This window comes from Podarcis melisellensis (assembly GCF_964234715.1).
Source record: "Podarcis melisellensis genome assembly, chromosome: 5".
Taxonomy (NCBI): domain Eukaryota; kingdom Metazoa; phylum Chordata; class Lepidosauria; order Squamata; family Lacertidae; genus Podarcis; species Podarcis melisellensis.
In genome coordinates, this window is record NC_138537.1 from 70,706,543 (window position 1) to 70,849,825 (window position 143,283).

At 42.4% G+C, this 143,283-nt stretch overlaps 7 protein-coding genes across 9 annotated transcripts; all 7 read right to left on the reverse strand.

Annotated features, from left to right (window-relative positions):
- Nucleotides 1–3,508: 3,508 nt before the first annotated feature.
- On the reverse strand, nt 3,509–25,935 carry LOC309370941 (hexokinase HKDC1). The gene is made up of 18 exons (XM_081913229.1): nt 25,189–25,935; nt 19,633–19,795; nt 18,711–18,859; nt 17,443–17,562; nt 16,200–16,295; nt 15,710–15,809; nt 15,268–15,451; nt 14,170–14,325; nt 12,741–12,974; nt 11,266–11,570; nt 10,613–10,761; nt 9,583–9,702; nt 8,545–8,640; nt 8,149–8,248; nt 6,996–7,179; nt 6,210–6,365; nt 4,648–4,881; nt 3,509–3,688 (listed from the first exon to the last, which is right to left on the reverse strand). The coding sequence occupies exons 1-18, from the start codon at nt 25,249–25,251 to the stop codon at nt 3,544–3,546; spliced, it is 2,754 nt and encodes a 917-aa protein (XP_081769355.1). The 5' UTR covers nt 25,252–25,935; the 3' UTR covers nt 3,509–3,543.
- Nucleotides 25,936–29,727: 3,792 nt separating this feature from the next.
- Nucleotides 29,728–43,670, reverse strand: SUPV3L1 (Suv3 like RNA helicase). The gene is made up of 15 exons (XM_081913093.1): nt 43,384–43,670; nt 42,139–42,216; nt 41,312–41,419; nt 39,612–39,726; nt 39,118–39,286; nt 37,686–37,797; nt 37,324–37,401; nt 36,313–36,404; nt 35,732–35,912; nt 34,479–34,572; nt 33,622–33,841; nt 32,819–32,899; nt 32,319–32,495; nt 31,548–31,696; nt 29,728–30,229 (listed from the first exon to the last, which is right to left on the reverse strand). Exons 1-15 carry the CDS (start codon nt 43,643–43,645, stop codon nt 29,767–29,769), a joined length of 2,379 nt encoding a protein of 792 aa, XP_081769219.1. The 5' UTR covers nt 43,646–43,670; the 3' UTR covers nt 29,728–29,766.
- A 1,596-nt stretch (nt 43,671–45,266) lies between these two features.
- Nucleotides 45,267–62,037, reverse strand: VPS26A (VPS26 retromer complex component A). 3 transcript variants are annotated; one of them, XM_081913198.1, is made up of 9 exons: nt 61,741–62,037; nt 55,862–56,011; nt 53,647–53,722; nt 51,989–52,145; nt 50,049–50,213; nt 49,134–49,240; nt 48,343–48,411; nt 47,348–47,490; nt 45,267–46,839 (listed from the first exon to the last, which is right to left on the reverse strand). In XM_081913198.1, exons 1-9 carry the CDS (start codon nt 61,741–61,743, stop codon nt 46,726–46,728), a joined length of 984 nt encoding a protein of 327 aa, XP_081769324.1. In that variant the 5' UTR covers nt 61,744–62,037; the 3' UTR covers nt 45,267–46,725. The 3 variants fall into 3 exon arrangements, with proteins under 3 accessions (XP_081769324.1, XP_081769323.1, XP_081769325.1); XM_081913197.1 differs by lacking the exon at nt 61,741–62,037 and adding an exon at nt 61,666–61,686; XM_081913199.1 differs by lacking the exon at nt 61,741–62,037 and adding an exon at nt 60,493–60,512.
- Nucleotides 62,038–66,655: 4,618 nt separating this feature from the next.
- Nucleotides 66,656–74,655, reverse strand: SRGN (serglycin). Its single transcript, XM_081913225.1, has 3 exons — nt 74,303–74,655; nt 69,125–69,272; nt 66,656–66,968 (listed from the first exon to the last, which is right to left on the reverse strand). The coding sequence occupies exons 1-3, from the start codon at nt 74,391–74,393 to the stop codon at nt 66,764–66,766; spliced, it is 444 nt and encodes a 147-aa protein (XP_081769351.1). The 5' UTR covers nt 74,394–74,655; the 3' UTR covers nt 66,656–66,763.
- Nucleotides 74,656–88,885: 14,230 nt separating this feature from the next.
- On the reverse strand, nt 88,886–99,210 carry KIFBP (kinesin family binding protein). Its single transcript, XM_081913102.1, has 7 exons — nt 98,741–99,210; nt 97,176–97,274; nt 94,215–94,294; nt 93,951–94,134; nt 93,290–93,374; nt 91,737–91,846; nt 88,886–90,306 (listed from the first exon to the last, which is right to left on the reverse strand). Exons 1-7 carry the CDS (start codon nt 99,125–99,127, stop codon nt 89,428–89,430), a joined length of 1,824 nt encoding a protein of 607 aa, XP_081769228.1. The 5' UTR covers nt 99,128–99,210; the 3' UTR covers nt 88,886–89,427.
- Nucleotides 99,211–101,503: 2,293 nt separating this feature from the next.
- On the reverse strand, nt 101,504–117,450 carry LOC309370899 (nucleolar RNA helicase 2-like). The gene is made up of 15 exons (XM_081913092.1): nt 117,013–117,450; nt 115,723–115,980; nt 114,050–114,125; nt 111,323–111,501; nt 110,921–111,038; nt 109,812–109,997; nt 107,344–107,489; nt 106,840–106,989; nt 106,326–106,487; nt 105,960–106,079; nt 105,765–105,838; nt 104,844–105,003; nt 103,309–103,443; nt 102,540–102,584; nt 101,504–101,766 (listed from the first exon to the last, which is right to left on the reverse strand). The coding sequence occupies exons 1-15, from the start codon at nt 117,433–117,435 to the stop codon at nt 101,578–101,580; spliced, it is 2,421 nt and encodes an 806-aa protein (XP_081769218.1). The 5' UTR covers nt 117,436–117,450; the 3' UTR covers nt 101,504–101,577.
- A 591-nt stretch (nt 117,451–118,041) lies between these two features.
- On the reverse strand, nt 118,042–139,920 carry STOX1 (storkhead box 1). Its single transcript, XM_081913079.1, has 4 exons — nt 139,196–139,920; nt 124,042–124,194; nt 119,771–122,072; nt 118,042–118,770 (listed from the first exon to the last, which is right to left on the reverse strand). Exons 1-4 carry the CDS (start codon nt 139,554–139,556, stop codon nt 118,611–118,613), a joined length of 2,976 nt encoding a protein of 991 aa, XP_081769205.1. The 5' UTR covers nt 139,557–139,920; the 3' UTR covers nt 118,042–118,610.
- Between the last annotated feature and the right edge of the window lie 3,363 nt (nt 139,921–143,283).

Consider the following 143,283-nt stretch of genomic DNA (forward strand, 5'->3'; position numbering starts at 1 on the left):
ACGTAAATAATCCTCATTTGTGTCGCGACACTCAAGATGATATGGTATCACCTTCTAGAATGGCATAGTGCAGCCTTGACTAAGCAGAATATCTAGCTGTGAATTGTTCCTGGCTTCTCTGTCACATGCATGCCACAATGAAAGAGGCTAAACATTGGTCTGGGGTGAGGTGGGGGATGTTACTTACTGCACGCTCCCATCTGCTTTGCTGAATTAAAAGCTCTTCGTCCGAAAACAAATTCTTCTTAATCTTCTAGGGACAAAAATAACAACAATAACTGTGATTTATGTTCTCCAACAATGTAGCTTTGCCGCAATGAATGAAGGCTTTGCTATTGCTCTCATCATGATAACATAGCAGCTGGTTTTAGAGTCAATTCCTTTTTTGTATAAAATTTAATGACCGTGCAGTTATTTAAATTTCAGAGTAACTGCCCGGGCTTTGGAAGCACAATGCTGCTCTGAAAACACAAACTTGAAAGCAACAGCAAAGTTTCTGAAATGCCAGTAGGGAATAAACTTGATAAAGATATCTTGTGTCCCACAAATGCCTAAAAGTCTATGATTCTATATACAGGGTGAGTCTTTTAAAAGAGGCTCCATGGAACATGTGTACTCTGTATCCACGGGGCCTCTTTTAAAGGATTCATCCTGTATATACAACCCCTGTCTACAATGGAGGGGTTCCATCACCTCAAGCATAATCACCCCAAGAAGATCTTGCTTCTCATCTAGCTGCAGCCTTTAATTCAGGTATCAACCATTGTGCTCTGACCCTCTCTCCAGCCTTTACCAACCTGCAAACTTTCCCCACCTCTAGGTGATGTAACACCTAACTCTTTAACTATTCTATCCTAAGCTGTGCCCTTATCTGTTGAGGAAGAGGGGCAGTAACCATTTGCCGTGTTACAGGAGTCCCTTTGATGCTTTGTTCTCTTAATGGTCCAGCACCCGGGCTATAACTTTGTGGGAAACCAGCCTGGGTTAATTAGCTTTTAACACTTGCTGATTCCACAGAATTAGAAGTGTCTAGCACACAGCACCCTAAGCCTCAGTTAAATTCTGACACTTGCTTGATCCAAAGATTGTAGTGGTCTGGAACCCACAAACTCATAACAGTATGTTATAAAATCCTACATCTTCCCCTTTATAGTTTTGGAAAGCATGTACCCATGCTAGTTTCTCTTATTCACTGGCAATTGTTTGATCGTAAGTGTATGATGGCTTGTAGCACTTCAAGGCTGCGATCTTATGCCAACTTACCTGGAAGTAAGTTCCACTGAATGCAGGGGAGGAGTTAATTTTGAGTAGCCATGTGTAAGATTGCACTGTAAGTATGGCACAGAAAGCCAGTTAAGCAAAACTGCATGCTGCAGCTGGCATGTGGCATGTGGCATGTGTCAGGCCCTTCCATTGTTCTGTGGCTGTGCTTTGGCATGCAGTAGCGAGGCTGGTGACCACACAGTGTGAATTGCAAAAGAGTCGGCCTGAAAGCACAAGTGAAGTTTGATCTTAAAGGGAAACCACAGAGTTTAAAACAAGAAACACGTCTCGAATCTCAGATAAAGCATATTGAAAGCACACATCGACAATCCAATTTACTTTGCACCAGCTATATGCTTTTTTATTTCTTATAAATAACATGTACAGAACAGGATCTGTACAGAACAGAATATCTTTAAAGTCCACTCGTTCCTTTCTTTGCTTTATGTATTTGGTAATGTATACACCTTCTACAAAACTTAATCCAGCAACGTATTTCCATAAATTGAACCAAAATATGTTTGAAAGTAGCTTGTTGCAGCATCTTCTAAAGTGTTAAAGGAATTACCTGTCATTAACAATTATACAAGGTCCTCCTTTTATTCCATATTTATTATAAGAAATCAGATTCCCACATCCAAAAAGGCAATGCTGTTTGCAAACGCTCACGCCAGTTGCCAGAGAGGTGTTTCCCTAAGCACATTCTCATTCGTAAAAAAAGAAATGGAAATAGTTCTTGTTGGATTGACAGCAACAGGAAACAGGGCCTTTTTAAACAAAAACTTCAGGTTGCCTCTTGACAAGTTGAACACCCATCAAGCAGTTCCATTAAGAATATTTGCAATGTTTTAAGTAGCAACATTTCCGACACATTTCAAGAAGGAATCTACTGTAACCCAAGTTGCCTGAGGTGACTGGCGGAGGCAGTGATGGTACCCTTTGCAGCTCAGGAGCCTGAGTTCAAGCCCCATATTGGGCAAAAGATTCCTGCATTGCAGGGGGTTGGACTAGATGATCCTTGTGGTCCCTTACAACTCCTACAATTCTGTATGAAACAAAAATATCATGAACAAAAAATAGTGGTGCATTTCAGACTCTGGGCATAGTCTAAGTATGTTTATGTTGCTTTAGGTGGTATTGTGTGTTGTTTCACTCACAACTTTCAGCGACTCTTATTAAAACACAAAGTATTGGTTGGAGAACTGCATCTCAAAATTCAGATAGGTGTGAATTTTGAAGGATAGCTGTGTGCCAGTACTCACATTTTTTTGGAAAGTGCAGATTTGATAAGATTCGCTTTTAAATGAAAACTGAATCAAATCTCTCCCCCATCCCTACCCACAGGCTAATTTTTAAAGTGCACAGACCATCAGATTATGCTCCAAAGCTAGTCACGAAGCCCAACACCTTAGCTTGATTTTTAAAGTGTAAAGTGGGGTCATAAAAAGTCTTTGAGCCACTTCATATTGCTGTGGGCAGTCAGTAGATTATTATTTTCAGATTACCAAGTGGATTGGTGCAGACCGACCATCTCTCCTCTCTCCTTCTACAAAGGCCTGGATTTCCATCCCAAGCAGCGCCAACTGCGAGCAACTCATTAAACACAACAATTTGTTTGAAAAAGAACATGGATTGATTATCTTTTGCACATCAGCCTTTTTAATTTCCTTTTCTAAAAGAAATAATAAAAAGTAAAACAACAGTGCCGGCTCTCAGCACATGCCTATTCAAGGATACCTATACAAGGACATAATATCTACTTCCAAATTATGAGTTGTACATTACAAAGAATATTTAGACATGAATGCGAAAGGACATGGATGGAAAAGGGGAAAGGGAGCAGTAGAACATATAAATATGTTTAAAATAGTTGACAAAATAGTTACATTTATATGGCCTGACTGTTTTATATCATGAGCATAACACAGAATAGTCAAGTATATTGTTGTATCTCTAAACATAAGACAACTTATGGAAACCTATGTTCAGATGCGCCAACACCTGCCTCAGTTTTGGCAAGAAAAACTGCTTTCTGTTTGCACAGCTGCCCAACCATCAGGATACAAACAGGAGTGGCCAAACTTGGTGCCTTCCAGAGACTGTTGAATGACAAGTCCCAACAGCCAGGGACGATGGGAGTTTTACTCCAACAGCATCTAAAGGCCACAACATTGGCCAACCCTGGGCCACAGATGTGTGCACCACTTTTGAACTACTGCTTCGGTAGGTTTCACACACACACACAAAATCACTGCTGCACACAGATGCCTGCCTGACCACTTAATTTTCAGCAACATTATGCACTCGTTTTGCAACAGCAGTAATTAAGGCAGCTCCCTTTCCACTCCCGTCTTCAGACAGCATGAATGTCACATCACATTGAGGCGCCAGTTCTTTTACCGTTTCTTGCAAGATTCTAGAAAAGCTAAAGAGAGGAAAAACAAAGCAAAAATATATATGCAATGATTGCACACTGCTGTTTATTTCTTAACTGGCAAAATGCCTGTCATTATGATGGGTAGGAACAGGAGAATACAGAGGGAGGGCTTTTACATTGTAAGGATTGACAGTAATCCAGTCAGTCAGTCAGTCAGTCAGTCTCTCTCTCTCTCTCTCTCTCTCTATATATATATATATATGCCCTGCACTCACAAAACACCTTGTACCCCCTGGCAGATCCCACTCCCTGCGACAGGTAAGTCAACCAGCATCAAGGGCAAGAGGGCAGGTTCTTCTCTCACTTCAACTGCATCTGCAAGTACAGCTCTTTAGCTTTCTCCATGGAAAGGTTTTCACTAATATAAGTGGGAGGAGAAGTAGAGGGGTGCCCTGGGGTGCAGCATTGAGGAAGAAGCGCAGAACAGCTAATAAAGCACAATGTGGTGTGGATGGTCCAGTATAAATCCACCACTAATGCGTCCATATTGCACAGGAACATACGAAGGTGCCTTATACCGAGTCAGACCATTGGTCATTCTAGCTCAGTATTGTCTGCACTAGCTGGTGGTGGCTCTCTAGGATTTCAGGCAGGATTCTCTCCCAGCCTTACCGGACATGCTGGGGATTGAACCTAAGACCTTCTGCATGCAAGACAAATGCTCTATCACTGAGCTATGGTCCTTCTCATCAATGACATGTTGCAGAAGACCTTCAGAAAATCACCCATCTCTCTGGAGGGGCCTGTAGCCCATTCAAAGCAGAACTTTTCCCAGCTCTTTATTACAATCTTATTCAAGCAAGTGTAATAGGGCTAACTGATACAGCATTGTGGCAATTTCTCTTTCCCCCAACCTTTTTAATCCCCATCAACTAAGCAGAATATTATCTTTAAAAAATCGGTCAATTCTGCAAGGCAAAACAACAACGGCGATGCTGTGTACTCACTGTGGGTGTAGTTTGTATAAGGTGCCATCCACACCTACAGTGGTTTTTAAGTGCTCGAGATTTCTGTTGTCCCGTATCTTCTCCACGATAGCAGCCAGCCCGGCCCCACACAGCTGGGCTGCTCTCTTGGAAACGGAGCCACAAACTTCCTTTACAATGATACTGTCATCACAAGTGCTGTCAAGCCCAAGCTGCTGCAAGATTCTTCTTACTTGAAGTAGGACAAGCCGGTCACTGCACTCAGACAAAACACAACAGGCACTTCTGGTTAGGACGCAGAGCTAGGGCCAAATGTACTAAATAAGTCAATAGATGAACAGGTTTCCCCCCCCCTCTACTCCTCCTACTGCCTGAGCCTAAATCACAAAGGGCACTTCTACTTTCTGCTGCATTTCCCTATCACTTCCTCTGGTTACAAACGCTTCATGTTACGAGCTCCACTATCCCGGAAGTAGCTGCACCTGGTTGCGAACTTTGCCCCAGGATGCGAACAGAAATTGCATGCCAGAGGTTCATGCGCACAGCAGGAAACCCCATTAGCTAAAGTGGCGCCTCAGTATAAGAACAGTTTCAGCTTAAGAACGGACCTCCAGAATGAATTAAGTTCGTAACCAGAGGTACCACTGTATTGCAAAAAGTCTGGCCTTTTGTGGAAATGTGTTTGCTCCACGGTTTAATATCCTGTCATGTCAGGGCCGGCCTAGGACATTTTGGTGCCTGAGGTGAACCACAAAATGGCACCCCTCCTCCCTGCTAGGGAAGAAGCAGTGAGTGAAGATCTGCGACAGGAACAAGGTGGGGGAATAAAGATCTATTTCAGGATCTGCTGCCCCTGTGGACACAGCCACCAGTCGCCTCATTTTGCCTCATGGGTGGGCCGGCCCTGTGTCATGTTATGAAGTGGCAATCATCATTATCCTGTTCAGACTAAACAGGGAATCATGATAAATAACTAAAGATTTCCTTGTTTCCTTGCTTGCACCTCAAAGGGAGGAGAGAAAAGGCTGAGAGCATGGGAAAAACATTTCTTGATACTTTAGCTTATTCAGTCAATATTTAATTGTCTGAATGCAAACACTAGTTTAAAAGCAGGATGCTACTATTTTAGCTCTCCTGGGTGAAATGTACTTTTCAAAATTAGCATCATACATGCTCACTCAATCCAAGGGCATAGGGAATAGCTGCTCATTTCCACCCCCTCCAATCTGAGGACAAAGCAGAAAGGATCACTTAAAGTTCATGAAGCAACAGTGCAAACAGTACAGACTCGAAGTATTTTACTGCTGAAAGCAGTGTGATACTGATGTTTGAAATACACTGGGTTCATTCACACCCAATAAAAACCAAGTAAAGTTGTTCACTATAGAACTGCAGATTGCCCTAAGTAACAGGGTTCAGCATCTCAGTCAACCAACACTTCTTTTTCCCAACTGTATTATTTTCTTATGGTGTTTAAAATATTGACAAAGCTGCAAACATTCAGCTGCTTCTCACTAGTCTGATATGTGTGAAAGTGGCAGGCAGTGGGGAAAATACTCTGTTAGTACAACACATTGTTTTACCTTTCAATCTGGGACAGGAATTTGGTTTCAAATATTCCTCTTGTTCTCAGCCGCTCTGAAATCTGACCCCGGAAGAGAAGTCCTTGCTTGGTCAAGTCTATCAAGATCTGTCTCACTATTTCACCCAGATACATTCCACTGGTCATTTTCTCATACCTTATACAGAAAAAAGAAAAGGGATTTGGACAACATTTAACACATTTTCAGTTACGTATGCAAAAATGGGGCCTGGGATATAGTCTGTGCATACCACATGCCTTTTCTGAACATGTGCGTTGACTCTTAGGATGGAAATAAACATGACAGCAACAGACTCATGCTTTGTAAGGTGTTTTAAAGTGGAATAGCAGGCGTGTTCTTAAGTGGAAAGATTACTCAAAGTTCATATATGCCTAGGAATGGAAGAAACTGTGATTTCCATTCCAACCTGTGCTCATCACAATCAACACCTTTTCCGTTGCACTGTACTTTGGTTTCCACTGAATGTAATAACATTCACTACATTGTCTGCTACTTAACATACGTTACGTAACTTACATTCGTTTCAATGTCAAGGAAACATCAAAACAATGTAAAAAAGTTATTACTGTTGTACTGTTTGTGGACATAAAACAACTGTGATGATGATGTGAACAAATACCAACTGTGTTCACTTGAGTGATTTCTATTCCTGACTACACATGAACACGCAAACCACTATTTCCACCTCCTTTTCTAATAGAATTACCTGCCATTCCTACATATGTCCTGAAGACATTGCAATAGCAATAAAACACAGACTGTTACCTCTGTTCTCCAGGATTCAATGACCCCTCATCCACTTCTTTGTCATATTTTGTCCTGAGATTATCTATGCAGCCATTGTCGCCAAATCCTCCCCATTCTGTATTGATGCACATTTTGCCCTCGTCTCCTTCTACAATTTCTATATTACGCATGTCTTCCATGTAGCAAACATTACTGCCTGTCCCTGGAAGGAAGAAAGAGAAATGTGCATTTTATTCCTTTGAAGCAACCACCAGGAGAAGCACAAAGACCTGGGAAATGGAAAAAAAAAAATCCTGGAAGAAGTTTGCTTTTTCTCTCTAAGTGAGAGATAAAATTTAGGGGCTAAAAGTAGGGGCAGGGAAATCTGTCAACTTCTGTTTTACTCACTCAGTTTCTCATGTTTCTAGTCTTAAGTTTAATTCCCCACTTAAAAAAACACTAAGTGCTCATGAAAATTCAGCAGCATTTTACTGTGAATTTCTCATAACAGACATATCTTTGTAAGCAATGTTAATATACACAATTTTGCAAAGCAGTTTTCCATTATGTTTTGCATGTTGGTATTTTCTTTTCAATAATATATGCAGGTAAACACACACTTTACTGCAATATTTACATTTCTGTACACATTACCTGGCTTTGCAAAATTCAAAGTTGTGCGAATTTCAAACAGCGGCTATGTTTCAGTTTGTATATTGTTTCAAAAACTGACTTGGGTAGGGTTACATTTAAATGCAAACTAAATCAATTTTATGCCCTATATTTAGGTAACTAAGGTTCATATTATAGCTTGGGATGCAGTGTATACCTCATACCACTAGGTGGCATGCAACACTTTGTCTCCCTTTCCCTCCTCATCTGTATTGCTCATAACATTATTAGTTTCCATCATTCCCGTCAAGGCTCACTGTAATTCCCATCATCTATAATTTCCACCATCCCTGTCTATTGGCCATGCTGACTGGGGCCAATAGGAATTAGAGTCCAATGTCATCTGGAGGACCAAAGGTTCTCCCCTCCTTGCCCACAAGAATCCATCCCGCAAAACAGCAAGTTGACCAAGATTCCATCTCCCAAAAGATTTTAGCATATCATTTCACTGTTGGTTACAAATCTTATTCTGCCACATCCTGGAACATCCATACACAAGTGTTATAGGATTGCTTTTTACCTGCAATGAGACCGATTTCGCAGTTTGGGTCTTCATAGCCACAAGTCATCATTGTCCCAACTGTATCATTTACCACAGCTACAATATCCAGATCAAATTCCTGAAATAAAAAACTGATTTTAAGAATGTGCAAAGAGTGAAAAACAAATAAACACATACACACCCTTTGATGTATTGTGCACTAAGCACTAGCTTTATACTATCTATCATCATGAAAGCACAATAAAAAGGATATCCGAAGGAGCCCACAAAATGAAACCAACACATTTGAAAGCATTTAGAGTATTTGCGGCACGTAGAGCTACATTTGGATCACTGAGATTCAGTTCTATACTACTGTCATAGCAAGGGATTGGTGCTTGAACCTTTGGGAGATTTCCCCACAATGGTACTTACATTCCTTCGTTTGATAGCTTCCCTGAGCATATCAACAACATCCTCTCCTTCGCAGTCTGTTGCCTTAAACCCTTTTGTCCACCCAACAAGAGTTCCCTAAAGTGGGGAAGTCATACAATCAATAAATGAAAGATGCTTACACCAAGAGGAGAAAAACAGGTAGAACACTTAAAAGTTGGATTACACTTTCAAGAGGAGCTTGGTTCAACATATTGCATTTTGGGGAAATATTAAAATACCAAAATGCTCCCTTCCTGATAGAGGAGGATGCTTCAGGGAACAGAGCAGGAGGGCTATATACTCTGTCGTTGAGGGTTTCCTGCATCAAGCAAGAGTCCAGACAAGATTATCTCTAAGATCCCTTCCAAATGTACACTCTCTAGCAAAAGAGAGCTTGCCAACTCCCAAGGCAGCCTGTTACATACTTAGCGTTGGGAAGTTTAAACCAGTGGTACTTCACGGTATGCCAGGTGCCATAAGAAACTGGCTGGCCATGGCTGAAACAGAAAGCTGGATGTTTTGATTACTTCCTGTACCAGCATCCCTGATGGAGGTGCAACACTGGTATCAGAAGTGGCCATGCAATTCAAACTGACTGCCACTCCTGTTATTGTTGCAACACAAAGCCTATGACAATATAGAAGTGGTTTTTCAGTGCAGAAAAAACATATACATTGGACTCGATCTGAATTGTTGTTTTGTATTCTACACATCCTTAATAATTTGCTTTAACTCTCCATGAGCTGCTGTATGCATCAGCAGCCTTGTGTCAAGCATGCCTTGTCCAAAGTAAATCTGCCTAAGTGCGTATAAGAATGAGATTGTTTTTTGTTTAACACAAATGACATTGTTTTTTGTTTAACATTTAATTCAATTTTATACACTCTCTGGTAAAACCTGTGATAAAACTCTTGTCAGTCCACAGGGAAGGGAATAAAAAAATAATAAAGAAATGTTTCTATGGAAAATTCTGCAAAGATTAACCCAAATTAAAAGAGGAAATGAAACAGCATGTCAAATCTCAACTCTCCTCCTTACCTTATCAATACATGCTTGTCTGCAGGGGAAGGAAAAAGTAAAGCCAAGAGGAAGTCGGGCACCCTTAATGCCCATGTACTCCAAAAAGTCTGCAATGCACTGGACAATGTGATCAAACAGCTAGAAGGGAAGAAAGAGAATATTATTGGAGTTCTTTATGTTTGTGGAGTCGAGTCAGAAGAAGGTAGTGGAGGACAAGTACTGGGGAATGTCAAAGGAAGGTCTGAGTGGCAGGTGGAATGGCCAAAGGCTTGCTGGGGATAGCTTAATTGTTTGGCTTAGGCTGAAGAGGCAAGGGAAGATCCAATCTGCACTGGGGGGCGGGGAGAAGTGAGGAGCAGCTTGGCATGTTGGTCGCTGGTGACTGGCAGGATTACCAGAGGGAAGATTTCAATAGCAACACAGCAAGACACACCTGCACTTCAGTAAATCAGTAAAGGGTTTTGTTGGGGGGGGGGGAGTCCTCTGTTATAGCATTAATGGGACTTAACTGGGATGGAGAGAATAAAAGGGCAGTTTTGCTAAACGCTTTCATAAGGTAACTAACTGCTTCCTTAAAGCTATCTTAATTTAACATTAATAGCTGGATATTGTTGTTGTTGGCATCTATCTGTCTCAGGAGACAATGCAGGAGTGCGCCTTTGGGGTGAGGTCAAACTCAAAGTAGCTGGGGATAAGCTGTTGGTATTTAAAGTGACAAGAAAGTGTATACATTTAAATATGCAATACTATCTTAAAGTAACCAGATAAGCTTGTGCACTTAATAATCTTGTTGCGAATAAACGTAAATACTTTACGTATAATATCTATATCTGATTGGCTTTGTATCATGCCTGTACCCCATAATCACTGGTTTATTGGTAAGTTAAGGGTTCAAAAGGAATAAGTGAGACTGAACGGTGTCAGTGGCAAGGGTTTAGGAGAACCACTGGAGTGGGAATTGGGTTCTGTTATTACAGAGTAAGCAAGTAAATACCCCATTCCCTCCACAGGTTCAATAAAAATAAATAACTGGCTTGTTTTACTTTACCTCTTCACCTGTTCCCTGCATAATTTCCAAAGGAATGGCAAAGATTTTATTGTACATTCGGACTGATTTGCTTCTTCCACTTCTGATTTTTACAAGCAAAACTCTGAAATTTGTTCCCCCAAGATCAAGGGCCAGAAATTTTCCATTTTCTGCAACAGAAAAATCAGCATTTTAATCTGACTGAAGTCTTCCTTCCTAACTGTTGGACAGAAAGGCTTCTGGAATTTCCAAATCAAACTTGCTGACTCTGAGCTTCTTGTTCAAAAAAATTATAAATCATTTTTCAAACATGTTCACTGCTTTCTGGGGTTCCTGTGAACTTATCTGTTGTTTTTATTACCTCCTCTCTCTCTCTCTCTCTCTCTCTCTCTTTTTAAAAGCTTTTTATTTATTTATTTGTTATGTACAAGAACATGTAAACACTGGAAAAACCAGGTCAGTAACAGAGAAAAATACAGAGTTGTGAAATAAAATAATAGCAAACCAATGTACCAAATGTACCAATGTTCCTGGAATATCAGATGGTATAACCATAACAAAGAATGAGAAGCTGGAGGGATATGGGAAGATCCCCTGTTAATATAGTCAAATAAGTGAAACCAATCTGCATCGACCTTCCCCTTTGTTTTAGATTAGCTTTTCTGGGTCCTTACCTGTTCCATCTGGTGTTCCATAAACAAATGTGGGCAGCATTTTCACAGTGGCTGTAGGATGCGTTTCTTTCTTCAGGCCATACTCCAGTTCTGCCCTCATTCTGTTTTTCACACCTATGAGGTTCTCTTTGGTTATTTTGAAGAGGCTCAAGACCTCGTTGATCTGTTTGCGCTGAGATAAGAGTCTGCAGGCAACAGCAGTTACCATCGCAGCCCCCTTCCCACTGCCACTCTCCGACAGCAGAAATCGAACGTCACAGTTGGGCACCAGCCTTCTGACTACTTTATGGAGACGCTTAGCATACCTAAAGCCAAAAAGGTCTTTTAAATGCTTACAAATATTGTGTGCACAATAAAATACAAGGGAGCACACACCATTGCGCTAAATTGCTTTCTCCCTTAAGCCGCTTAGCACTTTCACAGATCAAGGAAATCCTTTTGATTCAAGTCCACACAGTTCATGAGCACAAAACAAAAGACATCTGATGAATCAAGTCAAAGGCCTACCTACTCCCTCCTCTCAGCATCCTGTTTCCCTCATTGGCCAACTAGATGCCAATGGAAAGCCCATAAGCAGGGGCAGACTTCCATAATTTTTCAGAAAATTGTGCCGTGTGCGATGCCAGAATATGGCACCATCAATGGTTCTTCTCACTTATGGATCATCTCAATTTTGCACCCCCTCAGCTTGGTGGAACCACCTAAACCGCCCTATATCCATGCCAAAAGCAGGACGTGTGAGGGAAACAGAATCACGGAGAGCTGTCCACAGACTTCCCTGGCAATAACCACTGCCGGACCATTCTTCTGAAGTTCCATAAGATCTTATTTAGGCTAGCTTTTTACTGACCAAGCGGTGCCTCTGAGGGCAGTTTTAATCAAGAACAAAGTAGAAAGCTTTGCTAGATCAGAATATCAAACAGTGGCCAGCCAAATATCTGCGGAAAGCTCATCAGTTAGGCATTAATAGCAATAACCATTTGCTCAAGTTTGACTACAGCATCTGGTAACCAGAGAAATACTGTATGAAGTTGTATCCCTTCTACGGGTGCCCTTCTACTGACAGAAGGTTATTTGATCCAGCAGATGCTTATGTCACTATAATGGCAAAGGAGGCACATTTTTACCAATTCCTCACTGCAGCCTCCACACCGTCCTCCATGATGCTTCTGAAGGGAGAGGAAAATCAACCAAAAAATTGCCCCTCTAACTCCATTCTGCCAATGGAAGCCTCCACTAGATCAAAGAGTCTTCCATGGACAAACTTTATGGGATACATTAAAGTTATGTATAGCTATCACAGCCAGCAAGTTTTGACAGCTCATGAATTTTTCTTACCCTTTTTCAAAGGCAACTTGGCTCATAGTCATCATGATTGCTAGATGTCTGCATACCCTTAAATTAATTATCATATGCAGATGAGCAATGATAATTTCCCCAAGCATGACAACCCTACCTACTTCGATGTGACTTACTGAGGGTGTGTCTTATACAACGTCCCATCAACTCCCACTGTCGTTCGGAGCCTTGCAACCTTTTTATTTTCACGGAGGCGTGTGAGTATCGCCGCCAAAGCTGCAGCACAGAGATTTGCTGAGCGAAATGAAACAACAGTGCAGACGTGCTGAACGGCAATGCAGTCATCCTCCGATGGAGCCAGGCCCAGTTCCGTCAGAATTTCTTTAGTATTGCTCAGGCCTTCTTTGTACCTAACCCAAAACAAAGGAATCAGAAACAAGCCTGAGGAAACCACTTCAGCTTTTAGTAGTGAGAGGGAGACAGTGGTGAACCACTTTCTGTATGGAACCAATAAGCAGGCCAGAAATTTCTGGACGTAGGTGGTCATGTGTCCTACTTTGCAGAGGACAGTCCTCTATTTAAAGGCATCTTCTATCAGAAAGGCTATTCTGGTCCAAATCGAATTAAAGATAAAGACTGCATATACACTATACATTTAAAGTGTGTTGCTTCCCCCAAAGAATCCTGGGAGCTGTAGCTTACCCTACATAGAGTTACAGTTCTCAGCACCCTTGACTACAGCTCCCAGAATTCTCTGGAGGAAGTCATGTGCTTTAAATGTACACAGGCAAGAAACCATAAGAAAAGAGAGCAGAGGCCTTGCAGTTGCCCACCAGCCGTTTCTACCTGGTCAACAGACCTTTGGCCACCATCTTCCCTTCTGTCATGAGATGTGCTATGTTTCTATTTAAATCATGGTAATTTCTAAAGGTTGGGACGTGGGTGGCGCTGCAGGTAAAACCTCAGTGCCTAGGACTTGCTGATCATAAGGTCAGCAGTTCGAATCCCCACAGCGGGGTGCGCTCCTGTCCTTCGGTCCCAGCTCCTGCCCACCTAGCAGTTTGAAAGCACCCCTAAGTGCAAGTAGATAAATAGGTACCGCTTTATAGCGGGAAGGTAAACGGCGTTTCCGTGTGCGGCTCTGGCTCGCCAGCTGCAGCTTCGTCACGCTGGCCACGTGACCCGGAAGTGTCTTCGGACAGCGCCGGCTCCCGGCCTCTTGAGCGAGATGAGCGTGCAACCCTAGAGTCGGTCACGACTGGCCCGTATGGGCAGGGGTACCTTTAATTTCTAAAGGTGCATCTATACATGCCAATTCGTACATGCAGATTACATGCAAAGCTGTGCCCTATTTTTTGCAGCAACATGTTCTGCTTTTGTGTGATTGACTGTCCACCCTATCTGAAATCTCATCGTACCTGGTCTGATCTATGGAGCAAGAAGGAGGAAGAGGCTGCCCTAAATAACATCTGCAAGCATTTGGCCTCACCAAAGCAGAGTAGCTTTGAAGGCAGGGTAGCTGCCCAAAATCAATGCTTGCACAAATTGTAGAACAGAAGCTGCTCTTACAGAAAACTCTCTGATGGACAGATTAAAGCCTCTTACTTTTCCATGGCAGCAATGTGTTTTGTCTCAATCTTGCCCTTGGTGCAGAGAGCTGTTGACAACTTCCCGTTGAAAAGCAAACCTTCCCTTGTCATTTTCAGAAGGATAATTCTTACGAGTTCTCCTAAATACAAACCACTAATCATCTTCTCAAACCTGTAATTCAACAGAAAGCTGTTGTCAGAAAGCATCAAGGGCATTTCGTGCTTTCTAATAAAGAATTAGATTTACATTTCTTGGGAGAAATCCAGTAATTCCCCCCCAAAAAAGGAGAAAAAACTGTTCCCAATGACTCATTTGTAATATTAATCCTCTGTCTGGAAGCGCTCCCTATTACAGTGGTACCTCAGGTTACATACGCTTCAGGTTACAGACTCCGCTAACCCAGAAATATTACCTCGGGTTAAGAACTTTGCTTCAGGATGAGAACAGAAATAGTGCTCTGGCGGCGCAGCGGCAGCAGCAGGAGGCTCCATTAGCTAAAGTGGTGCTTCAGGTTAAGAACAGTTTCAGAATGGACCTCCGGAACGAATTAAGTACTAAACCCGAGCTACCACTGTACAATCATTATTGTTATCATGATTACCTATTCCTACTACTGCTGCTAAAGACCCACAAAGGATTGTGGAAAGAAAGATGGCAGCAAAGGACGCTTTATTCTTTTATCTGCCCCCTCCTCTTCTTTGCAGTTAAGTTACTGCTGGAATGGGGGAAGGACTCAGAAAAAACTCCCAACTCAGAACACACACACTGCACCACACACAATTTATTTAACATGGGCCATTCAGCACCCTTCTGTGAAAGTTCAGTTAGGAATGTGTTTGGGGTCAGAGAGAAGGGCACTTCCTCTGAGCCAGTTTCTCACTGCCCCCCCGCATGCCCCAAAAAATCACTGGAAGGATACTAAACCCCTGGGGATTTAGGATTTAACCAGATTCTTGGCCAAAGCACTCCTCCTAAATAGTATCAATGGCGCTTCACAGTACTTGCCTGCCACTTAATATATTCAAGGCTACTTCTGTCCCAATGTTATTTCATGGTTGTTTTGAGGTGGTGCACTAGAAAGACGCCTTATCCCATGCTGATGACTAAACTTACAATTGTTTTCCAGGATTGAAAGAGCCCAAATCAATCTCCTTGTCAAACTCTGTCCTGATGTCATCCAGTGATGCGTCATCTCCAAAGGCTCCCCATTCAGTATTAATGCACATCCTTCCTTCATCACCTTCCACTAAGTCAATATTGCTCATTTCCTCCATGTAGCAAGCATTTGTGCCTGTTCCTGAGTCCAGCGGATTCATTTTGGAGGTTGTTGGGGGAAGGGAAGGGAAGGGGGGAAGAAACACATGATTAATTAAGAAGAAACACATAATCATAATTAAAAAATAAATAAAATAAAATTGATTTTTTCTAAGAAAAAAATAATTTTCTGTGCCTTGTGCAATGCCACACGGGCTCAACTGTTCTATACTCCCAGAACACTCACTTTATCTTAAGCCAGATTGGCCCTGCCTCTGGTAAAAAAAAGATATAGAATTACCAATAATGACACCAACTTCACATCGCTGATCATCGTATCCACAGGTCATCATCGTTCCAACTGTGTCATTTACCAAAGCCAAAATATCTACGTCAATGTCCTAATGAGGCAAATGCAACATACCAGTAAAGTCAAAATAATACATATTCAGATTCTTACAATCAATAAGAACCACAGTCTTTTCAAAAACAAAATCAGCTTAATACCTAGGGATGGGAATTTCAAAGTGGAGGTGCATATCACCACCACCTAGAAGTTTCAGACAGACAGACCATTATACTCTGATGAAATGCACACGCTCATCCAAGTTCTTTCATTTACTTCAAGGAAGGAAAAAGCTCTGCAATAACAATTTTGTAGGTTTGAATGGGGCAGTTTCTTTTTCTGCAGACGGTATGTGCCAATGTCCCAGCTTGCACATCAGAACTGCTAGGAAATGTCAACTTTTTTTTAATGCAATCAGATTATTAAAAAAAAAATCTTAACTTGCCTGGTGTTTTCTGAGGGCTTTCTGGAGAGATTTCACCACATCTGTCTGCTGCACTCCTCTGGCTTTAAAATGCTTTGTCCAAGAAATCAGTATACCCTTGAAATAAAAGAAGAAGCAATTATCCATTAACAATGTGTGCTGCATGGCTTAAAGAGTGGCATATAAAGGAGAGAGAGATTGGGGGGGGGGGTGATTGTTATTTTTTCTTTCTCTAGTTTATGCATGGGCTGGTGTAACATATTTACTATAATTTACCAGTAGTTCATGATCTAATGTATTGTTTTGCTCTAATTTTAAATATTAATAAAAAATTAACAGTGTATAAAACCTTAAAACATTTTTAAAGCATCAAATATTTGATTGGACAGATATGCCAAGAGGCAGAAGTAGTATAAAATCCATATATTTTGGGGGGAAATACAGAAATTGATTATCTTTTGAGAAATCACTTGAAAAATGTGTCTATTATTATTATTATTATTATTATCATCATTATTATTATTATTTGTAAACAGCCCTTCATCCAAAGATCTCAGGGTGGCTCACAGCATAAAAATACAAGATAGAAGCACAAAATACACAATAAAAACTGGAACACATTGAAAAAGGATACAGGGTGTTAATCAGCCAAAGGCCTAGTTGAAGAGGAATGCTTTCGCCTGGCACCTAAAGATGTATAATGAAGGCACCAGGCGAGCCTCCCTTCATCTAAACATTAATCAAAACTGCATACAAAAAATTGTACATCAGGAGATATATAATGCTGATGAATTTTCGAAAGGATTTAAAAAATGGAAATGAGGGGAACTGACTCGGGAAACAAAAAGCTGAAGGAAACTGAAATTAACAAATTTGTCTATCCCTATGCACTTTCAGGTTTTCCCAAGGCAGCAGGACTCATATTTCCTGCCTTCCGAGTCCCATGCAGTGACTTGTCCTAGTATTCTTGTCTCTGCACAACTGCTATTCCCATCCCATCACACTCTCAGCCCCTGAGTTTTAGAAGCAAAAATTGTACACCTATTTTATATACTTAGTGTCACAGCCAGCAGATATAATGCACGCTTTTGCAAAGCTATGTTCTCTGCATAACGAATTCTATACCTTCCTAGAATGGGCAAAGTGGCATTTCAGGAGAGCCCCTGCTGCTTGCTAATGGCAGCTTCTCAGCTCTGGAGCTCTTGGTTAATAATTTGGGAGAAATTCACCCTGGTTACAAAGCCATAAAGAACATTGGTCTTACCTCCTCTAATTTTCTCTGTATATAAGGAAAAGATAGGGTAAAGCCAAGAGGAAATTTCTTATGCTTTATATTCTTTGTCTCCATGAAGTCTGCAAGACAGTCAGCTACATACTGAAACAGCTGCATCAAAATAGGGAGGAAGTGTGAGTTATTATATATTACCTACTAGAATACAATGCAGGCTCCGTACGGCTCAAATGGAATAGGAGATAAAGCAATGCCTATAATTAACAATGGTTATTTTTTATATGCAATATGATAACAAAAAAGCCTATTATCACAAGGTCAGCATAAACCAGGCTGCATTCAGAGTAGGGTTGTCATATGTCCAGAATTTCTTGGAATATTGCTCTGGAAGCAGTGTCTGGGCTGAAATCAGCAGAAATGTCATAGGGCACCGCATGTTAGCAGTGCCATTTTTGGCAATTTTACTGTAAAAAACGGCTCAAAAACATCCATTTTGTTGTTGTTCCAATTTTGCCCAAAAAGCTCAATAACCTTTGCTTCCAGATTTTCACTTATTGAAATATAGCAACCCTAATTCAGAGGGTACTTTATCTCATCTTCCCAACAGTTCCTTACCCGTCAGTTTTCATGTTTTGTGTAATCTTTCACACAATGTAAAACCCACTTTTGGAAATCTAGTGGAATCTAGCAGAAGTTTAGCACCCAATTCCATCTTAATTTTCTCCAGAAAAATAAAATCTGTTTGCATATTAACTAGGAGAACCTCGGGAAATTTGTGCTCTGTAGCTTCCCTGTTGTTTTCACTGATACCCATGTGATGAAATTTGGGACAGTATCCTGGCATACTGTTATTTCCTGCCATTTAAAATTTAGTACATCATGGCAGTATAGTGATCAAAACACAACAGGGTATTGTGGTGTGAAAGGAATGTTAGAATTTGGGGCAGAAGTGCTAGCGCTATAACTCATAAAACTAACACAATAATGTGTCTGAATGCAGCCATAGCCTCTGTATCCTATATCTATTATCCCATGCATCTATCATCCCAAAATTGTCACTGGTTTGCTAAAGATTAATGCATATTCTCAGCATGTGGCAGCCATGGTTTGATTGACTTTTAGTAAGCCATGCTCATTTCCAGATGCAGCTGTTGAGGTGCTCTGAATAACTATTCCCGGAGAAAGTTGTATGCCTTGGGAGATTGCAAATATTAAAACTAAAATTGGCTAATAGGATCTTTTTAGGTCTTAGAATACATTCTTCACAGAGAGCATGTTTCAGAGGAAGATACGCTACTTACATCTGTCCCACTCCCATGGATGATTTCTTTAGGTGTTGGATAGATTTGACTCTCCATTTGAACATTTTGCTTCCCATTTTCAGACACTTTGACCTTTAGGACTCTGAATCGGGAGCCCCCAAGGTCTAAAGCAAGAAATTCGCCCTTTTCTGTAACACAAACAACAGGTAGAAATGGTTGGGTCTTCCAAACTTCAGGTAACTCTGCATCAGAGCCGAAGCAGGGTCTCAGTAGAGAGATCAGACATGGGCACTGGTGCCATTCTTGATGCAATGCAGAAATCTCAACGTAAAAAACAATTGTGTGTTGTCTGGTTCTTACTGATCGTCTAATGTATTTGTCTAATGTATGGTTGATATTAGAGCAGAGATGGGGAACCAGTGACCCTTCAGATGTTGCTGGACTCCCAGGTTGGCATGCAGCAACCAAAGGAAAGTACATGTTCCAACTCTGGTGCATTGCAATTTCTGCCCAAAATTAGAGGACATAGGATCTTGGTTTTCCTTCATTGTGCTTTAACTGCCTACTTATACAATCCTGGAATTCATTTCATTTCTTTGAGGGGAGATGGGGAAGATAGGCAGCTTCATTCTCCCCTCACACTGCCTCCTTGCTCTCGGCTTTTGGCTTGGGGAATCTCAGTGCCGCTATTATGAACCATCCTCTTAAAATTAAGAAAATAAGAAGAGCCCTGCTGGATCAGGCCCAAGGTCCATCTGGTCCAACATCCTCCAACCAGATGCCCATGAGATGCCTTCAAGCAGGACATGAGTCTCCTCACTTGTGATTAACAGCAACGGGCATCCAGAGGCGTTCTGCCTTCTGACACTGGAGACAAATCATAGCCATTGTGGCTAGTAGCCATCGATAGCCTCATTGCTATCGTTGATGATGGCAGGAGGAATGCAGAACGGCTGCTTACCTGTGCCATCAGGAATGGACCGCACAAAAGTTGGCAGCATTTTTAGTGTGGCTGTTGGATTGGTGTCTCTTGCCAGGCCTTTCACCATCTCTGCCTGGAAACGGGCCATCAAATCAAGGAGGACGTCATCAGAGAGACGCATGTGGTACAAGTACCGATCAACCTGGGGCAAGAGGTTCAATATATTTTTTACTAATTGTTATTATGAATAAATATGTGTTTATTTCATGAAATTTATACACAGCTTGGTTGTGTGTGGTTTTTTAAAAAAACAACCACACACCTTAAAGCAGTTTTCCCTTGCAGAAGGGTGGCCTCTTTTTTTTTTTTTTTTGCACTGACTAGTAGCGACACACATGCAAGAATACATGCACACATCCTATGTATACAGACCTGCGCTTGCAATCTCATTGGTGTACACTCCATCAACAACCCATATTTGCCCAAAGAAACTTCAAAATGCAAGTTGCTACTAGGAACAGAAAGGGCAAGAAATTCCTTGTGTTAGTTGCCCTTGCTTTTGAAAAGAATAACCATGAGCCAAGCAAGCTGTGTAAACCAATATTTTTGTTCAATACATGTATAGTGTTACTAGACATTCTTCAAAGTCCATGTTCCCTGACTTTGCTACCATCCCGCACTGTAACAGTGATGCTTATAAGCTGTTTTTTATATATATTCTCCCACCGCCTGCTTTTAACCCACCCACCACCCATGTAAGGCTGCAAAGAAACCCTAGATTTCAAACACATTTTCGTTCCAAAGAGCCAAGCAGCAGCTTAGCAACTATTTAAAAGTGCCATCACTAAAACATGTCTGGGGGCTAAGCAGGAAGAGGGGAGGCTTGGTAGCAGTGGCAAACAACAGCAGCAGGAGCACTTATTGGCATCAGTGGCCCCAAGGTGGGATCACACTGCAGTTTGGCACTGGCCCTGCACCTCCTTGACAATATATTTTCCTTTCTCTATTCCTCCCTCTTATTTTTGTTATACATCACATTTGGAAACTTACTTCTTCATGACCGTTCAGTTGGTCCGAATGGAGGTTATTGCCCTCATGTCGTTCCCCCCATTTATGGATTGACTGAGCTATCTTGTCACTTTTATCTGTGTCAACAGTAATCCTGCTTCCCACTTTACTGAGTTGTTGACATCCAAACCCTTGGGTAAATAACCAGGCCAATCCAATGAACAGAGGTCAGATCAGGGAGAATGCTTTGTCTTCCCTTCCTCCCTTCAACCGCCCTCCCAAATTCATTTCCAAATATATATTCAGAAAATCCAGTTCTTATTGGGAGGCATGGCAGTGGGGAGGGAGATCCAATGAAGGATCTTGGAAACATTTTCCTCTTAGCAGCAGAGGATTAGCACTGACAAAACGGCTATGCTAACCATGGAAATTACAGAGACCATTGCTGGCATCCGTCTGTCTCAGGAGACAATGGAGAAGTGTACCTTTGGGAGTGAAGTTAAACTGTTGGAAGGTTGCACCTCTAGAAAAACAGGTGCCAGAACCCACCATGAACTTCTCCCTTGTTCTCTTATAATGGCAATGGCGCCCACCTGAGAGGCACAGGAACTGAGTTCTGGACAGTTCCAGCTGGGGGAAAAGTCCTGCCCATGGGGAATTAAAATGGAAACACATGATAAACCTAGAAGACTGTGGGACTGTCTACACAACAGGGATGGTGAGGTGCTATGGTAGCAAAGTGAAAATAAGCCACTGGGACATGATTTAGCCAAATTTAAGGACGTTGTTGATGCTGTCTGATTCAAGAGAGGTTGGCACAGACTTGTGGGTTTCCTTTGGTCCAAAGGTAAGCACAGCTGCTATGTTAGGAATTGAAAGAGGCCCTTTTTGTGAATTCCTTTGCACTAGGAATGTGTAGCATCCAACATACTATGTCAGAGCGAAAAGATAGCTTTATAATCCTTATCAACAATCTATTCTAAATTAAATTATATTTTAACGGCTACAAGTACCATTGAGGTAGAATGGATGTGAGAGACGGTAGTCTGGTGCATGAGTAAAACTAGCCATGTGAGTGACCTAATGGGAAGGGAATTCTATTTACAAGGGTGTTGAACAAATAGGTCTATTCCGCACTCAGCCAGCCAGCGACTACTGCTGGGGCACATTTGAGGACATATTGCCCCTTCCTCGTTCCCTTTGGAAATCAAATGAGCAGAAATGATTCCCTGGCTCCCATGTCAACACAGGAAACCTATCTGACATTGCCAAGAGTCGGGAGGACCCTGGATAAGGCAGTGATGTTGTCACTGAAGTATTGGGGAGAAGAGATGTATTGCCTCTGTGCACAGCTGCAAGCTATGGAAGCTTCCAGATAAGCTGTTTCTTGAGCATTAATCCTGATTTGTTTGACAGCATTGGCTATCTAACGAGTGTTTCTTCTGATTTGTTTGTGAGGCGATTAGATGATGTTGTGTCAAGGCAAGTATTGTTGAACACTTTCCGGTACATTTCCCAATCACTTTCCTTCCTGCAAAAAGTCTGATATTTTGGGGAAGGGGGTTTGTTGCACAAGGTCTCCCAAACAAATGCAATTCTGCAACCTCAGATTGCTGGTATGGGGTTGAATCCCACCCAAAAATGGCATCGATGAGCACAGAAGGGGGCCATCTCAATGGGGGTCACTTTCTGTGTTATACTTCAGGGCTATGTTTGAGATGCCTGAAAGTGGTCTGGATCCAGATCCCACAGTTTATTCACTATGTAGGGATGGGAAAGGAATTTGGTTCAGCTAGGATTTTAACATGAACCTTCTAATTGACCCTTTCCAAAACCACATGTGAACCTAAACACGGTTATTCTTTGAATTTAGTGCTTCTCCAACTAAATAGTGTGGACATAGATTACATACAAAAATGTGTACGTAAACTGGCAGAAATTTACAATAAAATGCTGATGAGTTTTAACACATTGTTAATAAAGGGGGGGGGGCAAACTGAACTTACAACTAGAAAAATGAGAAACTGAGTGAAACCAAGAGAAACCAAAAGTGATATTCTGTGCTAGGCATGAGTTTGGGTACCATTCAGAAGATATTACATGGAAATGGGAGATTTAATCATAGTCACACTTAACCTTTGTAAAGCATTTTGTGTTCAAAGTAACTCACATGCATTCTGTAGCTGTAAAAGTCAGCACATTTACCACATACTGCAGATGGAGCGACTGAGGACAGGTGGTTTGCATAAAGCTACATAGTGAGTTTATGGACGAAGCAAGATTTTTAATATTTGATGGTTTACTGTGGTTTCATAATTTGTTGGAAGCTGCCCAGAGTGGATGGCCCCACTAATAATAACAATATTATCACCATCACCATCAAACTGGGGGTTTTCTATATCCACTTAGTAAGCCCCACTGAACTCAACAGGGCTTCTGTGTAAATATGTATAGGACTGCACTGCCGTTTTTGCTACACTAGACCAACGGTCTCTAAATATAAAAATCCCACAAGATCTTTTAAGTTGGTCTGAGCTAATGCACCACAGAAAGTGAAAGAAAGAAAAAAATATAGCACATTTTACCAGTGTTACTTTTCAACCTTTAAGCTTAGGAAATGTTTAAGGCCTACTCCACCAACAGACGGGTTTCTCCTCAGCAGGCTTTATTTATTGATGGCGGCAGGGCCCAAAGCTGGTAATAATTAATATATTACAAGATATATCTGGGATTACAAATTAGCCATGTTCCCATTAACTATTTTGTTCTGCTATCTAGAAGGAAAAGTTGGGACGTGTGTTCTTGAAGGTAGCACTAATCTCCAGTGTGGTGCTGTAAGTTTAGCAAGCAACTGCTCCTAAAGACCAAACAACACATGGCAGCAACAGAGCTGTTTGTTGAAAACTGGGCCTTCTCCGAAGTGCATATCAAGCAGGGGGAAATGTCTAATGTTTACCACATGAAGAGGGTATGAAGGTTGCAGGGGCTGCACCCTCCTCACTGCCTCTTCCCCACAAGATTATCTTTCTGCCGAGCCAAGGATCAGAGTTCAGCTGAGGAGAAAAAGCAGCTGAAAGAGTAGACTGTGGTCAAGCAGGGGAGGTATAGCAGATACACATGCACCCCCTTTTTTCCTAGAAATTATATCCAGACCGCACATTATGTGCGATTGGGGCAGACCTAAATGTCATCTACAGCAGCTGTCCCATCAGGTGAAAGACAATGCCAAGGAGAAAGATGGGACCACAGAGCCTCTCCATCAGCTGACAAACCCACAATTTTTGGCTCCTCCTCTCCTTGAAATATTTACATTTTAGTTGGTCATTACAAATTTAGACCAAATGCCTAGATTTGCTTTTCCCCCTCCTCCCTTCCAATCCCTTCTCCGTTTGTGTCGTTTCTTTTTAAGATTGTAGGTCTGAGGGCAAGGGGCTGCCTTTATCAATTACATTTTTTTAAGTCGTTCAGGTAGCTTTCTGGCTGGAAAAAGGGATACAAAGGCCCACCCAATACATTTTGCTGCCTGAGGCAAAGGACAAAGTGAAGCTTCCTCCATTTCAATGCAGAAGCTGCTTAGACTAGTAGCTGAAACTTTTTTTGACACTAGTGATGGGACAGCCTCCTTCGCAGGGCAGGGGACACAGGCAGTCAATGTGTGTAATAGAAATGTAATAAAATAAACTATCAATGTTAAAAAAAAATTTGCAGGACTGATCAAGGCTGCATCTTGTTTTTTAAAAAGCGTATTTTATGTTAAGGTACACATTTTCTCTTAACAAATCCATTGACTCATGTTTAAAAGATAGGGAAATTACTTCACTTAGACGTCATCTGAAGAGATTAGGGCACATGTTGTGTGACAACCTACACGTATTTTTAGGAATTCTTTTATGATGGTGGAAGAATGACTAAAAGGCATTCTTCCACCATAGAGGGAAGGTGGACAGGAGAGAAGAGAAGAGGTCTCAGAGAATGATGGAAGGCTCATAACACAACCTTAGAAAGACATATCACAGAACTAGATCTAAAAGCCTTTCCCAGATTGATAACTAATGCCATGTTTAACTAAACCTCTAGGTTTAAGTTATAGCCCATTTGATTATTAAAAGAATTATTGTAGTAGCAGTAATTTTCCTAGGTGTGTTTTCTAAAAAGAAGATCTATTTATTTATTGCTGCCTGCTTAGCCATGGGAAGAAAACTGCAGCTTTGTCCTCATATAAAATGTTAGTATTGAAATGTGACTGCAAATCCTGATTAGCAGCTCTAGCCTTGCACAGTTCCATAATAGGGACAGTCTGTTGTTGTTAAATCTAAAAATTACCATTCTAGCTTAGGTGTACTTGTCACAGATTCTGAACTTTGCTTGCACCAAGATTCCTTTCCTTAGATATTTTTTCCACCTCTAAGAGTGCAATTAAATTAAAAATAGCTGAACAAACTCATCCTCTGCCAATTTTTGCTAAGTGTATGTTGTAACTACATACACAAAACTTTCTTCTTTTTTTAATGACAACCCACAAGTCAAAAAACAATTCTCTTATTTAAAGTAGCTGATGTCAAAACAGTGAGCCCAGCCAACTCTTACCTTTTTGATCTGGTCCTCTTTTAGTTTTGTGAAATAAAACGACACTAAGTGTACAGCAAACATTTCTCTCTATCTCTAATGCCTCAGTATTGATGGAACGGCTGTGAACAACTAACTCCAGATCTCATTCATATACTATGAGGCCAGCAAAACTCACTTGCCGGGGCCATTTGCCAGCAGAGATGTTAATAAGAAACCCCAGAGCAGCCAGTCCTAAACAAGTCCATTCAGTGTAGTTGGTTCAATGATTAATCTCCAGCCTCTTGCTCTCTCCTCCTTCCCCTCTCTCCCCACCCCCCTCACACACACAGAGTCCCTCCCACCACTTGGTATAGTCTAATACTGAACAGGTGGCTAACTGCCAAGAGCAGAGAAAAGGAAACAATTAGCTACTGGCCCAATTTGGAAATGTTCTACCCCTGAACAAACCAGTTGCTATGGGTGCTTCTTTGCTTAACCGAAACCCAGCACGATCTTCCACAGCATGGCACACTTCCAGTAGGGAAAAAGTAGTAAAAACAAGCCACTTCAATGGGCATTGTATCGCTCAGAAACATTGCTGGGAACGGCATGGGAATAGAGGACACTTTCCTTCCCAGCCACCCAGCCGCTTGGCACTCTGCAGCAATGCAAAGCGCATTTTCCCAGTCTGCTACATTTTCGTTTCATCTAGGCAAGTCTTCGCAATAATTTGCCTGTGGGCTCTCAAGTGCCAGTCGTCTGCCACACAACCCCCAGATCTCAAAGAGTTTGAGAAAGGAAGAGCTGTGCAAATATATATATATGTATGTATGTATTTTTCAACCATGCACTGATGCTTAGGAGCTGCCATAGCAGAGTGAAGAAACATGGCTGTTAAGATCTTGGACAGCAGCAGATGCAAAAGGAGCCTTGCTTATTGCTGGAAATCGTCCACTAAACACAAAGAGCTGAGCTGTGTAGTACCTTGACAGAGGCATAATGGACATCACAAACACTCGACTTTAGGTCCAACCTATCCTGTGGCTTATAATGCTGAATGTTCATAACCAAGGAAGTTGATCTATCCAGAGAGCGGCAGCCTCAGTTACATCTTCCAACATGAGCGATCCCCAGCCTCCTATAGCTGGTGAAGTTTCCAAAGCTGAAATAACTTCACAACAAATTGAAGAGCCCCAAAAGCATGGCGCCAGTACAGCTTGTGAGTTTTGTTTACCGGAATTTGCCGCTAGCTGAACTAGATCTGTGTCTAGCGGGTGGCTGCTAGACAAGGTGTACCCAAGAGAAAGCTTTCCTAGCCCTAGATTAGCTCTGCTTAGTAAGTGAAACGCCATCCCCTCAGGCTGATGCTTAGCATATGCAATGGTATAGAACATTATAACATGAGAAGAGAGCTGCTGGATCAGGCCAGCGGTCCAGCTAATGCAGAATCCTGTTCATACAATCATAGAGTTGGAAGGGACCATGAGGGTCATGTACTCCAACCCCCTGCAAGGCAGGAATCTTTTTGTCCAGTGTGGAGCTTGAACCCACGATCCTGAGATTAAGAGTCTCATGCTCTACCGACTGAGCTACCAATGTGGTTCTCACAGTAGCCTACCAGATACCTCTGGGAAGCCTGCAAGGGGAGCACAGCACTTTCTGCACTTGTGATTTCCAGCAACTGACACCCGGAGACTCCACTGCAACTGCTCTCGACCTCTTCACAATTGCACACAGAAAGAAAGAACAATGGATTCATTGTCCATCAGTGGCATCATTTATCCTCCATTCCCCTGTACCCTCAATTAAAAGGCCAGCAGCTACAGAGTGCTGAACAATGGCAGCACAGCGATGTCATCCTTGTTCGGATGACCTCCTGGAAAACGGCTGATGGGGAAACGGCAGTGGGGGAGACGAATGCAATAAAAGTTTCTCAAACATGCTGGTCTTCAACGGACGAGTTGGCACCCACTACTGCCTGACCAAAGGTGGATATGATAGCAGTCAAAAATTAAGACCTGGGTCCCCTAATGTATAGTTACATTACAGGAGAATTCTCAGTCTGTAAAAGTTAAGACTGCAAAAAATATGTTCCTCCCGAGTTTTCTTTCGTAGCTTGCCACCATCTCAAGGTTGCTGTTTCCCACCTGGCACATCACTTTACGAACCTATCAAAGGTTCAGGCCCTGCTCCTCTCTTTCCACTGCACCAGGCAGGTTCCTTGGCACTTCTCTTGCCACTTCTCCAATCACCTTCTGTGCCCAATCTCTTAATCTGTGGTCCCAAAGTCTTTTGAAGACAGGGAGAACTTGGATGGGGAGCCAACAATAACATTCAACAGCATGCTAATACACTACCTTAAACACAGCCTCCAGACCTCAGGAACATAATAATGAGACTGTGCATGACACTCCCATTTACCTCCTGTATAACCTCAAAGAGGCCACAGGAGTGCTTTAAAGCAAAAAGAGAGGATGGTGATTCATATGGTCACCTGGTGGCAATTCTTACTCACCACAGGGGATCAGACTAGTTAAATGCAAGCCTTCTGTATTAGCACTACAAACAGGAGATCATTTCAAGAGGGAGTTGTTGTGTTTCTTACACAGTCAGCCTTGGAGAGGAGCTTAGTCTTTACTACTTGTCCCCTTTCCACAAAATACTTGGCATTCATTCATCTCCCCCACAGCAAAATCAAGGTTCCAAAATTTGCCTACTGCGCCAGTCTACACACCCCAATTCTATTAAATGCCATTCAGGTTAATAACACGTGGAGAATTCTGTCCTGAGCTAGCTAGCTCCAGAACTTGTTAGCAGAGGATTAGTACACCCTATTCATTTAGAAGATCATGTGAACCCAGTTAACTCTCCATCGAGTCTAATTGTATCCACATCATTAGCGTGGAAGTAAACTTTCATCCAAATCAGCCTTAGAAACGCTTGAGCAAACTTCAGAGTGATTATAACAGTTACTATGGAGACACTATGGGAACACACAGCAAATTAAAGGAAGTGCTAATCTCAGCAAAATTCACAAGAATGTCCCAAGATTTCGTTTTGTACTTGCTAGCGCACAGCTCCAGCGCTTTCTTGTCTACGGGATGTTCCGAGTCATTCAAATGTCATTCAAATGTCACATAGCCACAATCTCAAGGTCACATGGAAGGGAGCCACAGCCAACTCTGACTGCCGCAATCAACAAAGTTCATTCTTGAAATATATACTACAGCAATAAATGATAAGCCTACGGTATCAGCTTCAGGTAGCCACTGTGCCCTTCCATGGAGCAAAGTTCTCCCTTCCCAAGTCTGCTTCTGTGCAAGTATTACAACATGGGCAGCATCAACCCCTCTTAACTGCTAGGGTGCAAGTGTTCAGAGATGAAAGGCTCAATTCTAAGGGCACTTTCCACTAAATATATTTTGCCCTTTCACAGAGAAATATTGTATAGATTTTCTTCGTACTTCATTCGAGAGTACAGCGGTACCTCGGGTTAAGTTCTTAACCTGAAACTATTCTTAACCTGAAGCACCACTTTAGCTAATCGGGCCTCCTGTTGCCGCCATGCCACTGGAGCACGATTTCTGTTCTCATCCTGAAGCAAAGTTCTTAACCCGAGGTACTATTTCTGGGTTAGCGGAGTCTGTAACCTGAAGCGTATGTGACCTGAAGTGTACATAACCCAAGGTACCACTGTACTGGAAAATTACTTTCAAAAAGAGACACCGTGAGATAGAATCATGACCTTTCCTCCAAAGCACTCTTCCAAAGAATGCAACCTATTTCCTTCCTGTGAAGGACAATTAAAAAGTGTGGGTTGGGTGTCCTATCTGAGGGTGTTACGAGTCAAAAGACCTTTCTACTTATCTGTTTATCTGCTGAACTATGTACCTCGTCGAATGAGATGGATGACCAACTGCAGAGGTAGGTTGCGTTATTAGAAAAATACGCATGAACTTTGTGATGTGACTCATTGGCATTAAGCTATCTGAGGTTCAGTGTTTAAACGAAGATGTGTGGTCCCTTTGGATTGTTATGGTTTAGGGTAGCACAACATTCACAGAATATGCTTGCTGCAAACTTTACACTTATAATGACGCCTACAACTTCAGCTCCAAGCCCAATAAAGTTCATGTAGCTGCATTTACTCACATTCATCTCTTGTGGTATTATGTTTTCCTCTCCTCCTGTTCTCACCCACCTGCCCCAATCAGGAATGGTGTGCTGTACTGCAGTTCTCTCAGTCCATGACCATTAACTTCGCTGAGGCTGATGGGAGATGCAGTTCACAATCACTGGAAGCCAAGACTCTAAATGCCCCATTTTGTTTCTTCCTTCTGGTGTAAAGCACCATTTAAGGCAATGTACAACTGGAAAATTATTTTACTGTTTATAATACGAATTTTTAAAAATCTATACCTACATCAGGATGGAAAACATGTGCCACTCAGGATACCGTTAAGACTACAACTTCTGTCCTCTCTAACCACTGGCCATGCTGGCTGGGGCTGACTGTAGTCCAAAAACATCTGCAGGGAATTCCCCACTTCCTAACCTATACCATCAAAAGACCAAAGCTTATTAAATATAATTTTTATTTTGCAAAGACACAGCATCCTATTTCCTCTTCTTCCCTTTGTTTGAGCCTGTGTTTTCATCTGTGGCACCGCCCTTGCGACGAGCCAGCCACTCATGTTCCAACTGTTTCAGCATATCTTGGGTGAGGAGTCCCTGCTGTATTAGTCTGGCAGCCAGAGCGCCCTGAGCTCGGCCCTGTGCTTCAGCAGGCCTATAGTTCATCGCTTTGGATCCCCTTGCTCGTCGGTGCCCTTGGGTCTTCACGCCACTTGGGGAAAGCTCTCCGTTAGCCTCTAGGAGGTCCTCCGCATTCAACATCCCATTGCCAATGCTAGCCCTCTGGAGAGGAAAGTCGTCTGGTAAAGTGACAGACCCAGAAGCGGCCTGCGATACTCGGATCAGCCTCGTAATGTTAAGCACCCCGACTTGTATAATGTCGTCCAGCTCCTTCTGTATGTCCCTGACGAGAGCAGCATCTGGGAACATGTCCATAAACCGGTAGCTACAAGGAAACATGCATGTATGATAAGTTCAGACCAAGAATTCTTGAAAGGTTATCAGCCCCCAGCCCCTTCAACAGCCACTTTGGGACCTCTTCAATAAAATGCTGAATCCAGCTACTTGTGTGAGCAGAACTTCTGCACATGCAACAGAACTTCCTCTCCTTTTTCTCCCATCACCTGCATGCTCTCTGGATCTGCTCTGGAGCTCCCCCCTACCCCATTTTGGGGATCTGTAGTCCTGGGCATTAACTGATCAGCATATTATCTGTTATGCACTTCAAATTTCTGGGATTAAGATACAAATGAAACTATGTAGCAATTTAGAGCAAACCGCTGATCAAGTTGTTATACCTCAAAAACACATGTAATCTGGGGTGCGGGTGTGGGTGTGTTTAAGTGTAATACGCAATACCATTAAGCCAAAAGGCTTACAATAAAAAGCTAATATCACACACAGTTTATGCATAGCCTAGTAGACAAGATAGAATATTTTAAATGAAAGGAGGGCAGTGTATGGCTCTCCAAGTGTCGCTGAACTACAAATCCCATCAGCCTTAGCCAGTTTACCCCAAGGATGATGGGAGTTGCAGTTCAGAAGCATTTGGAGAGCAACCCGTTAGCCACTCTGGTTTGAAACCATCTATAAAATAGCTGTGTTTTATTCCACAGTTCTCCAAGAAGTTCGTGGCAGCAGCACGCAGTGGGTTACCCATTTTATACTTGCATCAGTCATGTGCAACAGCTTAGGCTGAGCATGGATTTAAATCCAAGTATCCCTAATCTATGTCCAGAGCTCTACACCCCACCCCTCACCTGTCCCTCATGTGTTCTCCTCCTCCAAAAAAGATCTTGTTTCTCTTCTGCATTAACTGAATAGGTCGAAAGAACCAGTTGTTCAGCCTCTGTCTTAGCAGAGCTGACAGTAAACAACTCCTCTCCGGTCCCAACTTAATGACACTTCAAATATGCAGTTTCTAATATGGTACAGTTCTCTCCCAGGACTGCTCCTTCCCCAGACCCATGCAGGAAATCGCTTGTTTCAAAGTGCCTCTATTTCAAAATCTCCCTGAACATGGAAAGCAAACCCATCTTGGAAGAGGCTGCATTAGACGCCATCTCCCTGTTGGGTGTTTTCCACATGCAGAGAAATTTTGACAAGGAGGAGTTTTAAGACCAATAGTTCCCCACCAACATTCTGCATTGGTGTCATCTCACATGAGGACTGAACCATGCTTTTACCCAAAGCGGAGGACTCCTTATGCCCCAAAGCTGCCCACATGAAGGAAGAGGAGGAAGAAGGAACCAAGCCTCTAGTACCTCAGCCACAGATACAGATCGAGGACATCATGAACAGCTTCAAGGTGTACAAGGTCCTTTATATTCTGGGGCGGGACTAGAGGCCAATTAATATGCCTGCACAGCCAGTCAAATGTCAGCGGTTCATTTCTGCTAAACTGCCGTGCAAACTAGAAAAGGAAAAAGAAGAAGCATTAAGCAATGAATATTTCCCCAAGAACAATACCACCATAAATCTCTCACACTGCCAAATGCCCTTTGCAGCAGCCTACTTTTTTCCTGCCAAACCTAGCCATGACAATAGTTTATGATATAAACTTTCTAAAATGCTTTGGATGCAAAAAAAAACCCCAGAATTTCCCATGTGTCTCAGAGCAGGCACTGGAAAAGGCAGAGGCTGAAGGTTGTAATGCTTCTGTAATCATGAATAAGATACAGTTTTGCCGGCCTGTGAAATGTCCAGTAACTCCTCATGCTTTATGGAACATGAGTAAAGGCTGGGGCAGTTCAGGTACACCAGCAGAAGCACTGAGCCCAAGCCAACCCAAATTTACCAGCATCTTGCTCCAACCCCTCACTGTCCCAGGATGTAACTGTGGCACCACTGCTGGGAGACCAGACAAATATCCATATAGCATTCTGATCACCACCATCTCAACTTGTCATTTGGGTCACCTAATTTTGATCATGCCCAAAAATGGATGAAGAGACTGTCACCAACTTAGTACAACACGGACTACTCTCACAAAAATGCACGCTGATGCACACACACAGGAGAGGCAAGTCACTTACCTTCAACAACGAAGTGCAGACGTAAGGCTGCTTCTTGTTGATGGGTGCTGTGCAGAACACGTATCTGGCTCTCAAGTTCAGTGGAATGTGCTGAATCATGTCAGCTAGAAATTTGAAGTCATCAACATTGCACACAAAGTAGAGGCCATCAACTTGAGAGAGGCTCACAAAAATATCCTGTTTTAAAGAAAGATAAACATGCTCTTAGTTAGATGAAGCCCTGACTATCCCCATAGAAATCTATCAATATTCACACAAGGAAACTAGCAATTTCCTGCAGCATCTCTGCAGCCAATGAGGCAAGTCCTTCTTTAGACTTGAAAAGGAAAAGGGAAACCTATCAACTGCAGAAGCAAACACTGCAAAGATAGCCTGGCTATGCAGATTAGACGCTGGTAAACAGCTCCTCAAAATCCTAACTAGCATTCTCTAGCTAAGATAATGAAGCTCAAACTGCTGTACACAGAAATGTAAAACTTAACAGGTTTTCTGATTCTTACAAGTAGATTTGATAGAGTGGCATCTGGAAGATGATATGCAAACATCTCAATCTGGTCAGCGGTAGGATGCAAGCCAGCAGTCTGGGTGAAAAAAAGAGGGGGGAGAAAAGGGTCTCATTATTACAAGAATTAAACTTTCCTAAATTTATTTTATCTGACTATCAGAACAAGCATCTAAACAACAAGGTGGCCCAGTCAGCATATGCCCTATGCAACATTTACTGCACTAATATTAATGTAACAGCTACTTAGCTAAAAAGTTCCAGAGAACCAGCTTATACATTATCATCTTCATTTGATTAAGCAGCAGTAAGTCCCATGAGCTCATTTCCAAAGTGTTCTGCTAGTAAATGTTGCTAATGATCACCACCAAAAGTGATGGAAATTTACTTTCTTTTTCTGTATGGTGTGTTAATGTGAACAATAAAATTTAAGTAAAAAAAAAAGTTGCTAATGCTCATACAAGTACTTATATTCCAGGTCATGTCAATTGCTTGAATTGTTACTTGCACAAATAAGTTGGCAGGGTGTGGGGGAAGATGGCTCAGTGGTAAAAGGCCCCCGATTCACTCCCCACTTAAAAGCTGTATGCAACACATGATGGAAAGATCCCTCTCAGAGGTTCTGGAGAACAGCTGCAAGTCAGATGAATACAATACTGAGCTAGAAAAACGAAATTTTGACCCGGTAGAAGCTTCCTATGACTGATCAACTCGTTTTAAGATGCTCCAATGCTGCTCTACTATCAGACAACTGAAAAATGCACCAACAATATGATGATGTTGTTGATAACAATATCCTACCACTATGGGATCCACTGATTTATTCAAGATTTCCTTTAACAAAGGAAGGTCATCTCGATGCATGGTGGTGACTTCTCCTTCTCCAAATACAGTGCTAAATCTTCCCGCTCTGCCTGAGATTTGTAGAGCTTGAGATGTTGTAATTGTATCCATTTCCTTCTCACCCTTCTCATTGATAGTTGGCTTAATGAGGGAGTTAAAAATGATTCTTTTTATGCTCCTAGAACAAAAGCATAGATAGTGGATTAACACTGATGTTGGAACAAAGAGCTATGATTAGTAATTCTAAAAACATGAACCTTATCAATACAATGCAGAATTTCACCACAAACCCAACGGTTTGTCAGGAAAAGGTGTCAGAACAGATGACTCCGAACACAGATATCTCCACAGTCTCAGGTTTGCCACATAGTAGTGGGTGACTGCTAGATGTGCCATTCTGGAACAAACATTCTACCCCTATACATCTAAGCTCACTAGGCCCGGTGCAATGCAACTCCCAGTGAATGCACCAACCCTATCCAACTTTTGATGGCGTTCCATCTTCCACACTGCTGGAAAGGTACAAGAGATATGATGAGGCTCAGTGCCACACAGAAAGGCTCTTATGAACAGCTTAGTTATCTAGATCAGCATCTAATGTCTCTGCACTGGAAGCAGCACTCTATCGAGAAATGGGACAAAAATGGTTAGAAATCCTGCTCCAGTCAAGTTAAATTAAGAAACCAGTACTTGCCTATACACAAGGGCCACAGGGGATATGTAGCACTGAGATATGGTTTTGGAAAAGGCCAAGAACCATCACCAACACATTTAACTCATTCTGATAGAATCTGCAACCCACCCAGGATACTTACAAATTGAGTCCCATTCCAATTGCATCTGTAGCAACCATGATTTTACACGGATCATCGGGATCGTTGAATTTCCTTGCCTGTGTAAGTTTTGTCCCTGAAACAATGACAAGTGTGGACTATGTTGCAATTTACATTTATGGTTTTCAGTTTGGTTTGAAATGAACCAAATATTGTAAATACTTTAAAATTACCATTCCACAATGGTGTTTTGCAGGTGACAGTGAAAAATGTTAATATTCTGAACTACTTGGCAGCTGTTCAGATATGTCAGTGGCCCACTGAGATTACCTTGGAAGCAGGCATGGGCTCACATGAAAGCACTATTTGCATGAGCTGGTATCTCCATGTGGAGCATATATATGTGGCCATATATGCTTCTGGTGACATCGGAACCTTAAGTTGCCAGTTTTGCCCAAGCTTCTGGTGCTATGCACATTCCATCCCACCCTGGCAACTCTGCCTACTTCCAAGATGACTGTGTAGGCCCCTCTGACATGACTGAACCAGCTCCTAAGACAGTATCATCACCGCTTTCCCCTCTTCCTGTGTGTCAGGCAACTTGCAAGTTTTCATGCTGCCCATACCCAACGTGAAGTGTCTGTACACTGCTAGGAATCTATCAGGATAAAGGGCTGTTTAGAAATTCTTGAAAGAAAGAAATAATAAGTGGCCATGGAGAAGAAGGGAGACTTCAGGAAATGCAAACCGTACGTGAAAATGCAGTCAGCACAGAACTAAAAACTAGACTGAGCTGCGTATTATTAAAGCTGTATGGGCAGATCTATCCCCTGTATAGTGTATGGTAATCAAGGCCATCCCTGCTAAGAATATGTGAACCAGACAAGTACTAGATGAACAAGTTAACATTTTCCAAGACAAGGTGCCAAAGAAAGAAATGCACATTTAAAAACACAGCATACTATAAATTCTGGACAGCTGCTTGTTCACTATGCATTTGGATCCTTCTTAAAATATCATAACCAAATTTTGCATGATGGTTCCCAAGATGAAGGAACAGGTTTTTCCTTTGTTTGGATACAACTGGGTGCCATTTTGAATCAAGGTAAGAGGACTGAGCCTGCACTGATTTTCACTACTGATTCCAAAACTGCACTGTTTCTTGGGGTTTCTCAGAATTCTTGGGTATGATGTTGCAAGTACTTCAATATTCAAATATTGAACAGAAATTTCCTAATTATTCACATAGCATTCACCCCTCCCAACTCCCCCAAGATATATCAAAGAGTAATTACCAGGTGGCAGACTTCCATATATGACAGCACATTCTAGGCCCCGGGTTTCAATTTGCCGGCTCACTGAATAGATATCATTCTTACTGAAACAGACAATACAGTCTCCAGGGCGAAGGTTATCTAGAGATTCAAGGGCCTGATCCAGGACTTTTAGAGGGGTGAGTCTTTTGTAGTTTCTCACCTGGAGAGAAAAAGCATCATTTACCCTTGCAATCATCACAGAATTGCAGTCAATAAGAGACATGGGTAGCACTCAGGTAAACTACACTGGCACACACAAGGGGTTGGTTGCAGTCGAAGTATAATATATAACACCAGCTGGCATAGAAGCAGTTCATCAGTAGGTGGTGTCTGATGGAGGTGGGGTTTTTGGCAAACTGATGGAATGAGCCCTGCTTCTCATTTCTCCCACTGAGACACTTAAGGGAAAAGAGGCCTGGTGAATAATCTTGCTAATGCCAGAAACATATTAACAGCTTCACAACTGATTTTAATGCACAGGCTCTAGTGAGTATTTTTAAGAAAGGGAGCTTTAAAAATCGGAGTATGTAGCTATAGAGATAGATATGGACAATGCCTACCTCAACCTCCTCCCCTGTAGTATACATGAGCTCTGTCACCAAGTTAATAGCAGCAGCCTCACCACAAACATGGATTTCTTCTGCACAGAGTCCTAAATAAAAAATGTACACAAGAAAGGAGGACTGTAAAAGGAATTTACATAGATCACACATACTGAAAACAGACATATGGTTTGCATTGCTACTATAATGCTATCATAATCAAATGTTATGCTTGCAGATGTTTGTAGCTAGCAAAGCCCAGTAAGACTTGCCCAGTTCATGAATCTGAATAACCACCTCATTGAATTGTTATGCAGGTTCTGTGGAGCCACTTGTTCAAAACTATAATATCAAGGAGAATAACTTACCCCACCCTAATATCCATCTCAAGTTACACACTTTGCTGGGAAGGCAGTGGAATTTACTTCTGAGTAAACCATGCCAAAATTTGGACAGTATTTCATTGTCTGACAACTACCCAAGATGGAAGCAAGTGCTAGGATCAAAACAATTGCAACTGGTTCTGCACACCCTGTTTTTCAACCCCTCAAGTCACATAGTGAACTGATTTTGAAACAGAGGGGACTTGGCTTTGTATGATGGTCTGCTAAGGGCGTGCCTTAAGTGGTTCTTTGGATCCCGGCCATCACTATCCCACCACGAAGGATGGAAATAAAGCTATTCGAAATGCACATTACAAATTTAGTAGACCGGCTGTTTTTATTTTAAATCTAAATAAAATTGGATGCAGTTCAATGTGTCAGTACACCATACTCATACATAGGACAGGTTCAACTAACATTCCTGAGCAGACTTCCTCACCAAGTACTCTGGAGATATTATTGGAGTACAACTTCCACTAGCTCCAGCCAACATGGCAAATGGTCAGAGAAACAGTTCAGAACTGGAGGGCACCAGCTTGGGGAAGGAAGGCTGTTCTGGAGCCCTGCACTACACTGTCCATATGAAAGAGAAGTCGCATATCAGTAGCTAAAGGTTTTACTAACATGAAACCTGCAGAAAACATACCCAAGAGCGCTCGCGTCCAGGCCCAACCTCTGGAAGCATCTTTAATCATCTGGATTTCATCAATCACAGCTACTTCATCTTAAAAATACAAAAAATGGTGGTATGTGGTAAAAGAAACTTCAAGAGGTAAAAGACAGAAGGAAAACAATAATTTCAATTATGAATTCTTTAAACAGTTTTTCCAAACAGTTTTAAGAACAGTTTCTACATTGTCATTTATCTGGCCTGTTAATCTGTTATAACAGAGAAAAAATTCTACATTGAAATATATCAGAACACTACAGAGGCAAATTTATAAAACTAGAACACGATATGCTTCAATACCCTTGAAGAACACACAAAAAAGAAAGAAGTTTACATACAGGGTGTAGTGACGCTGCACATCTCAATAGTGCAAGCAACATGGGCAGCCTGCCTGCCTTCAGGATCAACACAAAGACGTTCTTCTCCGGTTACCAAGTCACATGGCACGTTCTATAAGGTTTAAAGAGAGAGAAGATACAGGTGGTTTTTCTAGGAAGAGAAATCCAACCTAAGCTCCCAAAGGATACTACTGTACACTGAAATATGAAAAGAGACAACATACAGCCCAATAAAGCATCTTGTGCAGAAATCAAAATCTTACAAAACAAATCCCGAGCACCCCCATTTTTGTTTTAAACAAGAGCTACTAAAAAATGGTGCAAATAGAGGAAGAGGGTAGATGGGAAGAGCATCCCTCCAAAGCAAGGAAGGAGAAACCAAGCAGAAGATCTTGAAGGAGGCCTCTAGCAGCCAAGGTTAACCACCCCTCCCACCCTGTCACTCTCCAGCCAGTGCCCCGCTATCTTAACATTCCCAGGTTTGCTTCAGAGAAAGGCAAACTCTCCACAGGCAGCTTGGAATAGACATACTTTTCAGGAGAGTATATTCTAAGAGATAGTCCCTGTGGCTTTAACATTTAATTTGTTTAAGTTCTAGAAGGTCAGAACTGCCTACAGCAATTGGCAGCAAGTCACGAGGGTGGCAGACGGCAGCCTTTCCCAGCCCTCCCTTGAGATGCCAGGGGTCAAACCTGGGGTATTCCGAAAGCAAGCCTTGTGCTTGACCAAAGAGTTATAGCCCTTTCAGTCTCAGAAAATACGACGATACAAAAAAAAAAAAGTTTCCTATCTAGCCATCATGGATAAAGACATAAATATGATGGCAAATAAATCTATATGGGTGGAGAAGGCTGCAATGGTCGTGAACCTGTAATGTTAACTGGTGCAGCAGTGTGACTGAATGCTGCTGCCTTCAATGCATTTGGTTTAGGGTGTGCTGAGCTTTACAATACAGGCTTTGAACAGCTCATAACTGTTTTGGCTTCCTTTAACTGAGATTGTTGCAGGAAGCACATACTCAAATATGACAGAGGTACTCATTCAGCAGCCGCAAGATCTGGATTCTGCTGTCTCGGCTACAGATATTCTGTTTACTCATTTGACAGCTACAGAACTCCAGAAGTTACTAATGTCTCAAGCAAAAAAAGGTAGTCAATGCAGCATAACAAAAATGATCACTAGATAGCTACTTTTACTAATATAACTGTATTTGCACTTATTCCTTCTTTTACCTCTTCCTTTCTTCTCTCCCCTTCCACTATTGTGCACACCCACTGTCAAAATATAATTATGCGCTTATTGGTGCACTTGTTTTTTTTTTTTTTGCTTATGTGACTGTGAAAAATTGTGTACACTGACAATACTTTATCATGAAACATCATCACAGACTGTAACGGTCACAGAAGCATGGAAACACATTTAACATACTGACAGCATCGTTACTCTTCTGGAAGATCTCATGTGCCAGAAGCTTCAAAGGGCCACAGTATATTCCTGATTTTGCTGCTAAATATCTCTGGATTGCATGGTAGGTTTTTCCACTGTTTGTAGGACCAGCATGAAATACAATTTTTCTTTGGATAGCTCTGGCGTCCTGATACCTATAACAATACATAGAGAAATGAATAGTTGAGCCTGGCAGTCTGTTTGTTTAAACACCACCTCACTTCGTAGTATATACATAAGCTGAAAAAAAAATACACCTTTAGATATGTTGATTTCAAACCATGTAATCTCACACCTCAATTTCTGTGATTTTTGATAACATTTTTTCAATTAAAGAAAAACACCCAAAAGTAACACAAGACACTGATGGCAACTTCAGTGAGAATAACTGACATGATAGGAACATAAAATGCACATTGTCCCAGCACTGACATTGTTATTATCATAAGGAAGACATATAAGTGATTTTAAAAAGCTAACCAGTTGGGTGGCAATCTCAAATCACTGATTTTACGCAGATCATCCATACACTCCAGCATAGGAAAAATCTGCTTAGCATGTCTCATGAAAAATGGAAACAGATCATCAACGTGCCCTAGAAGGAAGGAGAAAGGTATATTAAAATCAACAAGAAGTAAACCATCACCCAGTGATGTATTCAGAATAATTATAATATTGCTAAGTCTGGTGATATAAATAATGTCAGTGGACAATTCTTAAAACCCTATTAGCTGTGAATAACCTTCTAAATTACAAGAAAACCCAAGTACTCAGAATTAAACTTAAGACATTTGGCATCATTTCACAATATCATTTTTTTAATCGTCTTTTGGGGACTAAATAATTTCTAATATACTTTGAGAATTTACACATACTTTTCTGTATTACAGGCCCATTTGCAGCAGCTCTTCTCTAGTACTGCACTAAACAAACAACTTCAATCACGGCCTCAGGAATCACGACTTCAATCACGGCCTCATATGCCTTGTTTTAAATTAAGAAGCCCCATCAAAAGGTTTCCATGAGATTTGGGTTGGAGTCCTGCTCTCCTCATGCAGAGGGATTCCATGTCCCATGTGGACATGGAAGAGAGCCAGGAGGGAAGAAGGAAGGAGCAGCCTGGAGCAGCCTTCTCTGCCTCCCTTCTCAGTGCTCTCTGGGTGCCCAGTTTCCTAGTCTCTGTTCCTTTGCAAGAAGCAGGGAGACTCCAAGGTGTTCCCATTAGCATGTTGTACTCTGCTCCTTGTACAGGACCTGCAAATCTGAATGTCCTAAAGGGCCCCTGGGTTGCTGTGCCATGGCCTGTGAAACAGCTGGATGCAGGCTACTCAGGAGCATCCACACCTTGCCCTCTGTGTAAAGGGGAGGATTATACTCTTGGCATTTCCATTTGCTGTATTTTAGGTTAGGGTCAATGCTAATGAACTCAGTGTAGTGAACTGGTACCAGAAATAAGAGCAAATACAAAGTATAATTTTCACTCTTTGTTGTCCCTACTATAATCTTCTAACATTCTCATTACAGTATTAACTTATTAAGGTTGTTGATGTGCACAGCAGACACAAGTACACACTTGTGCCCATTCATTTAAGTAGAGATATAAGCTCTAAAACAGAAACAAGCTGAATAAATGGATACAAACCAGATGTTAAAATGTCAACAGTCAGAAGCCAGCAAGGAGAGTCTAAGATGACATACTTCAAGGAAAAGGGTTCAAAATGAGGCTTCAACATAAAGTTGCTCAGTTGGAATTTATTTGAAGATTTAATGCATACTCTTTATTTTGCTTTGTTGATTCATCATTACCTGGGAACTGGGCACACCCACTCTTGGATCTTTCACTTGTTTGTATCTGTGTTCTACACAGTCATGCAGTCACACTTCTGTCTTGGTGATGTACCAGTATCTGATGTTTAAACAACAGCACTTAACACCTCTGTCACATACTCAACAAAGGGTTGCCTAAGGCCATTTACTGGTTCACAGCACTCACTCCCATCTCTCACTCCTAGCCATTATGATACACTTGCAAATATTATAATCTAGCCCATTAAGTTCCTTATTTATAAGGGTAAAGCAAATTTTATTTACTCATAAGTTTATCACCCATAACATTTAAGTGTCTTTTTTAAGAAGAATGATTGGGGAGGGGAGGGGGAAATAATGTTCAATATACTTACCAGCACCACAGCATATATCATTTAGGAGAATGTGCACATCAGGACCCAAGAAACTTGATTCCATTATGTATTTCCTAAAGCTTATAAATGCTTGATGAAACAGACGAGCTATAAAGGGGAGGGGAAAATACACACAAGCAAGTTCAGTATTGCACACAAAACTCCACTTCCTACAAACTGGACCAGAGATCTAATGACAATACAAGATTTTTAGCTTGAAAACTACAGAGTGCTTTGTTTTCAGTAGGATTATACCCATGCATGTGGTCACTGAAACACTCAAGACATTTCAAATCATGTTAAGATACCTGACAATCCCCATGTAACCCTGCAGTGCTTCCCACACTATTCTAGAATGTCTCCAACTTTCAGAAGCTGTTCAATGGGACAAGGGAAAGGGGTGATCAGCTAAAATCTGCCTATTCTACTTCCATAAACTCTTGGATGAACTGAAGTTTTTAACTGTAACTGTTTCTAAAATGTTTTAATTGTAACTGTATTTATAAACCTGTTTTGGGGTGCTTTACAAAAAGTGAATGTGTTTGCTGCCAGGGCTCTTTTGGGAGGATATAAATTCAAAACAAATCATAATAAGAACATATTTTATTAAGCACTGACTTAAGCAGCAAGTTTTAGAAGTAGAATTAGAAAAACTTAAGAGTCAAAAAAAGATTAAGTCCAGATAGGAGCTTCTCGTAAAGCATGTAGAAACATCCAATATTCGAAAGCAAAACATCCAATATTCTATTATCCAATAGAACATCCAATATTCTATTGAACATCCAATATCCAATATTCTATTATCCATAGAACCACATATTGCATACCATCTAGTCCATTTTCTGCCCCCAGTCTCTGTACTTCTTTTCTCTTGTAAAATTTATTTAATACTTTCAGGACTTCGCCTAGAAGACAAAATACAGATACTGTCAAGCTAACTGGAATGGCAAATTACTTGTGCAAAAAAATACTTTATACACTTCAAGCACTTAATCAAGAAAGGGTTATACACCAAAAGAAAAAGTAGTCACCAAAAACATATTGTGAAATCCACCTTCTATAAATTTGCTATGGAGACTAACAATCTTAACAACAGTTACCTTTATGGTAACTTTACAATTGCCATCTGATCAGGGATGGTCAATTTCTGTTCTCCAAACAGTGATGGGTGAGTGAGGGGAGGGCCTGATACCTCATGGATGGTCAGGTTGTACCATAAATTCTGCATGATCTAAAGTGCATCACAGATTATAAGAGGTTGTTCACAGACATAGGGGTGGAATAAACGTGTGTCTTGAACGATCCCCTCAAGAGATCTGTGGCCCATTCATTTCCCAGAAACCAGCGGAGGCCATAATATGGCAAAATGCACATGGTTCTCCAATATTGCTTCTTTTCTACACAGTACACTCACAATATATGCCCATTTAACTTGTGCACACACAGCTTTACATGCTTGGCAAAAAAATATATTTAATGACGGGTGTCGGGGGGGGGACCTTTGGCAATCCCCCAACACCACAAGTGCACCCCAATCTGTTTGGACTACTGTACAGTGGTACCTCGGGTTAAGTACTTCATTCGTTCCAGAGGTCCGTTCGTAACCTGAAACTGTTCTTAACCTGAAGCACCACTTTAGCTAATGGGGCCTCCTGCTGCCACTGCGCCACCGGAGCACGATTTCTGTTCTTATCCTGAAGCAAAGTTCTTAACGTGAGGTACTATTTCTGGGTTAGCAGAGTCTGTAACCTGAAGCGTATGCAACCTGAAGCGCATGTAACCCGAGGTACCATTGTATATGCAATTTTGGCTTTAGGCACTATTCTCGGAACGTAACTCTCACGGGCTTACTATGCAAGTTGAAGCTTCCCTCTCACGCGCTACCTCAACGTATCTTTTGAAGGGCTACTAAAACTGCCCTTGTGGGACAGGTGGGACTCGCAAGTTGCCCGCTGCCCACCCCTGTTTGGATGACAGAGAAATCCAAGAAACGGGCAAGGAAAGGGCACTCCCGTTGCCCCCTAACCGAACGCGCACGGTTGGCCCGCCCCACCCCCGGCGCCGCCGCTTACTCTTGTTGAGCGGGCGCGTGAGCTCGGCTCCAACGTCCCCCTCGGGGCCAGGCGACGAAGGGGACACGGGCAGAGGCACGAACAAGGAAGTGTCCGGGGCTTTGGCGCCCGCGCCGTTGCCGCCCCCGTCGGAGAAGAAACCCGCTGCTGGGGCTGCCCGGCTGGGCCCACCGCGCCGGCTCCGGAGAGCAAACAGGCCGCCATAGCGGAGCGGGGCAGCCGGCAGCCAAGAGAACAGCCTCGCGCACCGGCTCACGGACATCTGGGCAAGAGGGAGCCTTGAGCTCGCCGGCGCGCGCCTGTTTCGTCATCGCGACAGCGGCCCAGGTCTTCAGGGAAGTCCGGCGTAGTGCCTGAAAAGTAGTGCGGAGGAAAGCTGCCTAAAGACGGCATTGGTTGGCTAGGTGAATTTAGGAGGAGTTTTATTAGAAGGCGAAAGGACTCGGAGTGCCGTCCGCACCGCCACATTCCTCGCAAAGCCATGGGCCCCTAAGAGAAGCCTCGCAGGCAGTACGAAGGGCAGCCAAGCAAGCACCCTGGCGGCCACGTGCGTTTAGGCGAAGGTGTGTCTGTGAGGCGCATTGGCTTGGGTTGCTAGGATCGTGGGCGAATTGACGTTACACGAGAATGCAAGTGCAGTAAGCACGTGAGGGGATGGTGCTTATAATGCTGCGCCAATGCAGGTAGCGCCTTATGCTCGAACCTCGCCACGCCAAGCTCAAAATTTTATCAGCTGATTTGTATAATGCCTGTCCTGCTCTCTAGTCTCCACCCCATCTCATTATTAAGCTCCACCTCAAGAATTAGAAGTTCTTTCAGACCTTCGCTTAAGGGCAGACGCTGCCTTTTGAGCCTTCTCCGCTGGATAAACGTTCCCCTCAGCCTTGGGAAACCCCAGATCACCAGCATTTATAATCAAAGCTGTCTGCATAAATAGATGTCGGTCATAAAGAAATCTGCACATGAATAAAGCTGCAGTAATTCGGTTATTATCGTCTATTTGCACTGTCAACCAAGCCTCAGAGTAGATGCATTTGAGGTGTTTTAAAAGTATATTTTCAGAAAAGGCCAGAAGGTTTTCATTTATTTCTTAAATTAGTATGCCATATTCTAATTTTAAGGAGTGGGTGGGACCAAGTACTACCTTAAACTAGCCTTAAGATAACAACAAAATGAAGGAGACTGGGCTTTGCACTTCAAAACATTTTATAAATCCATATACAAAAGAAAAGCCCTTATCAATTTCAAAAAGCTGGAACAAAAAAAAATGGTGTTAGAGAGCAGGACTTCAAACATATTCTTAAGTGTAGTCAAATTAGATTAAAAACCACATAATTCTGCCACTTATTTTTAATGCATCAACCACATCCTAAGGCAGCATATTCCTTTATAGGGTTGCAAACTATAATGGCTTGGTTTTAGATATGAAAATTGTCTCTATCTAGATAATTAGTCACCATGGCACTAAATGCTGATCTCCAAAAATACACGTCTAACTGAAAGAAATGGATTGGTCCTATGCTGAAATTAATAGGCATGACTAACTGAGGTCCCTTAATTTCAGTACTTCTACCCAGAGTACCACTTAGCTGCCTACAATGCTCTGATCTGTTCAATTCACTTCAACCAAATTTGTTGTGCCAGTGTAAGAAATATATCTAAATGAACAGGTTCAAAGGGAAAGTATGCCACCCATTGAGAATCCCAGTTTTGTTTTCGTAGTCCGTGATCACTAAAACTTGAGATGAACTAGAATTTCTTCCACCCCAACAATGCATTAAATGCTATTTAAGAACATTCCAAGTCCAACTTTAAGATATTCAATAATTCTGTAAGTGAAACTCACTACAGCACAATGTAAAATTGAAGACACAATCTAGATATTTTAGTGAGAATACAGCTATTTTTAATAATTCAAAGAGCAGTTTATTATGTCTATTATACATAGTTGCACAATTTGAGGCTGGTTAAATACAATCAGTTTTCAAAAATTTATTGGAATAGTTTCCAGATTACAACATGCAAGTGTCCATGAAAATATTTGGCATTTTTTGTTTGAAATTCTGAATAGGCACTTACATGAGGGAGTTAAGTTCTCTCAGTCATAGGCATCCATGCTAAAGATAAATATCCCAGCACGCAGCATCTTTGACTGCTTTATCAAAGTGCCATGGTAGTAAAACAGTTCTTACAGAAGTATAATTTGAGAATTTCACTTACTCATAAAGTAAGGTAACCAATAACACTTGCAGTGAAGTTTAGAAACATTCTTGGTAGATAGGCCAAGTGAACTACAAATATGAGTAGCCATCTAATTCAGCAGGTTCCATATTGTGACCGTAGTTAAACTCCGTTTCTGAAAACCACATGCTTAATTGTGGATAGATGGAGGCTAACAAGGGTTGTCCAAAGACTAAATTCACTAAAGTTAAAAATGACTGGGTGTTTTGCTAGACAGAATTCCAAAGCCTACTTAGAATTCAATTTGGTTTACATACACAGACCTTCCTACAAGCCAATGTTTGAGGTGGTAAGATGAAGTGTGCATTTTAATGCAAAGTGATCTGAATTTTGTGCCTATGACCCGAATTCCAAAAGTGTAATCAGTAAAAGCTACATTTTCACACACTTTTGCCACTGAAACACAGCTTAATGGGATAATTCTGTATTTTCGCTTAGGGCATATAAGCCTTCAAGGGCTTTGCAATTTGATAATAGAATCATTAAGATGGAGGTGCCAAGAAAAGAATTAGAAGAGTCATCACCCCTCTTATAAAGCTAGTATGAGAAAGAAGCTTGTTTTATTATATACATTCCTCAGAAAGAGACAAAGTCTGAAAACTCTGGCATGAGAACTATTCCAAGTGTATGGACAAAATCCCATTATAAACCCTGAATTTGTCATTTTAGAACAATATATTCATTAGTTTCGAAGGATACAGGCAGACAATGAGGAAGGATGTATGATATGACTGTGGTATAGGAAGAGGAAATGCTTTAGTCTACCATCGATGATAAGCAAAACTTAAATGCACCAGCCTACATGCATGGGAAAATGTAACTTTTTTTAAGCTTTATGCATATATCTGAGTGCATCACACCAGACAAAAAGTAAAATGTGCAGTATAAAATAGCTTAAGAAAGTTCCAGTGTTTGAGAAAGCGCTTATTTTAAATGTATGTACACACTTGAATGTTTACTTAAAGAATGTTTTAGTAGTGTGGGAAATGCAGCACTGTAAGATGAGGAAGACTGTTGAAATGGGTGGCCTTCTTCCCTACAGGCTGTTGCCACCTTTAACCTGCTGATCTATCAACAGTTCTTTCACTCCCAACACCCAGTTCACATTTCAGGCTGCTCTGCTGATGCCTGTGGTTCTGGACTTTCAAACCGCTGGTGGAAGTTGGTTCGTTGTTTCCTCAGCTTCTCAGGAGCTTTTCTCCAAAGAATGATCTCCTGTTTAAGGTGAAAGAAAATGTACAGTTTAGAGGCTTCATATTTTAAACATACTGATGTCACAGATAGAAGCATCTCTCCTAGAACACTCGCACACATCCCTTAGCATTTCCATATAAACTTCTGAAAAAACCTAGATACTGAAAGCCACAATCCTTTTCAGAAAGTTATGCTGAAGCATGGAGTGGTGCTCATGTTGTACAGTTCTCTTCATGAGGTCTCCTTTGCTCCCACTCTAGACAGTTTGGCAGCACATAAAAACATTGTTTCATAAAGCCTTCCCTTAAGCAGGTAATGGGAGATAAGATTTTTATTAGCATTGTTCTGCTTTTATTACTGATGTTTTAATGGACTGCATTTTTTTCTGCTTAAGTATCCCAATTATTGTTTTATTGGGTGCTGGCTTTAGTACTTTGAAAGTTGCCCTGAATATTTTCTAACAGAAAAGGCAACACAAATAAATAATAATCCACCTCATTGCAATACTTCAGTGCACAATCTGTCATACCTGTTGCTTGAAGTACCTTCTGTCCTCTTCATCAACTAATACTAGGTTCAAGAAGTATCTTACTGAAAACTTTTTATTCACATCCCTCATTGTAGGAGTAGGATCATAGCCCGCCAAGAAGAGTCTTATAGGAATAGATTCACCTTAGATAAAAAGAAGTTGTGATTAGTTTTGCTTCTTTCCTCAACATTTAAAGGATTAGAATAGTTCCTGACAACGAATAATCTGGAGTCACAGGGAATGGCATGACATCAATTTAAAAGGAAGGGGACTGGGAATTTCTTCTTAAGCAAGTCACACCAAATCTCAACATGCCTTTTAATCTGGGCGGGAGTAGCCTCTAAAAAGGAAAACAGCTATATATTTAAATGTGAGCATGGCTCTGCATCCATTTCTGTCATCCAATCAAGCTGGGGAGCACAATTCAGGACAGACAAAGCGCAAAGCTGAAATATGAATTTGTTATCACAACATGCAGGGTGATTAATAGATGGTTTTAAACGGACAAGCCAATTGCTACTGAATACCAATTGCTGGGGAACAGCAGCAGAAGATAAGCATCTGGTTGACTACTGTGGGAAAGAGGATGCTACACTAAACTAGTCCAATCCAACAGAGTTCTTCTTATGTTCAGGGGTAGCACATTTGTCCATGTTTTCCCTACTCTTTTTCTTGACTCTTAAGAACACAAGAAAAAGTAATGATAGACCTGGCACAAACCAGAAATCAGTTTTCTAATTTATGAAAGCAACTAATACTATCCAATTGGTATTAAGGAGTGAAGGCCCCAGATTAGGAGCCCCTTATTCATTTAAGGCACTTAAATGATGCATAAGGCAAAATTGGTATTTAGTGCTTTAGATTTTCTTTTTGTACCAGTCTAGGCTTCAAGATAATTTTTATGTACTCCATAACAGGATTAACACTCAATTTAGAGAAACAACCTATATTTTAACATAAAAATGCTTTGACAATGTTAACAAACACCAACTCACCTTTAACTGGTGCACCATCCATTATTTCATACTTTGCAATGGTCTCTGTCTCTGTCGTGGTACTAGGTCCTGGTTACACAATTATATTTTTAAAAAAGTCCTTTAATTCAATTTTGCATATTTAGTTGAATACATTTATTTATTTCTATGGACTAAAGCCCCTTAGCAGTTATACCTTATCAGATCATGAATAGGTATTGAATTACATGGGTAATATCACTACTTCTCAGCTCTTCAAGACACAGCTCCTCTTAGTAATATCCAATATTTGTACTTCCCCAGCTCAGTCCAATACAACAGAACCTCAGAGGAATTATGAGCCCTGATTACAGCTGTTAATCAGGACCAACAACATGAAAGTAAACAACTGTCACCCAAGTCTTAAATCTGAACAGGTTACCCCAGTTTAATGTGAATCATATCTGCCACTTGGAGCCTACCCACCACGCCAATTATGAAATATTACCACATTTAGAAGTGCAAAGCAATTGTACAAGAAGGTCTTTCAAGTTGAAAAGTACTGTAGCTGAACAGAATGCCTGATTGCCATGTATATTGCTAAATACACAGTTGAAGGCAGAGGTTTCAGTAACCTATTCACTGTGAAGCATAAACTAGTTACCTGCAAACCAGTATTGATCACTATGTACAGCTAAAAGAAGCTAACTAGCTACACATACATATGCAAAATAGAACAGCCTATTATAAATTGGAAATATCAGAAAAGATAGTTCTAGAACACATCAAATTAAAAGTAAAAATATTAATGACAGTTTCAAAATTCATCTTACCAATTCCAGTAATCTCTTTTTTGATCAGCTGTAATTCCATATGCTGAATTTTTATTCTTACTAAGAGAAAGTAAATTTTTCCAACAATCACATCCTTTAGATGATACCTTACAGAAACAAAGGAAGGGGGCTTGTAAACTGCAGAATTTAACATTTTTAAACTAGTTTACAGCATTTTACAATGCTTTTGTGTATTCATATTGCTGAAAAAGGATAAGAAAACAGATCTATATTGAACAGGGTTACTCATTTTACCAAAGAGCAGACCCACACTCAAGTTTGTAGCTGCTACTCAGTTTTATTCCTCAATCAGGCAGTATGTTTTCAGAAGCCACTTTAAAGCCCAATGAACAGAAAGTGCAAAACAATTTTAAAGGAGGCAAGACTAAGAAATCGTCATAAGCCACCAAAGCAGAATAGTTTTCACCTGCTTTCTAAATGCCATCAAGGAGGTACCAGTTGGACTCCCAGAGAAAGGAGTTCCAAAGTTTGGGTAGAGTTCTCAAAAAGGACCTTTTATGTATACCCAGCAACTCAATCTTAAACACTGATGGGACATAGAGCAGCGTCTCCTCCAACTACCTGAGCTCACAAACAGACTGGGTGTCAGTGGAGCCAATATAGTACAGTAATCAAAATCACAGTACAGTACCAGTAGCTGGTATAGTAATCATAATTCTAGCCGCAGCATTTTGTATCAGATGAAGTTTCCATGTGGGCAGTTGGTTCAAGAACAGAGTAATATAATACTCTTGAAGTGTAACAACTTTGGAAGGTCAGCTTCACCCACCTATACCTATACATGGTCCATTAGCAACCAGTTAATTACTGCTATGTGTTCTACACTTTTAACCTGAAGGAGTTTCCCTGGTTACCCATTTCAAGGTCACACATTCCCTTATTCATAATACATACTTGGATTTGTTGTATTCAAATTCTATATGCAGACAATCTTCAATGCCGACTTCCATTTTAATAGAGTTGTTAACATCTGGGTATGTCGCAAGCTGGTGAACGATAAGGTCATACTCTTTTACCAAGTCTGACAATCTTCTTACTATCGTAACTTTAAGGAAATACCTACAAAACAGGAAATTAGCACAGATTGTATACACAGAATATTTTACATACATGAAGTGGCCAACTTTATCAAATTAGCTAACATCAGAAATAGACTATATTGAGATTCATAAACTGCATTAGCAGTTAAATCTGAATTTAAACAATCTGCTCACAATTCTAATTCCTTTTGTTGCAAGGCCAAAATAAGAATTTAATAAGAGCATTCCCTAAAGCGAGAGAAGGTGATTCCAACTTTTATTAGCACAATGGGTTGGAACCAGACATGCCTGCAGCAGAACTCTAAAGCTTCAGCAGGTAGAAGAGAAAAGGCAATTCATTCCTACTCCCCTGCAGCTCTCCATGAAGATTGGCTTGAGAGGATTGAAGGTCCTTCTGGTACAGCATGGGAGATGTGGTGGGATGCTACAGAGGAAACCTATTCTTTCAATCTAGCATGAGTCTCTGCTGAACCAAGATCCCTTCTGCAAACTGAAAGGATTCAATCCAGTATTTCTTTACAGCTCTATAAACAGGATGGAATGAATTTTGAGGACCCACTTATATTTAAATCTAAGGTTTACATATTATTTTTAAGGCAGGCACATCCAAATTCATGTTTCAGATTGCTTGCTAAAGCTTTTTTTACCGTTTCCATATAGTTTCCTGTTATCATTATTATAATCATATTTATTATATGGCTAATTACTTTTACTATGTATAATTTTTTATTTCTTTCATTTTATTGCAACTTGTTTTCATTTTTGTATTTCTTAAAATTAACAATGCTGTAATCAAGTATTTTAATAATGACTAAAGAACAGAAATTCGGAGTCTTCCATCACTGCATGCCTTTTGGCTCAAATACCTTCCAATTATCTCTCAAAAGCTGCATATTAATCTATGTAACTAAGGGCAACATCCAACATAACATTAGTGGAATAAGTTTGAGAATTAACATTGTCCTGCAATCAGTAGTGCAAAAGCTTAGTTGTCACTAAGAAGTTCTGCAACTTGTTTCACAAGCACAATTCTCTCACTGGATTCAGCTGCTGTGCTACACTCAAAACAAGGCTCTGGCTAGCAAAACAGCTGTTGTAAAAGTGGCCTGCCACAATCAGATATTACTCTAAACAACTTAAAATGATTTGAGCAAAATGATTTTGTTATAAGAAATTATTTTAAGCAAGTGATACAAGTTTCTTAGTATAGAGTGACGTTTGATACACAAGACTGCTCACTTTGTCTTTGGAGCACAGGTTGCATAAAATCTCAGCTTTGGAGACTACTCAGATGAATAGCCTACCAGCCTGCAGGAGCATATAGCGAGTTTGATTGATAAGATATTTTATCTAGATTCTGAAGGCCAGAAAAGAAAAAAATTCCATCAAAGCCATCAGATCAGAAAGAAAAAGGATCCATATGGGTTAGATTCAAAAGTACGCTTCCATTAATGGAAACAGTTCTTTCAGCAATGTAACAGCTTTCAATTCAGCAAAGATTCCTACACATGGAAACGAAGGGAGGTGACTCTCTCAGATACCATTTTCCCCTTATAACCCTCATACCACCTTCCTTCAATTTAAGGGGTGAGAGAGGCTGCAGGGGGGGATTTGGCAAAAGAACCCCTTCCCTCTTTGTGGATGTCTCTGCTAGATCAAAATTCCTTCCACAAACAGATGGGCCCTTTTGATGCAACCAATTTATAATATATTTTTACACATACCTATATAATGCTATAAGTTTAAAACTATTATAACCATAACTGCAGAAATAGCACTTTTCAGTTTCCATACCTCAATCTGACATTGGCACCGATGTAGGATTCATATGGCTTCTCAACTTGCATAAACTCAAAGTCATAACTTCTACTTTGTGTTAATTCACCAGGTAAGGCCAGTTCTTTCACTAGGTTTACAAATTCATGAGTATTGCTCTTGTCACTGAAAAGCTCTAAGAAAGTAATGAATAGAATCAGAGAGGAAATGTAACAGAAGCTTTCCTTAAGGAGTATACAATGGCTTGACACTTGGGACTGCTGCAAGTGTCAAAGAAGAAAAGAAGAAAAGAAATAGAAAGATATTAAAATATTGGCATTATTTCTATCTCCATTTAATCATGTGAATTCAATTTTTTTTTTTTAAATTTTACAGTGTGGTCTAATTCAGAACTCCTTCAGTATGTCAGTTGTATTGCAAAGATCCTCCATACAAGTACAAAATACAACTGTTTTGTTAATTATACTGCAGAACAGCCCACCATTGTTTAATATCAACAGTCAGTTTGACAAACAAGCAAATGACTTGTTGGAGTAAATTCAATAACTTAAAAGGTAGGTTAGTAGAATGTTTTCCAAAATGTGTCATTTTATTTTATATTCTCATATTATAAGCAGAGAGAGAGAATTTACTGAACAAATGTTACTGAACCATTTTACTCAGAAATTACTGAACAAATTTTGGTTTATGAAACAGAATATACAAACTTTAAGAAAAAGCTCTTCAAGAAAAAACAAAAGCAGAACATACAAAGATGTGGCCTCAATAAATTACGTCATCTTTACTTGTTGCATCTTAATCTTCAAGATCCACATATGATCTAGCTAGAATATAGTTACTATTTTTAAGATGCATGCTGTTTGTGTAACTGCTGCTTGGCAACATGTCACAGATACAATTTATTTGAATGACAGACAGCAAACATTATTTACTTCAAAACAAACATCTTCGGGATACTTGTTATACAACCAGTGTTGGAAACTCAGATATATAAGCTAGGCACCAAATGGCTCCTTAACCAATGTTATAGTCGCCAAAACAGAATGGTTGCCATTTTGGGGCAAGATGGCTCTTAAGTCTTATTCTTCAAATGATGGACTGACTGTGATTGATTCTCAGTTAAACATCTGCCTAGTTCAGATGACAACCTTGAGCTAGATTAAGAGCTTTGAGAACTTAAAGAAGAAATGTCACTTGACCCAGGGACAGTCCACATATATATACTGGCCTATTCTGAGCTCTTTTTCTTAATGGTGACATGGACCATTCATAACATAACCATATTCTTTACAACTGTGAGCAGGGCAGTGGGATGGGGTAAGTGAAGACAAGCAACAATTCACTATAATGTTGTTCACCACTCCTGCTCAGACTGCATAGAAATAAAATTTTGGCTCCTGGTTGTGCAGATAAAAATTAACTGATAGAATTCTACAGGATGTGGTAATAGTGTGTGAAAACAGTTCAGATACAATGATCCCCAGAATGTGCCTCCTGATGGTGGAGATGTCATGTGACATCCTGGTGCCCAGGTCAAAAGCCTGGTGCAAAATGAGCCTGGCTAATTTTGAACACTGTATTCAACTACCAAGAGACCAGTCCAGATTACGATTCCTATATCAGGGTTATGAGCACTCAAAGCTATCCATACCAAATGGTAATTCTAAGAGACTCACCAATTTGTCCTACAAATTCAATTCTAATTCCTTGATGCTCTAGCCTCTTTCCAAGTTGTTTAAAGACTATGTTTACCTGAAAAAGTCAAAACAGCAATGAAAAGGTGTAAGTGTAATGATCCATTTGTACAAAAACTTATTTTAGATTATTTAAACTATATATATATTCCACCTTTCCACTGCATTTGCAACGCTAATGCAATGTAGAACAATAAAAAATAATCAGTAACAAAATAAAACAACGGTTAAAAACAGATAGGTGCAATTGATAAAACCAGTATTTTTCAAAAGGATGTGTGGTTCTGGTTCATTGCCCCTTTTCCAGCCCTGTGTTACAATGCTGGACTACATGGCATTTTCATTCCTTCTTCCAACTCTTATTTACTGAATTTTCACAGCAAAAATGGTTAAAACTTGCTAGATGCCACCAGCACTCCCTGCGCCTTGCCAGTTCCTCCTTATGCAATTATTTACAACACTAAAAAAAATGGGACTGTGGGAAGAGAAACTGGTGAAGCAGCTGTTAAGCAATGGGTGAAAGTAGTTCATTAAATGACAGAAGCAGGAAAAGACAAGTTTTAAAGCAAAGAATGGAGATAAATATGGCACCATTCCAGCATTCTAAAGGGGAAATGAGTAGCAGAAGGTTGGAAGAACAGAAGCGCTGGATCTGGCCATGTGCAAAGTGCACAGACACTGCCCTTTTCCATTTTATAAGTAAGAGAATTCCAATAGAATATTCTATGTAGAAGATGGGGCAGGTTCAGGCTTTACAAATACTTCTTCTGTACATCAGAACCCCTACTGTGGGTCTGGATTGCACCAGAACTCCCTTCTAATCATTTGCCAGAATTGAAGGCATTGTGTTAAAGGCAAATTCAAAACCATCACAACAGGGGTAGTATTTTTGGACTCAATATATTGTTATAAAGGGTTTAAGAAAAATTGTAGAAGATAAAACTTTCCTTGGCAACTTTAAAGGTAAAGGGACCCGACAGTTAGGTCCCGTTGTGGACGACTCTGGGGTTGCAGCGCTCATCTCGCTTTACTGCCCAAGGGAGCCGGTGTTTGTCTGCAGAGAGCTTCCAGGTCATGTGGCCAGCATGACTAAGCCGCTTCTGGCGAACCAGAGCAGCGCACGGAAACGCTGTTTACCTTCCTGCCAGAGCGGTACCTATTTATCTAATTGCACTTGACGTGCTTTCGAACTGCTAGTTTGGCAGGAGAAGGGACCAAGCAGTGGCAGATCACCCCGTCGCGGGGATTCAAACCACTGACCTTCTGATCAGCAGGCCCTAGGCTCTGTGGTTTGGACCACAGCAGCACCTGCGTCCCATCCTTGGCAACTTTATGTGATGGTTATATATGACCTCTAGCATAACAGTCTTTGGGTTGTATCCAGTGTTAGACTAGACAAGACCAACTTATGTCCATTAATTTCAGTGAGTCTACTCTGAATAAAACAGTTCAATACAACCGTGCCACAGAATGCTGGACTAGACAGGCCTTTGGCCTAATCATAGAAGGCTCTTCTTAGAACATTAGGCAGAGATAACAGGAGTTGTAGTCCAGCAACATCTGGAGAACTATCAGTTCCCCTGTATAACATTTGTGAAAACAGAACACCTTAAATATGACCCAGGTGCAGCAACATTTGCTTGTATTATTACTTAAACCATTAGAATATATTATTTTCTTCCATTCTTTCAATATCAAATTGAGAAGCAAAAAAGTAGTGTTGAAACCAAGTTCCACAGAAGACAAGCTTGTGAACTAGAAGATGTAGATACAGAGTAGTTTTAGGCATGGGGGGGGGGAGAATCTATATGAAGAGAAACCACTTATAAAAATAACAACTTAAATATTTCGATAGTTAATCTAACATATTTTAAATTTGCATAAAACCCACAAATTATCAGTTAACACCATAAATCATTAATATGACATTATCAAACATTTGTGTAATAAAAAATAATGAGGATGACTTATTATCTCCTGTGCCAACACTGAAAGAGGTTCCTCCGCAACAAAATAAATGTGTTGGTCCTTCTTTGACATATACATATTGACTTGATAACATCAACAATAACAATTTGTTATACATTAGAATCTAGATTCTATTATGAGATTATCTGGAACAGTTATATCATTAATACCGTTTCTGCCCTATATCTTACATAAAGTACAAACTTCTTTTTTTTAAAAGAAAAATTACCTTTCCTGAAACCGATTCTCCATCATAGAAAAGATAATGTTTTTCTATTTTACCATCTTCTGTTTTTATTTCAGCTGTTTTTCGTGATTCTGCGTCATTGAGAACAACATCAATCTCACAAATGGGACCAAACAAGCCTCCCAGAAAACTCTGCAATAAAAACCAAATTCACTTAGTCTTAGATAAAATAAACAGCAACTTTATCAAGTTCAATATAGCGGCCACAAAGTGTAGCTAAATAATGAAGAAAAGGTTCGATTGGCCCTTGTTTTAATTGCTCCTTTAAACATATATAAAAAAATAAATTCTACCAAAAATTTCAGATGTAGAAACTGAACTGGTGTGAGATAGCAACAGAACACGGTTATGAATTGTCGCATTTGGGGAAAAGCGAGCATCATGCTAGAACAGAAATACAGGTTCGCCATGTCTTATGTGCCAGTGTAGCTCCACCACCACACATGCTACCCCATAACAATTATAAAACTTTACTTCTTAAATAATAAATTTAAATCAAAATATTTTAAGGGTGAAGTGACAGATAACTAATTTAAGCAACTTAAAACAATTCTTACATATATGTTTCTGAATTGATAGAAGGGGAAAATACTACAAAATACATTAAAACTACATTACAGAAATCTAATCAGCAACTAGTTTTGTCTGAGGGCCACTTGAACAAAATGGGGAAATGACAGGCTAAGGCCCCATGCCCTAAACCCCCAAATAGTTTGCAGCCTAGTCCCATTGCTGCAGATGCTGCTCATCTATCTTTTGTGCCTCATCTAAGAAAAGCACCACTACTCAGGGAAAGATTAGACCAAGCACGACCAACTTCCATCGATCAGGAACCCATGATCGACCATGATCGCCCACCCCGCAAGCGACCAGTTGGACATGCCTGGATTAGACTATTAGAAATAGTGGTTTTGGGTATCCAAAGAACATTTAAAAAGTGCTTAATGCATTTCAGTTGCTAATGAATTGTCCAGAGACTATGGGTGGCGTTCAACCAAGTTTTACTCAAAACAGGCCCACTGAAATTAATGGATCACATATTTCTTAACTTCAATGGGCCTACTCTGAGTAGACGTTAGCTACTCTCTGCCTACCAGGTGCGGGAAACCTTCAGCCTGTCAGATGTTGCTGAACTACAACTTCCAGCATCCCTAGCCATCAACATGCTTGTTGAATCTGATGGGAACTTAAGTACAGCAAGGGCAAAAGGTTCCCAGTCCCCACACCTGGGCTATACTTGAAGTACTTAAAAGGCCTGATTCAGCTGAAGGCCCTCTGTCCCATTCCTTAACTGATCCCTTTTGTCCTACTTCCTTCTTTCAGGAATCAGCAGGACTCTTTAATTTGGCCCCAAAGCAAACAGGGAAGGAGAGTGGGCCAGGAGACTTGTGGAGGAACAGAAGCAAAACAGACCACCTGTATCCTGTCTCAGTGCCTCAAAGCATTGTAAAAAAAGAAAACCTAGATGGCATTCAATTCTTGCTAATAAGCAGACACCAAGCTATCCAAACAACATGCACAATGGAAGTCCAGACTTCAAAGGAGCCCTACAAGAATTTAATAAGCCACCATTAAAGGCAAAACAAACTGAACTTTCTGACTGAACTGGAAAACATTGTTGAGTGCCTTAACACACTACATAACTGATCTACAATAAAATGAATTAATTTGGGGGGGGGGACCTTCAAATCCTAAAATGAGTGTGTTTGCAACACACAGTTATTATATTTGCACACACACGCATACTTTAAGTCTAACTACAATTTGTCTATCCTGTCTTGCTTTGGAACACAGAGGCCATTCAACTTGTACAGCAGTGTTCAAAATTAGCCAGGCACTGAACATGATGCAGTCAATCACAAAGCATAGCTTGTCACTTTAGACAAGATGGCAAATTTGTCATATACTAAGAGGAAGGGGATCACAGCATGTGCTGGGAGGAAGAAACATGTAAGCCCAAGGGTCCTAGGAGGCTCATTCCCGTTAATAGCAAACCTTAGCATTAAATCTGAGCCATCTCAATGACTGTCAGCTGAATATGCGCAAGGCCCCCAGAGTAAAGGCTGTATTTGAAGAGTTATTCAGACATCTATCTGTTTGGGCTCTTGGCACACTCGTAAGCGTGCACAACACATTATTGATGCTGCAGTCATCAAGTGATGAGCATATATGGCAAATGTCTCCTCAGTATTTCAACATCTAGAGGTACTGGTAGTATCTGCCACCCATCCAAGAATTAATTTATTAATATAAGTAGGCTAGTAAAGCAAAGGCAAATTAGCATTGTCAACCTTTGGGTCTGACAAGACTTCATTTGCCTTTAACAGCTGCATGAAAAGCAGAAGTTCAGCATGTGGGGCCAGGAGGGAGGGAGTTACATTGGTTTGGCATGTCATGGGGTTTAAATTCACAGCAGCTCGTCCAGACCAAGTGTTACTAATGGTAGCCAGCCATGCCTGAAAGTTATTTTATGACCTACAAACTACACCAAAGATTTCTACAGCTTATGAAGACTGAGGAAATCCCTGTATATAATTCTTGTAGGCACTGTCACACCACCTTAAAATATAAAAGTAAATGACTCAGGGTGCTTCCAGACTGGAGTTTATTCTGGAGTAGGTGTTGTTCATGGATGCAAGATTTGACAGCATCCACAAGACATCTGTATACAAGACTTTTTAATCTGAATTTCACCTTACTATGCAAAGAAAAGAAAGTAAAAACAACCTATTATACAGCTACAGGCACGCCTGGTGCAGACGCTTATTACCATGTTGTTTTTTTGGTAAGTAGTTTAGACATATGTGTTGTGACGTTTTGATGAGTGGTCTCTACTGCCACCCCTACTTCCATTTTTTCTCAACTGCACACAGCCTAGTCACTTTGTTTCTGGCGACCCAAACAATCTCAGCCTATTTACCTATTTCCACCAACTGCCATACACTGAACACCTTCAAATTTCAGCCAACCAGTTCAGAGAAGGTAGACATCTTCACACAGTATATGTAGGGTATATCTCAGAGACAAACTGTAGTACATTCATTGAGACTTTAAAAAAAATAGAGGTCTTATGCAATACCTTTCTTGCACAAGACCTTCCCACTTTCCTCTGTGGTCTTGCACAAGACTTATTATATTTTTAAAAAAAAAATATGGAAGTGAGTCACCCTGTAGAATCAAAAGTCTCTATTTTACACGTCATAAAACATGATAACTAAGGGTTTTTAAGTTTGCTTTTGTTAATTTACAAGTGGGGGGATTAAAGGTGTGTACCTAGGTACAGAAATACTTGTGCAACTATTTAAAACTGGAAAAGGTAGAAGAGCAAAGCAGTACTAATACAGCGGAGGAACAAGAAAACACAGCAGGGAAATATTCTGGCACCAACACCCACTAGTACTGATGGGGAAAAACATAATGCCTATGAAAATATGTGTCAACACTCATACCAATCATGCTCACAGAAAAACCAGATCTGAATGATCCATTTGCAATATTAAGCCACTGCCTGAAAGCTCGCTAATACCCCCATAGGCTTTTTACAGATATAAGTCACTTCTAATCAATTGACCTTAAGGATTCATATAAATATTATTTTGCTAGTGACTCAAGAGTATATTGCCTGAACAATTTACATTTTATTACATGAGTGTAAGACCACATGCAGATTCTTTAAGGCATTGTTATGGATGGATATGTAATAAAGGAGGTCTTAAACCAGTTCTAGAATTCCTAAGGATTCTATATAGTATACCCAACCTGTTCCATTAAGCTACCTATCTATCAGTACACACCTGGATAGAATCACTGAACAAAGTGCACCCTGCCAAAATTTTAAAAAATGTTAGAATGAAATGACTAGCTAGAATGAAATGACTAGCAATTTGGAAAGTACCCTTGAGGTAATCTAATCCAACCCCCTCTCTGCCCAGTGCAAGGAGTAACTACAGGATTTCTACCTCTGGCAAAGGAGGGCCCATCATCACCTCCTTAGGTGGTCTATTCCACTGTCAAATGGTACTTAACATTAGGAATGTTCTCCTTAAACCTAGCTGAAATCTGCTTCCCTACACTTTCCACCTACTGGTTCTAGTCCTGCCCTTTGGAGAAACAAAAAACAAGCCTGCTCCATCTTCTTCATTAAACCTGTCAGAAATCTGAAGACCACTCTCATGTCTCCCTTTAATCTTTTGGCAAGCCAAACATAGGCTCGCTGTGGTCTAAACCACTGAGTCTCTTGGTCTTGGCAATCGGAAGGTTCGAATCCTCGCGACGGAGTGAGCTCCTGTTGCTCTGTCCCAGCTCCTGCCAACCTAGCAGTTCAAAAGCACGCCAGTGCAAGTAGATAAATAGGTACTGCTGTGGCAGGAAGGTAAACAGAGTTTCCATGCGTTCTGGCTTCTGTCATGGTGTTCTGCTGCACCAGAAGCTGTTTAGTCATGCTGGTCACATGACCTGGAAACCTATTTGAGGACAAATACAGGCTCCCCCGAACTGAAAGCAAGATGAGCACTGCAACCCCATAGTCGCCTTTTACTGGACTGAACCGTCCGGGGGTCCTTTACCTTTTCTTTCAACTATTCCTCAGATAACTTTGTTTCAACAACTCTCACCATCTCAGATGCCCTCCTCCTCTGGACATGCTCATTTGTCAGTGCCCTTCTTCAAAGTGTGATGCCTAGAGTACTGCAGACTCCAGGTTCAGCCTGACCACTTGCAACCAGTTGTGCAGGCAAAGTCTTCATACCACCCAGTTCTTCATAGAACCATCAGCGGCCTGAGAGATTTGGGATAGTGCCTGCTACACCTTTCCTAGGGTTGCTTCAGGAATACCTGTGTGCCCTGAGGGAGGGTAGGTGGCCAGGGATCTTGCGCCACCAACTCCCAGTTGGCCTGAAAGGGCTCTATCAACTCTTCATTTTATATTATAGTATTTAAATTTGTAAACCACTTCAAGTGTCTTGGCAGAAATGCAGGACATAAAGCCAATAAAAAAAACAATCAGCAAAGAAGCATTCACAGTCCAATCCTTACAACCCGCTCCCAGTTCTCCTTCTTGGGTTCCCTATACACCTTTCATCCCTATTGGTAATTACTAACAGCATTCTTCAAATTAAACCTTACAACTACAACAACCCAATTAGGCTGGTTAGGTTTTGCACGCCAGTGCTGCTGGGCAACACGTGAAGTAACAGCGCACTGTAAGTAACTGTGTGGTGAGGGTCTCCTCTCCCTACCCGAAGAGGAGCATAAATCCCCCGAGAATATAAACCCGCAGACACGTTTACGCCCCCATCCCACATTTCCTCCTCTTAGAAGCCAAACCCGGGACTGCCACCAGAGACAGCCCAGGTGACTCTGACGTGTCCCGCACTCCACGAAAATCCCAGCCGCTTCCCTCCCTCCCTCCACCCCGCCTTGCTCGCTTAGCCCGCCGTGAGAAACCTAGACCCTGATCTTCCCGGGGCACCGGCGGCAAGAGCGCCCCTCCCCGCGTACTTTGCCTTCTCCTCAAGAAGCAGCGGAACACACGCCGCCCGCGTCACCCAGAAAGGCGGGGTGGAGCGCGTGGTGGAAGCGGGGCGGCGGCATCGAATGGAAGCCCCTCGCGCCGAGAGTGCCGTATCCATGGGAACGGCCAACGGCTCGCCCGGCCTCCCTCGCCTCAAAAGCCCCCCAAGGCCCAACCCGCCTCACAAGGAGAAGGAAGGAGGAAGCCGCCGCCTCCTCCGCCGCTGCTCATACTACAACGGTCCTGCAGGCCTCGGACAGGCGAGGCGACGCACCGCCATGAACAGCCCCGCTTCTCTCCTCCCCGCACCCCGCCGCCGCCGCCTGAAGCCCAGCAGCCGCTCACTTACCATGGTCAGTCAGACTCCGGCCCCCCTCCCCAAGCAACAGTAGCAACCCCGGCCCGCGCCCCTGTCATGTGACCCTTAGAGGCCGCCGTTCGGATCCACGCCCCCAGCACGTGACCAGCCCTCCCTCGGGCGGCGACGGAGAAAGCCGGGCTAGGCGAACGGCGCCGGCAGGCAGGGAGGCAATGTTCGCTAGGGGGCGCTACTTCTCGCAACGAGGCTGAAAACACACACGGAAGCAGAAAGTTTGGTCCCTCCTGACGTCTTCCGTTCTGCAAATGAACTAACCATGCCGCCCAATCCGAGGCATGTTTATTTTGGAGTGAAAGGCCCGCCGAGTTCAATGGCGCTTCTTCCCAACTACTTTTATAAAGGGTTGTAGCCGCGGGCGTCTTCCCCGTTGCCTTCTTTTTGGGCTGGTACCCGTTGTAGACAGTTTAACAACATAAATAAAATATGTATACCATTTAATATATTTTGGTAGGTGGAAACAATATTATGGCACATGTCCAAAACATACAGTTCACCTCAATTGTAGCCAAAAGGAGGGCACTGAGAAATATTACTCAGTAATATTTTTCCTTTCTCCTCTCTTACTGAGGCCCTCCATAGAGAAATGTTTGGGGCGGGGAGACAAGAGCTATAATGATTCAACTGAGAATGCTAAATAAACCATGGAATATACATTGGCACTTGATGTGTGTGTGTTTGTGTGTAATGCACTTGGAGGGAATAGCTGGCTGGAACCCTAAACAGAAGCAGCAGAATGCACTGCAACCTTTTGTTGCAGGTCCCATTTGTGATTTACCACAGATGAAGTCCCTACTTTGAAGCATTTGCCATATAGAAATCCTCCTCCTCTTCCTCCTTTTGGGTTCACAACTGTAAAAGCATGAGACAAAAGGAGCTGGAAGGAAAGAGGAAACTTTGCACAATCTGGAAGAGAGTGAAAGAAGGAAAGAGTGGTAAAGGAATTTAAAAAACCCAAAAAACGGAGACTAGGGCCTGGTCGTCCTCTTTTATACCTGCTGCTGGGATTGACAAAGCTGCCTCTGACTGGTTGACAAGGCATTCTGGGATTGACAAGGCACCTGCCCCTCCCCTTCATCTCATAGCTCACCAATTAACCAATTATCCAACTCCTAGCCAAACCAATCAACCAACCAACCATAAGGATGACTGTCAATCTCTTTTCCTTAGGGTCTCCCTATTTTCAATGGAGAAATGTTGGGGGGTATGGAGTTATCCAACTCCCGAGCCATCCGAAGGCAATCCTGTACAGTGAAGGGTTGCTTTAAACGTTTAATATTTTCTTATGTTTTTATATATGTTGGATGCCGCTCAGAGTGGCTGGGGCAACCCAGTCAGATGTATGGGGTACAAGGAATAAAATTATCATTATTGAATGAGGCGTCCCTATTTTCATCAGAGAAACGGGGGGCATGCTGGGTATATTTCAAAAAGGAAAGGGTATGAAAAAATCTGGATTGGGAGAAGGTAAAGTGTGGGAACGCACTGATTTGGAGGAGAAGGGGAAGAAGAGCTTGCTATTCACATTACATAACAATACAGAAGAGTTCTGGACGTCTGGGTGACCTTGGACCAGAAATCCAATCTCATCTACCACATCCATGTTATTGCTCCTCCTAACCGTGAACTCAAGATGGTGGGTGCACCTCAATTGTAGCCAAAAGAAGGGCACTGAGAAATATTACTTGCTATGCTCGTGGGAACTTGTGTTTCTTGTTCCTGATCAAAAGGATGCAGCAGATGAGGCCTGGCTGCAATATCCAGACAGAACATATAAAGAAAATTTAAAACACATGGGTTCCCCCAAAATAATCCTGGGAAATGGTAGTTTACAGAGCTGCAATTTCCAGCACTCTTAACAAACTACAGTTCCCAAGATTATTTCAGGGAAGCCATAAGTCCTTGCCTCTGCCCTGTCTCCCCTCCATTTTTTCTTTCTCCTCTCTAAACTAAAGCATTTCTCACCTGTTTTGTCCACTGCATGATGGAAGCTCTACCTGGGTCCCCCATTAATTTTTTTGCAAGATGGAAGCTGCCTTGTGCTGGGTCATACCATTTGCGCATCTAACTCAGTATTTTCTACATTGACTGGCAGTAGCTCTCCAGAGATTCAAAAAGGCAGTTTGGAGATACCAGAAATCAAACCTGGGACCTTGTGCAGCCAGAGCAGACACTGTGCCACTGCACTATGGCCCTTTCCCTAGTTATCACGAGTGCAGGAAGCTCCTGCAGCCAATTGGAAGCCGTGCCTTGGTTTTAAAACAGTTTCGGGAGTAAAACAGACTCCCAGAATGGATTAAATTCGAGAACCAAGGTACCACTGTACAGTCTTACCTTGGATCCCAAACGCCTTGGTACTCAGATGTTTTGGCTCCTGAATGTTGCAAACCTGGAAGTGACTGTTCCGGTTTGCAAATGTTCTTTGGAACCCGAATGTCTGATGTGGCTTCCTGCAGCCAATCAGAAGCTTTGGTTTCCGAACATTTTGGAAGTAAAACAGACTTCAGGAATGGATTCTGTTCATCTTCCAAGGTATGACTGTACAGTGGTACCTCAGGTTAAGTACTTAATTCATTCCGGAGGTCCGTTCTTAACCTGAAACTGTTCTTGACCTGAAGCATACTTTAGCTAATGGAGCCTCCTGCTGCCGCCGCACGATTTCTGTTCTCATCCTGAAGCAAAGTTCTTAACCTGAAGCACTATTTCTGGGTTAGCGGAGTGTGTAACCTGAAGCGTATGTAACCCAAGGTACCACTGTACAATGATATGGAAAAGAGTATATACCTCCTGCTGCACGCACAGTGGGCATCCCTATTCTTCAGTAAAAAGCCATCAGTTCTGGGCATCTACTGAATGGGTGGAAGTGGGGACAGAGTGTATGTGTACTGGGAGTCATGCAGGCTGAATGTCTCGCCTCAGACAGCACTTCTGCAACACAACAAGGTTCCAAAATATACTGTCCTACTTACAGTCAAGTGGCTGGAGGAGGGACCCACAGTCACTAAATTGGCACTAGATTGTATGTACATGCGGCAGCTCCTTAGAACAGTTCTAGGTTAGCACAAGTGTTAGTGCTTCTCAGCCACTACCATTGAAGGGGGAGGCAGACCAGATCAGAGAGGTCTTGGATAGCAAAAATATTCAAACTAAGCCAGTATCACTCTTCACTTCTGCAGCAGCCATATTTATTAGGCCAACCAGAACATAAAAAACGGTGTGCAAGCTTTTAGGTTCTCCATACACCTATGGTAAACAGAGCAAATGGTAATCAGAGCAATAGGCAGTGGTGGGTGGTAACACTGTCCAGAGAACATTATAGCATATAATAATCTAACAATCTAACCTTCCCCTCTCTCATGTAGAGCATTGCTGAAATATGCATTTTATATGTATATTCTCCAATTTGTGGATTTTCTTGTGTCTTTTACGTTAACATTTTCACAAGTCTTGTAGCTTAGATAACATTAGCACCATATTTATGGCAGTATAACCAAGAATATTTAGATTATTACTGAATAAATAAAAGAGTCTTTCATTGCATCTAGATTTTAATAGAATAATAGTTGAATAAATGCAAGTATCAGGGCAAAGTTAGAAAGCAGTTTAAAGTATACTATAAAAGAAGTTCTGCAGCTGCTTTTAAGATGAATAAAAGATTCAGGATGTGCAGATTTGCAAACACAAGGCCACATTATGATGAGATAACTGAAACAGGACAAGAACACTTGGGTGATTAGAGCAGTATAGTTTCTCAGATTGCAAATAACAAATTCCAGAAGGGATAGAACATAAGTATAATTATTTTGTGGTCTGGCATTAGGGATGGGGAAGAAATCTGGTTTGGTTTGGTTTGCATTTGAATATGAACCGACCTAATTTGTATTTCCTGAAACAATACGCAAAGACAGCTATCCTTCACTTCCTATCCACTTCACCAAATGTTTCAATGCAGTTCTCCAACTCGAAAATATGTTTTAAATGTGTCTATCCAGTGAAGGTGTACCCCAAAATATATACATTTTATTAGTAAAAATAGCATACAAAATGCATTATATTAGGTGAAATTGCTTGCAAAAATGTGTATATTAGAAAAAGCGTTTATACCACATTAGGGCAAATGCATACAAATTTTTGTAACAGTGTTTTTCCCCTTTTTAAATGCAAACTGGTGCAGAATTTTGGTGGTCTGAATTTCCATCACTATCCGGAATGTCAATTTTTTTTTAAAAGAATAGCAAACTAATGAAACTTTTGAAAAGTGTTATACAGACTAGGAAACTGTGTAGCATGGTATAATTCAAAGGATGTCCACCAAACCCGAAGCAGTGGAAATGTCTGGGTTATTTCACTGCTTCTTACATGGCCAACTCCATGGCTAAATGTAGAATGTGTCTCCAGATCTATGGGGCACACTCTTGCTGGCTTGCCTTGGGCTGCTAAAAAGAGTGAGCCATCCCTAAGTCAAAAGCCAAGTAAAAGGCATTCGGAAGAAATTTACATCACATTCCATTACCTAATTCAGTTTCACATTCATACCAGACATTTAGAGCACAAGGCTTCCCAAAGAATCCTGGTAACTGTAGTTTACCCCTCACAGAGCAGCAATTCTCAACACTCTTCACAAAACTATAGGTCCCAAGAATCTTTGGGGAATAGTCATGTGCTTTAAACATATGTTGTGGATGTGACCAAAGTTGCTGCTTTTTAAAAATTGTATTTCCCCCTAACTCAAATGCTATTTGAACAAATGGCTGATATGTTCAGATTCTGTTTTACGACAACTAAAAATAAATTCCAAATTTTGGAAGGCGAGTTTACATCTTTAAAAAAGAGAGCGCTTGCATTCAGCACATTTTATACCAAAGAGAAGCACTAAAAAATTAAGGCATTTATAGTTTGTTTGATAGTTTTTATAACACTTTTGACTGGGTGTCATTTCACTTAATCATAAAACACAAAAGCATGCAAGAAATTAGATTGCAATTGCCATAACAGATTACAGTCTGTTATCTTGGAAAAACAAAGCTTCATCTTTTAGTTTAAACTTCAGATTTGGATCAGGTGTGATCTGGTCAGAAATAGTGGCATCATCTGTGTCAAATTCGATGCCTGACCCATATTCTTCTTCAATTTCATTTCCTGATCCATACTCATCTCCAGAAACTAGAAAGTGTTCAGGGTGGTCTTGAAATTTCTTCATTCTGAAAGATAGCCAAAGAAGAAGAAGAAGAAGAAGAAGAAGAAGAAGAAGAAGAAGAAGAAGAAGAAGAAGAAGAAGAAGAAGAAGAAGAAGTTGAAGTTATTATAAACCTTGGATATAACTTTGAAATCCTCATTCTCCTAACTAAGCTTGGGCATGAACTGAACCAATTTAATGATGTTGAAATGAAGGATAGGACAGGGCTGGCCCAAGCCATTCTGGCACCTGAGGCAAAGCACAAAATGATGTGCTCCCTCCCCAGTAGGAAAGAAGTGCTGAGTGAAGATCTACATCGGCAACAAGGGGAGAATAAAGATCTACATCTGGATCTGTTGCCCCAGGGCATCCTGCCATCTGAGGCAGTCATCTGGCCTAGCCTCATGGGTGGGCCGACCCTAAGATTGGACCATTTACATCAGAAATATATGCTGTGTAGCTAGGGAAGAGTGCCCTTTTACAGCCAGACATCAGGGAGAGTCTGATGAGAGTCGTATTCTTCCAAGAAACTGAGAGGTGGACTCCAGGTGTTGTCGATTCTGATAGAAAGGTGGAGTAAATGTGAAAATCGAATTGATGAAACATAGACTTCGGAGGATTTGAGCTAAAATCTTAAGGGCAGAGCCCAAGCAAATTGACAGGGTTGCTGTAATAAATGAGAGGCATGGTTGCTTCATTGTTTACATATACAGCCCCACTAAGGGTGGCGCTGTGGGTTAAACCACAGAGCCTAGGGCTTTCTGATCAGAAGGTTGGCGGTTCGAATCCCCGTGACGGGGTGAGCTCCCATTGCTCGGTCCCTGCTCCTGCCAACTTAGCAGTTCGAAAGCACGTCAAAGTGCAAGTAGATAAATAGGTACCGCTCTGGCGGGAAGGTAAACAGTGTTTCCGTGCGCTGCTCTGGTTCGCCAGAAGCGGCTTAGTCACGCTGGCCACATGACTTGGAAGCTGTATGCCTGCTCCCTCGGCCAATAACCCCAGAGTCGGCCATGACTAGACCTAATGGTCAGGGGTCTTTACAGCCCCACCAATGCGTAGATAAAGTATGAGCAGAATGTAGATCGGGATCTACTGAAAGATTGCTGGATGGTTTGCAGTATATCTGCTAGGGTTTGACTTCCAGTAGTCCAAACATAGCAACAACTAAAAGCAACCTCCCCCCTCTACTCTAAGTTGGGCTGTTGGAACAAAGCTGGGGGAAACTAGGGTTTTTTGCCCTAGGCTGAGCATGTACCCAGAGGCAACCTTTATTCCTTGCATATAACATCCAAGACACTGTACTGCACCTCTATTTAGCTGACCTCAGGCTTCTAAAATTAAGCAGATTAAGCAGATCCTACAAGTCTAATGCCTGCCCATCCTTAGTAGATATGATGTATCTCCCTATATGAGCGTTCCCAGGCTTTGAGATCTTGAGAAAGACTTTCTCTTAGTCCCTTCCCAGGCACGTTTGGTGAAAACAAGAGAGGCCCTTCTCAGTGGCTGCTTCCAGATTGTGGAACTCTCTTTCACGGGTGGCTAAGTTGGCACCCTCTCTGCTTTCCTTTCACTGGTAGGCAAAGGGTTTTATGTTCAGACAAACCTTTGGCTAGGCAGGGTGGGTGTTGAATATTCTTTTTGTGTTTGTGTTTGCTTTAAAATAGCTATAGTATTTTCAGTGCTGTGCTTAAATGGCTACTTGTTTTTATTTATTTTCTTAAAATATTTATATTGTTTGTATATTTTTAGCTGTATCTGTTTTCGTTCATGTTGTGAGTCACCTTTGCTCCTATAATGGGAGAAAGGCAGGATATAAAGAAATAAAATAGATGGTGTTTTGCAGAGCTTCATTAGTAAAGAATAGGTCCCCACTCCACACACACCTCTGTGAAAGGAGCTTGGAAAAGAAGCAGAGGGTAATCTGTCAGGCTGCTGTAAAATGCACAGAAACCCTGCCGGGGGGAAAAGGAGCAGCAATTCTATTTGCCTGTGGTTTTTTTGAATCCACGTAATGGGGATGCAGATGTATAGTGGTTAAATGAAAAATATTTCATGGCATCAGTACAGCTGCCTAAAATCTATTGCGTTTTGCATCATCATCCTGTAAAGACTGCTTAGTAAACATTGCTTAGTGAAAACTCATAATAAGTACTAAAGACAAAAGTTTTTTTTTTTCCTTACAGCATTGGATCAGCCATGGGAGGGAGGATCATGTTAGCACTTCCATCAGGAATCACAAAGCTTAGCCCTCGCTCTTCAATGCAATTTGCAGAACTGGCACCAGGTCTGCACCTGACCCACGCATAGTGGCCGGACTGAACAGGAGCCCCTGGTGAAAATGTACATTTGTTAGAATCAGGTGTATTCATAACCCTTAACAATTAAATATCAACAGATAACCCTGCATTAAATACTAATACAGACTCCTCACATTTAATGCAATCACTGTACTTTATGGAAAACAGAACAGAAAATTCAGTATTCAAGTTCCAAACAGGGTTGTCTTTTGCCAAGGTCTGAAGGTTAGCAACCTACTCTGGATGAGTAGCTTCTCACAAATATCACTTCATGGGCAAACCATCAGTAGCTTAATATTAAAATGGGCACCTCTGAACATATATGCACAGTAACATTTAAAAATATGGAGGCTCCGAGTCAGGGAGTAACCAAAGCAGAGTTGGTGGCTGATGGAAGACACAGAGAGATCAGCCTTAAAATTTCATACCCTCTTCCTCAGTATATTCGAATTGGCAGGTACAATCTCATACTTACCAGTTTGAAAATATTCTTAGTAAACTGGGCCTGAATACAGAATACAGTCAAACCTCGGTTGTTGAACATAATCCATTCCGGAAGCCCATTCGGCTTCCAAAATGTTCAGCAACCGAGGCGTGGCGTCCGATTGGCTGCAAGAGCCTCCTGGACTCAAGCAGAAGCCGCTTCGGACATTCGGCTTCTGAAAAACATTTGAAAACCGAAGCATTTACTTCTGGGTTTTCGCTGTTCGGAAACAACAGGTATATTAATACAAAGGATAGGAAAGTGGTTTGGATAAAGGCAATAAGAATAGATTAAATCCTCATAAAGGCCTGTTTACCACTTGTGATAAATAGTTACTGCAGATGTTTCCTAGATACTTTCTGACTTTAACTCCTTCCGTTTTAGCTTAACCACATTCCAGTGCAGGCCTCCCCCCAACCCAAAGATCAAAGAAGCAGAAATAAGCATTTCAATTTGCGGAATTAAACTTTCATCCTGTTCTTTAATAGTATTAACTAATCACATAGCAAGCTTTATAGTTGTGTCCATCCTTTGTTGCTTTTTAACTTAAGTTAAAGTTATGGCAGTGTCTTTCCTGTTGTACTTGCTTTAAAATTTGCCTAAGTTATTTTCCTAGCCTTCTGAAAAGCACAGACTGGTTTTATTAAGGAAAATTTTTTTTGGGGGGTAGCTATTGAAAGTTGTTTCCTGTTGACACTTTTGGATTGCTATCTTTAGCCTGTGTATAGTAGTTTCAAACAGCATTTTATTTGAGCTATTTTTTTTAAGTGCCATAGGCAGCAGTTTAACAAGGAGATACAAAAATCGTGAAAGCTGTTTTTCATCAGCCCAAGCGGGATTCTGCACTTCTTTTGCTCAAACAGCAGCCAGTTTTTAAATCTAGGAGTGTTACAAAAGCGGCTTGTGTGTATGGCATGCTGCCTGCCATTCAAAGGGAAGGGAGGAATCAAAACATCCGCTGGGCTAGTGTCCTTATGTAAACCAAATCAGTTCTTTGGATGCCAGAGCTAGGAATGTGGAAGAAATTAACATTAAAGGCAAATCTACCTAATTCAACCTTTCCAAAACAATACGTGAACTGAAAACACAGGCATCCTTCAAAGATCACACTTTCCTGAATTGATTCTCCAATCAAGCAATGTGTTGAAAAGAAAAAAGACATATACTGTACTGGACTGGGGTTTGTTCTTGTTTAGTCGTTTAGTCATGTAAAGTGTGCATTAAAAGGTATATATTGATGAAAATATCATACAATAATATATATAGAGAAATGCTTTTCAAAAAGGTGTATATTACGCAAAATTGCATGCACAATGGTGTCAATTAGGAGAAATTCACACTAAAATGCTGGTGAATTTTCAGTAGGACAATTTCTCCCACAAACGGATGTGGAAACGTGGAGAATTGAATTCATGATGAGGTAAATGAGAAACAGAGAATAAACTGAATTTGACAGATTTAGCCATTTCTATGGAGAGCTTAATGGTTTGAATACAAAAAGGACATATTGCCATATATGCTTACTGTGAAACGCCAAAAGATGAGCCACAGTTCGACATGCGGCACTATGTTATTATCCCAAGGAAACTTGAAAATGAGAGGTCTCACAAGTCAGACCTTCAGCATAATGATGCAGTGTAAAGTGCTCATTGTTCAGGACATCTTCCAGAACATGGTACTTTGCAATACTCTATTCCATTCTGCACCATTTCCATTTCCTCTCCCTGCCAAAAGTCAGCCAGTGTTCTGTGCCTATACAGCATGCTCAGTCATCAGTCAGTCATTTGTGAGGGATCCACCCTTAGGGATTTTTAATCTGAAGATTTTGGTGTTTTTTTTTATTTCTGCCAACCTTAAGGTGCCCCTAAGTGCTGATACCTCCCCTCTTGTGTGTGGATGGTGCCCCGTTGGCTACATAAGCACCATCACTCATAGAATGAGTTTGCTATACATCTACATTATACACTTAAGGCACATGGCTTCTCCCAAAGAATCCTGGAAACTAGAGTTTACCCCCCCCCCCACTGAGCTACAATTCCCAGCACCCTGAGAACTACAGTTCTCAGGGATCTTTGGGAGAGGCCGTGTGCTTTAAATGTATGGTGTGGGGGAGGATAAATACGTCCAGATCGTTGGACTGTGAATTGCATTTCTTTTTAGCTGTTCATGTATCCTGTGTGGTAACTCCTGAGGTACAGAGCCCTCAATTTCTTCACACTTACACAAATTTCCTTTTGTACCACAAGACAAGCTGAAGCCCTAACAGAGGAAGCTGAATGCCTTTTCAAATGGCTTGTTTTTTTCTTTCATGCCACATACCAATCAAACAAAATCAACAAGGCGCCTAGAAATTGGCTGAGAGAAAAACAGTGTCTACATTTTCCAGCTGAGGGGTAGTATACTAACGCATCCTGTCAGTGCAAACTTTCCATTTCTATAATAGAATTTCCCCTTCTCTCGTTCCTCCCAATGGTGCCCCCCAAATCTAGTGCAGGTGGTTAGTGGGACCCTTCAAACAGATTTTAGGGGGTACATGGGGGATCAGAAGGGAGAACATTCCATTACACAAGCAGAAATCCTTGTGCTGATGGACCAAACACAGGGTTGGATTCTACCCTAACTCTATAACAATAGGTTACTAGAAACAGCTCAGAGGACTTAAAAAATGAGTACCGGTATGTAGAACTGACAGTTTAATCCTTAATAAGTTTGCTTGGGTTAAGTCCCTTTATGGTTGCAGCCTTAGGGTTGAGAGTAAGCCCCATTAAACTCAGAGGGACTTTTTTTCTGAACAGACCTGCATAGAATTGGGTTTCCTGGTGCATATTTGGTTATTATAATATAGAGAACATAGGTGAAACACACCTAAGGTAATATTTGATTTATAAAGTAATAATAAGATATCATTTTTAATTATTATTTTCTATAACTTACCAAATACAGCAAATTTCAAACCCATAAGTCCAAACGTACTTGGTATGGTGACTTATCCATTTACTGTCACATGAATTTTGGGTCTTAGGTATTTGGCAGCTGTCAGTTTCATGTATTTTAACTGCAATATCACCTAATTGGGGGAATCTTCCTGCACATCAGAGGGGAACTGTAATAGTCACTCAAAACAACTCCCTGTATGACCACTTTGTGGTGAACCGTCACCACATCTATTGCCAACCAGTAGAGAACATTTCCCAAGTGTTCAAATGTAAGACTTGAGGCTTTCCCATGATTGGTTACAAGTTGTAAGTGGCATTCATCATACTCGTTTAGGATTCTAAAGCCCAGTTGCACAGGCCTCACAACCCACAGCCTGGGAAACGTTGCTTTAAATTACAGTTGTACCTTGGTTCTCAAATTTATTCCGTTCAACTCCAGAAACAGTTCAAAAACAAAGGCAAGCCGCGTAAGCAGCATCAGACATTCGGCTTCCAAAAAACGTTCTCAAATCGGAACACCCTCTTCCGGGTTTGCAACGTTCAGGAGCTGATTTGTTCGAACTACCATCAATCATTTGAAAATTATAATAGCATTTTAAAGTAAGGGTGGAAACTATTAAGCTTTACTTATGAAACTTATTTCCAAATATATGTGTCTTATTCTGCTACCTTTACAGAGACTGGAACTTGTTGATGTTGAAAGTATTTCTTATGATTACTTTATAGCCGAATTATAATAGGTTCTACGTTCCTAATGACTAGCTGCTGCATAACAAAAGTGCAAGTACAGCAGCTTTCCCAGCTAGTACACCAAATGCATTTTCCAGGTGCTCAAACCATAATATATTGTTGTGAAAAATGGAATTCCCTTTACTGACTTGTGCACATAGGCACACAGCTCATATAGCCGTTGCAATTGTAAGGTGCTGGGTAGAGGATAGTTGAACTTTTTAGCGTCTGTGATATCACTGGAAATAAGTGACACACTTCCCCCCACAGACCATACCAATGTCATTCAGTGACTATATTCCCCCCTCCCCATATATACGTTCTCCCCAACTGCACTACTCACGCATAGGAGAGCACATCATGCCTACTGAAAACAAAACAAGGAGTATTGAGCATTAAGAAGACAACCTTTTCCTCTTTTTTTAGCAATGCCCAGTAACTCAGTCAGCCTTCTTTAGGTCACTTTTATTTTCCTTCCCCCTGCCCTTTCTAATTTAAGTCTTTAGAGGCAGTGTACTCCTGTGTTTGTGGAGCAGGAGCAGACACCTCTCCTTTTTCAAAAGAATAAAAGCAACACATCAGGGTAGACACCCATGCAAAGAAATTGCTCTGCTGTAGCAAGGCTACCTCCACATTCATATGTGGGGTTGGAGTAACACATGACTGGTGTTGTATATAATGCTAATCTTAAAATCCACATGAGAAAGACATGGAGCAGCTCTATTTTAGACAGCAATCCTCTGCATAGTTACTTGGGAGTTAAGTCCCATTGAATTCAGTAGGACTTGTTTCCAAGTAGACAGGTGTAGGATTGCACAACTAACTAGCCTTGTTTTTCCTATACCAGGCTGCGTAGCACAACAAGAAGATTACAGAAAAAGAAAAAAGAGAAAACAGCCACTTGCGGTTTTACCTTGTACTGTGCATCCCATAAAGAGGATTACACAAAGCGCCACGAAAATCCTCCCGTTATGTCTGACAAGCATCTGCATTTTGGCCTGCATGCCTCCGTTATCCTCCAACTGTCACTGCTACTTTGCAAATGCAAAAGGGCAAGGAGAGTGATTTGCCTTTACAAAAGGTTTCCAAAACCTCAAACCCAACCCATGACTTGCGTCACAACTTCCTGAGCACAGAAAAGTGACGCATCTAACATCAAAACCTGGAGCCCTAATTCTACAGCTCTCAAACCACTCAGCACAAGAAGGAAGTTGCCCAAACAAGACTGACAGGTTACAGTGCAATCCAGTGCATGGCTACCCAGAAGTAAAGTCCCACCAAATTCAGCGGGAGTTACTCCAAAGTCACTGGATTGCAGGCTTCATTCTAAGAAAACTTACAGGGGGTCTTTAGCATTAAGGATTGCAGCCTTAAAAAAATAATTTTCAGAATCTATGCACACAGCAAGCCAATACAATATAGAGTAGTTAAGGGTGCAGTTTTATAATGATAAGGGCATCTACCAACCAGTTTTATACCAACCAGTTTTATAATGGCCATATATCATAAATATAGTATTATATATAAATAATACCAAATAACAATATTGTTTTAAATGACTATATACCATAACTATAGTATAATATAGCTATAATAAATAATACTAAATATTAGTATCTTGTTGCTTGTTTTAAATATTGTAAGCGGCTACAAGAGTTTCAGATGATGGGTGGTTTAAAGAAAGAAAGAAATATTTTAAAATCCTTCTCTCTCTTTTCTGACCAGTAGTTATTTCTTACTAAAACTTCCTAGGGTTGGTTTCCTTCACAGGGGAGAGTATATCTTTTCAGTAATTTAATCTGCAATCCAATAAACACTTACCTGAGAGTAAGTCCCATTAAAGTCAATAGAGCCTGCTTCTGAACAGAAATATATAGTATTGCACTATTTACTGCACTGTCCATGGGGCAGACACACCTAACCAAAGTTCCAAGAAGCAGCTCAGGCCATATTGGCACCATATGGATCTTATTACTTTAGTTTTCCAGGTTAGTGTTATGGGTCCTGTGGCATTAACTGGGGCAGGATGTAGCAGAGAAGGAGAAGGATACAGAGTTCAGAGATGGGGAGAGGCCAAGCAGTGAGTTGATTGATTGACCCCTTTGTTACTGGACATCAGAGATGGGGAGTGGAAACTGTCTAAGTCAATCTTACCCAACCCCTTGAGAGTGAAGTTCCCATGGTAACCAAGGAGGCTGCTGGCCAATGAATAGGGCCAGCTGAATCAGAGGCAGAAGTTGAGTTGGAGAAACCAACTCAGGCCCCATTGTCAAAGATGTGCCAATGATTGTGTTGGTGTGAACAGACCCAGCACACCCACAGGAGTGCATGCTTGCAAGTGTAGACTTTTTTGCCTGGGACAAGAACCATGCAAATTACCGTACTCGTCCTGCCCCACTTCAAAAGTTGAGCAGGAGGAACATGTCAAACGTTGAGATAATATCTTAGCTGCTGCCTAGCCATGAATCTTAGAAGCTTATAGACTTGTGAATCATGTGTCCTGCACTTTGAACTAATGCTGATACCATATACTGATTTATTGAATAAAGCTCTCTGGTTTCCCTGAGCTGAGAGTCCAAGTACTGTGTCTGAGGGTGGGAGCTAGCACAGTTGTAATGCCAGCTCATTTGTCCCACTTTCAAATGTTCCTGTCACATTATGAAACTGTGGCTTTTTGATGGATATCTGACCATGTCACTAAATTATATATCAGTGTTTCCCAACCTTGTGCCTCCAGCTGTTTTTGAACTACAATTCCCATCATCCCTGACCACTGGTCTTGCTAGCTAGGGATGATGGGAGTTGTAGGCCAAAAACATCTGGAGGCACAAGGTTGGGAAACACTGTTATATATGACACTAAATTTCATTCACACTGGTGGACATGGTGTGACATTATCATACACCACTCCCCACCCTTTAAGCACATGTACATATGTTTTGTTTCCCCATTATTCACCAACAAAAACAGTGGGAAAGAGCAGAAAACCAGGATACAGCCCCCAATTCCATCCCACAATTTACTGGGGTTATCGGAGTTGCCAATGGAGTTTTGTCTGGAAGCAATTAAAACAGATATGAGCATTAGACATGCACTAGATTGCACATTTATAGAAGTGGTGTTCACATTGTGTAAAAGGTCACATAAGACGGGGAAATTATTAGGTAAGGAAACACTGGGAAAACAGAATACAGTACTAACACTGCTTGCGGGGGTGGGGAACCCAATGATTGCGCAGGAAACTGTTCATTAAATCTGACAGTGCCCATCTTTGGTTGCATTTATTTATTTCATAAAATTTATATGCTGCTTGATTGTAGAAAAAAACCCTCAAAGTGGTGTATAAAGCTATTTGTCCCCTCACAGATACTTTTAGCTTTTTAGAGAGCATCAGAAGCACATAGTAATTTCAGTCATTCTTTCTGCAGCAAATCAAATGATCTGCACAAACTTCTTGCCGGATAGCTGATAAGATGAAGTAGAACATTCTTTTTGTAGGGTGGGGGTTAAAGCCAGACCGAGCCATTATTAGAAACCGTAGCAACTCTTTGGCAAGCCACAAGGAAGATGTGAATGGGAGCAACCATTTACCGTATTTCAAGAGTTTTCTCTGTGATCAATATCTTCCAAGCTCCCCTCCTTCTTTTCAAACTTTTCCAGTAAAGATTAAGAGATTAAACTCTAAGGAGAGTGAAGGGATAGCTGGATAGCTCAGTTGGTAGAACATGAGACTCTTAATCTCAGGGTCATGGGTTCAATCCCCATGTTGGGTGAAAGATTCTTACATTGTAGGGCATTGGACTACATGACCCTTGTGGTCCCTTCCAACTCTATGATTCTATTATGCTTTTGCACACCAAGCAATTTCACATTTATCTAAATTCCTAAACATTTTAACATGCATCATGGTCAAAACCTCTAACAAGTGGCGTTAATACCAAGCAGATACACCCCAAGGAAATGGCAGGCCATACATTCAGCAGTTAAAAGTGCCTGCTGTTTCCTATTTTTACAGTGTTCTTTCGTGTTACGACACGATAATCAGCCTAAGTGGGTAGCTAGTTTGATGGAATCACTTTGTGGCTGAGCACTTAGGACACAATCTACTGCAACTTCCTTTATGTCACAGAAAGTGTTTTAACTATATCACTATCAAACTTTCCATGGAAGCTTTTGAAATGACTGAAGAAATAAAATCCGCACAGAACTTTCCCACCAATAATAAGCTGGTCACTCCATCCAAACAATGTCCGCTGCCTCAAACCCCTGAGAGCCGCTGTCCACCAGTGACAGTCTTTCACATTGATTCTGAGGACAGGAACATTCCCAAGGAGACGGGAAGAGTTGAAATCCTCTGTGTTCCATTACAGCATATGGAAATGTGAGTGATATTCTGGCCAGTATGAGGTCACACAACAAATTCACAGCTACCTCCATATTCCATCTCATATATTCTATCCCACGTACACTTAATACAAATAGGTGGGTGCCAGAAATCTTCCCCCGTGAGGCACTGAAGACCTTGTGAGGTACTGAAGACCTTCAAGCGTTGGCTGAATAGGAACCAAGAAATGGAGAAGCAATGCTGAGAATAGAGGAAGCCAGGGTTCAAAATGGAGTGGGCATGCTGTGGACATCACGGTTGGTCAGAGAGAATGGCACAAAATCATGACCACATAGGAAGCTGCCTTATCCTGTGTATGACTATGAATCCCACTATTACCTACTCTTAATGTGCTTCCATATGGAGGCTTTATATTGTGAATGGGTCATAAAGATCTGGTTTTTCTGTCTCTGTACATTCGGCACTTTAGCTTGCAGTTTCCTGTTTTTTCCTGGATATTCATTGCTACTCTGCTTCTGGCGGTCATTCACAATAGTGAGCAGAGTTTGACAGACTGGGTTGTGCTTTGTTTGCCTTTTATTCCTCCCCTCAGTCACCCATCTACAGTGCCCAGATTGCTTTGAGGGGAGAAATATGCTTCAAATGTGCTTTAAATGTATAGTGTGCACACAACCTAAGTCCCATTGTTTAAAACTTGGCTCCCTTTTCCTATTTAGCCATTAATTCTCAACATAGATATAAGTAGTCAAATGAGGGAAACAAAACAAGGCTTTTAAAACGATGATGATGATGGTGATGATGATGATGATAACAACAACAACAACCAGAATGACATGTTTGAGGGCAGCGATAAAGTTATGACAATGTCTTCAATAAATTTCATGTCACCAGGAAATGCATCAGGAATTACACTTACATAGGTGCTCTCAGTGATAGTATGCAAAAGTGCAGCATGGGTTTGTATGCCCATGTACAAAGGGTAGATGAACATAATCTTGACAGAAAGGCAAATGAGAGAGAAAACGATTAAGAAGCCATTAGAGAGACTGTTCATAAGGAGGCAGAGCTGCAAGTACATCAGAACAGAACAGAAGCATGACATGAGCACAACTGCACTCTCCCCACTTGTGACCCCCAGCAACCATATACTGTCTGACAGTGAAAGGAGAACATCAATCATGGATGGTAGCCATTGACGGCCCTATTCTCAATAAAGGGTCTAGCAAGGTTAGAGAAGGTTGCCAACCAATCTACGGTCATTTTCACATGAGACACTAAGCGCCAAACTGTACGTTATGCATAAACTTGTGTAATAAGTAGCTCTTACTTCACAGGAAAAGCCACCTCAGGAGGAGGTGAGTGGGAACAGAGAAGTGGCAGGGGGCTTTCCCACTCATTCTTTTGTTACTCCAAATTCTCTCTCTCTCTCTCTCTCTCTCTCTCTCTCTCTCTCTCTCTCACACACACACACACACACACACACACACACACACAGAGTAACTTTTACAGCATCAGTTTCAGAGATATTATGGCAGAAGACTTCAGTCCTAAACATTTGAGTAGTATCTTGTCATTTGGCTCTAAAAAGGGCTTCCAGATGTCTTGTGCTTTGCTTTGGTCAAATGCAAAAGTCATTCAAGCAGGCCAGGATGTGGGAGAGAGATTTAATGTGCATGATTGCCAATGTAAGTTGCACATTTTTCCTGAATACTAATTTAAGCCAGAGTCATAACTGTCATGTATGAGATAGCCCTAAGTTTGGAGAAAGAGAGTTTAAAAATGAGTTGTAAATGTGTACTACAGTAGGCTCTTGGTTCGTTTAGTGAAAGATGGGTGGAGGTGTGTTCAAAATAGCCACTCAGACAAAATCTAATCTTAACACTTCCCTCAAAGCGGTGCCTTCTTCTCAAAGATGTTGATAAATCCCTCACAACTTATCTTGCACTACAGCAGTAATCTTTTCATAAGGATAAACTGCCTCCCTGTCTTTAACCCTTTCTTCAGAGACCAAAACGTAAGCACACATATAATCATAGAGTCAGAAGGGACCATGAGGGTCATATTTTGCCCAGTATGGGACTCGAACCCATGACCCTGACATTAAGAGTCTCATGCTCTACCAACTGAGCTATCACATTATATCATGTATCTAAGTCATAATTATGATGACCAAAAGAAAAGAAGGTCTGTTTCATCTGTAGAACAAAACATGGCTTCGTCATTTGCAATTTTAACTCATTATTACCATGATGTATATATTCAACCACTTGGTATAAACTGCTTGTCTGTATTGTCTCACTCAATTGTATTGCCATCTAATAAAAGGCTTAACGTGTTCAATTTCTGCATAGAAAATAAGGCGGAATCAGGGAAAAAAACATTAAAGGGGAAGGGGAAACAGCAGCTTTTTAGGCCTCTAGGAGTTCGTATTGACTGGGGTCCAAACATCTCATCAGTCACAGTGTTGACTTCCCGCATTGGCTGAAAATACTGACAGGAGCAGGCAGACTTGCACATTTCACAGAAATTGCTTAGAAGAGGGACTTTCTTTCTAGGATGGCTAGAGTCTTACCTTTTTTTAAGGAAAAAGAAGAAACGTTCAGTGTATGGGACATCTGCATGAGGCTCCGTGGCACCTGTGGGTGTGAGGCTGGAAATCCCTGGAACAGAATCAGGCCCAAATCACAACTATTCAGTGACAAAGTAATTTACATACTAACTTCATTCCCTATGGGGGGGGGAGGCACACCTAATCAAATGGCTTTATCTATTCTTATTCCTATTCTTATTAAATATCAACAGTCATATCAAATTCAAATTATACTGTCTACAAACTATGAACACATGTGTCTACTGGCTGTTTTGTTTTTCTTAAAGTTGCATTGGAACTGGCCAGATATTCTTCATCATTCCTAAATTACCACCATCATTATCATCTAATAGTATATCCTACTAGGAGAAACACAACATTTAGGTTAGCCCAATATGCCCAATTCTTCTGTAACTTTTTCTTACACTTTGGACCAACATGCATACACTATTTTCAAGCCACATGGAAAGTAGATTAAGAGCTTTGCATTCTTCCAAGGCATTAAAATTGGGAGAGAGATTTCTTTCCTGTGAATACTTTTGAGTCTGCCTATCCAAGCAGGCATATGTGGCTTATTGTTGCATGCTTGGGGTTATTTCGCAAGTATCTAATAATAAGCAAATAAGCATTTGAGGATTCAAAATGTTTGCCTGCCTATGAAATAATATCCAGGTCCCTGCTTACAAAATTATTTGGTTTATTTTGTTTGCCATGATTTATATACAGAAGGTTAAATATGCCAGATATAAGACAAAGGCATTCTGTAGTCACTGCATGCACGGTGGGGGTAAAGAGTTGCCAAAGGGTATTATGTATTGCATAAAGCCATAGATAATGTCGGGGTAGCATCTGAGATTTGTAAAATTCCAACACTCCCCCTGCTTCCGGACTAAGTTCATCAAAATTATCTGGATCAATGATTCTTGTAGCACAGAAATGTCTGTCAGATAATAGAAGGAAAGGCTGAAGTTATTTAGAACAAGCAGGGATGAACAGCAGATTAAGGCTCTTCCCTTGCTAGAATCAGTGCTATTGATCTGCAGTCAAAAGCAGGTCAACTACTGCAATTCCAACACAGCACAACAGTGTGTCCTGTGTCCTGTGTCCCATTACAATCCTGCTAAGCCTGACCCAAGGCAAAGACACAAATTGGTGGCCCCTTACAATATCACCCCTAGCAAACCCAAGCAAAAAAGGTTTGAACCAAATGCTCATTATTGAGTGAGTGAGTGAGTGGGTGGGCACGCACGCTTCTTGTTGTGTTGGAGTCTTGCGGGTGGTCAGAGAACGAGGTGTTCATTTCACAGAGGAATAAAAATGTAGATAGATAGATAGATAGATAGATAGATAGATAGATAGATAGATAATACTTTATTCGGCTATAAGCCCACAAGGTAAAACCAATCAATAAATAAAATAGCATTTTACATTCTAAAATATCAACTAAAATATTTCAACGCATAATCTCCTTCACATTACATACAATCTCTAGATGTACCGTATTGTGGCCTTGAATATAAAGATGGTGGATAGAGTTTACTAGATTTTTAATAGTCATGCAGCATTCCATGAAGTCTTTTATATGAAAGAACTGAATTCAGGAATCTGGCAACCTGTAATGTTCTATAAGAGTCAATGTCCTGGAGTAGATAGGCTAGATGTAATTCAGGTGGTTTAGCAACAGTTTCCAAAATGATTGAACTCAGAATCCTTGATCGGGGAACAATATATAAAGGACAATTAAACAAGATATGATAAAGGGATTCTATTGATTTGTTAAATAAAAATGTAGAAAAAATTACCTGCACTACACTTGGGTCTTGGAGAAAAAGTTCCATATACATGATGCCAGATTCTTGTGATCGCCTGCCTAAGCATCTTTCGTGCAAACTGGTTGCAGAGTGGTCCTTTGCACTTACTGAGGGGGGGGGGATTAAGCTGCTGTGGAAATGTGGAAAACTGAATTTATAATTGCAAGAATGAAAAACAGTGACAAAATGAAATTGACAAATTCGTCCATTCTGCCTATACATACTGTTACCCTCTTATCTTATAGATATTAAACAGAAATTTAGCATATGATCCTCTATGACTGGGGGTGGGGGGAGCTCAACATTGTTTTAAGCAGAAAGTTCAAAAAGCTGCAAATGTAAAAACCACAAGTAAGATGAATTAGGAAACATTTGTAAAATCAACAGCAAACAGCTGTTCCACACAGTTCCAATCTATGAAACATCATAGAACAGATGTCCTTCTGACAGAGGACACAGGCTACCTCAGTTGCATGTCTTGACTGTATAACTGTTAAACCGTCGTGGGAGATGCCAAAAGCTGTCAACATATTCCCACCTGCTTCCTCCAGAATTAATATATTGACAGATATATTTTTCCCCTCTAAGAATTTATTCACATTATAGAAGCCTAACTAACTACCCAGCAGTCAGGTCAATCAATCAATTTACCAAGCCATAACATTTCAGTTTCTGCCCAGCTGCCAAGAAAAGAAACAAAGTTCTCATTTCACCAGCAGCAGCAGTTTAAAAAAGAAAAGCCTTCTAATGGTTCAAACAAAAGTATTTAGGTGAACAGACTACTTTTTCCTCTGCTCTCTACTACTAGAATCTACCTACACAACCAAAAATCCTAGGGGTGCAGTCAGTATTCATTTCAAAATGAATGAAAATCTGTAGTCAACAATGGGACCATTTAAAATCATACACGTCTATTATTATTTTTATTAATAATTAAATTTTTATACCGCCTTTCATCTGTAGATCTCAGGGTGGTGCACAGTTTAAAAATACAAAATAAAAACACAAAACACTTAAGAAAAACAAGGAGAAAAACAACAGAAAGCAACAACCCCATGCCCCTCTAGAAAAGTCAATACTTTTTATTATTACATTTATACTCCACCTTTCTTCCATGTTTCTCAAGGAGATATGCATTGTTCTCCCCTCCCCTTTTTATCCCCCACAACAACCCTGTGAGGTAGGTCAGGCTGAGAGGCAGGGACAGGCCCAAGTCACCCAATGAGCTTTTCAGCCAATTTGAACCTGGGTCTCCTGAATCCTAGTCTTAACATTTTGCATGACACCACACCACACTGACTTTTTATTATTGGCCATTTGCGGGCAGGAGGGATCATCTTTCCTCAGCAGTGGCAGAGCTTCTTCTCTCAACAACTATTACAGGGTGGCCTTCATTTTATTTACCCAGACTGCCTAGGGACTTTGCATTGTTTCCAAGGCACTGTGTGCATATAGTCATGGTGGCAAAATGGCATCCATCAGTGGTATTTAATAGCAAAAATGAACGGGATAACAAAATAAACAGGATGGGGGTGAGGTGGGGGGGGGAGACTCTGGCCCCCTCAGACCCACCCCTAAACACTGAGCTCTGTCCTGTGACAAGAAATTTGCATTAGACTCCAGCACTGGGCCTGTTCTGGGCCTTACATCCTGAGTAGTACTCTCCCATCATGTTACCAGCTTTTCCCCCCCATTTAAAGTGCTGGCAATTCTACGCATAGTGAACATAACACATATTGTGCAAGGAACTCGCTCTTCCCCCAGCCCGCCCACCTGACTATGTGAAGGAATGCTCTTTCCTGCAAACACAATTCTGCATGGAAAAAGCTGGTTGTGATAGGGAGAAGGCCAAGCTCTCCCCTCAATATCAAGTTTTCTGTGTGCAGGAATAATGTCTTCCAGGGTCCTTCTGCTAGGCAGGGTGAGGCAGGTGCCTCTGGTGGCAGCAGCTGGAGGTGGGGAACATTGCCCAAGTGTTCGATGACAGAATTGTGTGTACCAATCCAGGCTGCGGTGCTGGATGTTGCCGTCTCATTGTCAGTGTTGAAGAAAGAGTCAACTGCCAATCTGGCCGACTTCTACCCGTTGGAGGATGCCAGCTTCTCCTGTGCCTCAGGTCACAAAACATATTGGCCTGACCCCGATTTTTATCGTATGCAGTATCATTTAGTCATGTGAGCCCCTTTTGCAGTTCTGGCATGATAACTGTTATCACCTCATCTGCTGTTTCCAAGAACAAGGCCATAGTTATAGGCTATGCTTCTTGTCGCTTTGTGGCTTAGAGGGAGTTTTTTGTGCAAGTTACTGGTTTCTCACAGCAATTGCTTCATGTTGAGGCTACAACAGACGTTGAGCAGGTATGTTGCAAAGCCATGCAATATGAACCCCTACCAAATTTAACTACTTGCAGCCCACTCTTATGCATGTTTTCAACAGGTCTTACTCGTCAGCAATTGTACATAGAACGTGCCAGCATAGCAATGACTCCTGCTGTGTTGGGGAGACACCATGATCCTATAAATTACTGCGTCATATTTAGGAGAATGGGGCAATTAAGGAGAGCATGGATCATTAATCAACAAACACGCTTATCTCTCCCCAAACCCACCCTCTTGCTCCAACTTTCATGTAACTTGCAGTGTGTGTTTTTGGGTGATATGTGATGAGGTATGCTGCAGGAAACCTTGCCTTATTTTCCGATAAGATAATTAGATCTACAACACCATCCACCCAAAGCTAAGCATCCTTTTTTTATATTTCAATGGTGCATACTAGAAATGTTGGAGGCTGCCATACCAAGTTAGACCAGTGTATTCTCTACACTGACGGGCAGTATCTCACCATGGTTTCAAATGAAAAACTTTCATTGTCCTACCTAAAGATTCCAGGGATGAACACCAGGGACCTTTTGCATGCAAATCATGTACTCTATCACTGAGAAAGCCTCTTCCCCATAACTCTCTCATTGAAATTGATACAACTAATTGTTAAATAATCTTTGGCTGGCTTGTGCCCTGATTAAACAAAGCCTTTCCTTCAGAGCAGCAAAACTATGTGTATGCCAGAGGTCACGGTAAATAGATTAAACTTGATTATCAGCATTTCCATACCAAAACCTAACATTTACTGACATCACTACCAGTTGGGAGAGGAAATTCTGCGGTTGGGATGTGCAGCTGTTGTTGCTAATATTCTCCGAACAACAGACCAAGGACATAAAACCGTTATTTTCATTGATAGATTTTACATAAACAACCACACCAACCACTCAAGTGCTCACAAAATTTTTCAACGGAACAGCTTGCCTGGGAAGCTATGGAGCGTTACAGCCATCCATGCCTAACTTGGGCAGTCAGCTCAACTGACAACGGTCTTATTAGACTCCAAACCTAAACATGCTCACTAGAGAGTAAGTCCCATTGACCACCGGTGAGACTTGCTTCTAAGAAAATTACATGCATGCATCTGTGCTGTTACACTGTTACAGTGCAACAGGAAATTGGGAAAGTTGCTCCATAACTTTTCAACACAGGTTAGCCCACTGGATGTTCACATAGCAGTTATGGTTTCAGAAGTCCACACAATGTTGCAAAAAAAGAAAAGAAAAAAAAGGCTAAGGGGCTGCTATGCGTTGAGTCCAGCTTCTCTTTACAGCCAAAGTGACCCTGTTATTTTGTAAGCACATGGGAAAAGTACAGAATTCAGCTTTCTGAAAATCATTAGTAATAATAGTTTCTAGCCCTAAATAGCCAGAGGTGTTACTGAATAAGATCTCTGCTGCTTGGGGATGGGGCCTCAATGAACACAGTAGCTTCTTTTCCCCTCCCCACAACAAAAATATTAAATAAATATTAATACAGGATGATTTGTGATTGGAAGAGGAGGTAATTACATTCACTAAGCAATGTTCTTGTGTGCCAACATTGACCAAGACAATTTAGATTATGTGCAGCTGAACTGCTGCCCCTCAGAACAAGCAATAGTGGCCTAGATGTACAAATAATGTGCCAAGGCATAAAGCAGCTTCCTAAGACTGAGCAATAAAGGAATACGTTCCAAACAGCTAGTCACTGACACTAGCCTGAACACAGCACTCTGAACAAGCTGCAGTCTTCAGACCATCTACAAAGGCAGCACCTTGCAGATTACATATCTTGTCCTATGCTTAGGGATCTCGGTGGCTTGCTAAACAATTTGCAATTGTACAACGGAAGAGAACAAAGAGCAACTTCTCTCGATGTTCCACAGAATGTCCCGAATAGCCAGACCCTTAAGCAGCTGCCTACAGCAACCCAGCTGGCCTTTGTGATGTGATCAGAGTCTCACTAGGGCAAGAGGAGGCGGCGTAAGCTCTCAGCAACGGTTGCTCTGTGGGTGCTGCCTGGCAACTCTTCCCCCTTTCCTGATAAGAGCTAAAAATGGCAAAGCATAAATTTGCCTAGTTCATGAAAAAGTATTCCAGACTGCATCAACCAAATAACAGACCCTTCTAATTCCAGAGTACTTGACCTATCATTGAAGAATTCCACAGTGCATCAGTCAGAGATTGTAGCAGCACCAGCAGGAGCACAGAGGGGAGAGGGGGTTTGTAGGCAAGCTAAATCAAGTATATAGTTTTCCCAATTATACCTCACTGCCTTGTTACAACCAATATTTACCCACAGTGAGCTTGCAATTAACTTACAGTTTTAGCATCCTGCTGCTATGGTGTTTCTCTTGAATAGTTATTTTTTTTCAAATGGTTAATGTACTGCGTACAAGAGGGACAGATGAATGGAAGTGTAATGTGACCTTCAAGTCTACCCATCGCTCTCCCACCCTCATCAAGATGCAAGGAACACTGAAGATGGCAGCCCTTGTCCCCCCCCCCCCCCGATTCTATTTCCCTAAGGGTACTGCATTTAGTAACACAAAAAAATGAGTTGCTGGCAGAACTGCGAAATCAAAAACATCCAGCCCAAGCTGCAGCAAACATGTTGCTCATTCTTGTCTTGTGGTGGGCTTGTGGTGACTTGCATGCAGGTAAATGGAACCCCTTTGCAGCTGATTTGCTCCTCTTGTGCAAATAGCTGAATAAGCCAGGATTCAGCTCCTAAGCAGGAACCCAGATAGGATCCAGGAAGTTACCGGCAACTTACCTTAGCATCTGTGCTGGGAAGCTAAAGGAAAGCACTGTAAAGGCAGAATTACTAAGGGTATAGAACAGGTCTTACCGAAGCAGAACCAGCATGGCTTCCGCAAGAGTAAACCTTGTTCCTTGAGTGCCAACAAACATATTGACACAAGTTGATCCACCAGATATTGTGTACTTAAAGACTGTCAAAAAGCTGCTGATGAAGTACTTCACCAAAGACTCCTGAGTAAGCTTAACAGTCATGAAGTAAGAGGACAGGCCCTCTTGAGGATCAATGGCCGGTTAAGAAACAGGAAGCAGAGAGCAGGAATAAATGGGACGTTTATCCTAATGCAGGGGATGGGGAAAGTGGAGTCCCTAAATGATTAGTATTGGGTGGGACCTGTGCTTTTTATTTAATTATCTAGAAGTCAGGGTAAGCAGTGAGGTGGCCAAATTGCTTTGGATGTTTAAAACAAAAAGTGATTGAAAAGATCTCCAAAGGGAGCTCTCCAAACTGGGTGAAGGATACTAAAATAGTAGGTGTATTTAAGTGTAAGTGATGCACACTGGGGCAAAAACAAACCAACAAACCAACCGCTAACTTCATATATAAGCTAATGGGAGTCTCAGCTGCTGTTGACTGACCAGGAACAAGACCTTGGGGTTGCAGACGACAGCTTGATGGAGATGTTGACTCCCGTGTGCAGCAGCTGTGAAAATGGCAAAGTCCATGTAAGGCAGCATTAGGAAAGAGGTTGAAAATGTAACTGCCAATGTCATAAGGCCGCTAGACAAATCTATGGTATGACCACACTGGGAATATTATGTACACTTCTGGTCACACTTCAAGAGAGACATTGTAGAGCTGGAAAATATTCAGGAAAGAACCAGAAATGATCAAGGGACTGCAGCAATTCTCCAATGAGGAAAGACTACATTTGGGGCTTTTTAGTCTGGAAAATGGCATGTATGTGGGTGGGGGAGAACAAGACAGAAGTGTTTAAAAGTATGTATGGTTTGGAGAAAGTGAGTAAGAAAAAGTTTTTCTCCCTCTCTCATAACACTAGAGTTCATGGGCGTCCAATGGAGCTCCATGTTGGAAGATTGAGAACAGACAAAATAAAGTACTCCTTCACATAAGAGGCATAGGCAAATTCATGGAGGAGTGGCTGCTAGCCATGATGCTTAGATTCTAACTTCACTGCTGGAGGCAGTATGCCTCTGAATACCAGTTTCTGGGGGTCACAAGTGGAAGAATGCTGTTGTATTCATGTCTTACATGCTAGTTTCCCATAGATATCTGACTGGCCACTGTGAGAATAGGATGGTGGGCATTTATTAATTTCACCTCTCCCTTTCAAAAACCACTATTAATAAGAGAATATGCCATTGAACATAGATGTGAGCTGCCAGAGAATCTTTGCTTTTATTGTCTTTAAATGTTCAACTCTAGTCCTTACAGATGTGAATATGAACTTCAGTTGCAGGACGGGACTAAGAAGAGTCCTGGCCTATGGTTTGGTAGTAGCTGGAATGTATTTAAGACTCAGGCTGTAACTTGTGGAGAAAAACTGGAACAGGTTCCTACTGCCAAACAGGTCACAACACACACACAAAATGACGGCAGGAGAATGTGCAATCAGGCATGTTTGTTTATTTATTGATCCTATTTAACAGGATTCAAAAGGAGGACAGCTAACATATACAAAAATAAATATAACGCCATTAAATTAGAGATATGTTAAGGTTTTTTTCAGGGACTGTTAATGAGGAAAATAAATTCCACCTACCTAAGTCTCTATTTTGTGGGGATGGATTGGGCTGTAAATACAACGTACTCAAAAAGTTCCCTTTTGGAAGAAACAGTTGGAGAGCAGCACTACAGTTGGAAACTGGACCACGTAGTGGAAGGAGAAAAATAAGGCAGGAAGGTGTGCATGTCAGTACGGAGCAAGCAATACAGAGCACCAGTTGACCATTCACTGTATACTTAATATTGAAGTGTGGGAGAATTACTACACTTGACAGTTTTCCATTTTATACGGGTTCTATGCTGCCTGTCACAGTGGGAGCACACAACAGATGTCGGATGACTACAAGGCAACTGCCATAAGGGAAACTGCCTCTTTGGACAGCGATTGTGTTAATATTGCACATTTCCATGGGAGGAAGGAGTTTAAGTGAAAGTAGAAAGCTTGGCTCTTAGCCTTTCCATTCTTGTTGGGAGAAGCCCAACCATCTCTCGACTGAGCTCTAGCTCAGTTTCAATGGCCTGGACGGCATCTGTGTGCTTCTCGCAGTAGTCTACCAAAAACGAGTAATATTCCAAGGAAGTCTGCATGTTCTCCAACTGTTTCTTGCCATCGGAAGTAATAAGCTTGCCATAAAGGCGGGCAATATGGAACTTGGCCACCATTGCAGGGCGCAGGACATCCTCCTCTAGGGTCTCGGGGAAAATCTTATCAGGGTTCCTCAATGAATCCAAAAAGAGTTCATAGTATTTCATGGCCATCTGAGCAAGAGAATTTATTTTCTTTATTGTGTGGGAGTCAAGTTCCTCTAGCTTATTTCCAATGGCCACTTTTAAATCCATCATCTCGTAATAGGTGTCAGCTAATTCAAACTGAAGCTGCCTACTGAGCAGAAGGTAATACTGAGGGTTTAAGCCAGCATATATGGGCTCCAGCATATCTATCCTGCGCTTGTGCATCTTGCAACGCCTCTCATAATCTTCTTCAAAGAATGCCAGCACCTTGAACAAGGCACTGTGATCCTGAAGAATTTCAATGTGGTCAGTGACATACCCATCTACCTGAAAGAAATCTTTTGCTTCATTGACATAATTCTGACCCACTAAGAAGACTTCTCTAGCTTCTTTGAAGTCTAGTGGAAACACACAGCTCACTTTTTCTTCCATGGCCAAAATAGAGTCACACAGATCACTTGTTCCAAACAGAACAGCCTTCTTCCTGTCCTCTTCCTTCTCATCCTCCTCTTTCTTCTGCTGGGCTTTGAGCTCCGACTGCCTGTCTGGATCCAGCTCCCCAATGTTGTCCTAAAACAAGAACGCACAGTGTGAAATACTTCGCCACGAGATGTCAAAAACTAGATACCGCCAATTTGATAAATTAATCACGTTCACAGTAGCAACTTCTGTTACTCCTATGTTTGCATGACAGAAAAACACATGTTTTGGATTTCTAGAAATTATTTAGTACTTCCATATATGATTCTTATTTATTTTGATAATTCAATGGAAACACAAGCTGAGCTTATAGCAGCAACATAGTGGAGGAGGCATATTAAAGAGTTTTCAACAATTCTCCAAGCAGTAACTCTGAGATATTTTCCTTATTTCACAGCAAGTGGTTGTCATTCTTGAAATTTTCGTTAAACCACTCCCAATATATCTGACATCTTGTAGGGTTCTCTTTTTCCTTTCCTATCCATTGTTAGTACTACAGTGGAACCTCGGGTTGCGGACGTACTCTGTGACGTAGGCACATCCGCAACCCGCAGCGTTCGCATCCTGAAGCACTGTGTCTGTGTTGGCGCGATTTGGCGCTTCTCCACATGCGTGAGCGGTGAAACCTGGAAGTAACCCGTTCCAGTACTTCTGGGTTTCCCGCGGTCCTCAACCCAAAAACACGTAATCTGAAGCAGCTGTAACATGAGGTATGACTGAGGTATGCAGTAGGAACTGCTTTCCCAAATTGAAAATCTCAACAGCTTACGTATGCTGCTAATATTTTACTGTTATCTTAATGGTGTTTCGTGATTCATAATGATATTTTCTTATTTATTTTTTAAATTGCTTTGGGGTCACTTGGGACAAAAAGCAGTATATAAGCACAACAACAATTTAAGGAAAACCTAACAAGGCAGTGGAAATTACACAACCTATTTTTTAATAGATGAGATGCTGAAATCTTCACGGCCACTGGGACATATGGGAATACCTGCCTGCTTGCCTATCTCAGCTGCTAAATATCCACTCTGACAGGACAGTAATAGGCAAGTAGAAAATTACCGAAGAAGTTGAAGTGTAAAACTGTGTAAACACAGAGTATGCACCACTGGTAGACTAGCTTTAACAAAGAAAATTCTGCTTTCTTGGTTAGGTAATGTATCTAGCTCCTACTGAACCCATTTGGATACTATCAGTAAAGCATCAAGGCCCATGATGAAATCAAGGTGATATGGACAAAACTGGCAAACACAAGATTAAGTGTTCTACTGCCCAATCAGAATATTGCTTGAAGGTTTAAAAATTAAGCAGAGATTCCAGCACTCAACCGATTTTGGTTCCTATCTCTGTACACACAGCAACCTTGTGACTTACATTTACTATACCCTCGAGTCTCAGCACCACTAGCAGCTGTTGCGACTACTGTGTTTAGTTACTATGTTAAATGTTAAAAATGTTAAATGTTAAATGTTAATGCAAATGTTAAAAAGGTTATTTGCACTCTGTTTCTTGATTACCTCGAGCAATTTCCTGGCTCCCTGCAACAAGTTCAAGCAGTACTTAATCCAACACCTTGCAATTTCAGCTCTTCTCTGTCGAAGGTCTTGCTGATCTTGTTCTGTTTCATCTGGTTTAAAATATTACAATATTCATTAGGCTAGTTGACAGTTAGATTTTGAAAAGCCATGGGGGGGGGGGGAGAGAGAGAATAAGTTAGCCACTTAAAATTACCTGAAGGACTAGACAGAATTCAAGTAACTAATACTACTGGAATCTATTAAATGGTTATAAGGAGGAAGGTTTAACTTTTGGTCATAATATTTTCTAATCCTGAAGCTTTTCCATACTGTAACGGGGATCAAACAGCTTCAAGATACTTCTACTGGAAATGGAGGGAGACATTTAATTTCTATTCAGGAAAACAGGGTGTAAAGAACATCTTAGAACACAGTTTTCATAATATCGTTAACATAGTTTAAGCATTTCTAGCATCAACTGTCCTAAAAAGTAAAAAATGAAACAGCGAGGTATACTACCAATACAACTTATAGCAGGTTATAGGCAGCTGCAAAAATATAAGAAGTGGGACACCTGGACTGTCAATAATACATGTGAAAAGGATCTAAAGGTCTTAGTAGACAAGCTTAACAGGAGTCAACAGTGTGATGCAGCAGTAAAAAAAGCTAATGCTATTCTAGGCTGCATCAATAGCAGTCTAGTGTTCCTTTCAAGGGAAGTCATAGTACCACTCTGTTCTTCCCTGGTCAAGTCACACCTGGGGTACTGTGTCCACGTCTGGGCACCACAATTTAAGAAGGATATTGACAAGCTGGAACATCTGAAGGAAGGCAGCCAAGATGATCAAGGTTCTGGAAACCAGGCTTTTATGAGAAACAGTTGAGGGAATTGGGTATGTTTAACCACGTAAAGAAGAGATTTAGAGATATGATAGCCATCTTCAATATCTAAAGGGCTGTAACATGGAAGATGGAGCAAGCTTGTTTTCTTCTACTGTGGAGGGCAGGACCGGAACCAATGGATTCAAGTTACAAGAAAGAAGATTCTGACTAAACATCAGGAAGGACTTTCTGAGAGTAAGAGCTTTTGACAGTGGAAGGGACTCCCACAAGAGGCGGTGGACTCTGCTTCCTCATAGGGTTTTAAGCACAGGGTGGATGGCCATCTGTCGTGCATGATCTAACTGAGATTCTTGCATTGCAGGAGGTTGGACTAGGTGAGTCTTGGGGTCCCTTTCAACTCTACAATTCTATGAACAGAGGAAAACTGTACATCTTCTCTCCCTCTCTAAAGTTGAAATATCAAAAGCTATTTCCTTGGCACCACCACTATGCCCCAAGTCTGCACCGTTAGTTTCAAAGCTGTACAAGCCCAATAGAGAAGTGTAGCCTTGCTGAAGGGCACCTCTTCACCCTCTCACATTGCAACCTCTTCCCCCAGTCCCACAGAATCAATGCAGCACTGAAACAGACAGCAAGCAGAGAATTCAACATTTTTGCTAACCCATATAACTCAAAGCCACTACAGTGAGGATTAAAATGTGATGACTTACTGTCCTCTGCAGATGGCACCTGTCCAGCTTGGCCAAAGATGACACTGGCAGCTGCTAAACAATGCCTGGACTCCATGAAACATTGCTGTAAAGAGAAGACATGGTGGCGTTTGTTCCTGGCACGCAGTAAGATATTTTTCTCTTAATATTTAAGAATGAAATAATTCAGTTGCCCAATTGTTTGCCCAAATGAGTCATCTTTGAAGGATCTGGGGATATAATCTGGCAACGCTGTATAGTAAGAAAGCTGAGGACAAACAGGTAAAGGTCTTCTAAGGAGTCTCCCCACCCTTACATACACATTCATATCATAACAAATTTAAGGAATAAATTTCTCTAATGCACTTCTCCTGAAACATGACCTTTTTCGTATTCCTGTTTTTGGCTGTGAGTTTGACATCTGTAAATGCCAACAAAGCTAGGAAAGAACATTGACTTACAAAATGAATGAGGCAAGTTAGTCATGACTTTCAGTCCCATGGATTTCAAAGGGAAATTAAGTGCAATTAACTTAGTGTGGAAGATGATGCAACCCAATGCCTGCCAATAAGACTCATACCACAGATAACAATAGCTTTTTGAAAGCTGGTCAAATAGCAACTCTGACATTGGCAGCACCTTAACAAATTAGGTACACTGAAGAAAACATTGAAGTGACTACCTTTGTGAGATAATACTGAGACAAAGTAGCTGCATTGAGAGCCCATTCTACTGGATAGTAGCCACTATATTCAAGCTGCCGTTTAAGGGTGGTATGGCAATACTGTGCAGCCTTCTCAATCATCTCCAGGTGCTGGTAGACTTGGGCCAGATAATATAACGTATGAGTATAGACTTTCTCAAATCTGGGGAAACAGAGGGTTTAGATTTAATTTTAAGACAGAAACACCCCTCCCAATCTCTGACTTTACAATTCAACATATACCTTTTTGATCTTTCTTGGTCAGTAAGTTTCTCTTCTTCATCCATAAAATGTTCACTGGAATCAAGCGGGGGATTCCCATTCTGCAAAACATAACATATACGAACTTAATAAATACATACAGTGGATTTGTGCTCTCTACAGGCTGCACTTTGGTACTGCAGAGAATATTAGATGCATCCAGAAATATGTTCTTATTGCACAAAACATCTAAGTATCTGGACATCCAACCAGAAGACATATCTCTTTCTTAAAAATCTGTTCTTCCCTATTGTGTTGTAGAACCTGTAATCATGCATCTCTAACGGCACATTCTTCTAAAAACCTGTTGTATCCTCTTGAACAGTTACTTCTTGAACTCTGCAGCACTGACAGAAAGAATATGATGCATTTAAACAAGAGTTTCAGTAAATGTAACAATATAGAAAAAAAGAGAGAAAGTTTACCTCAATGAACAAACCAGAAACTCTGGAAGAATATGCTTTCAGAATTTTTTGCTTTACGTGCTACTCAATGCACTCAAGACAAAAGTGGTTGCAACTAGATACAAGACATCACACAGAAGTAAAAACAACACAAGAGAAATATATCCCTGAACAAACAGCATATTTAATATTGAGATCCAGTTATTAGTTCAAGCTCTTGAACAACTCTAGAGCACCAAGTAGTCACATGTCCCTGTTATAAATTTATTTCTCAAGCTTAATTTGTAGCTGCTTTTATTCTCTTTGCAAATCACTAAGGCTGCTTCTTTTTTCTGCTTGGGAACTGGCGGGATAGTGGCAGACGCCATTTTGAGATAGCCCCAGGTCTACGCCAATTAAAATAGGGCTAACAGAGATAGAGGAGTTTGCAAAATCAGGGAGAGGGCAGCAACTGGCCCCCACATATCCCAAATTTCTACCTTTAATAAGTTACTTTGAGGGCATAATTGCTGAAAAGCAAGATAATTTTTTTAATAACAATAAATAAGACCCATATGTATAGTTAACAAATCCAACAAAAGTTTTCTGGAAATATGTTCTGAATACAAATCTGGTTCCTCTAGCTCCATTTCATTTTAGGTCTTTCTGGAGCTGCAAACCCTTCCATCGTTATAGGTGTGATTAACAAGTCTGGACTCCCAGATTTCTTTTGCCACCACTACCCAACTACTACCTCACCTCTTCAGCAGGGTGAACTGTAAGTGCTTTCAAGTGAAACTCAAACCAGGGCAGCTGCCTACAGTCACCTTTATCTATCTCCCTGTCACTGAGTTGCACCATTAAACCTGTCAATTCCTCAATCGTTTTGTTGCCCTATGTCTGCATGTGTAGCATAAACCACTGGCCAAGCACAGAGGGACAGCTGCTCCTTGCACTGTCAAAGTATCTGGTTAAATAACAGGTTCAGAATTAAGAAGCTTTATTAAGATCAGGGACAGAGAAAAATGGGGGAGGGGAGAGACAGTTTCATAAAGAAAGAAAAGCAGCTTCCTCTCTAAATAACCTATGACATACAATATCACAATGGTATCTTAAATGCACTTGCAAGGGTGAAAAGTCACCCATCATATTTGGAAGAAGGCAACAATTCTTATTTTCAACCATGTAAAACTAAGGGAAATGAGTTGACAGGGTGTGAGACATTTAACCTCAAATCAAGGATGATCAAGTGGGACTGGACACACCTCCCAAGGCAGGGTTTTGACACTAGGGAGATGACAGGTTTAGCATGAACATAAACCAGCACACAGGAAGCTGAGCCACTGGTACCTAGATGCAACAATCCAGGAAGAATACTCTAAATGTGACAGGTAGGTTGTTAAGAAACAGAGGAACTACAGTGGATTAAACAAGAAGGCAGGCATGTTCTTCTCAGGCCTTTCTCCAAAGCATCATCATCTCTAGTCAAAAGCAAATTCAGCAAAATAAGACAAGAGCGTAAATATGAAACAAGTGAAATATTTTCAGCATCACTTTTTAGAATTTGCCAAAGTGCAGCACTCCACTGGTTTCATAGAAGCCATGTCAGAGAATGAACAAACACTGGAAATGCAGAAAGGCAGGGCAGTGCATAAATAGCGCCCCCGAGGGTATAACAAAGGCTCCATTGTGCTAAGGCTATGGCACAGCAGAGTCAACAACTTAGAAGGCTGCTTGTTATGCATAAGGAGTTTAGCTTGTTATAAGTCCTCCTGAAATACAGAAAAGCTCTTTTTTAGAAAACTAATTCTGCACTGCATTTTAGCCATACAGCAATAAGTCAAAGTGTTTTTAGAATTTTCCAGTTATTATAACTAATAATGGAAGTGTCCCTAAGCTGTTTTATAGATGCTTTATGTGGTTACAGAGGGATGAAAGCACAGCTGCCATTGTGAGTTGACACTGATTTTCTAGTCAGCTGTTTGCACAGAACACTCTGCATAAATGCCAACCATTTTGAAGCTATCTAAAAATGATATCTGAACAGTAGATATATTTTTCACTTAGTACTATAATTATTTTTCAGAATTCAGGCATCAAAACTCCTGACAACACATATATTGTATCAAAATGTCTCATTTTATAACATGAGAAAACAGGCCTCTCAACTTGCAAAGCTCAGTAACAATTACCCTCTTTTTTGCTCTACAAGACTCACTTTTTCCCTCCTAAAAAGTAAGGGGAAATGTGTGTGTGTCTTATGGAGCGAATGCAGACTGCGCAGCTTTCACAGAAGCCAGAACAGCAAGAGGGATTGCTGCTTTCACTGCACATCAATCGCTCTTGCTGTTCTGGCTTCTGAGATTCAGAATATTTTTTTTTCTTGTTTTCCTCCTCCAAAAACTAGGTGCGTCTTATAGAGCGAAAAATACGGTAATCCAGAAAGCCTGTTTATTATTTAATGATTGCAACTCATTGATATTAGAACTTGAAATTTTGATTACGCCTTGAGGTGCCACCACATTACAGAAATATAAGACGTGCTCATACAACACATTACCTCTTTCATGTACTGATTATATAAAGCCTCTGCAGATTCCAAGTAAGTCTGAGCTGTTTTAATGTTATCTCTTTCTGACCACAGGATGCCCAGGTTATTCTACAAAAGAAGAGGGAAATTGAAACATTTTTTTGTAAAGCTATGAATGGCACAAATCCACCATCAATGAATAGGGAAGAGGGGTCACCCCCTTACATATTATACAAGAACCAGACTTATACTACACTTATTCCTAACACCCTTAACAAATTACTGTTGGAAGAATTTTGGGGGGAAGCCTTAAACATGCTGTGTACACACAGCCTGCTACTGGCACACAAGTTATTTTGATCCACAGACTCTCCTGAGTGGAGTTACTCAGCTCTCAAACTGCAATAGTAAATAAGCACTGTAAGCACATGAACTGCAAATTTGTTTTTCATTTCTTGAAGTAACAGTGTTACTGCCTTGCAAACCTATATTCCAGAGGATGGTCTGCCATCACCATCAGCTCAACCCTTCCTTAATACGTTGCACTGCAGCACTGCATTTCTCCAGTTTGACACATGCCACCCCCTTGCACTAAAACAAGAACAACAGACACATGGCTGCAGCAGCAACAAAACACAGAAAGCCTTCTGGATTTCCAACACTGATATGCAGTTTCAACAATACTTCTATAGAATGGGTAACAGTTCAAAGGTTATCCTTACAAAAAGGCAAAACAATGAGAAGAATAGGGAGGAAACAACTTCATTCATTGATGGATTTTAAAAGTGTGGACAGTTAATGTTTGTTATGTAACATTCCACACATCTTTTGGAGGCATCATCCAGTACTTCAACAAGAGTTCCAAAGTGCCAAATCAAATAACTTGGATCTTGAGATCCTGTGAGTTAAGTTACTGACAAAAATCTCTGTTCAAAGAAAAGGAGAGAAGGAAAGAATATTTTTTGCTGATTTCCTTTCCTCCCCCCTTCTAATATGGAGGAACACCGGAAGTGTGGGAAGAGGTGCAGGAGGATGAGAGAACCAGCAAAGGATGCCTGTTCTCTTCCGCTAGCCATTAGATCCGACTTTGGATCCAAGCCAGCATATTATTCGTCTTAGATGCCTATTATGCATCGACTAGATTTCATAATGAGGAGAGATGCCGCAGAATCGATTAGGCTAACAAAACTAAAAACACAGCCATTTCCGTAAGGAAAATTGCACAGGTCAGGAAAGCTCATTCTCCCCAGTTGATTTCTGACTTCCAAATGATGCCATCCCCCAGGACAAACGGTGACTGCCCCGGCCCGAGAAAACCTTTGCTGTTAAGATGGGTGGGCGATGAGTGTACACACTGCGCCACGTGCCCGGGCTGATGTTTAAATGCCCCGGCAAGTATGCGGCACTCTGGTTTAGGAACCTGCAGTATCCCGCAAGCGCGAGCGACGCAAAGAGGTTTGGCGCGCGTGTGCTGGGGGGGGAGGTGCACACGTTCATGCACCCTGTTTCTTATCCACCGCTCCTCGCAGTTGTGGGTCTGAGCCCCCTTTTGGGGTGAGCTATTGCGAGGGTGGGGGAGCGACCGACGACCCCACCTGGGCCTGGATGTAGAGGGAGACGCACTCCCGGGAGAGGCGGTGAGGCTCCAGCAGCTGCGCGCACTTCACCAGGTGCTCCTCGCCGGCCGAGTACTCCTGCGTGTCGGTGTGGTTCACCCCGAGCTCGTACTCCACGGCGGCCAGCGCCACGGCGCGCTGCCGCTCCCGCTCGTCGGCCCCGGCCGCGCCTCCGCCGGCGCCTCCCGGGCTGCCTTCCGCCTCCTCGGAGCCCAGCTGCTGCTTGATGCCTTCCAGCAGCTCCCGGGCGCTGTACTTGGAGCGGTACGGCTCCGTCTCCGGGTCTTTCTTGGACTCCACGTAGGAGAGGTTGACGGCGCTGCGGAACTTCTCGCACAGCGAGGCCCACTCGGCGGGGGTCGCCATCTTCCCACTGAACGGGCTGCTGCGCTTTCCTCGCTCGTCTCTTGCCTCCTCCACTCGCGCTCTCTCTCTCCCGATCAGTTGGCTTTATGCCCGCCCAGAACCCTCCCGAAGGGTAGTCCGCATGCGCGTCAACCTCGTCCCCTCAGTTAAAATGGAGGCGCGGGGAGCGGGTGACGTCACAGGCGACCGAGGGACGGAGAGAAGGGAGCAGAGGCCTCGGTGGGCGCCAAAGGCCACGCGCGCGAAAAGACCGCGACTGCAGAGGAAATTGGGCTCAAGCTTGGTTTTGTGATTATCTCCGTTAGGGGAAATAGGGGTCTCCCAGGAACTTCTGGCACCCTACAAGCTATCGCTTTGGAAGGATATTTGCGGGGGTGGGAAGCCACCACTGTTGTTTAAAGTGTCCTTGTGTGCCACCACTCTGCCGTCTTTGGCTGAGTACTGGCTCTAGATGATTTTTCCTAGCCCAGAGATTTACAGTGGTTCCTAATTTGGAACACAAAACCCTCAAGAAGCGGGGAGCGAACCCAGGAGAATACCCATGGTGTAATATTTAAATATAAAACATTTACCAGACTGGTCAATTAACTTGGGAAGAATATTTTCCCCACACTCGAATGTTGTGATTTTGCAACCTTGTGTTGTTTTATTTACTGATCAATGACACTTCTCTTATACTCCTCTGTATGATGCATTTTCATGCTTTTAGAGGGCTTTGGGCAAAAAAGCAGTAAATAATAATAATAATAATAATAATAATAATAATAATAATAATAGTGTATTATTAATGTGTATTGTTATTTTATTACCTACCCTTCACCAGCAGGTCCGAAAATGGGTTACAACAGTCTAAAACCAAATATTAAAAGCCACCCACACCCAGAGTGGCTGGGGAAACCTGGCCAGATGGGCAGGGTATAAATTATTATTAACAAACATGTGCAGCTAATAGCTTGTTCTGGAATTTAGTGATATAAACCTGCCCTTTGTAGCCTGTTGGGTGCACAAAGGCTACCATTTTCAGTACTATTTCAGATTCACAGGGTTGTGATAATATGATTGGCTCCGAGGCGGGGTGGGGTGGGTGGGTTGCATTCCATTGCAACCTACCTCTCCCACTCTCAACACTAGGTGTCCATCCCAGCTTGTGCTGCTTGCCAAACCCACCTACAACCGTGACCCACAGCAACTCTTCCCCTCACCAACCCCACACACTTACCCATTAGACCAGGAGTGGGGAACCTGTTTGGTTCCAACCCTGTGGGCGTACTTTGACATATGGGCAGGGCAACCCGCCAGCTCATCACATGACATAACTGCAATGTCACATAAATGTGATTGTCCACTAACACATCCTGATCTGAAATATCAGACGGATATTCCCAAGCCTGCCCCAGGCCGATAGCTTCAATGTTCTTCAGTCCATCCTCCTGCTCCCCACCCAATGTCAAGAGGTGCAAAACAGTGCCAAGACGCACCAACCCCCCCTCTTCCCCACAAAGCTCCCACTTCCCTCCAGGCCTCACCAAGTCTCCCACACCGCTCAGCTGAGACCTTTTGCAAGCAGAAGACAACAGCTCAGGTGAGCTGTGGAAGGACACTTATGATAGGACAGCTCCCTGGCAGCCGTACTGCTCTCCTGTCACTTCCCACCTCTTTGCCTTCTGCCACCAAAGCTGAAACAACATAGTGGGTAAAGTGGGCAGCGGAGCAGGACAGCTGATGAGCAGCTGTCCTGGCTAGTTGTAACTTTCTCCAAAGCTTGCCTGGACCACCCACTGCCACCTCCCTCCAAGGCTACTACAATGGCCTGACACTTCTCAGAAAGCTGTAGGTTGTGGTGCTATCTGTTAGCAGCCAAGCAAAGTGGATCATGATTATGGCCTTAAGAAAAATGTAGAAGATTGGGGTTGAGCACCACTGCATTTAGTATAGCTGGCTCCTGATCCTACACCACCATCCACTCACATTAACTAGCACAAAGGGATGGCATAGCAGCCGTTGGGTTGAATCCGGACTTTGCATTCTGCAAACAACAATGGCTCCTTCTGTCCACAGCTTTTTTATCGAGTGGTGAAATCCTGCTAGTGGAATGGGGGAGAGGAGAGAAGGAGGCAACATTTGTCAAATTCCCCATTCCCTGTTCAGTCCCCTAGAGACACATATTGTTCCAGAGGATCCTCTAACCCCCCCCCCCTGAACAATTTTTTTCAGGGGGAATTAAGCAAACTCTGGACCCAAGCCCTTATTGCAAAATTACCTAGTAACATTCAAAACTAGAACGATTCACTCCCATTTCCCTACCCCAACAAGTGAGTTATGTGGCCAGAATTGTATGAATGAGACAAATCTAAGAAAGCAATAAAAAGCACATAGGAAAGTGTAACCAACTTTACTTCTGATAAAACAAGTGATTTAGTCCCAGTTGTGTATGACATATTAACAAATGATCAAAAAGCCCGGCTATGGCTTCTTTTTTGGCCCCTGTTTCTGAATCTGTCATGCCTGTTGGAGCCGCCACCTCGCCTTCCATTCCTGAAATCCGAGCCACCACTTCGGCCACTGTCACGTGATTCTTCAAGCTCGGGCAATTCCGTTGCCACAGAAAGTTGCCAGCGTCTTGTATCCTGCCATGTTTGCTAATAAAAAACAATTTTTTTGTTATCTCTACAATCGGCACTGAGTTTACAAACCAGTATTTGCAAACCTCACATAAAATAAAAGGATAGAGGTTTTCTGAGCTACATGGAAGATTCCCACCCCCCTGGCATCAAAGTAAGTTAAGAAAAGTATTGTTATATTGCCTCTTGACACCTCAAGGTAACCTGTTATTTCCTCCTATGTTTCTTCCATACACTGACCAACAAAAGTTGATTAAAGGAAAGTTTCAAAACTTCCAAAAGCGAGCATTTCTGTAAAAAAGAAGCCATGTTTCTTACTTTAACTAGTGTTTAGATCAGTTTCCCAAACTTGTGTTTCCAGCTGCTTTTGAACTGCAACTCCCATCATCCCTAGCAAGCAAGACCAGTGGCCAGGGATGATGGGAACTGTAGACCAAAAACAGCTGGAAACACAAGTTTGGGAAACAATGGTTTAGACAACACTTTATAAATGTTATTCAGCCACTGCCTCTAGTTATTGGAAATAATCTGATAAAATAAGGTACATGTTTTAACCACATGATGGTGTTGCTCTGAATGGAATGGAATCTCAGACAAGAAGTATTTAATGATAAAGAAGAGTAGAAACTATCAGGTTCCATTTCACCCCTTGATTAAATTTCTTAAAACCAATTTCTTCCTTCCATTTCCAATTTAATGTGTTTATAGTGATAGCAGGTCGTATTTCTTCATTTATGTATTAATAATAAAGTGGGAAAAACTTAAAAATCCATTAAGTAGCAATTTCTCACCTGTACTTTATTTAGTTCAGCAACAGGAATATCAAAGCACACACCCTGAATACAAGAGAGAGACACTGATCGTCAGGCATTAAATAAAGAAATCTGCAACACTTTGAAGAAGGCAAACTTATTAGTTCACATATTAAGATGCAACAGTAAGTGCCTGACAAAGTGCCAGCATTTGATTTGTACAAAAAAATTATAGAGCAGCGTCTAAGTGAATAGTTCAGGTACTGGCGAAGGCCAAGTATTTTACAGACCAGCATTAAGAACCAGAAAAGGCTACTAGTTTGATGAGGATAAACACAGATGGCTGTTTTTTTAATAACTAAACACAAGTCAAATGGAGAAGGAGAAAAGGATTTGTCAGCCATTAACATTAACCAGAAGTAATAACTGTACAGTACTTGAAAAATTCCCTGCAAGAATATGAAGTCTACACAAAGTGCTTGTATTTTATTCCGTCACTTATAAAGCAGATCAAATAACCCTTACTACCTAACATTTTATGAATGTTAGAACATGCTCTGTAATCCTTATTCACAGCCACATAAAAGTGATGATTCAACTCTGCATATTTCCAACATAATATGTTCTATCCTACGACAACACTAACTCTAATTATAAAAGTCATCCTCATATCATTTAACCAATACCATTTTGGTTTTCAAGTGCAAAACGTGTGCTTTGCATTTTATCAGAACAGATGAGGAAAAACAAATACTATAAAATGCTCAACCAGCAGATACCTACAAAATGTCTAGGTCAATTTTCTTACCGTCTTCCCCTTAAGAAAGCGCATTCGGGACACTTTGCTGTCAATGTCCTCACCCAGCTGTTCTTTCAGACCTCGCCAAGCATAGCCAATGGTGTGCATTTCTACTGAACACTGAAGTGTCATGGTCACAAAACCCTTTAAAAAAGCAAGCAGCAATAGACATTTACAGTAACAGCAGAGGAATATAACCGGTTAATTGTTAAGAGCTTTGACAAAGGTATTTACATTACAACTAATGGCTCCTAGGTTGTAGGTGGTGCAGCCTGATAAGAACATGTGCTACCGATCCTGAAAGCACCACAACTGCCTGTCAGTGAACCACCAGGCCAAATTCAAGGTGTTAGTAGAGTACTAGCCTATATAAAGCCCTAAATGGCTTGGGGCACAAGTATCTAAGAGTGCCTTCCCCAATATCAACCATATTTGGACCTTACAATCAGTCAAGGCCTTGTTGGTGTTGTCAATGGGGGCTATCTGTAGGGGGTGATGCACGACAGGGCCTTTACACTGGAAAGATTTATCATATCTCTGTTTGTGGAATGCTTTCCCCAAGGAGATTCCCCTGGCACCTTCATTATACAACTTTAGGCACCAGGCGAAAACCTTCCCATTCAACCAGGCTTTTGGCTGACTGACATCCTATATATTGTGTTTTTGAGAGGGAGTTGGGGTTATTGTTTTGTTCCTTGTTTTTATTATGTGTTTTGTGTTTTTATCTTGTATTTTTATGCTGTGAACCGCCCTAAGATCCACAGATGAAGGGCGAGGTATTAGAATTTGATTATTATTATTAATAATAATAATAATAATAACTACATAGGGTACAAAAAGGGTTCCACAATAATTCAGTGAAACTACCAAATAGACTGTTTAGCTTTTATAAATCCAATCTATATTTAATTTCCTTAATACATCCTCATTGGGAGGCCAGTCATACAATTAGGGCCAGTGCAGATATAAGCAGCATTCAAATTCCAGTTAAAAGGGAATCCTGGATAACCTTAACAGTAGTTAATATTGGTGCCATCACGAAATTCAATGTCTAAGATCCCCTGCCAAAGAAGGAATTACAGGGCCCATGCACGATCACTTAATTATGGCTCAAATATTATTCATTCATTTACTTAGTTTGTTGCATTTATATCCCATCTTTTTCTCCAAGTTCAAGGTGGCGTGTGTGGTCTTCTCCCATTTAATCCCCACAACAACCCTGTGAGGTAGGCTAGGCTGAAAGGCAGTGACTGACCCAAGGTCACTGAGTGAACTGTATGGCTGAGTGGGGACTTGAAACCTCCCAAGTCCCAGTCCTACACTCTACCCATTATACCACACTGGCTAGTCCTTTGTCAAAAAGAAAATATATTGGTACATTCAGCATGTCGGGAGGGGGTGTGTGACCTTTTTGGGTGTGGCAGTTTCGCTGTGTTCTCATCCAGATAATGGAGAGTCCTATCAGGAAAGTTTGACTAGGATTATCCTTAAAATAGATCTTATTTAGACTATAAAAATGTTATACAACTGCATGCCATATTTACCGCATCCGAGTTGAGCAAAGAACGCTGTTCAATGGCAGTAGCTCCAGAAATATGAGCCAGTGCTGCAGCCAGAGCTTCCACTGCCCCTTTTTCCTCTATCAGCCGTTCAGCTGCCTGTCTGAAGTGGTCAATGGCAGATGGAGGAACGGAATCCAAAGATCTGAGCAAAAGATTAGTCAGTGTAATGTCAACTGCTGAAATGAGAAGTGTACATTTTATAACACAGGAGATACTGAAGCTTAAACAAGGCTGCAATCCTGAATACACTTACTGGAGAGCAAACTCCACTATTTTGGGGCTTACTTCAGAACATGTACAGGATTGCAGCTTTGGAATTCTAGCATTGTATCCAATGGCTGACAGGTGACCTGCATAATCTTCTCCTCTTCCCACTTTGCCTTCTACAAAAAGATTCTCCAGAGGTTTAGGGAGCTCCACTCAACAGTATATGCTGGACTACAACAGAAGTGGGTAGATAAATCATTTTCCTCTCCCCATGTTGTTCAGGTTGAGTCCCCTCACTCCCCAAAACTCTGCGTCAGCCTTTTGAGGAGCATGGAGAACACAGAGGGGGAAGACCAGCTGGATGCAACCTCTAGATTATTACCCAAACTTCCCCGTATGCCTCCAGTAATTTGTTTCTTGGTTTTTCCTGACAAATTCAGATCAAATCAGTACACACCCACATACATACTCTCCACAGCTGACAAAAGTGCTGATTATCATGCTGCAAAGAAACAAAAATGTGCAACAGTGCTACTGTTCTTGTGAGCTAAAATAGAAGGCTGTGAAGCAGAATCTGTAATCTGTCTTCATTAAGTCAATATCCTGATCTGATCTTGGACAGATACGGTTAATGGAAACTCGTGACATGCGCTGGACACTGCATTAAGTTCAAAATATAAACAAAGAATGAAGTACCTGAGAGCATCTTTACTGGAAGCCTTAATAATGTCCGTTGCTGTAGGAACACCAACGCGTTTAAATGTAATCCCCTGAAAGTAAGAGTAAGGGTATGTACATTATTCAAGTGAAAAGCCACCCTTGGAGACACATGCCAATGGCTTAGATATACAACATATAAATGACACAAAAATGTTGGAAGATGATAATTACCGCTTTTTGTTCTACTTGTCTCAGCTGATAATCTTCCTTGCGCTGATAGAAACAGATGCACATCCCAGTTCGGCCAGCTCGACCTGTGCGCCCAGAACGATGAATATAGGACTCTACATCCTTCACAAATGAAAAGCTTATATTAATCTTACGAAAAAGCTACAGAGAAGCCAAACATTCACATTTACTGACATGCAAGAGTGTTTAGCTATGCAAAATGAAAGACAGATTGCACAAAACACTACATGTGGCATCCAATGTTGTGTGTCACTTTAAGTGTCACTTTAAGTAAGCTACCTCTGGCCTGCAACATGAACATACAATTAAAGGGGGTTCTCTCCTTTCCACTAGGAACTAGTAATTTACCTTTGGTGGTGAACTTTGTATTACCAGATCAACCTCTGGGATATCTAAACCTCGGGCAGCTACATTGGTTGCAACCAGAACTCCAAATGATCCATTGCGAAAGCCTTTCAGTGTAACTTCTCTCTGCTTTTGTGGAATATCACCATGTAAAGACTGTGCATCCTAAGTACATAAAACAGAGTTAATGGGAGATTATTGGAAGAAGTGACAAATGACAAGGATCAGTTTCCTTCCCACCCCAAAAGCAATTTAAATGAGCTCTGACAGATCTTGGATGCAAGAGAATATTTTCCCTGAATTCTGACATACCCATTTTCTATTTTTTTCCCTTTACATGAAAAGTGTGATGTCCAAAATATCCATAGCTGCATGAATACATTCATGCAGAAAACAGGATACTTGCACTGTGAGACTGCCAAAATGACATCCACTTCAGCAAGACACCCTTTCCCACAGTCAGCTCAAGCTAAGTTGAATTTGTAGCAATCCTTTACAGAAATGAGGGTCATTGCACCTGTTTTATTGAGGCATTCAGGGCCAGTTCAGTTGCTTCTTTTTTGGTCTCACAAAATATGATGGTACGTCCATGACTACCACTGTAGACTTGAATAACGTCTCCAATGACTGCAGCTCTCTGGGACCAATGACATTCAATAGCCAAATGCTGTCAGAAAATGAAATTAATGCTGGTTAGCAATAAAATAAGCTATGACTAAAGGCTAAATTAGTTGAACATTCATCCCACTAAAATCAATGGTACAAGTTAGGCTGGAATCTTAGCCCTGTTTACCTGGGAGTAAGCCCCAGTGAATTCAGTATGACTTGCTTCTAAGTTGACATGCCTAGGAGTGGGCCATAAGTTATGACTTAAATGAAATTGATTTCAGTTTGACTGAAGTATAACCAACTTTGGATCCAACCCAATTATCTTTACTGTGGGTGTGCTTGCTTTTTAAAGAACAGAATTGCACTTGGTACACACAAATTTAATCTTGTTTCACTGGAATAAATTACTTACTTCTACATTCATTGCAGTCTTTTGAGTCTTCTTTCCAATAAGATCAATTTGCTCATATCTAGATTTCATGTATTTCTTTGCTACATCATAAACCCAATGTGGGCAAGTTGCAGAAAAGAGTAACGTCTGTGGATTGTCTTCAGAATCTTTAACACAAAACAAATATTGTGTCATACAAAATTAAAGCAATTAAACTAATTTCCATGATTAAAAATACAGGAAAATCTATAATCATCGTATCCATAATAGAGGCAAAATGCCACTCAGAATAAGAGAAAAAATTACATTAACATTTGTGCACTCTTACTTCCTGATAATTCTCAACATGTGCACTCAAGGTATTACTATTCAACAGAAGCAGATGTAGAGTATAAAATAGAAACCCAAATGAATGCACATCTCTTGTATGTCCAGTGTCTCATGCTTTACTTGTGAGGATTTTCCTGTTCTAGTTTTAATAAGCTCCAATTAAAAAATTTATTGAAATGCCATTAGGAACACAATCCCATACCAAACCTTTTTAGAGCATCATTCCCTTTTAGAAGCAATGTGTGACACTGGGTATTTCAAAATGCTTAAAAATAACTTTTAAATCTAAAACTAAAGTATCATAATAATTTTAACCCAATGTACAGTGGTGCCTCGCAAGACGAAATTAATTCGTTCCGCAAGTCTCTTCGTCTTGCGAGTTTTTCGTCTTGCGATGCACGGTTTTCCATAGGAATGCATTGAAAATCAATTAATGCGTTCCTATGGAAAACGCCTTCCCCCGACCTCTTCTGGCGGGCTGCATTTTAAAATCGCCCGGGACAGCGGAGGACTTCTCCGCTGTCCGGGGCGATTTAAAAGCCCCTGGGAAGGCAGGCAGGGGGGACAAAGGCTTTCTCGCCCCGCCGCTCGGCTTCGGGACATCGTTCCGATGCCGGGCGGCGGGGGGAGGCTTTCCCGCCCCGCCGCCGGGCTTCGGGACATCGTTCTGAAGCCGGGCGGCGGGGGGAGGCTTTCTCGCCCGGCCGCCCGGCTTCGGGACATCGCTCCGATGCCGGGCGGCGGGGGGAGGCTTTCCCGCCCGGCCGCCCGGCTTCGGGACATCGTTCCGATGCCGGGCGGCTGGGGGAGGCGTTCCTGCCCCACCGCCCGGCATCGGGACGATGCCCCGAAGCCGGGCGGCTGGGGGAGGCGTTCCTGCCCCACCGCCCGGCATCGGGACGATGCCCCGAAGCCGGGCGGCTGGGGGAGGCGTTCCTGCCCCACCGCCCGGCATCGGGACGATGCCCCGAAGCCGGGCGGCTGGGGGAGGCGTTCCTGCCCCACTTCCCGGCATCGGGACGATGCCCCGAAGCCGGGCGGCGGGGGGAGGCTTTCCCGCCCGGCCGCCCGGCTTCGGGACATCGTTCCGATGCCAGGCGGCTGGGGGAGGCGTTCCTGCCCCACCGCCCGGCATCGGGACGATGCCCCTAAGCCGGGCGGCGGGGGGAGGCTTTCCCGCCCGGCCGCCCGGCTTCGGGACATCGTTCCGATGCCGGGCGGCTGGGGGAGGCGTTCCTGCCCCACCGCCCGACATCGGGACGATGCCCCGAAGCCGGGCGGCGGGGGGAGGCTTTCCCGCCCGGCCGCCCAGCTTCGGGACATCGTTCCGATGCCGGGCGGCTGGGGGAGGCGTTCCTGCCCCACCGCCCGGCATCGGGACGATGCCCCGATGCCGGGCGGCGGGGGGAGGCGTTCCTGCCCCACCGCCCGGCATCGGGACGATGGCCCAAGCCGGGCGGCGGGGGGAGGCTTCAAAAGCCGTCCGGGGGCTTTTAAATCGCCCCGGACAGTCCCGGGGCGATTTAAAAGCCCCCGGTTAGGCAGGCAGGGGGGGCAAAAGTCTTCGCCCCCCCCTGCCTGCCTTCAAAAGCCGTCCGGGATAGCGGGAAGCGCTTCCCTGCTATCCCGGACCGCTTTTAAAATGCTGGCGGTGGGGAGCAAAGCCTTTCGCCCCCGCCGGCCTTCCTGGACCTCTTCTGAAGTCCGGAGGGGGGGGGGAAGGCTTTGCTCCCCACCGCCAGCATTTAAAAAAAGGTCCCCGAGATTTCCCTATGGGCTTTCGTCTTGCGATGCAAGCCCATAGGGAAAATCGTCTAGCGAAGCGTCGCAAAAACCGAAAAACCCTTTCGTCTTGCGGGTTTTTCGTCTTGCGAGGCATTCGTCTTGCGGGGCACCACTGTACATATAGCTCATTTTTTTCATTTATATGCTATATTATGCACTGAGCTCAAATTATATTTAAAGTCCTCTGACACTGAAAGAGAGTAAGACTAAATTCCTTTCAAATTTAATCCTCCACTAGATTGGCCAATCCGCCACAGTACTTTCAATTCAGGTGAGAGACTAAGGTGGACAGCACAGTGTCTGCTGAGCAAACAGATCCAGATACAAAAGAGCTCTATGGCTTGCCATGACAGGTGAACAGATGAAGTAGTTACCTTTTTTATAAGCATATGCTAAAATTTCCTCTACTTGTTCCGCAAATCCCATGTCCAACATCTGGTCAACTTCATCCAGGACAACATGCTTTAGATTGGAAATGTCTAATTTGTTATTTTGAAGATGGTCTTTAATTCGACCTGGAGTCCCAACCAGGATGTCAATGCCATTACGCATAAGATCAACTGAGAAGGAAAGTTAATGTTGATTATGTATTAAATTGCTGAAGATAAACAGCTCTGCAGCACATTTCAAAAAAACGGTTTCCTGTGACCCATGATCATATCTACGACAATGTTCTAAAGTTTGCAAGAACTACTTTGGTAGAGCCCCAAACCTTCATGCATGCTACTCTCCAAAATGTGTAACTTTAATATACATTTGGACATTTGGCAGTGCTTCCATTAATCCCTTTGCTTTAACATATAATCTAAGGCAGCCATCCTATGCTTACTTAACCTTAGAATGAGCTGCACTGAATACAGTGGAAGTTAGTTCCACCTAAGTAAAAATACATAGGACGGAGCTGTAATTATTTTCTTCAGTTTTTTATATCCCTTCTTAGCTATTAAGCAACACTGATTTCCTATAGGTAACTTTCAGGTTTCATCACACACCTCTGAACACAAGAAAAATGAAACAGTGAAGTACAGTCAAACCTTGGTTGTTGAACGTAATCAGTTTCGGCAGCCCGTTCGACTCTTGAAACCATTCGAAAACTAAGGTACAGCTTCTGATTGGCATCGGACATTCAGCTTCCAAAAGACGTTCGAAAACCAGAACACTTCCGGATTTTCGGGAGCCGGGGTTTGACTGTACTTCAGACTGTTGTGTTCTATTTTGTTTGAAAGGGGGACCAGTACCACTTCAGCTTTTTAAAAAAGTACTTTTTAAAAGCAGGGATACAGAGTGAATGTGTCTTTAGCACCTAATAACACACCACCAATGCTAACATTTATGTAGCAAGCAGTAATAGAGCCTAATCTAAAGGTAACACTATTTCTTCACATTTTAATGGTGTTTTCTCCTCAATCACACAGATAACCTTCTTTCTTTCTTTTTTTAAAGTGCTACTACCGCAAAAAACCCCACTGTTGTGATTTCTTACGTTGTCCATTGTATGCTGTTCCTCCATAGAAGCAAGCCACAGTGAGTTTCCTTGTGACATCTTTGAAGTCTCTGGCTACTTGCATTGCCAACTCTCTGGTTGGAGTGAGGACCAAAACCTAAACATTTTGTTGAAATGCAGTTAGTGTTATTTGAGTGTTGTAAAACTATGGGCTGAAATATCCTCTTATTTAAATCTTCAGAATTTTTGCAAGTTTATTTTTACCTGAACATACACTATTATACACATGGTGGGAGATATTCAGAGCTGCATAGGTGAAAATCTCCTCCTCCTACCTGCCCAATCTGCTCTGGAGGGTCTCCCAACTTTGTGGAACACATCTGGGGGAATTTGGGGGCTGCAGCAGGGGTGGGGGAAGAAGCCTAAGTCAGTTTCACTCACCTTTGGTGTGCGGCCTCTTTTTCTTTCCTGGGGATCTCCCTGAAGTTTTTCAATTAAAGGAATGGCAAAAGAGAAGGTTTTCCCAGTTCCAGTCCGAGCTTGGGCTATCACATCTTTGCCATCAGAAATATGCTTGTAAGTCTTTACTTGAACTGGAAACAGGTAGGTAACTCCACGGGCTGTGGAAGAATACAGTTAAGGCTTTTATATAGAAAGATGTAAAATCATCATTATTCAAAAGTTGACAATTGCTTATACGAAAAGAACCCAATTCATAGCTTGAGAGTAATTACAGTGGTGCCTCGCAAGACGAAATTAATTCGTTCCGCAAGTCTCTTCGTCTTGCGAGTTTTTCGTCTTGCGATGCACGGTTTTCCATAGGAATGCATTGAAAATCAATTAATGCGTTCCTATGGAAACCGCCTTCCCCCGACCTCTTCTGGCGGGCGGCATTTTAAAATCGCCCGGGACAGCGGAGGACTTCTCCGCTGTCCAGGGCGATTTAAAAGCCCCTGGGAAGGCAGGCGGGGGGACAAAGACTTTTGCCCCCCGCCTGCCTTCAGAAGAGGTCCAGGACAGGCTTCGCGGACCTCCGCAAGCAGCGGGAGCGCTCCTTGCGGAGAGTTGCCAGCGCGCCCAGGCTTCGCGGCCCCGCCGCCGGGCTTCGGGACATCGTTCCGAAGCCAGGCGGCGGGGGGAGGCTTTCCCGCCCCGCCGCCGGGCTTCGGGACATCGTTCCGATGCCGGGCGGCGGGGGGGAGGCTTTCCCGCCCCGCCGCCGGGCTTCGGGACATCGTTCCGATGCCGGGCGGCGGGGGGAGGCTTTCTCGCCCCGCCGCCCGGCATCGGGACGATGCCCCGAAGCCGGGCGGCGTGGGGAGGCGTTCCTGCCCCGCCGCCCGGCATCGGGACGATGCCCCGAAGCCGGGCGGCGGGGGGAGGCTTTCCCGCCCCGCCGCCCAGCTTCGGGACATCGTTCCGATGCCGGGCGGCGGGGGGAGGCTTTCTCGCCCCGCCGCCCGGCATCGGGACGATGCCCCGATGCCGGGCGGCGGGGGGAGGCTTCAAAAGCCGTCCGGGGGCTTTTAAATCGCCCCGGACAGTCCCGGGGCGATTTAAAAGCCCCCGGTTAGGCAGGCAGGGGGGGCAAAGACTTTTGCCCCCCCGCACGCCTTGGGAAGAGGTCCTGGACCTCTTCCGAAGGCGGGCGGGGGGCAAAAGTCTTTGCCCCCCCTGCCTGCCTTCAAAAGCCGTCCGGGATAGCGGGAAGCGCTTCCCTGCTATCCCGGACCGCTTTTTAAATGCTGGCGGTGGGGCGCAAAGCCTTTCACCCCCGCCGGCCTTCCTGGACCTCTTCTGAAGTCCGGGGGGGGGGGAAGGCTTTGCTCCCCACCGCCAGCATTTAAAAGAGGTCCCCGGAGATTTCCCTATGGGCTTTCGTCTTGCGAAGCAAGCCCATAGGGAAAATTGTCTAGCGAAGCGTCGCAAAAACCGAAAAACCCTTTCGTCTTGCGGGTTTTTCGTCTTGCGAGGCATTCGTCTTGCGGGGCACCACTGTAAATATTGGAGGAAACAGATGTGAAGCTTCATTGAATATGTTGCTAATTACATTTCCAATGTAGATCAAGGTACTACTAGTCAAGCATTCTGTCTAATAACAGTTACCTAGCCAGATGCTTTTGCTATACACAAATGTGATGACTGCTTTGTTTATTTAGAAATCAGGGGTTTATTGCCTCTTTAAAACGGAAGCTGCATTTAATTATTGTAGCTGATGGCCACCTATGAATTTGTCTAAACTCTCTTCAAAGTTATCTAAATTAGTAATTTAATGAATGAATGTCATGCATTTTGAGTCGTGTGAGAAATTTTCTCTTTTTTTCTTAACTGAATCTAGTCAGTCAACTTGCACTGGATGCTCAAGAATTAACACTGATAAATTCTCATACAAAAAATTTAATCATGTAAAGAATTCCAAACAGAATTTTAAAATATTTTCAAATACTTAAAGATAGAAAGAAACAACAATGATCAGGGTGGGGAAGAACCACACAGAGAAGTATACAAGAAATATTACAAAACTGTAATCTAATCACTTAATTTAGAAGAGTTTGGTAATTCTCAGGTGGAGCTGTAGTTTGAAGAGAATCATTATGATCTAAAATGTTTAGAAGCTGTCTGATTTGTCATTTTCATCAGGTGTGTTAAGGTTTCCATAATTAAATGACATTACAATTGTATATATATCATTTATTTGTGCTAGAGTTTGTGAGGCTTTACCACTTCATTGCCACTACAAAAAGGTGTGAAAGTTTTTATGCATTAAGTCAACTTCTTTCTTAAGAAAAACACATAGAATTAATATAACTGGCATTTCAGACAAACAGTTTATTATATTGAAATTTTCATTCCCATTTTATTTTCTATTCTCAGTATCAAATATGGTTGTTTTTTCATTGTCACTGTATACCAAGCTGTTTTCAGCTAGGATTCTGAGATCTCTCTCCTTGGTGTTCACAGCCAAATTAGAATGTATTTGTAAATTTTGACTATTGTTCCAATGTGCATCATTCTGTACTTACATGGAATCTAATCTACTATTGCTCAGCCACTGTTCTAAGACATAATCAAATAACCAGTCCTGGTGAGAGCAAGATGAAAATGGGCAGGGAGGGAGGGAAGAGGAGGAGTGTTCTGCTTCAGACTGTAAACATTTAAAGAACATACCTTTGAGAAGGTCAATTGTTGCTTTAGAGAGATTAAAGTTGGCAAAGTCTCCTTCCTTTTGCTCTTCAGTCAATTCCTGTTGGGATTTTTTTAATGCAAAAGATTAGTTATAGAAAATAAATTTAAAATATTCCAAAAAGTGCTAGCAGTGCCGAAAGGAAAACAAAAACAAGTGTTTAATATATCTGGTAAGTATTTTCACAGATTCAAACATCTTGGGAGAAAATAAGGAATTGAAAGCAAGAGATACAAAGATATCCTGTACATAAGGCTCTCATAAACTTGTAGTATAGATGAACAAGAACAGAAACCTCAGTACAAAACACTTACAGCAAGCCTATTATATTGAAAGTGCATTGTCAACAGACATAATTGATCAACAGAACAGCTAAACAAGGGCAAATCATTGACGATGTGGCTCAGAGACGGCACTACATACTTGAACAGGAAGCAAGTGACAATTCATAAAGGAAATTATTTTAAGTTCCTCATACGAAGTCCAGTAGCCTCCAAACTTTATTTATGTTGTGAACCCCAGAAGCTACATGATTGCGAATCAGACCACTGGTCCCTCTATCTCAGTATTTACATGGATTGGCAGCAGCGTTCTGTGTTAGAGACCTTCTTCTGGGTACCCCATCTTCTAAAGCAACCACAGACATTTTGACTGCATCACCTCAATTGTGGGACTTTTGCTAGCGATGCTACCCAAACACTAACTCTTATGTCTTTTCATTGTCAACCTTTTAAACATCAAATGGGCTGTTTTAAAATGAGCCTGGTGCTACTCATCTTGATGTTACTGCTGTTTTACCTACTGTGGTGTTTTACTGTAGTTTCAGTCAATTTAGGAGTTAGCCGCCCCTACATTAGAGTATTTTTTGCCATAGAATCTACAAGAACAAGGCCCTTTATCCTCAAACTGAACTCAGAAAATGGACACCTTCAGCCTGTTTACTCAAACCCTTGGGTCTGTGCACTTGGAAGTCCCAAGGTTAATAAAATGCCCTTGCATCCCCAATGTATGGAATATTTGGACATAACTTTCCAATGCTGGAAAACAGATGTGTGGACTAGACTGGGAAATGAAAATATGAGGTACATTCTACTTTTAATTATTATTATTTCATCTATACTTCCCTTCAGGCAGTATCTTAAATAAATGCTGTTTCCCAGGGTGACCCACAACAAAACACCACCATAAAGTCTTTACAATAACAAAAAATGAAACATCACTATTAAAACCAGCAATTGATATAAGTAATTGAAACAGCTGAAACTTGGAACCTAAATAGTCTGGGAGAAGTTTAAAAAGTCTTCATCTGGTGACAAAAAGATTATAAAGTTGTCACCAGGAAAGCCTCCCTGTAGAGCAAGTTTACATTAACCGGGTGTCATACCAGGGAGGTACCTTTTCTCATTGCAATCTACATTTCAGGTAGCGATCCTAAGCCCCCGGGCATGGAAACACAGAAAGGAATTCCTTCATGTATCCAAGTCCCAAACCATGTTAGGACTCAAAAATTATCAACTTTAAATTGTGCTTGGAAAAGGAATTATGACTACACCTTGCCTCAGCACATGTGTTAGTACACTTACCTTTCCCAACTTCTGCACTGAAATTCCATTGAAATTAAGTATACAAAATGAAAGGTCTGAAGGTATCATCTCACCTGATCTTGGTCACTCTCACATTCCGTATTTGATTCTTCAGCATTACCCTGCTTTTTTGACTTGCCAACCCCATTAGTGGCGGAGGATGTTGTATTGTGTTCCGCAATTATGACTTCAATGTCATCAAAAACTTCTTTCTTTTTCTTACTTTTCTTTGGTTTGGGTGGTTCCAATTCTGTATCAGACAGTTCGTTCTCCTCTGTTGGTGTTTCTTTAATTTTCATTTTATGCTTTTTAGATTTATCTTTTTTATCCTTCTACAATAAACAAACAACCTCAAATTAATATGCACAGACATATCTACCCCTCCCCGGCATGGAAAAACACATTTCCCCCTATATTATTTGAAGCTATGCAGTTCATTGTGTTTGTATGCAATTACATCCTTATGTAAAGTCCCACTGACCTCAGTGAGGCTTACTTCCGTTGCCTTTTAGAAGTAGATGGGATTTTCTTTTATGTAACCCTCACCCTGGCTTTGATGTATCTACGTGGGGGGTTTGTTTGTTTGCTTGTTTGGCAAGATAAAGTGAATAACAAACTTAATGAACAATAATAATAACGTACTGCTTACACTGCAATGCAGCTCAACCATGCATCTTTCGAATTACACGCAAGTACTAAGAGCATAAAGAGCCTACTGGATCAGGCCAATGGCCCATCTAGTCTAGGATCCTGCTCACAGTGGCCAAGCAAACACCCGCGGGAAACCAGGGAACAGAGCAGGAGCACAAGGGCGCTCTCCCTTCCCGTGGTTTCCAGCAACCGGCCTTCAGAAACGCCGCTGCCTCCAACTGGGGAGGCCGAGCTTGGCCACTGTGCCCAGTAGCCATGGATAGCTGTATCCTCCCCGTTGCATAATCCTCTCAGAAAGCCATCCAAGTTGGCGGCCATCCTCACTGCCTCCTGAGAGCGCGAGCTCCGCAGTTACAAACTATGCGCTGCGTGAAGAAGCACTTCCCCTTTTAAAAAAAATAAATAAGATTAGGAGTGCTTGGTTTTTTTAAAAAAATAAATAATTTCGGCGTGCGGGGAGTTGGAGGAGCGAAGCAAGACTGGCGAGGCCCACGTTGTTAAAGGCAGCCGCGTGGCAGCGGCTCGCTCCACGCGCTCTTGCGCTTCCGAGAAGCGAGAATTCGACTACGCGGCCGCCGAGGGCCGCGGCTGAGGAAGAGAAGCCGCCTTTGGCTCCTCCTCCTTCTCCCGGGCCCGGCTCGCCTCTCTCCACTTGCGGCCACGAGGCCCGGCCCGGCGCGGCGTCTTCTCCCCTTCTCCCTCTCCCCGGATACCTTGCGCTTCTTGCCGCTGCCCTCCAGGGCGGCCTCGGCGTCCATCGGGGTGCGGGGCTCCATCTCGTCCTCGCTCTCGTAGTCTGGCCGGGGGGCTGCGGGCATTTCCTGGGACTCTTCTCCGCTGAGGTGGTGGCACAAGCGGCTGCTCCAGGCCGACGCCGGGGTAAAAGGAAAGAGCCCCGCCCCGGCGGCGCTGCTGACGAGGAAGCGAGGCGGCGCTTGGCTGCGGGAGGCGGCTCTTGGCCAGGCCCAGCCCCGCCAACAGGGGGAGCGAAGCGTGGGGAGGCCCGGGGCTGAGGAAGCCGAGCGGTCGCTGGTGGCGCGGGGGGAGGGCAACGCCCGGGAGCGGACGAGGCCCAAAGCCTGCAGGGCCGGCGAGCGGGCGCAGTGCTGCGTGAGGCAGCGGCCGAGGCAGCCCATTCCCAGGCGGCGAGTGCGACTGTCCCCGGCTAGCAGCTCCCGCTGCTCCGCCTCCCCTGAGGTGAAGCGCGGTAAACCGACACTCCCCCCCTCGGTGAGTCATCGCCGTCTTTCTCCGCGTTGGCTCTGCCTTTCGCCAACGCACTAGGTGGCAGGCGAGAGGGCGGCCTCGGGGGTGAAGACGAAAGGTTTCCGTACCGTTCAGCACCGTTTCCCTCTGGCCCGAGTCCCCCCCGCTTCGCTGAAGAATTTGCACTCTGCATATGCCCAGAGCAGGGGGGCCAACTTGAACACACACACACACACACAGAGTTTAAATGGCAATGCCCATCAACTTTGGAGGGGGCCTGGTCCTCTCAAATATTATATTTGGGGGGTGAAGACCCCTCCGCCCCTTGGAGTTGACTCTTTTTTTACGATCATGTATTTCCTAAGCTGACCTTATTCTAATGATACCTTAAGAATCTTAAGAATTTCTCAGAGACAAATCTAGTGCGAATCTAGTAAGAATCTTAAGAATTTCTCAGAGACAAATCTAGTGCAGCATCCTACTGCTTCCCACAGTAACCAATCAGGCAACAGCTCTCTTCTGTATTGTATCTCTGAACACAGATATTCTAGTAGTTAACTGTTATGGCTAAAATCAGCTAGATTTGTACCCTGTGAATTTGCCTACTTCCCTTTAAAACGCATCTGAGCCAGTGGCCATCATCTCCTTGTGACAGCAAATTGAAATAAACTTGTGTTATGTGAAGATGGGATGTCTATCCTGACCACCAAATTCACTGGAATCACTGCACAGCTAAGGGTGTGTGCATGGGTGCGTGCACACTAATTCCTGGTTTGAGGTGCATCAGTAAATACCCTTAGGATCATTGCTTGGACTGATCTAGCACAGTCATGGGACTCTTGGAACAAGTTGGCATCCTAAATGGTTTGTGGAGACAATCAGAATGAAGTGCAACTTGAGATCATCAATTCTGCAATATAATTTATTACTAGAAATAAAACTTTAGAAAAAGCCACTGGAAAAAATGCTTATTACAAAGTTTTAATACATCTTATTACGAGAATATAATGATCTTACCTACTTTAATGTATATGACAGTTCAAAGAATTTACAGTAAATATATTAACATATTTACAAAGGAATTATCAAAACCTGATAAGAAAAATTAAACGTTCATGACTGGAGTCAACTGAAGCAAGGAGCTTCGTGTCAGAGTCTTTCCATTATGTATAGTTTTCTCTATGCCTTCCAAGTTCATGAGAAAACTTCGTCTTTTCTTCAGTCCATCTAAGATGGCAGAATTCGCAGATGCCAGACTTTGTGTTCTAAAAATTATTATTTTGTAAAACAGAAGATTAAATAAGAAACCTATTTTTCCATATTCAAACATTCAGAGTGACTTATTTCTCCATAAATTACTAAAATAAATACTGGGTGGCACACAAGTACAAAAAAGTCATCTTTATTTTGAATCAGCTCAAGAATATTATGGAAATTATAGTATTTATTTCAATTGAAGGGTAAGGAATATGGAGTCATAATATGATGCAGCCAGCAAGTGTTCCTTATACATCATCCTTCACCAACCTGATGCCCTCCTGATGTTTTGGACTACAACTCCCATCAGCCACAGCCAAAAACATCTGGAGGGCACCAGGTTGGTGAAGGATAGTATACATCATTTAACTCAACAGTTTGCCCAGACCCACTTACTGGGATATCTTGCCTGGCCTTTTCTTGCCTTCCTGCAGTACCCGATTTCCGCTTTTCTTTATCGGTGCTGTTCCTGAGCAACAGAAGCAAGTGTACAGTCACAGTACTGAGAAGAGGACATCTTCCACCTGCTGTGCTGCAGTAAGAGTACTCTGTACTACCACCTGCTATCCCTGCAGACACTTGGGCATGTAGTAAGGTCCCTTACATCAGGATTGACTGAATATAATGGCCTACCTTTGCCATTCAGAATTTGGTAGTGGTATACATGATTTGACCATTTATACACATGTGACAATTACAGCATTGCATTTTAAAGGTTGTTTAAGTGGGCAAAGTTATCCAAGCATTCATGAGGACTCCTTGCACTCAAGGACAAGGAAAATGCCATGTTTCATTATAGGACTGTGCTTTCCCAACCTTGCAAGGTCCTGAAAGGCCCATGTGAACAGAGTTGAGAGTTATCTATGCCAATAGGCAATCTGCATTTTTCCAGTGCACAGCTGAAAGCCCTGTTAAAAAATCCCTTAAAGTACGATTCACATATGTGTACAAGAAATACCATTAACATTCTTTGTGTTTAAGAAAGTCACTTGTAACGGTTGTTCTTACCTTGGAGAATCTATCCCGCTGTCTCCTGTTATGCTGTGGTTTCCCGTCCCTTCCAAGTGGTTTTGCTCATACTGGACACACTGATCTAGAACTGCAGCATCAGTTTTATCCAACAGCTGTTGCTTTCTCGTATCATTTGTCTTAATTTCCCAGCCTTTTGGTGGCAGCATCAAGGATGCTAATTTTCCACCCACTTCATGTACTGACTTCTGCCAAACTCTGGTCTCTGCCTCATGTACATCATAGAAATCAAACAAACAGGGTTCAGCAGTATCAGGTGTCTGCCCATGTTCATAAACATCCTCTCGCTCTTCATTGCTTTTGTAGGCAAACTGAGATAGCTGGTGGCACACACAACTTCCTCCTTCTAGGCTCATCTTCTGATATTCTTTTAAGCTATCCTTAGATCTAGAAAAACCAAGGAATTCATTTTCTTCACACTCACAGGGACCAACCCCATCTGTATCAATTCTGTACCTTGAGGAGTGAGAATTAACACTTCCATTTCCCAACACAGTTGAGCTCAGTTGTTCTTCTTCTATGCTGTTCCACTTCCCTGTATCTGAATAATTATATGGGAGTTGGCTGGATTGCAGCTTGGACAAATGCACATCATGTTGCTCTTCATCGCCATGATATAGAGAACTACAAGTGTTACCATCATCCAATTCTTGATACGGCGTCGGTTTATCATAAGTGAATCTTTCATTTTGTGGGTTAACAGACTCAAGCCATTTGTTCATGTTGGTACACTCACTCTTTAAATTATCATTTTGGCTGTGAGCAAAAATATTTTCAGATTGTTTAAATTGTTGAGCATCTGCCTCACTGGGAAGATGGGTATCAGTTAGTTGGTGTGCTGTTTGACCCAGCAAGCCAGTTTGATCACACTGGTGAGTTTGACTGGAGTTCTGAGGATGCATTTTCTCTACAACTGCTTCATCTACAAATGCAGTGTTAGACACTGCCTGCATCTCAATACTTTTTGGGGTTGCCCTTCTATGCAAATTACCTTTGCAAGCTGCACTTTCCTCCAGACAACTATATTTGACTTCTTTTTGTAAAACCTTGCATTGTAGGTAATTTAACTGTTTCATTTTGTCATCTTCAGCATCACATTTGATGCTGGCTGACTGCTTAGCTTTACAGTCCACAGTTCTTGAGGAATCCAGAGACCAGGACTGTGGGAAATTCTTCTCTGATCTTGGAGCTCCAAACTTTACATCATAGTTTTTCTGACTCCTATGTCCTTTCGCTGACCTATTCCCTTTACAAGAAATATCTTTAAATGGATTAGTAACTTCTTTTTTGTATATAAAGTGAGATTCAACGTTGATTGCATCCTCACACAGCTGTTGATTGCAAACTATAGTTTCATTTGTAATACAAGATGATGGATGTTCAATACAGTTTTCCAGTTTGCTATTAGCTGGTATTTGGTCATCACTTTTAAACTCCCTTGATGACTTATTAACGTGCTTTTCTTTGTTGGACTGCAGTTTCCTGCGATGCTTTGCAGCTTTATTTTGTTTTTTCTGAGTGAACCCTTTGGGAAGATGTTTGTGCTTCATTGTCAACACTTCTGTAGAGGTTCCTTTACTGATATATTTTTTCTGCTCCTCTATTTTCTGCATCAGTGCAGTGTGCTTGGTTAAGTTGTCCACAGTCAGCACAGGGTTAATGCGTTTGATAATTTCATGTTCAACATCACGTGGGATATTATCCAAATTATCTTCATCCCTGACTGGCCATTCTTCAGGAGGAAACTGGGCGGAAAATGAAGTGTGCACTTTTTTTGGTTTTTCTTTCTTGGAAGTGTTGCGCCAGAAAAGGCTAAGACCAAACTTCTTAATCTTCTCCTTCTCTTTCCCTGACTGCATATAGTGAGCAGCTCCACAAGAACGGTTCTCAACAAGTGTATTGGTGGCCTGATTCTGAACTGAAAATCTGGATTCACAAGACCCTTTTTGACTTTTCCCATTAGGCTGAGGGCTGACATGTTGCTCATTGACTGCAGTCTGCCCAGGGAAACAATGGCAGGATCTGCAATGGGATGCAATAGGGAAATTATTTTGTAGAAGTTCTGCAGCATCTTCCACGCTTACAAGGTATGTAACAGAAGGCTCTTGAGGGCAATTATCTTCCAAAAGGACCCTCTTGTTGTTTTTCATAGCATTATTACAGATAAAATATGTATTTGGGGTCACTATGAAATATCCTTCCCCAGTGTGATATATCTTCCGTTCTTTAATTAGCATCCCAAGTGTACTATATAGAATATCATGTGTGGGAGTTGCAATACCTAGAATAAAAGGGATGATAGCATAATATTAGTCATTTCTGTGGCATAGTGAATAATAATAAAAATATTATCTTGCCACATTTCTGGGTCAGAACAAATTTATGCCATAAACCACTGTTATAGCCTGCTCCTGTGTGTGCTTTCACAGACTAAATTACTGTTGTGTTTCATGGGACTTGTTCCTCAGTAAGTGCACATACAACTGCAGCCCCAATCTTTTTCCAAATGGAAAAGGGGGGGGATTGCTTACAGCTAACAGATTTCTGACTTTAATTGCTTACAGCTAACAGATTTCTGACTTTAATTGCTTACAGCTAACTGATTTCTGACTTTAACTTATTTATATGGATGCACCATAGACTTTTATATGGAACAATTGTCTTCCTTTAATGCTAAAGGCAATATGCCTTCTCCCGGTTGGACAAGAGGGGGCAGCAAATACACACTAAAGGGGTTGCTTTAAAACATGAACAATAAAATACTCATTTAGAATGCTTCCAAACTGAAGGTTTTTCAAATGCGTGACCTGCAGACAAAATCCATCATCAATCCTTACAGGCTCATTGGAGTCCCCAGGATGGCTAGTGAAACCCCACCACACAAATTACTGAGCCATTTTTAGAGTTAAGAAGCAAACACGCTTGGTAGGGCAAAGGGGGCTTACTCGACATTGACATCCTACAATTCCCTTCAGATTAGCAGTGAATTTTGACTCAAGAGTATGGGCAGTACAACAAAGCAAAGTGAAGTGCAGAATTGGCAGTTTGCCAATATATTTGCAACCAAGAAAAGTGCTTGGGCCCAAAAATGGAAGTGCAGTCAGGTTCTGATTTCTGCCGCAGTCCAGGAGGGAAAGGCACATTCTGCACAGATGTAGCTAAACTCATTGTTTTAATATGAGCCACCTCCCACAACTTCATTTCCCTCAATTAGACTAAGCAAAAGGCAAGTTTACCGCTCCAGTTCAGCAAAGAGTGATTTGTAATGGTGAAGCCTCATAACATCCATTTATTTGTAAATCAGCAAACTGCCTGCAATTACCATGTGTGGGACATACATGGAAGGAAGACTGACACAGGAGTCTCTTGTGGGGAGGTCCTTGCATGCTCTCCATGCTGCAGACACAAAGTGTACAAGGGCCAGGCAATTCAGTGCCAGTATTCACAGCTGCCTCCAGCATGCTACTTTTGCCACACAGAATGGCTGCCATTCATTCTGATGAGGGGGAGGTAAAAAGAGGTATATGGATCTGCTCCATCTCTAGGGGTTTCAGCCGCTGAGAATCAACCCATCTCGTATCTGCACTGCTTCATCCTGGGTTCTGTTTCTCACTCATGCTAAGCTGGGGTAGGGGAACACAACCTGTGGCCCCCCAGATGTTGTTAAACTACAGCTCCCATCTCTGACCATTGGCTGTGCTGGCTGCGGCTGATAGGAGATGAAATTCAACAAAGTATGGAGAGACGCAGGCTTCTCATTCCTGTGCTCAAGTGTGAAGGAAAGTTGGATATTATATTATTAGGCACCTGGGTGCTGCCTAATGAGGAATCTTTTTTTTAAAAAAAATTACACACACTAAAGACTACTTAATAAAGTTTTTGGATGTAAATATAATATACTGAAAATGGAAAGTGTTACTGTGACAAACACATGTATCATGTAGGTTTGCTTATCTGGTATATTCTTTGCCCACATTCTTTTCACACAACCATCTTTATGCTCCTGATATCTAATTCCCCTCAACCCCCATGAATTTTGATGACTGCAAGCTGGCAGCCCAGATTTGTAATGCAGTGTGAGTTAGAACACTTAGATCCTGTGTTTTGTTTTTCATCTGCTGATTTACAAAGGGAATTCTAATTGCTTTCCTGGTCCCAGACAGCATGCATTCTTTCACTCTGCTAGCTGCAAACCCCCTTGAGTCCAATGTTTATGTGAAGTGTCAACAACCCATGATTTAACAGATTACCTGGGTAATGTTTCCCCAGCTGATCCAGTAAGGTTTCCTGTGTAACGGTAATTTGAGCTGCATTCATATCAGATATAGCACAACACAAGACTTCTGCCAAAGGAACGAACTGGGACTGTGAAATGGGATTCATGTGCACTGGAGATACATCTCCTAAAAGGAATAGAGAGGGGTGGGGGAGAGAGAAATGAACTTCCTTTCTACTTTGGAATACAGTACGGTATTTCTTTTTACCCCCTATTGCCCTTTCAAAATGTTGGCTTCTTTTAGCTTCAGCATGATGGATAAATGATCATAGTTCTAAAGAAATAAAAGCCATTTTAGCAATTATTAGTTCAAAAACAAACATCTTGAAGCATGTTAAGCAGATGCTGCAGGCAGATATGTGTCTTCGGATGCTTAGACTATCACTTAAGTTCTCTGGTTTCTCCCCAAATACATACCATATGAAAACACAAAGTTTTCCTTGGAACTATGTGAAACACTCAGTCTGTTTAAACATTTTAGAAGGTGTTACAGTACAGGACTCTTCCCAAGACATTTATGCAATTCAATGAGTAATGCAATATAATTGAGGTTTAAATTAAATGTAGCCTACTCAAAACATCTGTCTTGTGTTACAGCTAGGGCAAGAAAAGGTCTCTTTAGGATTATTTTCTCTTTAAGTCAACAAAATAAACAACGGTCCCTTTTGAAGAAGTTGTTAAACACTTCTTGACCTCTGTTTTACAACTGGCAATGGTTCTGTTTAACAGAATGTGTTTAGAGAAGTTCCTAAGAATTTCCTCTATGACGTTGCTAAGCTACTACCAGCAGGTGTATAAATCAGTGTCAGCTTGCTTTGTGTGGAACGGGAATTCAAGAAAAAAACACTGTGAATAGTATAACATTGGTGCTAGTTACTGTAAATGGAAAAGCTGGTTTCACAGTTTCTTGCAAAGCACACCTTAAAATGGCTATTTTCTATCTTTGGCAGTATTACAAAGTTAGTTTTCCAGGAAAAGCCAATGTTCCAAACAAAAGGTAGACCAGCATCAGCATGTGTGGTGGCATAATTTCTTCCCAATGACGCTTCTCTCGGGCTGTTGTTAACACATTGCTCAAGCCCTCATATTTTTCAGCTTAACAAACACAGCAGGACCCATCATGAAAGGGCATCTTGAAAGATCAAGATTATCCATCTGTTTATAAAGGTTAATCGACACAAATGAATTGTATAGGGGATAAACACACACTTCACAACAGTTGGGGTCATTGTTCATATCCATAGCTATTTTGGATTGCAAAGACTTTGAGCAGGATGCACCTAACAAGTCCCATCAGCAGAAGCACTGCATGAGGACTTCTGTTTGCACAAGTCTGTACCATCAGCTTTCAGAAGTACCAGCTTTACTTAGAAAGTATATTCCACTCACTGGTGTATCCACACATCTAGTTTGGTGTCTGTACAAATGTGAACATAAAGTCATATCTCTGCTTCAACAATCCTATAAATATGTTGACCTGGCACCAGAAACCCATGCACCTAGCAATTATTGGTTGGTTACCAACAGGGATATAGTGCTTACCATTCTGTGGTGGTAGAAATGAAACACACCTCCTGGCATGGCACTTCTCATAACAATATATTTAAAGCTTAACAAAAATATTTGTTTTGGCCCAGAACAAAGGAACCTGGCACCCATCAAGTACAGCAAATGCAAGCCCCATTGATTGCAAAAATACAGCTCAACTTCTACAGTGAGCAAAGTAACTTTTTTAAAAAAGAACTTCACAAACTCCAGCCTAGGCAACCTGCCAAAAATTCATGTATTATTGACCCTCAAATGATTTTACCAGTCTACTCAAACACAGATAATTGTTTACACATGCGAAATCCGAGAACGCATTTTCAGAGCATATACCGAAACTCAATGTGGGAAAGTCATCTGCAATACAAGAGTCAGATAACAAAACATAGGGAACAAAAAGTCTCCAGATACGCTTCACCAACATAAAAAGATGTTTTGTTCTGTCCTTGTAACTTGAGTGTTGCTGGATTAATGGTGCCTTCACTGGGCAGGTAGCACATTTCTGTCTTCCCTTCAACGTTCCGATTCAGATGTAGAGTGAGTCGGCGCAAATCTGTTATGGTCAACAGATCTGCTATACACTAGAGCTCAACTTTAAGGTTATTAAAGCTGAACATACTTGGTAGTTCATAATACTGATTATGCTTAGGAGTAAATTACAGGAGACGTGGAAGATCTAGAAGTGCATCTCACAACAATTTGTTTTTTTACTTCATAGCAGCCACAGAGGTGGTGTGTGTGAATTTATTTATTTATAAAGGTTTTTGTTTGTTCGCTTCCCTTGCACTAAATTATCCTCCTCCAAAAAGCAGCTGCCAAGCAAACAGTATACACGTCTTCTCAGAAGTAAGTACCATTGTTTTAAATAAGGCTTACTTCCAGGTAAGTGTGCAGCCTAAATCAGTTTTCATCAGCAGCACAAAGATAAATAGGTCATTTTCATTCAGTTATCACAGGCTTCCTCAACCCTCCAGATGTTTTGAGACTACAGTTCCGATCATCCCTGACCACTGGTCCTGCTAGCTAGGGATCATGGGAGTTGTAGGCCAAAACTATCTGGAGGGCCAAAGTTGAGGAAGCCTGAGCTATCACGACTCCAACATCTCTTTCCTGGCCAGGAACTACCAGTCCAGACTCTATTAATGCATAAGTGAAGTTAGGATTTCTTGTCCCAGGTACATCACTTTTAATTGAGTCATATTTTCCAATTTAAAACCCATTTACCCAATTTTAAGAGATCCTTTCGGAGCACCTCCCTTATGCACTGAGTGCTAATGAGGACAAGCAACTTTTCTCGGGAAAAAAAAGGAAGCAAGCTGACACTACCAGAGAGCCACAGCTAGATTGTATGTGTGAGGAATAAATATAGCCCTAGCCGTTAGAAATTAAAGGCGAATTCTAACAAGTTTTGCAATGTGGTGGTGAGATTCCCAAGTCACATAACAGAACGGTTTGCTAATTATGTCATTTGGACCACTGCAAAACAATAAATGCTTAGAGAAATATAAGCTCCGGCCAGATGGTAACTGGAACCATCAGTGGCAACTTGACATTATAAGCTGAAAGGTGGAGCACTCCCTGTTAAAAGGGCAGGATGATTTTAGTGAATGGTCAGGCTTTTAGTGTGCCGCTATTGATCTTAACTTTTGTACTTGCATGAACCGTATTTGTGTTAATTTGACTGCTGCAAATCACTCTTGACTTGGGTAGAAAGTGGCAAATAAAATAAATATATAATAAATACGTGGTAGTGGTGGGAGTGAAGTGGTAGATTGTCAACCAATTACAAAGCAAGACATGTTGTGAGGGGGTGTATTTCTTTTTTTGGCCCAGATAATGTATATTTTGTAAAGCCGTCCACCCCACTGAAAGCAGTGAGGGTGAATTGACTACGACAGCGCCAATGTGGTGTAGTTGATGAGCCCAGTCCTGAAGCCTCTTGGAGGAATGAAGAGACACCTTTGATTCCAGCCCACAGAATGTCATTTCAGGCCCTCATGTTAGCTACTGCAGGCAATGCCAGAGGAGCTTTTCGTGGGTGTAGTAAATGTCCCTTGCCCTCCTGGGCAAGCTCCTTTCCACCAGTGGAGAGGCATTCTTGCCCTATCCTAACACTCTCCAGCAAGCTTTGAATCTTAGGGAAAGGATGGCTCTATAATGTGTAGCTTCCTCTTTCTTTCTTTTTTAGATTGGCTGCAGACATTTGTATAACTTTGTGAAATTGCGTTTTGTGCATTGTATCTTTTGAGGTGGTGGTGCTTCTATTTATTTATATCTGGACATCAGAATTAATAGTTTATTCCTTACAGGACCAGCTGCCTGGGGGGGGGGTTACAACTGAATATCAGGATGGAGCACAAACTTGACAATGTCCTCCTTTCTTCAAAAAATGCTCCATTCTACACAAGCCCTCTGCCCGTTTGCCTCTAGTTCTTCCACTGCCCCAGTTCTTCTAACACAATGTTTTGCATTGCACTCAAATCCAAAGAAAGTCACACTATGAGGTCCCATTGAACTTAATGGGACATATAATAGCAGCAAGTAACAGGTCCTCCTGATTTCAATTGTATATTAAGCTTTCTTTGGATTTGGGCCACATTTAATTAGTATTTTAATAATGTAGCAAGTCTTCTTTTGAATTTGTAACTCAAAGAGCTTCACGAATGAGGAATCATATTAAATAGAAGCTCCAAGTCTCCCAATTGGCTAGGAGTTTTAAATGAAGCTGTAAATTCTTCCAGGCCAGTTTAGGTCCTGGGCATTCCATTGGTGATCACTGTTAGGACTTTCCTGCAGCAACTTGCTGGACCGATTCACTGCAACCTTGCCTCCTTCCTGCTCTGCCTGTCCCTTATTCTACTGCTTAACTGCTGCCTTGGACTTCAACTTTGTAGAGTCCATTTGCTTAGGATAAATGGCAACCCCCAAAATTCCTGCTTATGAGCTTCCTTCCCACTATATTCTCTTCACTGCTGCAGTGTTTGGTTAGCTGCTACATAAGTTAGGTTTGACTTCAGTTTCATGTAAACCGTTTAGTTTTCATGATTAAGTGGTATATAAAGCTTGTTAATTAATTTTTTTTAAAAAATGGCACCAGATCATCCAAGTAAATTAAAATAACCAAAACCTTCTACTGTACCATGATGTAACTGGATTTGATGACTTATAAAGCACCATGTATTAGATAAGGATGCTTTTGCAATCATATCGGTTATTAAAGTTGTGATAAAAGAAGTATGAGAACGAAGCTTAATCGATTACAGTGGTACCTCTGGATGCGAACGGGATCCATTCCAAAGCCCCATTCGCATCCTGAAGCGAGCGTAGGACGTGACTGTGCATCTGCGCGTGCCGCGTTTTGCCGCTTCCGTGCATGCCATCATTTTGAGCGTTTGTGCATGCGTGAGCAGTGAAACCCGGAAGTAACGTGCTTTGTTACTTCCAGGTCGCCGCGGAGCGCAATCCGAAAATATTTAAGCTGAAGTGTATTCATCCCGAGGTATAACTGTACTTAGGCATCTCTGCTCAGTTAAACAACTACCTTGACCACTGTTCAATTGCTTGCTTGAATGTATTTATGCTTAATTCCACATTTTTAGATTACATCAACATATGATGGCATGTCATCGTGCTGCAAATTGCTACACACACTTAGTCCTTTATTAACTCATCTGCTAATTAAAAGGGAGAGAGAGAAAAGGTGCAATGAGAGTATTCACAGATCTGTCTGGCAGTGATAGGCGATTTATTAGGTGACTGGCTTTCTCTTGCCTCACCAGTCAAATGGATGAAATAAATCCTTATCCTCCATTAACAGGAGTATAGGATTAACTCAGGATTTAAATAGGTGAATAATGACTGATGCCAATTCCATCTCAAAGTTAATTTCCAACCAACCAACCCCCACCTACTTTTTAGAGACCATGGCTTTCATCCCCATCCCCCGGCCACCTCTCTCTGTGGCCAAAACTGGTTAGTTTTGTTTTATTCCAAACCAAGAAGCACAGATTTAAAACAAACTCCCTGCTCTGTTAATTGTCACAGGATGTTGTTCTTGCCAACAGCATAAAGAGAAGGCTCAGATCGATTCAGGAGCTTAAACAGTATGTTACGATGTAGTATACCTCTTAAGTTCCACATGGTGCGAACAAACAGGGTTGGTTGTTTTCATTTTGACCTGCTTGCGGGCCTTCCCTGGCTAGCCTTTTAATGAGGCAGAAGCTACCAGCATTAGCAAAAGTATTTGAAAGAGTGTTTCAGCAACTATTTGATCCATTACAAGGATATTCTGTGGATTTCAGACGATGTTTTTCGTAAGAGTATCATTAAAACGTACGAATGCATGAAAAGATTAGGAATGATTTTCAGAACAAAACAGGACTTCTTAAGTCCAGCATTAATGGGCCATGAGTTTTCAAACCTATGCTGGTTTGCCAGGTGGGTTCAAAACACGGATGAAAGGCAGGCAGTCATGGAAGGAATCCAAGCAGCATAAAAAACACACAACCGTCTGCTCATTTGCCATCCCTCATTAAGCTCATGCGGTATTGGTAGACGACACGTCCCACAGAACAAGTGGCTAGAACAAGTTTCATGAATATTTCGGCATTTAAGCAAAGCTCAGGTGTGCTGCTTACAAAACACACATTCCCTTGCATTTTAACATCCCAATGTAATGCTCCTGACTGCACATGCTGCCCAAATATTCAAAATGATGACACACATTTTAATTTCTCATTACCAAAGCTGTCACTTTCCCTCATTATCAATTACTTCTTTCTTACCCCCCCCCTCGTTACCCCCCCATTACTTGTTTTATGGTGGGTTTTTTTAACTATTGCAGAAAATGCCATAAAATTTAAAAGGGGCCACTAGCAAAATCCTATTTCAAACAGAAATTATGAAAGATAAATATTAAAAAACTGGCACTGAAATTGAATCAATCACTGCCAGTGCTACTTGGACCAGGGAGGGGCCCGTTTCTAAACCTTTTCCCAACTTTGAAACCAAACCAAGACAGCATTACAGTTGTTTACTAACAACAAGCCTTTGTGGCATATAACACCAATTTCACTATTAAGCATAACGTACCACAAACATCATCTATCATCAATAACCTAAACCCAGTACTAATTACAGGGTCACTAGTTGACATCCGTTAATTTTCTGCCTTTTAATTATTATCCTCTGTAGATGAAGGTTTAATTTCAAGACCAGACAATTAAAAGGTGGTTAATTCTTAACCAGGTGAAAATTTTCTCAGTTCCTTTAACGGAAGGGCAAAGAACTGGTTCATGAACATATAAATATTCCCCACAAATAGTGGCTAGGATCTAAAGTGTTATGGGATAAGGTATCTTCTGGCACCCCTTCCAACTATGGTTCTCGTGCTCCCCCAAAACAAATTGAAAGTTGGGGGACCCTCAAAAGTTTAGTGCAACACAATGGGCTGCAGTCAAAAAGGGAAGCCGAATTTAAATGCAGAGAGGACATTTAAATTATGTTTAGAGCAGTGTTTCCCAACCTTTTTTGGGCAAAGGCACACTTCTTTCATGAAAAAAATCTCGAGGCACACCACAATTAGAAAATGTTAAAAAAATTAACTCTGTGCCTATATTGACTATATAAAAAGTACAGTGGTGCCTCGCAAGACGAAATTAATTCGTTCCGCAAGTCTCTTCGTCTTGCGAGTTTTTCGTCTTGCAATGCACGGTTTCCCATAGGAATGCATTGAAAATCAATTAATGCGTTCCTAGGGAAACCGCCTTCAGACCAGGTCCGGGGACAGTCTGTCCCCCGACCTCTTCTGAAGGCTGGGGGGGACGGGGACAAGGGCTTTTCTTCCCACTGCCAGCCTTCAGAAGGCTGTTCTGAAGGCTGGCGGTGGGAAGAAAAGCCCTTCTTCCCACCTCCCGCCCCGCAAGCTCCGGGGACAGGAGGGCTTTGCTGCCGACCGCCAGCATTTTAAAAGCCCCTGCTGTCCCGGGGCGATTTTAAAATGCTGGCGGGCGGGAGCGAAGTCTCCGCTGCCCCGAGGAGATTTTAAAATGCTGGGGGTCGGCAGCGAACGCTTCGCTCCCGCCCGCCAGCATTTTAAGATCGCCCGGGGCAGCGGAGAAGTCTTCGCTGTCCCGGGAAGGCAGGCGGGGGGAGCAAAGACTTTTGCCCCCGCCTGCCTTCAGAAGAGGTCCAGGACCTCGTTCCGATGCCCGGCGGCAGGGTGCGAGGTTCCCGCCCCACCACCCGGCATCGGGGCATCGTTCCGATGCCGGGCGGCGGGGGGAGAGGTTCCCGCCCCACCGCCCGGCATAGGGGCATCGTTCCGATGCCGGGCGGCGGGGGGAGAGGTTCCCGCCCCACCGCCCGGCATCGGGGCATCGTTCCGATGCCGGGCGGCGGGGGGAGAGGTTCCCGCCCCACCGCCCGGCATCGGGGCATCGTTCCGATGCCCGGCGGCGGGGGGAGAGGTTCCCGCCCCACCGCCCGGCATCGGGGCATCGTTCCGATGCCCGGCGGCGGGGGGAGAGGTTCCCGCCCCACCGCCCGGCATCGGGGCATCGTTCCGATGCCCGGCGGCGGGGGGAGAGGTTCCCGCCCCACCGCCCGGCATCGGGGCATCGTTCCGATGCCCGGCGGCGGGGGGAGATGTTCCCGCCCCACCGCCCGGCATCGGGGCATCGTTCCGATGCCGGGCGGCGGGGGGAGAGGTTCCCGCCCCACCGCCCGGCATCGGGGCATCGTTCCGATGCCGGGCGGCGGGGGGAGAGGTTCCCGCCCCACCGCCCGGCATCGGGGCATCGTTCCGATGCCGGGCGGCGGGGGGAGAGGTTCCCGCCCCACCGCCCGGCATCGGGGCATCGTTCCGATGCCCGGCGGCGGGGTGCGAGGTTCCCGCCCCCCCGCCCCGCTTCGGAGCACCGGGAGAAGCGATCTCCCCGCAGCCCCTTGCTTCAAAAGAGGTCCGGGGGCAGCGGGGAAGAAGTGCTGCGCTTCCCGCTGTCCCCGGACCTCTTTTGAAGCAAGGGGCGGTGGGGAGAAGCGATCTCGGGCGCCGGGGCGTGCAGGCGCACTGCTCGCTCCTCTTTCCGCGCAGGCGCCTTCTCTCGCTCTTCCCACGGCACACCAGGCAAGGTCTCACGGCACACCAGTGTGCCGCGGAACACCGGTTGGGAAACACTGGTTTAGAGGATGCTCCCCCACTTACACAATTTTCACTTTTGCATGCAGGGGCCCAGAACATAACCCCCACATAAGTGGGGGATGCCTGTACTGCAGGAAACAGTGTGTTGCACAATCTTTCTCTCTTTTTTGGCAAATTAATTTCTTATTTTAATTTATATTCCTCTCCTCCAAGAAGCTGGAAATGGCACACATGGTTTCCTCCTCCCCATTACCATTTTATCCTCACAGCAACCCTGTAAGAAAGGCTACCCTGAGAGGTGATGAATGGCCCATGGTTACCCGGTGAGCTTCATGGCCAAGTGGAGAGTTGCACTTGGGCCTCCCTAATTACTGCTGTACTTTCATTCCAACAAAGGAGAATGAGAGAGGCCATGCCACGTAACTCAATGTTTTTCCCTCAACTCAGAAAAGGTTATCTGGTGCCACTAAGGTTGTATCAAAAGACGGCTGGCTTATTTAACCACTAAGCACATTACTGGTTGCTTTTCTGTGGGGACCCCTATTTCTGTCGTTCCATGTCAAATATTTTATGAGAGCTCCACTACACACACACACACACACACACACACACACACACACACACACACAGAGTATGCTTAGGCACATTGTTCTGTGGCTCTGCTGGAGCCCTCAGTTTGGCACAAGTAAATTGTCCTGGGCAAGGCAAAGGAACTGTGTGTGTGGTTAGTGATCATATGAACCAGTCCTAATTCTGAATAGGACTAAGAAAGCGTAGCAGAATAGGAAAATGAAGCACAAGCCATCTCAGAGGACTGATATCTTTTAAATGACTGTGTCAGCAACAGAAAGGGGCCATTGATTTTTGAAGAAACCTAAAACCAAAGTACTCCAGAGGATATGCAGGAATACCTAGAACACGATACCAAGCAAAAGCTAAAACGAGGAAGGAAGGAAGGATTATTTGGGCTCAGCAATCAAAATATGAGGCACAAAAGTCAGCGGCAAACGATTGTGTTCCTGAAGCTCCTATATAACATAGGCCTTGTTCTTGCCCTTAAGGATATATTTGGGGTGGGGGTGGTTAGTGAAAGGAACCACAGGTTTAAATTGAAACCATTTTACTCAAACCCAGCAAACATATGGAACACGTTATAAGGTAAAAGCCACAAGGGCAAGTCATAGGAACGTGTTCAACAGGCAACTGGATGTTTTTATGGAATGAGGCAGGAATGAAAGACATCACAGGGAGCGGGAAAACACAAAGGAACAGATGTAAGAGGAGGAGATGGCTTACTGGGCCAAAGGAGTCTGTCCTCTGTAGCTTGGTATGCAGCTCTAATGTTAGTCCTGAGCTTTGAAAGCACAATATTTTCAACTGTTGTAAAACTGTTGTTAAAAGTGTGGGGAAAGCACCTTGGCTTGCCTTGCCTGGACAGCGGTGGAATGTCCTGCACAAATCCTATTCTTGTAGACAGGAATGCCACAAGAGCATTGTGATGAGGCTTGCACAGGAGAACTTCTCTGTGGATATCGCCATGGCCCACAAAACATAAAAAAACAAAGCAGTATTAGAAATAAGCCAGGCACCAGGAGCCAGGCACGTTTTGCGACTGCTGCGGGTCCAAATGCAACCATGTGGAGATCTCTGGATGCCAGATTGACATCTTCATCTGGCTGGCCCCCCCAGCTTTCTTAAGCAGGATAGCAGAAGAGCTTATTTATTGCATTTATATCCCACTTTCTTCTCCAAGGAGTACATGGCTCACCCTCACTTCTCAGTTAATGCCTACAATGACCTTGTGAGGTATCTTAATAGGCTGTGATTGACCCAAGGTCACTCAGAGAGCTTAATGACTGAGTGGGGAATTGAACCCTGATCTCCCAGGTCCTAGTCTGGTACTCTAACCACTACACCCCACTTGCTTCCTAGAGCACTTCTGCTATGGGGCAGCTATATAAATTACGTAGTAAATAAATATGTCACTTAGAGAAGGATCTGAAATATTTTCCTTGAAGCTTGAATTTGTTTTATTCTGTATTGTTTTATTTGATGTTTTAATGTGCTGTAAACCGCTTTGAGATTTTTGTCTTTAAATTACAAAATTTATTATTATCATTGTTAATAGAAGCAGCAGCAGCAGCAGCAGCAGCAGCATCATTATTGGGGGAATAGTGCCTAAACAATAACCCAGGTTTAAGGTGCCATTTGGCACTTAGCTTATCTATTTCTAACACTGAAACAAAGGTATCGCCTGCAGGGCTCTGCAATTTTGAGGTCCTTATGGTTTCTTTTTCCTTAACTTTCTGGAAGCAGAAAGAACTTCATATCTTCCCCTTTTAAAAGAGAGGGAGAAGTAGAAATATTATCCTCCTGTGCAAAGCTACACTCCCAGTACATTACGCAGGTGCTGGCTATCGTGCCACTGGCACTGGACCAAGATGGGGCTATGAAGAATAAAACAGGGAGGGGGGCACACTATCGTCTGGAAGGGCCCTGAAAGGACTCTCACTGGATAAACAGCTCTCAGCTTTCACTTCTGTAGAAAGTTATTGTTCCAATTTTTCCTGTGCGAGTGTTAATAATTACCACTTTATAAGCTGAGGTAGTTTGTTGTAATATGTATACACCTCAGATCCACAGGCTCAAACAAGCCTGTAAATTGACATAAAACTAGGATATTGCTTAATGATTAACTGCTGTGCATAACACATCTGTTACCTTTTTCTAAGACCACCCCACGGACTGCCACATTACCATGTCAAAAGTGATCCAAGATAATCAGTAATCCAAACTCCAAAGCACCCTTCTCTGTGCTTTGTTAAGGGAAGCCTCAGTACAGTCCTGTAATCTAGGGGTCAGCAAGGCTTACTGGGCCTGGGCCGGATCACTCCCGCAGAGATCCTCCATGGACCGGACCGGCGCAGCGTGACACTGGAAATCGCATCTGCGCATGTCCATGGCGCCGGAATTTGTTTCTATGCATGCCCAGATGCTGAAAATCTGGAGCCGTGGAAGAGAGTCCCCACATTGTGCTGGTTTAGCGCAGCGCGCGGGGACTTGCTGAGCAGGCGACTCAATTTTGGGGTGGCTCGTGAGCCAGTTAAACTGCCTCCATGGGCCACTTCTGGCCCATGGGTCTTAGGTTGCCTACCCCTGCTATAGTCCAACTGTAATTTATTATGGACATGCATGTTTGATAATACTGGTGTTGCAATAAAATAAAAGGTAAAGGGACCCCTGACCATTAGGTCCAGTTGTGACCGACTCTGGGGTTGGGTGCTCATCTCGCTTTATTGGCCGAGGGAGCCGGCATACAGCTTCCAGGTCATGTGGCCAGCATGACTAAGCCGCTTCTGGTGAACCAGAGCAGCGCACGGAAACGCCGTTTACCTTCCCACCTGAGCGGTACCTATTTATCTACTTGCACTTTGACATGCTTTCGAACTGCTAGGTTGGCAGGAGAAGGGACCAAGCAACAGGAGCTCACCCCGTCGTGGGGATTCGAACCGCCATCCTTCTGATTGGCAAGTCCTAGGCTCTGTGGTTTAACCCACAGCGCCACCCGCGTCCCTTGCAATAAAATACCTATCGACTAATGACAAACACCACAAAGGGTAAAAGGGTAGCTGTTTCTTGCATGTAACAGATAAAGAAAGAGAAAATATTCCAGCACACAGGCAAGAAGATAGGTAAATCTTTCTCAAGTCACATGGGGAAGAAATCAGTGTAACTCTTGAGGAGATTGTTCATTTAAAAATGAAGCCTTGCAGTGGAAAAGTATAGGTGCCTCTGTTGTGCTTTAAGTTGTCTCACCTCATCATTCTATATATAGGGGTTCAACAACAAACTAAATTCTGCCCACTGACCTTGCCACCTTCTAGTCTGACTCAAGAACTGGCCATTCTTACATACTTGTTGCATAGAATGATAAATGTGAAGCACTTAATATTTGGCATTTTTCTTAAGAATGTTCGTGATGTTAGTACAATATTAGGAAACCAGATTAGCCAGAGATTCTACCAATATCAACCTCAGCCTTATTAAGATGGTAATCAGAGGCTGAAGCAAGGAAGCAAGAAGGAGAATAACTCCCAAATAATCAAGGCACTTTTGCCTCATCCTGTTTCATCTGGCCATAAGAAGTCACATAAGACCATCACCAGTACAGTTCTTGAAACTCATTCATTCTACTTTAACAAACTAAGATAAACAGAGTTGTAGAATTAGGCAAGAAACCTGGAAATACTAACTTTCAGCTACTTTAATTGGGAAAGGTTTTTTTTAAACAAAGGATGTTGTGCAGTCGTCTTCTCGATGGATTTTCAGCACTTGAATATGAGACCACTTGCAAGAAATTCCTGAACAGCTAACACTGAAGGAATTGTATTACTTGGCGGTTAACTTCAGCAGGACTCTGTATGGGCACCAGAGTCTCCCATATGGATTCAATTGCAGGATCAGGGAGATAGCTGTTAAGTGAAAACTTACAACAATGTTTATAGAATTCTGCATTTGTAACCATTTCCTTTATATGTTGGCTTTACTTAATATGGCACCAAGAGTACCACACCAGAGGGTATGGCAGAATATTGCTACATTTAGGGCAACAGTAATGTTTTCTCTACAATACTGGGTTTACTATGCACACAGGTGTCACCAAACTCATACAAGCTCCCCATTTTGCAGGGCCAAGGGAAATTAATATTCACCAAAGCGAAACCACACAAATATAAATATTTAAGTGTCTGGGTTTATGTAGGAAGTCTTAAAAAAAATTCTTTTACTGAGGTGAGGCAAAAGATTGCTAACATCTCAGTGGTTAAAACAAGAATGTTTTCATCCTGCTTGAATGCCTTTTTTTTTCTTTTCTTTAAAGAAGTTAGCTGTTTATCAAGAGGGCACACGAGTGCCCCCGGAGGAGCATATTTCTCTCTGAAATAAAAGACCCTTCTTTTTTTTCAATTAAAAAGCAGTATGCTCTCCCTAGCTCCACAGAGACAGCAAGAAAGGAACAGATTAACCTTCAGAGCGCCTACATTGTGTGACAAATCCTTGTTTACCCTCTCCCCACCCTCCATCTCCCTACACACAATAGCATGACCGCAAGGTTCTTTCTGTGAGCTAAGGAACCCATTAGGTATTAGGCAATGAAGAGATTACAGTCAAAATGGCATCCCCAGCTGACAGGAAACATTGGAGGATTTTTGTTTGGTTTGGTTTTTTTTGCTTCAAATCACTTAAGACTAAGAAGAAATGCCTAGTCCAGGTGCTCCTTTCCACTGGTTTCTTTATTTAATAAAACCTTGTTCCTCTAAGGCATAACAGCTTATTTCTTGCCCTATATTTATTTGCCAGAGTTACTGTAGTCAAGGGCTTCCCACCACACAGAACGACAAGAGGTTGGAATTATGGAACGAAGGGGTTGAAAGAGAGAGAAAGGAAGCAATCTTTTCTGAACGCATGCAGACCCCAGATGTATGCTTGGAGGCTGCTTTAAAAGAATTTACATAGTGAACCGTTAACATGCAGTGCCTCATTAGGGCCATTCAGTCTACACTACCACAAAGATACACAAGAGCGCGAGTTTTTAGTACCAGAGAAAGTATTCCACACTGCATCACATAGGGATGGTCGCCATCTAGAGCAAATTCCACCTGGTAGCTTTTATCAGGTTCATCAGTTCCAGCCACTGTCCCCTGAAGTTGCATTCCCAAATGTTATATAAGGTCTGTGTTCACACATTAACTGTTCATTACACATGCAGAAGGCACTACCAGGCTTTTTAAAACAACCCCTAATGCTTATCACCAACACTGTGCATGGGGTCCCACTCTTGCAATGGGACTTCCCTTTTCTCTGCATGCACACCCTCAGAATCTGCTCCAGAGGGTCCTCTAGGGAGAGGAACATTCCATCACAGAAGTGGAAGCCTTCTGCACAAGCAAAACAGCAGTGTACAACCCCACATGTAGCTGGAACATAAGCAGTCTCTCAACCAAGCCCTGGGCAGATCCAAACTCCTTAGCTTGGGTATGATGGTCTAGCATCAGAAACCCTAAGACGAGAAAACTGGCTATACATGAGTCTGTAGCTAGAGAAAAACACTCAGCATGTGCTCAAGACGCACTTCCTTACTATCACACGTGCTTTAGGACTCAGAGCATCCTTAAACAAACAAAAAACCTGAAGGGCCCAGAATCAGCTTAAAGCAAAACCTGGCAAATAAAGAGCCCAGGAGTCGGTTCTGGTTGAATCCGGCAGAGAAAGGAACGGAGCCAGGATCGGACCCGCAAGGTAAAGGGAGGAACCAAGAGAGAATCTGACGGAGCTGGGCACGCGCGCTGGCTTTTTTTCGGAGCCCCAGCTGCGCAGGTGATCTGGCGAAGCTGCGCCCCTGGCTTGGCCAACCTGCTTGCTTACCCACAGCACGCTCGCTTACCCACAGCCCTGATGAGGAAGCCCTTGGGCGGGCGCAGCGCCCTACGAAGCCAGGCGTCGCGGAGGAGCTGCAGCGGGGCGGCGGGGCCCTGCAGCAAGAGCACGCCGCCCCGCAGCCAGCCCTGCAGCCACACCCGCGACACGGCGCGCGCCAGACCGCCGTTCCAGTAGCAGGCGGCGTTGGCGCGCCGGAACGCCTGGAAGACGGCCGCGCCGCTCGCCTCGTCCGCCTCGGGCTCGCCCGGGGAAGCCGCCGCCGCCGCCGCGTCTTCTCCCTCCTCCTCGTGCTGCTGCAGGCGGCGCAACACCAGGGCCAGAGAGCTCGGCGCCAGCTGCACGGCGCGCCGAGGCGGCCGCGACATCCTGGAGGTGCCTCAGGCTCTGCCCGTTATTCCCGCCGCTACTGCGGTCGCTACCAAGGGAACCGAGCCCTTCCTGGCAGGGGGCGGGGAAAGAGCGGGCCTGTCTCCACACGGTGGGCAGGGCCTGCCGGAGAGCGGCTGCTGCGGCCCGACCCCCCTGCCCGCCTCTGGAAATGGCAGGTCCTGCTCCCCTTCAGTCAGGCTCCGACCCTATGAGCGCGCGCGCGCCTGCCTGGGAACAAGCGCCGCCGAAGCCGCGGCGGGAACTTGGCTCGTGAAGTTGCGTTGAACATCCTCGTAGGGCCGTAGGCAGAGAGGTCGCGCGCACGTTTTCTGGCCAGGCTGCCAAAGGGCAGGTCCACACCAGGGTCGGGTTGGTAGGGCTTCCTGAGGGAGGTTCTCAGCACTTGGGTCCCAAAATCATTCAGGACCTTGCGCGCCAGTATATGTATCATGCTTTTTTAAAAAAGCAGCACCATCAGCCAATTTTTAGCTGTTCAAAGACCAAAGGGTCCTTGTCACAATACTTTGACACATCAGACACGCATAAAACAACGCAAGTGATGCAGAAGGGGCTAAAGCTGGGAACAGAGATGTTTATGTACCTTCGCCATGACGAGATAATTGCATGTTCTCAGCTCCTTTTTTATTTCTGTGTGATTTTTGGAATTGGGAATTGTTTTTAAAGTGTTCGGCTGATTTGCAGAATACTTCAACATTCTGAGCTGAACTTCAATTTAGTTGTTTGGGTTCTGTGAGCTGCCTTCCACCATGTAGGTTTTTTAAAGTATATATATATATATATTTAGTTGAGATTTTTACAGTTGAGATTGAGAAAGAAGTTTGATGATGACCATAATAGAAACTTTGTGTTGCTGTCACTCATATTTTTATATCCAGCTGGAAGATTACATTCTTGAAAAACCAGCATGCACATCTTATGCTCCAAAGCTTTTGTACTTTATTACATCTGCACTTACATTAAATTAATCCCAACCATTTAGGAAGCTATCGACATAGTACATTAGGATTTTAAAAGGATCTTTATATGAAATTGCTCACATTTTCTTACACAATAAGAAGCTTTAACAGCTGTTTAGTTGCAGGATATACTTAGTGGCATAAGGGTAAGTAGTGATGTGTTACTCAACCATTCCTACTTCATTTATTATTTTTCTACCTACTTTTAACATCAAAACTAGATATGATAATATGCTGGGAGAAGAGTAAGAATGGGTGTGTTAAAATCAACTCAAATAGAACAGATCCAGTTAACACTTGGGGGATGGGGGAGAAGCAGGGCATCTTTGCCTAAATTGACAGTTAATTAAAACTATAGTCCTATGGGAATAAATCCCAGTGAACTGTGCAGTGAGATTTATTTCTGAGTAAACATGTATAGAATTGCACTGTAATCTTAACCAGATTTACTAGGGAGTAAGCCCCATTAAACTCAGTAGGATTTATTTCCAAGTTTGGCAACTGAAGGTTTTTGGGGCTTTAACCACCGTGAGCTCTGGAAGCAAGCTTTTAATACAGCTGTTTACATTTTATTGATTATCCAAAAATGTTAATAATTGTATTGGTTTTGAGGGTTTTTGTTTTTATCGTATATATTGTACACCACCTTGTACATCCTAGCACATGTCCACTGCATAATGTAAGCTGTCACCACAAGCACCAGTGTCTTAAGTAGCAAATACAACTGCCTGCACATAAAATGAATTGGTCCTTACATGTTCCAGTCCTAAATGCACTTATGGTGGTATCCAACTAGGTTTACTCAGAGCAAACCAATGGGCCTAAGTCAGTTATGTACTCATGTTCATTAATTTCAATGGATCTACTCTGAGTAGGACTAGCATTGGGTGCAACCCATAGTTTCAAACAAGCTCTGTGGCAGTCAGTAGCCGTTACTAAGACAAAAATATGCTTAGAATCAAAATGTTAAGAGATAATGATCCCACTGTGAAAACCACAATCTTAAACCTGCTTACTCAGGCGTAAGCACCAGTGGATTCAATAGGACTCGCTTCTGAATAGACATAGTTAGAAGAATTCTGTAAATTTAGATGTAATAAGATGGTACTTTGGTTAGGTTGTGCTGGAAGTTGTTCAGATGTTTTATTCTTTTTGAGGGCTTTTTTTTACAATCAGGCAGTATATAAATTTTGTGAAATGAAGTAACTTATTTGTAAAGCTGTATTATTACATCTAAACAGGATTTTAAACTGAGAAAAGGCCAATCCTATGGCACACTGTGCTAATAAAGCATTTGGCATAAATACTGTTGCTGGAGGGTTAAAGACTCAGCATTGGGCGCTGAGCCAGTATCTTGTGTTTGTGCCCCATTTGTCAAGTGGGTGGTCGTATGTCCTCCTAAAAAGCTGAAGTCTCAGCCCTAAGCTTATCTATTCAGTAAAAGTATCCAGATACATTTTAGCTTCCAACAAAGGGAACGGGGAGGCTTTCCAATTATGGCACACTCCACATTTGTTATGGATAGATGCTTATATGGGTCCGATATGTCCCTATATTTAATGATACTTGCCAAGTATTACAATTGGAAGAATAAGAAAAACGACCAACCCAAGTATTTCTGTTCCAATCAGGACTTAGCACAAAACAGTAGAAAGGTAATTTTTTTATACACGTGTTTGGTTTTCTTTTCCTCTTATAGTTAAATACAATGATGATACTTCTTTTGAAACATAGCAATCAAGCCACCTCCCGTCTTCCAATCCTTTAGTTAAAAAATAATTTTAATAATCTAAGCCTGCACTATCTGGTACTTTGGTCTCCAATGATATAGAAGTTGAATTTGTGGCAACACATTTGGCTTTTTTATGCAAATATGGCTGGCTGTTAGCCAATTCCTTCTCAAGTGTAGCTGAGAAAATGGGATAATTATTCTGTAGGCTTTTCTGTTCTTCAGATGACAAGAAAGCCTATTCAAATCCCTCCTTCTACTGGTGTGTCCTACATGCAGATGCACTAGATCAGTGCTTCCCAAACTTAGGTCTCCATCTGTTGGTTTTTTTGGACTACAATTCCCATCATCCCTGACCACTGTTCCTGTTAACTAGGAATGATGGAAGTTGTAGTCCAAAAATAGATGACGACCCAAGTTCGGGAAACACTGTAAAAGGTAAAAGGACCCCTGACCATTAGGTCCAGTCGTGGCCAACTCTGAGGTTGCGGCGCTCATCTCACTTTATTGGCCGAGGGAGCCGGTGTACAGCTTCCGGGTCATGTGGCCAGCATGACTAAGCCGCTTCTGGCGAACCAGAGCAGCGCACGGAAACGCCGTTTACCTTGCCGCCGGAGTGGTACCTATTTATCTACTTGCACTTTGATGTGCTTTAGAACTGCTAGGTTGGCAGGAGCTGGGACCGAACAACAGGAGCTCACCCTGTCACGGGGATTTGAACCGCCAACCTTCTGATCGGCAAGTCCTAGGCTCTGTGGTTTAACCCACAGCGCCACCCGGGAAACACTGTACTAGATGCCAAAATGTGAAGCGGTGAATATGCATACAAATACCTGAGGGATGAAAGGGGCACAGGGGGAAGAGCCTTGACTACCCAAAGATGCCTCCACCTGGCAGAGATCAATGGCGCGGGCATGCGCACACACACACTGCTCTAGGATTGTGGGGAACACTTATGACAGAGCAGTGCAGAAGCATGAACGCATATTAGTGATGCCACCCAGAGTCTAATGAAGG

Coding starts and splice junctions, on each gene's coding strand:
- LOC309370899 (XM_081913092.1), bottom strand. CDS start 117,435: ATGGGCTGCCTCGGCCGCTGCCTCACGCAGCACTGCGCCCGCTCGCCG. Junction 115,981..117,012: donor GCAGCGGCAAGAAGCGCAAG/GTATCCGGGGAG, acceptor TGTTTATTGTAG/AAGGATAAAAAAGATAAATC. Junction 106,990..107,343: donor AGACTGCAATGAATGTAGAA/GTAAGTAATTTA, acceptor ATTTTCTGACAG/CATTTGGCTATTGAATGTCA.
- SRGN (XM_081913225.1), bottom strand. CDS start 74,393: ATGCAGGCCAAAATGCAGATGCTTGTCAGACATAACGGGAGGATTTTC. Junction 69,273..74,302: donor TATGGGATGCACAGTACAAG/GTAAAACCGCAA, acceptor CATTTTCACCAG/GGGCTCCTGTTCAGTCCGGC. Junction 66,969..69,124: donor CCCATGGCTGATCCAATGCT/GTAAGGAAAAAA, acceptor GCTATCTTTCAG/AATGAAGAAATTTCAAGACC.
- SUPV3L1 (XM_081913093.1), bottom strand. CDS start 43,645: ATGTCCGTGAGCCGGTGCGCGAGGCTGTTCTCTTGGCTGCCGGCTGCC. Junction 37,798..39,117: donor TCCAGAAGAGTAACGATGCT/GTCAGTATGTTA, acceptor TAAACCTTATAG/AACGTGCCATGTGACTTGGT. Junction 37,402..37,685: donor GTGCAGCGTCACTACACCCT/GTATGTAAACTT, acceptor TGTATTTTTAAG/ATGAAGTAGCTGTGATTGAT.
- LOC309370941 (XM_081913229.1), bottom strand. CDS start 25,251: ATGTTTGCTGTACACTTAGTGTCGTTTTATTTCACAAAACTAAAAGAG. Junction 17,563..18,710: donor TCCATGGGAGTGGGACAGAT/GTAAGTAGCGTA, acceptor ATTTTGATGCAG/CTGTTTCAGTATGTAGCTGA. Junction 6,366..6,995: donor TTGAATCCTGGAGAACAGAG/GTAACAGTCTGT, acceptor TTTCTGTATAAG/GTATGAGAAAATGACCAGTG.
- STOX1 (XM_081913079.1), bottom strand. CDS start 139,556: ATGTCGCGGCCGCCTCGGCGCGCCGTGCAGCTGGCGCCGAGCTCTCTG. Junction 124,195..139,195: donor CTTCCTCATCAGGGCTGTGG/GTAAGCGAGCGT, acceptor TATTCCTTTTAG/GAGATGTATCTCCAGTGCAC. Junction 122,073..124,041: donor GCTGGGGAAACATTACCCAG/GTAATCTGTTAA, acceptor CTTTTATTCTAG/GTATTGCAACTCCCACACAT.
- VPS26A (XM_081913197.1), bottom strand. Junction 52,146..53,646: donor TGAATTTGTAGGACAAATTG/GTGAGTCTCTTA, acceptor TTACTTTCTTAG/AGCTTTTCAGTGACAAGAGC. Junction 46,840..47,347: donor GAAGGTACTTCAAGCAACAG/GTATGACAGATT, acceptor CACCTTAAACAG/GAGATCATTCTTTGGAGAAA.
- KIFBP (XM_081913102.1), bottom strand. CDS start 99,127: ATGGCGACCCCCGCCGAGTGGGCCTCGCTGTGCGAGAAGTTCCGCAGC. Junction 97,275..98,740: donor CCCTCTACATCCAGGCCCAG/GTGGGGTCGTCG, acceptor CTTCTTTTGTAG/AATAACCTGGGCATCCTGTG. Junction 94,135..94,214: donor GACCAAGAAAGATCAAAAAG/GTATATGTTGAA, acceptor CTGTTTCCCCAG/ATTTGAGAAAGTCTATACTC.